This window comes from Pseudophryne corroboree, chromosome 4 (assembly GCF_028390025.1).
Source record: "Pseudophryne corroboree isolate aPseCor3 chromosome 4, aPseCor3.hap2, whole genome shotgun sequence".
NCBI lineage: Eukaryota > Metazoa > Chordata > Amphibia > Anura > Myobatrachidae > Pseudophryne > Pseudophryne corroboree.
In genome coordinates, this window is record NC_086447.1 from 429139498 (window position 1) to 429283676 (window position 144179).

The 144179-nt window shown below is 47.7% G+C and overlaps 1 protein-coding gene across 1 annotated transcript; it reads left to right on the forward strand.

Moving 5' to 3' along the window:
- Window positions 1–27570: 27570 nt before the first annotated feature.
- On the forward strand, window positions 27571–113718 carry SH3BGRL2 (SH3 domain binding glutamate rich protein like 2). The gene is made up of 5 exons (XM_063916868.1): window positions 27571–27665; window positions 27774–27897; window positions 53223–53408; window positions 92412–92492; window positions 112798–113718. The coding sequence occupies exons 2-5, from the start codon at window positions 27853–27855 to the stop codon at window positions 112810–112812; spliced, it is 327 nt and encodes a 108-aa protein (XP_063772938.1). The 5' UTR covers window positions 27571–27665; window positions 27774–27852; the 3' UTR covers window positions 112813–113718.
- The last annotated feature ends 30461 nt before the right edge of the window (window positions 113719–144179 follow it).

The window sequence follows — 144179 nt, forward strand, 5'->3', positions numbered from 1 at the left end:
GTCTTCACAATCCTACAATTGATTGGACGACTACGCAAATCCTGGCATGGGGTTCCTCCTGTGCTGAGACATGTTTGTTTAAAGTATTGCCTGTCTGTTCTTCCTCCCCCAGGTCGTCTGATGTTCCACCTCCTCCATATCAAGATTTCACGGATGTGTTCAGTAAAGCTTCTGCTGATATCCTTCCTCCTCATAGAGAATGGGACTGCCCAATTGATCTCGTTCCAGGGAAGGTTCCACCTCGAGGCCGAACTTATCCGTTGTCTCTGCCTGAGACGCATTCTATGGAGGAATACATTAAAGAGAACCTAGCAAAGGGGTTCATTCGACCTTCTTCTTCCCCAGCCGGCGCAGGCTTCTTTTTTGTAAAAAAGAAAGATGGTGGTCTGCGGCCGTGCATCGACTACAGAGGTTTGAACGACATTACCATCAAGAACCGTTATCCTTTACCCCTGATTACTGAGCTCTTTGACAGAGTTAGCGGAGCTACCATCTTTACAAAGCTGGACTTGAGAGGTGCATACAATCTCATCCGGATCCGTGAGGGTGACGAGTGGAAGACCGCCTTTAACACCCGTGACGGACATTATGAGTACCTCGTCATGCCCTTCGGATTGAGTAATGCTCCAGCTGTCTTCCAGCATTTTGTCAATGAGATCTTCAGAGACATTCTATACCGTCATGTCGTGGTCTATCTAGACGATATCCTCATTTTTGCCAACGATTTAGAGGAACATCGTTTTTGGGTTAAAGAGGTTCTGTCCCGTCTCCGTGTCAATCATCTCTATTGCAAATTAGAGAAATGCGTCTTTGAAGTCAAGTCCATTCCGTTTCTAGGGTACATTGTGTCCGGTTCCGGATGTCACGATCCGGGTATCTGGACGCCATTACTTACCCTTCAGATGCCTCCTAAGGCTGGCTCAGCGTTCCAGGACCGGATCCCGCTGTTCCTGAGTTTCCACATGCAGAATGTCAGAGTGGTGATTTCATCAGCCGCGGCCTCCGCTGTGCCCGCGTGGTTAAATGTGCGCTTGTCAGTCTGGCGTCTCCTGTCTCCTGTGGCCGGCGTCGCCATTACTGTTTCAATTCTCGCATGGATTACAAACCAAACTTCCCTCCAAGTGTCTGCATGGGCGCAGCCATCTTGGATTTTGTCATCTGAGCATTTCCACCAATCTGCTGTCTGTATTGTTGATTTGCATAATTGCCTAGCCAACCCCTTCCTTGCTGCAGGTATAAGTAAGCTGTGCCTGAGCAAGGAAGGCGTCAGTGCTTTGGTTGTCTAACCTAGTTCCAGTTTGTCTCTCTCCTGTGGTTGTCTTCCAGGTTCCAGCTCCTGTCTCCAGACTTCTGCTATAGAGACCCGCACCAGCATTCCATCTGCGGTGTAGCCTGACTCTCCGATCCATTCTGGACTCACCTGTTTCCAGCTACAACAATCACCTGCTTCCAGCCCAGCTTCCAGCAGTATACAGCTTCTCTTAAAGGGCCGGTGTCCTTTCTGCAGTTTACCACTCTCCACCGGTATTATTATTTCACCGCTCTCAAACAATCACCTGCTTCCAGCCCAGCTTCCAGCAGTGTATAGCTTCTCTTAAAGGGCCGGTGTCCGTTTCTGCAGTTTACCACTCTCCACCGGTATTATTATTTCACCGCTCTCAAACTCCAAACTTCATTATTATTTCATCGCTCTCAAGTTCGTTTATTATTTAACTGGTTCCAGCCAGTATCCACTCCGTACCAACAACAGTCTGGTTCCAGCCAGTATCCACAGCAGCCGTTTTACCTTCAGCAGCCCAGCCTTTCCTGGAACATCAGCTGGTACGATCCTGGGTTCTCTCCATTGCTACAGTCAGGCCTGGTAAGGACTTTCCAACTAGAAGATTATAAGAACTGTCTCACACTACCAGTGCCTGTGGCCCTTGCCACCCTGTAGTACCCAGGAATTGTATTTATCCTCTGTTGACTTTTATGTTTCCTTTTACTGCTGCTGTGTTACGGAGTTTGTCATAATAAACATCATTGACTTTTATCCTGGTTGTCGTGGTCACGCCTTCAGGCAGTTATTCTACATGTTACTTACATGTCTAGGGGTCTGATACAACCTCCCAGGTTCCGTTACATCTCAGCCCCTACAACTGAGGCTGCCTCCCGTCAGCTCAGGCCCTCAGTTGTGACAGTAAGCCATACTTGCCTACCTGACCCTCTCCATGAGGGAGAAAATGCTCTGTTCCTGGACTTTCCTGGTAATGTATGATTGCCATCACCTGTGGTGAAACACCTTTCTTATCAATTAACTAGCTCACCACAGGTGATGGCAATCATACATTACCAGGAAAGTCCAGGAACAGAGCATTTTCTCCCTCATGGAGAGGGTCAGGTAGGCAAGTATGCAGTAAGCACTGACCTAATGAATCCACCCGGAGACCAGGATCAAGCGGCCAGGCCGATGCAAGAACTGGCAGCCCGACTTGAACATCAGGAGGCTGCACAGGGCCACATCATCCGCTGTCTCCAAGATCTCTCTACACGGCTGGATGGGATTCAAACGACCCTCCGTGGACCTGGCACGTCCGGTGCGTCCACTACAGTAACACCAGCTGTAACCCCATCCACCTTACCCATTTCCAGTCCACATCTTCATCTTCCAACGCCAGCAAAATTTGATGGATCTCCAAGGTTCTGCAGGGGATTTCTCAATCAATGTGAAATCCACTTTGAGCTTCTACCTGGCAATTTCTTCAGTGACCGTACCAAAATTGCCTATTTCTCTTACGTCCTAGTGGATGCTGGGACTCCGTCAGGACCATGGGGAATAGCGGCTCCGCAGGAGACAGGGCACAAAATTTAAAAGTTTGACCACTAGGTGGTGTGTACTGGCTCCTCCCCCTATGACCCTCCTCCAAGCCTCAGTTAGGTTTTTGTGCCCGTCCGAGCAGGGTGCAATCTAGGTGGCTCTCCTAAAGAGCTGCTTAGAAAAAGTTTGTTAGGTTTTTTATTTTCAGTGAGTCCTGCTGGCAACAGGCTCACTGCAACGAGGGACTTAGGGGAGAAGAAGTGAACTCACCTGCGTGCAGGATGGATTTGCTTCTTAGGCTACTGGACACTAGCTCCAGAGGGACGATCACAGGTACAGCCTGGATGGGTCACCGGAGCCGCGCCGCCGACCCCCTTGCAGATGCCGAATAGAGAAGAGGTCCAGAAACCGGCGGCAGAAGACGTCTCAGTCTTCATGAGGTAGCGCACAGCACTGCAGCTGTGCGCCATTGCTCTCCGCACACTTCACACCAGCGGTCACTGAGGGTGCAGGGCGCTGGGGGGGGCGCCCCGGGCAGCAATGTAATATACCTATTCTGGCTAAAATATATCACATATAGCCCCTGGGGCTATATGGATGTATTTAACCCCTGCCAGGTTCCAAAAAAACCGGGAGAAGAAGCCCGCCGAAAAGGGGGCGGGGCCTATTCTCCTCAGCACACAGCGCCATTTTCCTGCCCAGCTCCGCTGCGAGGAAGGCTCCCAGGACTCTCCCCTGCACTGCACTACAGAAACAGGGTAAAAACAGAGAGGGGGGGCACTTATTGGCGATATTTATAATATTTGAGCTGCTATAAAGGGAACACACTTATTAATGTTGTCCCTATATATATATTTATAGCGCTTGGGTGTGTGCTGGCAAACTCTCCCTCTGTCTCCCCAAAGGGCTAGTGGGGTCCTGTCTTCTATCAGAGCATTCCCTGTGTGTCTGCTGTGTGTCGGTACGTGTGTGTCGACATGTATGAGGACGATGTTGGCGTGGAGGCGGAGCAATTGCCTGTAATGGTGATGTCACCCCCTAGGGAGTCGACACCAGAATGGATCACTTTGTTTATGGAATTACGGGATAGTGTCAGCACGCTACAAAAGTCGGTTGACGACATGAGACAGCCGGCAAACCAGTTAGTACCTGTCCAGGCGTCTCATACACCGTCAGGGGCTGTAAAACGCCCTTTACCTCAGTCGGTCGACACAGACCCAGACACTGACACTGAATCCAGTGTCGACGGTGAAGAAACAAACGTATTTTCCAGTAGGGCCACACGTTATATGATCACGGCAATGAAGGAGGCTTTGCATATCTCTGATACTGCAAGTACCACAAAAAGGGGTATTATGTGGGGTGTGAAAAAACTACCGATAGTTTTTCCTGAATCAGAGGAACTGAATGAAGTGTGTGATGAAGCGTGGGTTACCCCAGATAGAAAACTGCTAATTTCAAAGAAGTTATTGGCATTATACCCTTTCCCGCCAGAGGTTAGGGCGCGCTGGGAAACACCTCCTAGGGTGGATAAGGCGCTCACACGCTTATCAAAGCAAGTGGCGTTACCGTCTCCTGATACGGCCGCCCTCAAGGATCCAGCTGATAGGAGGCTGGAGAATACATTAAAAAAGTATATACACACATACGGGTGTTGTACTGAGACCAGCAATCGCCTCACTGTCTGAAAATATTGATACCCTGGATAGGGACAGTATTTTACTGACTATAGAGCAGTTAAAGGATGCATTTCTTTATATGCGAGATGCACAGAGAGATATTTGCACTCTGGCATCAAGAGTAAGTGCGATGTCCATATCTGCCAGAAGAAGTTTATGGACGCGCCAGTGGTCAGGTGATGCGGATTCCAAACGACATATGGAAGTATTGCCGTATAAGGGGGAGGAATTATTTGGGGTCGGTCTATCGGATCTGGTGGCCACGGCAACGGCCGGAAAATCCACCTTTTTACCCCAGGTCACCTCCCAGCAGAAAAAGCTGCAGGCTTTTCAGCCGCAGTCCTTTCGTTCCTATAAGAACAAACGAGCAAAAGGACATTCCTATTTGCCCCGAGGCAAAGGAAAGGGTAAGAGACTGCAACAAGCAGCTCCTTCCCAGGAGCAGAAGCCCTCCCCGGCTTCTACAAAGGCGTCAGCATGACGCTGGGACCTTACAAGCAGACTCAGGGGCGGTGGGGGGTCGCCTCAAACATTTCAGCGCACAGTGGGCTCACTCGCAGGTGGACCCCTGGATCCTGCAGGTAGTATCTCAGGGTTACAGGTTGGAATTCGAGAAGTCCCCTCCTCGCCGTTTCCTAAAGTCTGCTTTGCCAACGTCTCCCTCCGACAGGGCGACGGTATTGGAGGCCATTCACAAGCTGTATTCTCAGCAGGTGATAGTCAAGGTACCCCTCCTACAACAGGGACAGGGGTATTACTCCACGCTATTTGTGGTACCGAAGCCGGACGGCTCGGTAAGACCGATTCTAAATCTAAAATCTCTGAACCTGTACATACAAAAATTCAAGTTCAAGATGGAGTCACTCAGAGCAGTGATAGCGAATCTGGAAGAAGGGGATTTTATGGTGTCCTTGGACATCAAGGATGCTTACCTTCATGTTCCAATTTGTCCTTCACACCAAGGGTACCTCAGGTTCGTGGTCCAAAACTGTCATTATCAGTTTCAGACGCTGCCGTTTGGATTGTCCACGGCACCCCGGGTCTTTACCAAGGTAATGGCCGAAATGATGATCCTTCTTCAAAGAGAAGGCGTCTTAATTATCCCTTACTTGGACGATCTCCTGATAAGGGCAAGATCCAGAGAACAGCTGGAGGTCGGAGTAGCACTAACCCAAGTAGTGCTCCAACAACACGGGTGGATTCTGAATTTTCCAAAATCCCAACTGATCCCGACGACACGTCTGTTGTTCCTAGGGATGATTCTGGACACTGTTCAGAAAAAGGTATTTCTTCCAGAGGAGAAAGCCAGGGAGTTATCCGATCTAGTCAGGAACCTCCTAAAACCAGGAAAAGTATCTGTGCATCAATGCACAAGAGTCCTGGGAAAAATGGTAGCTTCTTACGAAGCGATTCCATTCGGCAGATTCCATGCACGAACTTTTCAGTGGGATCTGCTGGACAAATGGTCCGGATCGCATCTGCAGATGCATCAGCGGATAAAATTGTCCACAAGGTGTTCATCCCGGGAGTGGACAACTGGGAAGCAGACTTCCTCAGCAGACACGATCTGCACCCGGGAGAGTGGGGACTTCATCCAGAAGTCTTCCACATGATTGTGGTCCATTGGGAAAGACCAATGGTGGACATGATGGCGTCCCGCCTCAACAAAAAACTGGACAGGTATTGCGCCAGGTCAAGAGACCCTCAGGCAATAGCTGTAGACGCTCTGGTAACACCATGGGTGTACCAGTCAGTGTATGTGTTTCCTCCTCTGCCTCTCATACCAAAAGTACTGAGAATTATACGGCAAAGGGGAGTAAGAACGATACTCGTGGCTCCGGATTGGCCAAGAAGAACTTGGTACCCGGAACTTCAGGAGATGCTCACGGAAGATCCGTGGCCTCTACCTCTAAGACGGGACCTGCTTCAGCAGGGACCGTGTCTATTCCAAGACTTACCGCGGCTGCGTTTGACGGCATGGCGGTTGAACGCCGAATCCTAAGGGAAAAAGGCATTCCGGAAGAGGTCATCCCTACCCTGGTAAAAGCCAGGAAGGAGGTGACTGCACAACATTATCACCGCATTTGGAGAAAATATGTTGCGTGGTGTGAGGCCAGGAAGGCCCCGACGGAGGAATTTCAACTGGGTCGATTCCTACATTTCCTGCAAACAGGATTGTCTATGGGCCTCAAATTAGGGTCCATTAAGGTTCAAATTTCGGCCCTGTCGATTTTCTTCCAGAAAGAATTGGCTTCAGTTCCTGAAGTCCAGACTTTTGTAAAAGGAGTACTACATATACAGCCCCCGGTTGTGCCCCCAGTGGCACCGTGGGATCTTAATGTAGTTTTGGATTTTCTCAAATCCCATTGGTTTGAGCCACTCAAATCGGTGGATTTGAAATATCTTACATGGAAAGTAACCATGCTACTGGCCCTGGCTTCAGCCAGGAGAGTGTCAGAATTGGCGGCTCTATCGTATAAAAGCCCATATCTGATTTTCCATTCGGACAGGGCAGAACTGCGGACGCGTCCTCACTTTCTGCCTAAGGTGGTTTCAGCGTTTCACCTGAACCAGCCTATTGTGGTGCCTGCGGCTACTAGCGATTTGGAGGATTCCAAGTTGCTGGACGTTGTCAGAGCATTGAAAATATATATTTCAAGGACGGCTGGAGTCAGAAAATCTGACTCGCTGTTTATACTGTATGCACCCAACAAGCTGGGTGCTCCTGCTTCTAAGCAGACGATTGCTCGTTGGATTTGTAGCACAATTCAACTTGCACATTCTGTGGCAGGCCTGCCACAGCCTAAATCTGTCAAGGCCCATTCCACAAGGAAGGTGGGCTCATCTTGGGCGGCTGCCCGAGGGGTCTCGGCATTACAACTCTGCCGAGCAGCTACGTGGTCAGGGGAGAACACGTTTGTAAAATTCTACAAATTTGATACCCTGGCTAAGGAGGACCTGGAGTTCTCTCATTCGGTGCTGCAGAGTCATCCGCACTCTCCCGCCCGTTTGGGAGCTTTGGTATAATCCCCATGGTCCTGACGGAGTCCCAGCATCCACTAGGACGTCAGAGAAAATAAGATTTTACTTACCGATAAATCTATTTCTCGTAGTCCGTAGTGGATGCTGGGCGCCCATCCCAAGTGCGGATTGTCTGCAATACTTGTACATAGTTATTGTTACAAAAAAATCGGGTTGTTATTGTTGTGAGCCGTCTGTTCAGAGGCTCCTACGTTTGTCATACTGTTAACTGGGTTCAGATCACAAGTTGTACGGTGTGATTGGTGTGGCTGGTATGAGTCTTACCCGGGATTCAAAATCCTTCCTTATTGTGTACGCTCGTCCGAGCACAGTATCCTAACTGAGGCTTGGAGGAGGGTCATAGGGGGAGGAGCCAGTACACACCACCTAGTGGTCAAACTTTAAAATTTTGTGCCCTGTCTCCTGCGGAGCCGCTATTCCCCATGGTCCTGACGGAGTCCCAGCATCCACTACGGACTACGAGAAATAGATTTATCGGTAAGTAAAATCTTATTATCATCTCCCTTCTCAGTGGCTCAGCCCTTGACTGGGCATCACCTTTATGGGAGAAGTCTGATCCCCTGCTATCCTCCTATACTGACTTTGTAGCTACATTCAGGCGCATCTTCGACGAGCCAGGCCGGATAACATCTGCTTCATCTGAGATTCTCCGTTTACGCCAGGGAACACGTACTGTGGGACAGTATCTTATACAGTTTAAAATCCTGGCATCCGAACTGGCATGGAACGACGAGGCCCTGTATGCTGCATTCTCGCATGGCTTATCAGAACGCATCAAGGATGAGTTAGCTACCAGAGACTTGCCCCCTAAGTTGGATGAGCTAATTTCTCTTTGCACGAAGGTTGATCTACGTTTCAGAGAGAGAGCAACCGAGCGAGGAAGATCATCTACTCCTAAATCTTCTGCTCCTCCTCCTCGTCAACCATCTCCATCCAAGGATGAGCCTATGCAAATTAGTCGTTCCCGTCTATCTCCCGCTGAGCGCCGAAGACGTCTCTCTGAGTCTCTCTGTCTCTACTGTGCAGCTCCGTCGCACACTATCAATGCCTGTCCCAAACGTCCGGGAAACTCCAGATCCTAGCTCGCCAAGGAGAGGGCCGGCTAGGAGTAATGATCTCCTCTCCATCTCCTCATGACTGTAACCTCCCAGTGTCGCTCCAAATTGCTCAACGTTACAGGAACGTCATTGCCCTCCTTGATTCCGGAGCAGCTGGGAATTTCATAACCGAAGCTTATGTTAAACGGTGGTCCCTACCCACCGAGAGACTGTCCTCGTCCATCTCTTTGACTGCCGTGGATGGCAGCAAGATTTTTGACGCAGTCATTTCCTTAAGGACTCTTCCAGTTCGTCTGAGAGTGGGAGTTCTTCATTCTGAGTATATTTCTTTTTTAGTGATTCCAAGAGCCACACATCCAGTGGTTTTAGGCCTTCCATGGCTCCGTCTCCACAACCCATCAATTGACTGGACGACTACGCAAATACTGGCATGGGGTCCCTCCTGTGCTGAGACTTGTTTAGCCAAAGTTCTTCCTGTTTGTTCTTCCTTCCCCAGGTCATCTGATGTTCCGCCTCCTCCATATCAAGACTTCACGGACGTGTTCAGTAAAGCCTCTGCTGATATCCTTCCTCCTCATAGAGAATGGGACTGCCCAATCGACCTCATTCCAGGGAAGGTTCCACCGCGAGGCCGAACTTATCCGTTGTCTCTGCCTGAGACACACTCCATGGAAGAGTACATCAAAGAGAACCTGGCGAAGGGTTTCATCCGACCATCTTCTTCTCCAGCCGGCGCAGGCTTCTTCTTCGTTAAGAAGAAAGACGGTGGTCTGCGTCCGTGCATCGACTACAGAGGTCTGAACGACATTACCGTCAAGAACCGATACCCTTTACCCCTGATTACCGAGCTCTTTGATAGAGTTAGTGGTGCAACTATTTTCACAAAGCTGGACTTGAGGGGTGCCTACAATCTCATCCGAATCCGTGAGGGTGACGAGTGGAAGACCGCCTTTAACACCCGTGACGGACATTATGAGTACCTCGTCATGCCCTTCGGATTGAGCAACGCTCCAGCAGTCTTCCAGCACTTCGTGAATGAGATTTTCAGGGACATCTTGTACCGCCATGTCGTGGTTTATCTAGACGACATCCTCATCTTTGCTAATAATCTCGAAGATCATCGTTTCTGGGTAAAAGAGGTTCTTTCCCGTCTCCGTGTCAATCACCTCTATTGTAAATTGGAGAAGAGTGTGTTTGAAGTTAAAACCATTCCGTTTCTAGGTTACATTGTGTCCGGTTCCGGACTAGAGATGGATCCTGAGAAACTCCAAGCAATCCAGAATTGGCCTATACCCTTAAGCCTCAAAGGAGTCCAGAGGTTCTTAGGGTTCGCCAATTATTATAGAAAATTTATACGAGACTTTTCCACCATCGTGGCGCCTATCACTGCATTAACCAAGAAAGGTGCTAATCCGTCCAAGTGGTCCGAGGAAGCTACACAGGCCTTTCACCTTCTGAAGCAACGGTTCATCTCTGCACCAGTTCTGAAACAGCCCGACACCGACTCTCCTTTTATCTTAGAGGTAGATGCCTCCACCGTTGGAGTAGGAGCAGTGTTATCCCAGAGGGCCAAAGATGGACATCTACATCCTTGCAGTTTCTTCTCCCGGAAGTTCTCCCCAGCTGAGCGCAACTATGCCATTGGCGATCAGGAGTTGCTAGCCATCAAGCTCGCTCTGGAGGAGTGGAGATACCTGTTGGAGGGAGCTTCCCACTCAATCACCATACTTACCGACCACAAAAATCTTTTATATCTCAAAGGCGCACAATGTCTGAATCCTCGTCAGGCCAGATGGGCACTTTTCTTCTCTAGGTTTGACTTTAAACTCCAGTTCTGTCCGGGTTCTCAGAATCGTAAGGCCGATGCCCTTTCCCGCTCATGGGAGCAAGAAAATGAGTCCGAGTCTGCAGACAAGCATCCTATTATTAATCCGTTGGCATTCTCCACGGTAGGGATGGACTCTACGCCTCCACCAGGGAAAAGTTTTGTTAAGCCAGTTCTAAGGAAGAAGCTCATGCATTGGGCCCATGCTTCCCGTTTTGCTGGACATATAGGCATTCAGAAAACCCTTGAATTTATTTCTAGGTCCTACTGGTGGCCAACTCTGAAGAAGGACGTTATGGAATTTATTGCCTCCTGCCCAAAGTGTGCCCAACACAAAGTCTCCCGCCAGTCGCCTGCGGGGCAACTGGTTCCATTATCTGTTCCCCGTCGACCTTGGACCCATTTGTCGATGGACTTTGTTTCCGATCTACCTATCTGCAACAAGTTTAATACCATCTGGGTGTTAGTTGACCGGTTCACCAAGATGGCACATTTCATCCCTCTCACCGGTCTTCCGTCAGCTTCCAAGTTGGCTCAAGTGTTTATACAAGAGATCTTCCGACTTCACGGTCTTCCTGAAGAGATCATCTCGGATCGTGGAGTACAATTTGTAGCCAAATTTTGGCGAAGTTTGTGTCAAGCCCTCCAAGTCAAGTTAAAGTTTTCCACGGCTTACCATCCTCAGACCAATGGTCAAACCGAGAGGGTGAATCAGGACTTGGAGGCCTTCCTCCGTATATATGTGTCTTCCTCTCAAGATGACTGGGTTCAACTCCTTCGTTGGGCCGAGTTCAGCCACAACAATCAATACCATTCCTCATCTTCTTCTACACCATTCTTCATTAATTATGGATTCCACCCTAAAGTCCCAGAATTCCAACCGCTTCCCGCAACTTCTGTTCCAGCAGTGGATGTCACCTTGCGTCAGTTTTCAAATAACTGGAGGAACGTCCGCGCAGCCCTGCTTAAAGCCTCATTCAGGTATAAGAAGTTTGCCGATAGGAAGCGTAGAGCGGTTCCTGCTCTCAAGGTGGGTGATCGTGTGTGGCTGTCCACGAAGAATTTGAGGTTGAGAGTTCCCAGCATGAAATTTGCACCTCGCTACATCGGACCCTTCAAGATTGAACAAGTCATCAATCCTGTTGCCTACAGGTTACAGTTACCATCCTTCTTGAAAATACCCAGGACATTTCATGTTTCTTTGTTGAAACCGCTGATCCTGAATCGGTTTCATTCCGCACTTCCTCCAGCTCCCAAAGTTCAGACTCAACGGGGAGTCGAGTACGAGGTGGCCAAGATTTTGGACTCACGTTTCCGTTACGGTCAGTTACAATACCTCATTGACTGGAAGGGCTATGGTCCTGAAGAACGCTCTTGGACCAATGCCTCAGACGTCCATGCTCCTGCCTTGGTCCGAAATTTCCACGCAAAGTTTCCTTTAAAGCCTAAGAAGTGTCCTGGGGCCACTCCTAAAGGGGGGGGGGGTGCTGTCACGATCCGGGTATCTGGACGCCATTACTTACCCTTCAGATGCCTCCTAAGGCTGGCTCAGCGTTCCAGGACCGGATCCCGCTGTTCCTGAGTTTCCACATGCAGAATGTCAGAGTGGTGATTTCATCAGCCGCGGCCTCCGCTGTGCCCGCGTGGTTAAATGTGCGCTTGTCAGTCTGGCGTCTCCTGTCTCCTGTGGCCGGCGTCGCCATTACTGTTTCAATTCTCACATGGATTACAAACCAAACTTCCCTCCAAGTGTCTGCATGGGCGCAGCCATCTTGGATTTTGTCATCTGAGCATTTCCACCAATCTGCTGTCTGTATTGTTGATTTGCATAATTGCCTAGCCAACCCCTTCCTTGCTGCAGGTATAAGTAAGCTGTGCCTGAGCAAGGAAGGCGTCAGTGCTTTGGTTGTCTAACCTAGTTCCAGTTTGTCTCTCTCCTGTGGTTGTCTTCCAGGTTCCAGCTCCTGTCTCCAGACTTCTGCTATAGAGACCCGCACCAGCATTCCATCTGCGGTGTAGCCTGACTCTCCGATCCATTCTGGACTCACCTGTTTCCAGCTACAACAATCACCTGCTTCCAGCCCAGCTTCCAGCAGTGTATAGCTTCTCTTAAAGGGCCGGTGTCCTTTTCTGCAGTTTACCACTCTCCACCGGTATTATTATTTCACCGCTCTCAAACTCCAAACTTCATTATTATTTCATCGCTTTCAAGTTTGTTTATTATTTAACTGGTTCCAGCCAGTATCCACTCCGTACCAACAACAGTCTGGTTCCAGCCAGTATCCACAGCAGCCGTTTTACCTTCAGCAGCCCAGCCTTTCCTGGAACATCAGCTGGTACGATCCTGGGTTCTCTCCATTGCTACAGTCAGGCCTGGTAAGGACTTTCCAACTAGAAGATTATAAGAACTGTCTCACACTACCAGTGCCTGTGGCCCTTGCCACCCTGTAGTACCCAGGAATTGTATTTATCCTCTGTTGACTTTTATGTTTCCTTTTACTGCTGCTGTGTTACGGAGTTTGTCATAATAAACATCATTGACTTTTATCCTGGTTGTCGTGGTCACGCCTTCGGGCAGTTATTCTACATGTTACTTACATGTCTAGGGGTCTGATACAACCTCCCAGGTTCCGTTACATCTCAGCCCCTACAACTGAGGCTGCCTCCCGTCAGCTCAGGCCCTCAGTTGTGACACCGGACTAGAGATGGATCCTGAGAAACTACAAGCAATCCAAAATTGGCCGATACCCTTAACCCTCAAAGGGGTCCAGAGGTTCTTGGGGTTCGCCAACTATTACCGAAAGTTTATACGAGACTTTTCCACCATTGTGGCGCCTATTACTGCTTTCACTAAGAAGGGTGCTAACCCGTCCAAGTGGTCTGAAGAAGCCATGCAAGCATTTCATCTTTTAAAACAAAGGTTCTTCTCTGCGCCTGTTCTGAAACAGCCTGACATCGACTCTCCTTTCATCTTAGAGGTGGATGCCTCCTCCGTTGGAGTAGGAGCGGTGTTATCTCAGAGGGCTAAAGATGGCCATTTACACCCTTGCAGTTTCTTCTCCCGGAAGTTCTCCCCAGCTGAGCGCAACTATGCCATTGGCGACCAGGAGTTGCTAGCCATCAAGCTCGCTCTAGAAGAGTGGAGGTATCTGTTGGAGGGAGCTTCTCATTCAATCACCATACTTACAGACCACAAGAACCTTTTATATCTGAAAGGCGCACAATGTCTCAACCCTCGTCAGGCCAGATGGGCACTTTTCTTTTCCAGGTTCGACTTTAAACTCCAGTTCTGTCCGGGCTCTCAGAATCGCAAGGCCGATGCCCTTTCCCGCTCATGGGAGCAAGAAAATGAGTCAGAGTCTTCAGACAAGCATCCTATTATAAATCCGTTGGCATTCTCCACGGTAGGGATGGACTCTACGCCCCCATCAGGGAAAAGTTTTGTGAAACCGATGCTAAGGAAGAAGCTCATGCATTGGGCCCATGCTTCCCGTTTTGCCGGACATACAGGTATCCAAAAAACCCTGGAGTTTATCTCTAGGTCCTATTGGTGGCCAACTCTGAAAAAGGACGTCTTGGAGTTTATTGCATCTTGCCCAAAGTGTGCTCAACATAAGGTATCCCGCCAGTCGCCTGCGGGGCAACTGGTTCCACTATCTGTTCCCCGTCGACCTTGGACCCATTTGTCGATGGATTTTATTACAGATTTACCCATGTGCAACAAGTTCAATACCATCTGGGTGGTAGTTGACCGGTTCACCAAGATGGCACACTTCATTCCTCTCACCGGTCTTCCGTCAGCTTCCAAGTTGGCTCAAGTATTCATACAAGAGATCTTCCGACTCCACGGTCTTCCTGAAGAAATTATCTCAGATCGAGGAGTTCAATTCACAGCCAAATTCTGGCGAAGTTTATGTCAAGTCCTTCAAGTCAAGCTAAAGTTTTCCACGGCTTACCATCCTCAGACCAATGGTCAAACCGAGAGGGTGAATCAGGACTTGGAGGCCTTCCTCCGCATCTATGTGTCCTCCTCTCAAGATGACTGGGTTCAATTACTTCCCTGGGCCGAGTTCTGTCATAACAACCAGTATCATTCTTCATCTGCTTCAACACCATTCTTCACTAACTTTGGATTCCACCCTAAAGTCCCTGAGTTCCAACCGCTTCCAGCAACTTCTGTTCCCGCAGTGGATATCACCTTGCATCAGTTTGCCAATATCTGAAAGAGCGTACGATCAGCTCTGCTCAAGGCATCGTTCAGGTACAAGAAGTTTGCGGATAAGAAGCGTCGAGCAGTTCCTGCTCTCAAGGTGGGTGATCGGGTATGGTTATCCACAAAGAATTTGAGGTTAAGAGTTCCCAGTATGAAGTTTGCACCTCGCTATATCGGTCCTTTCAAGATTGAACAAGTCATCAATCCTGTTGCTTACAGACTTCAGTTGCCTCCCTTCTTAAAAATACCCAGGACATTCCATGTTTCCCTGTTGAAACCGCTGATCTTGAATTGGTTTCATTCCTCACTTCCTCCAACTCCGAAAGTCCAAACTCAACGAGGCGTTGAGTATGAAGTGGCCAAGATCCTGGACTCACGTCACCGTTACGGTCAGCTACAGTATCTTATTGACTGGAAGGGTTACGGCCCTGAGGAACGTTCATGGACCAATGCTTCTGATGTCCATGCTCCTGCCTTGGTCCGGAGATTCCATTCCAAGTTTCCTCAAAAGCCAAAGAAGTGTCCTGGGGCCACTCCTAAAGGGGGGGTGCTGTCACGATCCGGGTATCTGGACGCCATTTCTTACCCATCAGATGCCTCCTAAGGCTGGCTCAGCGCTCCAGGACCGGATTCCATCTGTTATCCTAATGTTCACATTCCTGCATCCTCTCCTGTCTCTCTGAGACGCTGTCACAGTAACGCCTTATTACATCTGGCATGGCGTCTCCCGCGGCCTCCGCCGCCGTCCCTGAGCTTCTGCATGCAGAGTGTCAGAGTGGCGATTACGTCAGCCGCGGCCTCCGCTGTGTCCGCGTGGTTGGATGTGCACTTGTCAGCCTGGCGTCTCCTGTCTCCAGTGGCCGGCGCCACCATTACTGTTTTCATTACCACATGGATTACAAACCAAACTTCCCTCCAAGTGTCTGCATGGGCGCAGCCATCTTGGATTCTGTCAGCTGATCATTTCCTCCAATCTGTTGTCAGTATTGTTAATCTGCATAATTGCCTAGCCAATCCCTTCCTTGCTGCAGGTATAAATACACTGTGCCTGAGCAAGGAAGGCGTCCGTGCTTTGGTTGTCAAACCTAGTTCCTGTTTGTCTCTCTCCTGTGATTGTCTTCCAGGTTCCAGCTCCTGTCTCAAGACTTCCACCATAGAGACCCGCACCAGCATTCCACCTGCGGTGTAGCCTGACTCTCCAATCCATTGTGGATTCATCTGTTTCCAGCTACAACATCACCTGCTTCCAGCCCAGCTTCCAGCAGAGTACAGCTTCTCTTAAAGGGCCGGTGTCCTTTCTACACTTTACCACTCTCCACCGGTATTATTATTTCTCCGCTCTCAAGTTCTACATTTCAGCTCATATTTCATCGCTCCCAAGTTCATTTTTTATTTAACTGGTTCCAGCCAGTATCCACTCCGTGCTAACAACAGTCTGGTTCCAGCCAGTATCCACAGCAGCCGTTTTATCTTCAGCAACCCAGCTTTTCCTGGAACACCAGCTGGTACAATCCTGGGTTATCTCCATTGCTACAGTTGGGACTTTCCATCTAGAAGATTATAAGAACTATCTCACACTACCAGTGCCCTGTGGCTCCTGCCATCCTGTAGTACCCAGGAACTGTATTTATTCTTTGCTGACTTTTACGTTTTCTTTTACTGCTGCTGTGTTGCGGAGTTGTCATAATAAACATCATTGACTTTTATCCAAGTTGTCGTGGTCACGCCTTCGGGCAGTTATTATTCATGTTACTTACATGTCCAGGGGTCTGATACAACCTCCCAGGTTCCGGTACATCTCAGCCCCTACAACTGAGGCTGCCTCCCGTCAGCTCAGGCCCTCAGTTGTGACACTCACTTCTCTCTATCTTTTATCCTCACCTCTCTCTCAGCTTTACCACCTCTCTTGCCCTCACTTCTCTATTTCTTGGTTTCACCCCCCTTTTGCCTCACCCCTCTCTCTTTCTATCGTCATAGCACAGAGCATTCTGGGAGCGGCTATGGGGGAGAGAAGTCCTAGGAGCAGCAGCACGGTGTCCGCCCACAATCACCCAGTTTACAGCCTGCCTGAGCCCCTGGCCAAGAGGAGGAGACACGCCACCCATGCAGTCCTGGAACCCGGCCACAGCAGCACCGCAGCACATGGTCAGCTGCAGCATCAGCACTGCAGGGAGAGCGCTGCCTCCCACCAAGGTGAGTATGGGTATACCCATGCCATGGCTGTCTGTCTCTCATTCTCTCTCTTTTGTTCTCACCCTCTCTCTCTCTGTCCTCAACTCTCTCTCACTCTCTTGTCCCCACCTCTCACCCCATCCCTCTCTCTTGTCCTCACCTCTCTCTCCCGTCCTTTGTCTCCTGCCCTCACCTCTCGCTTTCATCCTCACCTGTCTTTCTCTTGCCCTCACCCCTCACTCTCTCTCAAGTCCCGACCTCTCTCTCTGTCTGCACCTTTCTCACACTGTCTTTTGTCATCACCTTTCTCTCTCTATCTCGTCCTCACCTCTCTTGTCCTCACCTCCCTCCCTCTCTTTCTTGTCCTTGCCTCTCTCACGCACTCTCTCTCGTTCTCACCTCTGTCTCTCCTGTCCTCACCTCTTTTACTCTCTTCTGTCCTCACCTCTCTCACTCTCTCTCTCGTCCCCACCTCTCTTTTGCACTCCCCTCTCCCTCTCTCTCATGCCCTCACCTCTCTCTCAGGCCTTGACCTCTCTCCTACTTGTCCTCACCTCTCTCTCTCTCTCTCGTCCTCACCTCTCGCGCTCTCTCTCTCTCGTCCTTTTGTCCCCACCTATCTCTCTCTTGTCCCCACCTATCTCTCTCTTGTCCTCACCTCTCTCTCTCTTGTCCTCACCTCTCTCTCTCGTTCTCTGTTTGGCTTTAAAATATAGATTGCCTTGCTCTAGATGGGCGTACAGTGAGGAGCTAAACTGGACAGACCTGTGCGCTCAGTCCTTCTCTGCACCTCCGCCAGCTCCCACAGCCTTCTCCTCCGCACCATCTTCAAGGCCCACAGCCTCCTCCGCCCCGCGCCGATCACAGCCTCCTCATCCACCACAGCATCCTCTGCTAAATAGGTAATCTTACCCTGCTGCCTTTCTCTCTCTCTAGTCCCTACTGTATGCCCTTGCTGTCCCTCTCTCTATCACTCTCCCTGTCCCTATGTCCTTACTGTCACTTTCCCTGTCCCTCTGTCACTTTCCCTGTCCCTATGTCCCTGCTGTCACTTTCCCTGTCCCTCTGTCACTCTCCCTGTCCCTATGTCCCTGCTGTCACTTTCCCTGTCCCTCTGTCACTCTCCCTGTCCCTATGTCCCTGATGTCACTTTCCCTGTCCCTCTGTCACTCTCCCTGTCCCTATGTCCCTGATGTCACTTTCCCTGTCCCTCTGTCACTCTCCCTGTCCCTATGTCCCTGCTGTCACTTTCCCTGTCCCTCTGTCACTCTCCCTGTCCCTATGTCCCTGCTGTCACTTTCCCTGTCCCTCTGTCACTCTCCCTGTTCCTATGTCCCTGCTGTCACTTTCCCTGTCCCTCTGTCACTCTCCCTGTCCCTATGTCGCTGCTGTCACTTTCCCTGTCCCTCTGTCACTCTCCCTGTCCCTATGTCGCTGCTGTCACTTTCCCTGTCCCTCTGTCACTCTCCCTGTCCCTATGTCCCTGATGTCACTTTCCCTGTCCCTCTGTCACTCTCCCTGTCCCTATGTCCCTGCTGTCACTTTCCCTGTCACTCTCCCTGTCCCTATGTCCCTGCTGTCACTTTCCCTGTTCCTCTGTCACTTTCCCTGTCCCTATGTCCCTGCTGTCACTTTCCCTGTCCCTCTGTCACTCTCCCTGTCCCTATGTCCCTGCTGTCACTTTCCCTGTCCCTCTGTCACTCTCCCTGTCCCTATGTCCCTGCTGTCACTTTCCCTGTCCCTCTGTCACTCTCCCTGTCCCTATGTCCCTGCTGTCACTCTCCCTGTCCCTATGTCCCTGCTGTCACTTTCCCTGTCCCTGCTGTCACTCTCCCTGAATTTTGTCTCATTCCATGTGGCATAATGTGAATTTCGGCTCATTCAGTGTGCTACAATGTGAATTTCAGCTCATTCTGTGTGCTATAATGCAAATTTCGGCTCATTCCGTGTGCTGTAATGTGAATTTTGGCTCACTCTGTGTGCTATAATGTGAATTTCGGCTCATTCTGTGTGCTATAATGTGAATTTCGGCTCATACCAGGTGCTGTAATGTGAATTTCGGTTCATACCGGGTGCTATAATGTGAATTTCGGCTCATTCTGTGTGCTACAATGTGAATTTCGGCTCATTCTGTGTGCTATAATGTGAATTTCGGCTCATTCTGTGTGCTATAATGTGAATTTTGGCTTCATTTTGGGTGCTGTAATGTGAATTTTGGTTCATACCGGGTGCTATAATGTGAATTTCGGCTCATACCTTGTGGTATAATGTGAATATTGGCTCATACTGTGAAAGAGGCACCAGTACTAGATAGTATAAGGGGTCCTACTATTGTGGTGCATAATTTGAATAGGGGGTATATGGTGTGGTAAACTACACTGAAGGACACGCCCCCTTTTGAGTGACCATGCCCCCTTTTCCATGCCTTTTCCATGCCCCCACTTAAAAATTTCCACTTCAACCACTGGTTGTGTGTATTTTAATAGAGAATGATGTACCCTTGTATGTTGTTATAATATTAATTATATTTGTAAGAGCATAGACTAAGAAGTAGGAGGAGTCAGGAATACTAAGGGGAGGAGTCGCCAAGGTGGGCCTGTGTGCTTCAAAAATGCCAGGGCCTATTTTTAGTCCCAGTCCGGCCCTGCAAGCAGCCCAATGTATGAGTCTAAAACATGCTCAGTGATCATTATTTTTCTCCTGCTTCTATTTCCACATCCGTTTTCAACCTGATCACAGAAACCATAAAGCAGATGCTCTGTCTTGGACATTAGACACATCTGAGGAGTTCATGAGAAATACTTCTTAATTACTTATTCAACCTGAATGTTTGAAAACAGTCACAACTGGCGTTGGACTAACACCGCCTCATTGCTCCCAAACTTTGTAAGAAACTACTAAGATGGGATCATTCCCTGCCATGCTGGACGTGGCGGCATAAAGCAGACATATTATCTGCTGCTTTACAATTAATTGTGGCCTACTCTACATCAGGATGTTACCCAGTTTGTATCTTCTCCAATTCCGGTCACATGAGTGACAGTTACCATGTCAACATTCATAACAGCAACACCACAATGTTGACGCTAGAATTTTGATATGATTCAACATGTTGGCAGGCACCATGTTGACATCCATATATATCTTGCGCCAGCAGAACAAGCAGAACTTCTGAGCAGCACACAAGCTTCTTGATGTGCAAAATCCCTGGTGGAACCCCTCTGGTCAGTTCACAGAACCCAGGGCCAGATTAAGGCATCGAGAGGCCTGGGGCATGTAACACATAGAGGCCCTTCCCCTCATGTCACCACCGCCCCCCTGTGCCCGCTGTGTGTTTGTGTGCCTCCTCCCCCTGCATCACCATGAGGCAGCAGTGTAGATTATATATTTTATACACATATATATATATATATATATATATATATATATATACATACACTGGCGCTTGCCCGCGACTTCGCTCGTGTGGATGTCTTCCAAAAAAATAAATTTTCTTCAAAGTTCACAAACAGTCCCTAGAAGTATATTTCTCCAACAAAATTATATTTGTACACATATAGTCATTTTTGGCTTGAGGAGCCTGCACATTGCATGCGCCGAGTGTCAATCGTCTGGTTTTTCCTTTATTGCTCGTCTCCCTGATGTCACATCAAGATAATAAATACCTCAGTTTCTTTCTATGTCACTTCGCTAACCAATAGTAAAAACACCATCCAAATTCATCAAGTAGTTTATGCGTGATGCCGAAACAAACAAACAAAAAAATTAAAGAGATGTGCACCGGAAATTTTTCAGGTTTTGTGTTTTGGTTTTGGATTCGGTTCCGCGGTCATGTTTTGGATTCGGACACGTTTTGGCAAAACCTCCCTGAAATTTTTTTTTCAGATTCGGGTGTGTTTTGGATTCGGGTGTTTTTTTTTTCAAAAACCCCTCAAAAACAGCTTAAATCATAGAATTTGGGGGTAATTTTGATCCTATAGTATTATTATCCTCAATAACCATAATTTCCACTCATTTCCAGTCTATTCTAAACACCTCACACCTCACACAATTATTTTTAGTCCTAAAATTTGCACCAAGGTCGCTGGATGACTAAGCTAAGCGACCCAAGAGGGCGGCACAAACACCTGGCCCATCTAGTGGCACTACAGTGTCAGACAGGATGGCACTTATAAAAATTGGCCCCAAACATCACATGATGCAAAGATAAAAAAATAAAAAAAAGAGCTGCAAGATGGAATTGTCCTTGGGCCCTCCCACCCACCCTTATGTTGTATAAACAGGACATGCACACTTTAACAAACCCATCATTTCAGCCACAGGGTCTGCCACACGACTGTGGCTGAAATGACTGGTTGGTTTGGGCCCCCATCAAAAAAAGAAGCAATCAATCTCTCCTTGCTCAAACTGGCTCTACAGAGGCAAGATGTCGACCTCATCATCATCCTCCGATTCCTCACCCCTTTCACTGTGTACATCCCCCTCCTCACAGAGTATTAATTCGTCCCCACTGGAATCCCCCATCACAGGTCCCTGTGTACTTTCTGGAGGCAATTGCTGGTAAATGTCTCCACGGAGGAATTGATTATAATTCATTTTGATGAACATCATCTTATCCACATTTTGTGGAAGTAACCTCGTACGCCGATCGCTGACAAGGTGACCGGCTGCACTAAACACTCTTTCGGAGTACACACTGGAGGGGGGGCAACTTAGGTAAAATAAAGCCAGTTTGTGCAAGGGCCTCCAAATTGCCTCTTTTTCCTGCCAGTATACGTACGGACTGTCTGACGTGCCTACTTGGATGCGGTCACTCATATAATCCTCCACCATTCTTTCAATGGTGACAAAATCATATGCAGTGACCGTAGACGACATGTCAGTAATATTTGGCAGGTCCTTTAGGCCGGACCAGATGTCAGCACTCGCTCCTGACTGTCCTGCATCACTGCCAGCGGGTGGGCTCGGAATTCTTATCCTTTTCCTCGCAGCCCCAGTTGCAGGAGAATGTGAAGGAGGAGCTGTTGACGGGTCACGTTCCGCTTGACTTGACAATTTTCTCACCAGCAGGTCTTTGAACCCCTGCAGACTTGTGTCTGCCGGAAAAGGTTTAAAACCTAGGATCGAGCACGGTGGCCAAAATGTAGTGCTCTGATTTCAACAGATTGACCACCCGTGAATCCTGGTTAAGCGAATTAAGTGCTCCATCCACAAGTCCCACATGCCTAGTGGAATCGCTCCGTCTTAGCTCCTCCTTCAATCTCTCCAGCTGCTTCTGCAAAAGCCTGATGAGGGGAATGACCTGACTCAGGCTGGCAGTGTCTGAACTGACTTCACGTGTGGCAAGTTTAAAGGGTTGCAGAACCTTGCACAGCGTTGAAATCATTCTCCACTGCGCTTGAGTCAGGTGCATTCCCCCTCCTTTGCCTATATCGTAGGCAGATGTATAGGCTTGAATGGCCTTTTGCTGCTCCTCCATCCTCTGAAGCATATAGAGGGTTGAATTCCACCTCGTTACCACCTCTTGCTTCAGCTGATGGAGGGGCAGGTTCAGGAGTGTTTGCTGGTGCTCCAGTCTTCAGCACGCTGTGGCTGAATGCTGAAAGTGGCCCGCAATTCTTCGGGCCACCGACAGCATCTCTTGCACGCCCTCTCATTTTAAAAAAAATTCTGCACCACCAAACTAATTGTATGTGCAAAACATGGGACGTGCTGGAATTTGCCCACATGTAACGCACGCACAAAATTGGTGGCGTTGTCCGATGTCACAAATCCCCAGGAGAGTCCAACTGGGGTAAGCCAATCTGCGATGATGTTCCTTAGTTTCCGTATGAGGTTGTCAGCTGTGTGCCTCTTATGGAAAGCGGTGATACAAAGCGTAGCCTGCCTAAGAACGAGTTGGCGTTTGCGAGATGCTGCTAATGGTGCCGCTGCTGCTGTTGTTGCTGCGGGAGGCAATACATCTACCCAGTGGGCTGTCACAGTCATATAGTCCTGAGTCTGCCCTGCTCCACTTGTCCACATGTCCGTGGTTAAGTGGACATTGGGTACAACTGCATTTTTTAGGACACTGGTGACTCTTTTTCTGATGTCTGTGTACATTCTCGGTATCGCCTGCCTAGAGAAGTGGAATCTAGATGGGATTTGGTACCGGGGACACACTACCTCAAGAAATTCTCTAACTCCCTGTGAATTAACGGTGGATACCGGACACATGTCTAACACCAACACAGCTGCCAAGGCCTGAGTTATCCGCTTTGCAACAGGATAACTGCTGTGATATTTTATCTTCCTCGCAAAGGACTGTTGGACAGTCAGTTGCTTACTGGAAGTAGTACAAGTGGTCTTCCGACTTCCCCTCTGGGATGACGATCGACTCCCAGCAGCAACAACAGCAGTGCCAGCAGCAGTAGGCGTTACACTCAAGGATCCATCGGAGGAATACCAGTTAGGAAAGGACTCGTCAGACTTGCCAGTGACATGGCCTGCAGGACTATTGGCATTCCTGTCTAAGGAGGAAATTGACACTGAGGGAGTTGGTGGTGTGGTTTGCAGGAGTTTGAGTACAAGAGGAAGGGATTTAGTTGTCAATGGACTGCTTCCGCTGTCACCCAAAGTTTTTGAACTTGTCAATGACTTCTGATGAATGTGCTCCAGGTGACGTATAGGGGAGGATGTTCCTAGGTGGTTAACGTCCTTACCCCTACTTATTACAGCTTGACAAAGGCAACACACGGCTTGACACCTGTTGTCCGCATTTCTGTTAAAATAATTCCACACCGAAGAGGTGATTTTTTTTTTGTAATTTGACCAGGCATGTCAATGGCCATATTCATCCCACAGACAACAGGTGTCTCCCCGGGTGCCTCACTTAAACAAACCACCTCACCATCAGAATCCTCCTTGTCAATTTCCTCAGCGCCAGCAACACCCATATCCTCATCCTGGTGTACTTCAACAGTGACATCTTCAATTTGACTATCAGGAACTGGACTGTGGGTGCTCCTTCCAGTACTTGCAGGGGGCGTGCAAATGATGGAAGGAGCCACCTCTTCCCGTCCAGTGTTGGGAAGGTCAGGCATCGCAACCACCGACACAATTAGACCCTCCTTGGGCCATCTTAACTCTTTTCAGTTTTCTAGTGGGTGGATAAGTGCTTCCATCCTCATGTGAAGCTGAACCACTAACCATGAACATAGGCCAGGGCCTCAGCCGTTCCTTGCCACTCCGTGTCGTAAATGGCATATTGGCAAATTTACGCTTCTCCTCAGTTGCTTTTAATTTAGATTTTTGGGTCATTTTACTGAACTTTAGATTTTTGGATTTTACATGCTCTCTACTATAACATTGGGCATCGGCCTTGGCAGACGACGTTGATGGCATTGAATCGTCTCTGCCATGGCTAGTGGCAGCAGCTTGAGCACTAGGTGGAAGTGGATCATGATCTTTCCCTATTTCACCCTCCACATTTTTGTTCTCCATTTTTTAATGTGTGGAATTATATGCCAGTAATATTATTATATCAATAGCAATGGCCTACTGTACTGTACAACTATATACTGTTGGTCACCAAAATGCTGCACTGTACTACTATATATACTGCTCAAAAAAATGCAGCACAGATATGGAATGGATACTTGCAGTGACACAGAGCTGTAAGATACAGCAATGGCCTACTGTACTGTACAACTATATACTGTTGGTCACCAAAATGCTGCACTGTACTACTATATATACTGCTCACAAAAATGCAGCACAGATATGGAATGGATACTTGCAGTGACACAGAGCTGTAAGATACAGCAATGGCCTACTATACTGTACAACTATATACTGTTGGTCACCAAAATGCTGCACTGTACTACTATATATACTGCTCACAAAAATGCAGCACAGATATGGAATGGATACTTGCAGTGACACAGAGCTGCAAGATACAGCAATGGCCTACTGTACTGTACAACTATATACTGTTGGTCACCAAAATGCAGCACACTGAGCACAGATATTTGCAGCACACTGAGCACAGATATGGAGCTTTTCAGCAGAGAACGTAGATATTTGCAGCACACTGAGCACAGATATTTGCAGCACACTGAGCACAGATATTTGCAGCACACTGAGCACAGATATGGAGCTTTTCAGGCAGAGAACGTAGCCACGTCCTCTCCGTTCAATCTCCAATGCACGAGTGAAAATGGCGGCGACGCGCGGCTCTTTATATAGAATACGAATCTCGCAAGAATCCGACAGTGGGATGTTGACGTTCGGGTTAACCGAGCAAGGCGGGAAGATCCGAGGCTGCCTCGAACCCGTGTAAAATATGTGAAGTTCGGGGGGGGTTTGGATCTCAATGAACCGAACCCGCTCATCTCTAAAAAATTACAACTTTATTATATACTGTATATAACTATAGATATACAGGGTGTCTATAATAATAATAGTTACTCTATTACAAGCAGTCTACAACAAAAACTAATTAACAAAATGTCGCCAAATTATCAGTACGTTTTAATGAGGCCATGGGAAGAAATTCACTCCCCTATCATTAGATTGCGCCCCCATGATGGTAAATCCCACTAATTGCAGATCTTTGAGCAGAGGGTGGGGCTCATATGGTGTCAATTTGCATCATTGTAGCCCTGCTTCCTTCATATTGACCCGAGATTCCGGTGTTATCTCTCTATCATGCCTGCTTTCCTAGGAAGCGGGCAGGATGCTGGGGGAGTACCCACTCTTCTGGTGGTGCAGGGGCTTACCCAAAAATTGGGAGTAGGTAAAGGTGTGTACACACGGTGAGATCTTTGCTTTCCCACCTTGCGATCCCAGTTCAATCCCAATGCGCACTCACAGGGGGTCAGCAAATCAAGGCTAGATAGACTGTGCAGGCAAGTCAATCTTGACTATATAGGGGGTCTATTCAATTAGTGTCGGAGTTTCCGACAAGTCGGAAAAACTGCACTTTCTGACTTTTTAGGTCGAATCTGGATTCGACCTATTGAAGTCCAGTGCCGTTTTTCCGACATGTTGGAAAACACGTGGATCAGCGGATTAGTCGCTGATCCACGTTTTTAGCCGCATTTGCGGCCGTGTCCAACAGGTTTTTGGCCCGTTTTCGACAATGCCGATTCAACCTTAAAAAAAGTCAGGTGGGCATTGTCGAAAACAGGCAAAAACCTGTTGGAAATACCCGCAAATTGAATAGTGAAGTGTCGGATCCTCTCCATCAGAGAGGATCCGCCACTAATTGACTATACCTCATAGCGTACTATCTAGTACAAAGTATAGTCAAAATTGGCACTTAGGGGGTAATTCTGAGTTGATCGCAGCAGGAACTTTGTTAGCAGTTGGGCAAAACCATGTGCACTGCAGGGGAGGCAGATATAACATGTGCAGAGAAAGTTAGATTTGGGTGTGGTGTGTTCAATCTGCAATCTAAACTGCAGTGTAAAAATAAAGCAGCCAGTATTTACCCTGCACAGAAACAAAATAACCCACCCAAATCTAACTCTCTCTGCACATGTTATATCTGCCCCCCCTGCAGTGCGCATGGTTTTGCCCAACTGCTAAAAAATTTCCTGCTGCGATCAACTTGGAATTACCCCCTTAGTCAACATCGTACATGGGTGGTCATTCCGAGTTGTTCGCTCGTTGCCAATTTTCGCTATGCTGCGATTTGTTGCTAAATGCGCATGCGCATGCTACGCAGAGCACATGCGCTAAGTTATTTAACACAAAACTTAGTAGATTTGCTGGTGTTCTTGCAGCGCTTTTCAGTCGCACTGCTGATCATTGAATGATTGACAGGAAAGGGGCATTTCTGGGTGGTAACTGAGCATTTTCCGGGAGTGTGCTAAAAAACGCAGGCGTGTCAGGGAAAAACGCGGGAGTGTCTGGAGAAATGGGGGAGTGGCTGGACGAACGCTAGGAGTAGGTCTGGAGCTACTCAGAAACTGCAAAGAATTATTTAGTAGCAGTTCTGCTAATCTTTCGTTCGCTATTCTGCTAAGCTAAGATACACGCCCAGAGGGCGGCGGCTTAGCGTGTGCAATGCTGCTAAAAACAGCTAGCGAGCGAACAACTCGGAATGAGGGCCATGGGCCCTCATTCCGAGTTTTTCGCTCGCTAGCTACTTTTAGCAGAAATGCAAACGCAAAGCCGCCGCCCTCTGGGAGTGTATCTTAGCATAGCAGAATTGCTAACGAAAGATTAGCAATTCTGCTATTAAGTATTTCCTTGCAGTTTCTGGGTAGCTCCAGACCTACTCCTAGATTGCGATCTCCTCAGTCCGTTTAGTTCCTGGTTTGACGTCACAAACATGCCCAGCGTCCGGCCAGCCACTCCTCCGTTTCTCCAGCCGAGGTGTGGGTAGGCAGCAATGCCTGCGGCCGCGCCCCCAGGCCATAGCGCCCCGGGCGCAGGCACTGCTTGCCCGCACCAAGAACCACTCCTGTATACAGCAAATATTCACACTATCTATATTTGGATTGATAACTGTGTTTCCTACTCAGTCTGACCTAAAAAAACGAATAATTTGCAATACAGCAGCTTGGTCATGAGTATACTAACTAATATAATATCCATGATACAGAAAAATATGGGGGAATATAAATGTGTAAAAGTAAACACGCAGACTAATGGAATATCCCGGTGTAATACCGCGTATACACACAAGGTGGAAGCAGTGCTTTGCAGCCTCCTAATGCGGTCCCAGTGATATGATGTACTGTATGTGCAGCATTACAGCGATCCCCGGCTGTTACATGGTTAATCACGCGTGCTCAGGGTTGGATGACTGGGGCACGTCCTCGCCAGTGTGGGCGGTGCGGGGAGGAGGGAATTGAGGATTACACCTCGGTAGGTGTGTGCACTGAAGGAGGTTAGTAGCGCTGAGGTTAGTGAGTGGGAGTGCCGCGCGCACACCCCTGCGTGCTGATCCTGTTAGTACTAGATTGTGTGTCTGCTGTAATCTGGGCTGTTCCCGTAGGCTGGATCCAGGACTCTAGAGACTCGCTGCTGCTGTCACACATGCTGGAAGGATAAGCTGCCTGATCCTGAGAGAGAGGATGGTCACCAGGGTGTACACGGCATCCTCCTCCTGCTCCACCACGGTAAGTATTGCACAGTACTCTTGCGCCTTATTCTGGTCTGTTATTCTCTGTGTGTATTGTGATGTGCAATGACTTTAAGCAGAGAACAGTTGGAGGAGGTACACTGGAACCTCTGTATTATCTGATGCTACGATAGAACAGCCCTGGTGTGTGGCGTTGCAAGTGGCAAACCTACATAGAAAGAGCCAACATTCTAGCATTTAGAATTTCTTTTGCAAAAAGTGAGTTGTGTGTGTACATATTATTCAGGACAGTAATTTTTTGTACGTGGACATATATTTGAGTTACAGATTTCCATTCAGCTCTCTTATGCATGGGAAGTGTCTTTTTAGCAATTTCCTATACATACTGTAGATCTGAGAGGACTTGTTAGGAATTGAGCAATAATGTGGTATGGTAATTGAATAAGTAGTGATGGTGCAAGACCCGGGAAGTAGTGGATTAGTATGTGAGGGCATGCTTACTTCATTTCTGTTTTATTGCCATTTTTGTAGTACATTTCATGTAAGTGCACATGTTTCTTAAGATTTCATTTAGTGTTGTAATCAAAATGAATTTTAGCACTACTTCTTCACATGGGTGGTTTCTTGCTAATCTACAGTATAAATAGCGCCTGTCGCACTTCTGTATCTGGATGAGAAAATTAGTGCAATTTACAGTGAAGCAAAAGTGACACAAGTACAGTTTGTAATGTATTATTGAATGGGTGTTGTATAGCAGTACATATTGCATAACATATGTAGTGTTGTGTGTTTATTTAATGATTCAGGCTGTCCCTTAGTCAGGACTTAAGTAAGTATATTGTGACATGTGTTTGTCATATAGACCACATGTTGTCCAGCGGGGAAGCGGTTAACATACCACTAGTCGGGATCCCGGCGGTTACAATGGCGACGTGATCCCGTCCAGCGACATACATTACACTAGCACAGGGGTAGGCAACGTGTGGCACTCCAGTTGCTGAGGAACTAAACATCATAGGCAAGGTCTGCCACAATTTTAGCATGCTCTATTAGCGAAACTGGCAGAGGATGCTGGGATGTGTCGCTCCATAGCAGCTGAAAAGCCACATGTTGCTCAAGCAGAATATATCACCGGCAACAGTATCCGCATTTCTCTAACGTCCTAGTGGATGCTGGGGACTCCGTCAGGACCATGGGGAATAGCGGGCTCCGCAGGAGACAGGGCACATCTAAAAAAGCTTTTAGGTCACATGGTGCGTACTGGCTCCTCCCCCTATGACCCTCCTCCAAGCCTCAGTTAGGTTTTTGTGCCCGTCCGAGAAGGGTGCAATCTGGATGGCTCTCTTAAAGAGCTGTTTAGAAAAGTTTTTTTTAGGTTTTCATTCAGTGATTCCTGCTGGCAACAGGATCACTGCAACGAGGGACTTAGGGGAGAGATCTCCAACTCACCTGCGTGCAGGATGGATTGGGATCTTAGGCTACTGGACACTGAGCTCCAGAGGGAGTCGGAACACAGGTCAGCCTGGGGTTCGTCCCGGAGCCGTGCCGCCGATCCCCCTTACAGATGCTGAAGACAGACGGCAGAACGGAGGTCCGGAAACAGGCGGCAGAAGACTTCACAGTCTTCATGAAGGTAGCGCACAGCACTGCAGCTGTGCGCCATTGTTGTCACACGGCTCACTGACCTGGTCACGGAGGGTGCAGGGCGCTGCTGGGGGCGCCCTGGGCAGCAATATAAGTACCTTTTTGGCAAAATAAATACATCACATATAGCCATTAAGGCTATATGTATGTATTTTAACCCAGGCCAGTTCTTAAAAACCGGGAGGAAAAGCCCGCCGAAAAGGGGGCGGAGCTTATTCTCCTCAGCACACAGCGCCATTTTCCCTTACAGAAAGGCTGAGGGGAAGGCTCCCATGCTCTCCCCTGCACTGCACTACAGAAACAGGGTTAAAACAGAGAGGGGGGGCACTGATTTGGCGATATAAATATATATTAAATGCTATAAGGGAGGAACACTTATATAAAGGTTGTCCCTGTATAATTATAGCATTTTGGTGTGTGCTGGCAAACTCTCCCTCTGTCTCCCCAAAGGGCTAGTGGGTCCTGTCCTCTATCAGAGCATTCCCTGTGTGTGTGCTGTATGTCGGTACGTGTGTGTCGACATGTATGAGGAAAATGTTGGTGAGGAGGCGGAGCAAATTGCCTGTAATGGTGATGTCACTCTCTAGGGAGTCGACACCGGAATGGATGGCTTACTTATGGAAGTACGTGATCATGTCAACACGTTGCAAGCCGGTTGACGACATGAGACGGCCGGCAAACAAATTAGTACCTGTCCAGGCGTCTCAGACACCGTCAGGGGCTTGTAAAAACGCCCGTTTACCTCAGTCGGTCGACAGACACAGACACGGACACTGACTCCAGTGTCGACGGTGAAGAAACAAAAACGTATTTTCCTTTAGGGCCACACGTTACATGTTAAGGGCATGAAGGAGGTGTTGCATATTTCTGATACTACAAGTACCACAAATAAGGGTATTTTGTAGGGTGTGAATAAACTACTTGTAGTTTTGCCTGAATCAGATAAATTAAATGAAGTGTGTGATGATACGTGGGGTTCCTCCGATAGAAAGTTATGGGCGGTATACCCTTTCCCGCCAGAAGTAAGGGCGAGTTGGGAAACACACCTTAGGGTGGATAAGGCGCTCACACGCTTATAAAAACAAGTGGCGTTACCGTCTCCAGATACGGCCGCCCTCAAGGAGCCAGCTGATAGGAAGCTGAAAAATAGCCTAAGAAGTATATACACACGTACTGGTGTTATACTACGACCAGCAATCGCCTCAGACTGGATGTGCAGCGCTGAGGGGGCTTGGTCGTATTTCCTGACTGGAAATTTTGATACCCTTGACAGAGACAAGATTTTATTGTCTATAGAGCATTTTAAGGATGCATTTCTATATATGCGTGATGCACAGAGGGATATTTGCATTCTGGCATCAAGAGTAAATGTGATGTCCATATCTGCCAGACGAAGACACGACAGGGGTCAGGTGAGGCAGATTCCAGACGGCACATGGAAGTATTGCCGTATAAAGGGGCGGTCCATCGGACCTGGTGGCCATGGCAACAGCTGAAAAATCCACCTTTTGTTACCCCGAGTCACATCTCAGCAGAAAAGGACACAGTCTTTTTAGTCTCAGTCCTTTCGTCCCCATACGGGCAGGCGGGCAAAGACCAGTCATATTTGCCCAGGGGTAGAGGAAAGGGAAGAAGACTGCAGCAAGCAGCCCATTCCCAGAAACAGAAGCCCTTCACAGCTTCTGCCAAGTCCGCAGCATGACGCTGGGGCAGTACAAGCGGACTCAGGTGCGGTGGGGGGTCGTCTCAAGAGTTTCAGCATGCAGTGGGCTCACTCGCAAGGGGACTCCTGGATCCTACATGTAGTATCCCAGGTGTACATTGGAAATTCGAGACGTCTCCCCCTCACAAGTTCCGGAAGTCTGTTTTACCAACGTCTACCTCCGACAGGGAGGCAGTATTGGAAACAATTCACAGGCTGTATTCCCAGCAGGTGATAATCAAAGTACCCCTTCTACAACAAGGGAGGGGGTATTATTCCACACTATATTGTGGTACCGAAGCCAAACGGCTCGGTGAGATCTGAAATATTTGAACACTTACATACAAGCGTTCAAATCAAAATGGAGTCACTCAGAGCAGTGATAGCGAACCAGGAATAAGGGGACGATATGGTGTCACTGGATATCAGGGACACTTACCTACATGTCCAAATTTGCCCTTTTCACCAAGGGTACCTCAGGTTCGTGGTACAGAACTGTCACTATCAGTTCAGACGCTGCCGTTTGGATTGTCCACGGCGCCCCGGGTCTTTACCAAGGTAATGGCCGAAATGATGATTCTTCTTAAAAGAAACTTGGACGCTTTCCTGATAAGGGCAAGGTCCAGAGAACAGTTGGAGGTCGGAGTAGCACTATCTTTAATAGTTCTACGACAGCACGAGTGGATTCTAAATATTCCAAAATCGCAGCTTTTCCGACGACACGTCTACTGTTTCTAGGGATGATTCTGGACACAGTCCAGAAAAAGGTGTTTCTCCCAGAGGAGAAAGCCAGGGAGTTATCTGAGCTAATCGGGATAATCCTAAAACCAGGAAAAGTGTCAGTGCATCATTGCACAAGAGTCCTGGTAAAAATGGTGGCTTATTACGAAGCAATTCCATTCGGCAGATTTCACGCAAGAACTCTTCAGTGGGATCTGCTGGAAAAATGGTCCGGATCGCATCTTCAGATGCATCAGCGGATAACCCTATATCCAAGGACAAGGGTGTCTCTCCTGTGGTGATTACAGAGTGCTCATCTTCTAGAGGGCCACAGATTCAGCATTCAGGATGGGATGCTGGTGACCACGGAGGCCAGCCTGAGAGGCTGGGGAGCAGTCACACAGGGAAAAAATTTCCAGGACAGTGTGATCAAGTCTGGAGAATTCTCTCCACATAGATGGAGCTAGGAGCAAAATTATAATGCTCTAAACTTAGCAAGACCTCTGCTTCAAGGTCAGCCGGTATTGATCCAGTGGGATAACATCACGGCAGTCGCCCACGTAAACAGAAAGGGCGGCACAAGAAGCTGGAGGCAGTGAAAAAACTGCAAGGATTTTTCGCTAGGCGGAAAATCATGTGATAGCACTGTCAGCAGTGTTCTCTCCGGGAGTGGACGACTGGGAAGCAAACTTCCTCAGCAGGCATGACCTCCACCCGGGAGAGTGGGAACTTCATAGGGAAGTTTTTCCGCATGATTGTGAACCATTGGCAAAGACCAAAGGTGGAAATGATGGCGTCCCGCCCGAACAAAAAACGGGACAGGTATTGCGCCAGGTCATGAGACCTTCAGGCGATAGCTGTGGATGTCCTGGTAACACCGTGGGTGTAACAGTCGGTGTATGTGTTCCCTCCTCTGCTTCTCATAACCAAGGTATTGAGAATTATAAGACATAGAGGAGTATAAACTATACTCGTGACTCCGGATTGGCCAAGAGGGACTTGGTACCCGGAACGTCAAGAGATGCTCACAGAGGACTAAGGGTCTGGAGAGCTAAGAAGGGACTTGCTTCAGCAGGTACCATGTCTATTCCAAGACTTACCGCGGCTGCGTTTGACGGCATGGCGTTTGAATGCCGGATCCTGAAGGAAAAAGGCATTCCATAAGAGGTCATACCTACCCTGGTAAAAGCCAGGAAGGAGGTGACCGCACAACGTCATCACCACATGTGGTGAAAATATGTTGCGTGGGTGAGGCCAGGAAGGCCCCACGAAGAAAATTCAACTAGGTCGATTTCTACACTTCCTGAAAACAGGAGTGTTTGAGCCTAAAATTGGGTTTCTTTAAAGTTTTAAATTTCGGCCCTGTAGAATTTCTTCCGGAAAGAATTGACTTCAGTTCCTGAGGTCCAGATTGTCAAGGGAGTATTGCATATACACCCCTTTTTTGTGCCTCTAGTGGCACCGTGGGATCTCAACATAGTGTTGAGATTCCTTAAAATCATATTGGTTTGAACCACTCAAATCTGTGGATTTGAAATATCTCACATGGACAGTGAACATGCTGTTGACCAATATCTCACATGGACAGTGACCATGCTGTTGGTCCTGGCCTCGGCCAGGCGATTGTCAGAATGGGTGGCTTTGTCTTACAAAAGCCCATATTTAATTTTCCATTCGGACAGGGCAGAACTGGGACTCGTCTCCAGTTTCTTCCTAAGGGGGTGTCAGCGTTTCACCTGAATCAACCTATTATGGTGCCTGCGGCGACTAGGGACTTGGAGGACTCCAAGTTACTAGACGTTGTCAGGACCCTAAAAATATATATATATATATATATATAGTTTAGGACGGCTGGAGTCACAAAGTCTGACTTGCTGTTTATGTTGTATGCACCCAACAAGATGGGTGCTCCTGCTTTTAAGCGGACGATTGCTCGTTGGATTTGTAGTACAATTCAGCTTGCACATTCTGTGGCAGGCCTGCCACAGTCAAAATCTGTAAATGCCCACTCCACAAGGAATGTGGGCTCATCTTGGGCGGCTGCCCGAGGGGTCTCGGCTTTACAACTTGGCCGAGCAGCTACGTGGTCAGGGAGGAACACGTTTGTAAATTTCTACAAATTTGATACTCTGGCTAAAGAGGACCTGGAGTTCTCTCATTCGGTGCTGCAGAGTCATCCGCACTCTCCCGCCCGTTTGGGAGCTTTGGTATAATCCCCATGGTCCTGACGGAGTCCCCAGCATCCACTAGGACGTTAGAGAAAATAAGAATTTACTTACCGATAATTCTATTTCTCGTAGTCCGTAGTGGATGCTGGGCGCCCATCCCAAGTGCGGATTGTCTGCAATGCTTGTACATAGTTATTGTTACAAAAATCGGGTTATTCTTGTTGTGAGCCATCTTTTCAGAGGCTACTTCGTTTTGTTATCATACTGTTAACTGGGTTCAGATCACAAGTTGTACGGTGTGATTGGTGTGGCTGGTATGAGTCTTACCCGGGATTCAAGATCCTTCCTTATTGTGTACGCTCGTCCGGGCACAGTACCTAACTGAGGCTTGGAGGAGGGTCATAGGGGGAGGAGCCAGTACGCACCATGTGACCTAAAAGCTTTTTTAGATGTGCCCTGTCTCCTGCGGAGCCCGCTATTCCCCATGGTCCTGACGGAGTCCCCAGCATCCACTACGGACTACGAGAAATAGAATTATCGGTAAGTAAATTCTTATTTTCTCTGACGTCCTAGTGGATGCTGGGTACTCCGTAAGGACCATGGGGAATAGACGGGCTCCGCAGGAGACTGGGCACTCTTAAAAGAAAGATTAGGTACTATATCTGGTGTGCACTGGCTCCTCCCTCTATGCCCCTCCTCCAGACCTCAGTTAGAATCTGTGCCCGGCCAGAGCTGGATGCACCTAGTGGGCTCTCCTGAGCTTACTAGAAAAGAAAGTATTTGTTAGGTTTTTTATTTTCAGTGAGATCTGCTGGCAACAGACTCACTGCTACGAGGGACTGAGGGGAGAGAAGCAAACCTACCTGCTTGCAGCTAGCTTGTGCTTCTAAGGCTACTGGACACCATTAGCTCCAGAGGGATCGAACACAGGGCCCGACCTCGATCATCCGTTCCTGGAGCCGCGCCGCCGTCCCCCTTGCAGAGCTAGAAGACGGAAGAACCAGGAGAAAATCGGCGGCTGAACACTCCGGTCTTCAATAAGGTAGCGCACAGCACTACAGCTGTGCGCCATTGCTCCCACAGCACACCACACGCTCCGGTCACTGGTGGGTGCAGGGCGCTGGGGGGGGGGGGGGGGGGAGCCTTGGCTGCAATATGTATACCTTTTGGCAAATGTGCACATAATACAGTTATAAACTGTATATGTGCCTAATCCCCCGCCATTAATATTATTTTCTCTGACGTCCTAGTGGATGCTGGGAACTCCGTAAGGACCATGGGGAATAGCGGCTCCGCAGGAGACTGGGCACAAAAAGTAAAAGCTTTAGACTAGCTGGTGTGCACTGGCTCCTCCCCCTATGACCCTCCTCCAAGCCTCAGTTAGATTTTTGTGCCCGAACGAGAAGGGTGCAAGCTAGGTGGCTCTCCTGAGCTGCTTAGAGTAAAAGTTTAAATAGGTTTTTTATTTTCAGTGAGACCTGCTGGCAACAGGCTCACTGCATCGTGGGACTAAGGGGAGAAGAAGCGAACTCACCTGACTGCAGAGTGGATTGGGCTTCTTGGCTACTGGACATTAGCTCCAGAGGGACGATCACAGGTTCAGCCTGGATGGGTCCCGGAGCCGCGCCGCCGGCCCCCTTACAGAGCCAGAAGAGCGAAGAGGTCCGGAGAAAGCGGCGGCAGAAGACGTTCCTGTCTTCAAATAAGGTAGCGCACAGCACTGCAGCTGTGCGCCATTGCTCTCAGCACACTTCACACTCCGGTCACTGAGGGTGCAGGGCGCTGGGGGGGAGTGCCCTGAGACGCAATAAAAACGATATAAAAACCTTATATGGCTAAAAAAAATGCATCACATATAGCTCCTGGGCTATATGGATGCATTTATCCCCTGCCAGTTTCCTGAAAAAAGCGGGAGAAAAGGCCGCCGTGAAGGGGGCGGAGCCTTTCTCCTCAGCACACAAGCGCCATTTTCTTTCACAGCTCCGCTGGAAGGACGGCTCCCTGACTCTCCCCTGCAGTCCTGCACTACAGAAACAGGGTAAAACAGAGAGGGGGGCACTATTGGCAGCTAATATATAAATACAGCAGCTATAACAGGGAGTAACACTTATATAAGGTTATCCCTGTATATATATAGCGCTCTGGTGTGTGCTGGCAAACTCTCCCTCTGTCTCCCCAAAGGGCTAGTGGGGTCCTGTCCTCTATCAGAGCATTCCCTGTGTGTGTGCTGGGTGTCGGTACGATTGTGTCGACATGTATGAGGAGGAAAATGATGTAGAAGCAGAGCAATTGCCTGTGTTAGTGATGTCACCCCCTAGGGAGTCGACACCTGACTGGATGGTAGTAATTAAAGAATTACGTGACAATGTCAGCACTTTGCAAAAAACTGTTGACGACATGAGACAGCCGACAAATCAATTAGTGCCTGTTCAGGCGTCTCAGACACCGTCAGGGGCGCTAAAACGCCCGTTACCTCAGATGGTCGACACAGACCCTGACACGGATACTGAATCCAGTGTCGACGGTGACGAGACAAACGTAATGTCCAGTAGGGCCACACGTTACATGATCACGGCAATGAAGGAGGCATTGAACATTTCTGACACTACAAGTACCACAAAAAAGGGTATTATGTGGGGTGTGAAAAAACTACCAGTGGTTTTTCCTGAGTCAGATGAATTAAATGAGGTGTGTGATAAAGCGTGGGTTTCCCCCGATAAAAAACTGCTGATTTCTCATAAATTATTGGCACTATACCCTTTCCCGCCAGAGGTTAGGGCACGTTGGGAAACACCCCCTAGGGTAGATAAGGCGCTCACACGCTTATCAAAACAAGTGGCGTTACCGTCTCCTGATACGGCCGCTCTCAAGGAACCAGCTGATAGAAGGCTGGAAAATATCTTAAAAGGTATATACACACATACCGGTGTTATACTGCGACCAGCGATCGCCTCAGCCTGGATGTGCAGCGCTGGAGTGGCTTGGTCGGATTCCCTGACTGAAAATATTGATACCCTGGATAGGGACAGTATATTATTAACTATAGAGCATTTAAAGGATGCATTACTATATATGCGAGATGCACAGAGGGATATTTGCACCCTGGCATCTAGAGTAAGTGCGATGTCCATTTCTGCCAGAAGAACGTTATGGACGCGACAGTGGTCAGGTGATGCGGATTCCAAACGACATATGGAAGTATTGCCGTATAAAGGGGAGGAGTTATTTGGGGTCGGTCTATCGGACCTGGTGGCCACAGCAACGGCTGGAAAATCCACCTTTTTACCCCAGGTCACCTCTCAGCAGAAAAAGACACCGTCTTTTCAAACCCAGTCCTTTCGTCCCTATAAGGGCAGGAGGGAAAAAGGCCGCTCGTTCCTGCCCCGGGGCAGAGGAAGGGGAAAAAGACTGCACCATGCAGCCTCTTCCCAGGAGCAGAAGCCCTCCCCCGCTTCTGCCAAGTCCTCAGCATGACGCTGGGGCTCTGCAAGCAGACTCGGGCACGGTGGGGGGCCGTCTCAAGAATTTCAGCGCGCAGTGGGCTCACTCGCAAGTGGACCCCTGGATCCTGCAGGTAGTATCACAGGGGTACAAATTGGAATTCGAGACGTCTCCCCCTCGCCGGTTCCTGAAGTCTGCTCTACCAACGTCTCCCTCCGACAGGGAGGCAGTATTGGAAGCTATTCACAAGCTGTATTCCCAGCAGGTGATAATCAAGGTACCCCTCCTACAACAGGGAAAGGGGTATTATTCCACGCTGTTTGTGGTACCGAAGCCGGACGGCTCGGTGAGACCAATTTTAAATCTAAAATCTTTGAACACTTACATAAAAAGGTTCAAATTCAAGATGGAGTCACTCAGAGCAGTGATAGCGAACCTGGAAGAAGGGGACTATATGGTATCTCTAGACATCAAGGATGCTTATCTCCATGTCCCAATCTACCCTTCTCACCAAGGGTACCTCAGGTTTGTGATACAAAACTGTCATTATCAGTTTCAGACGCTACCGTTTGGATTGTCCACGGCACCACGGGTCTTTACCAAGGTAATGGCCGAAATGATGATTCTTCTTCGAAGAAAAGGCGTATTAATTATCCCTTACTTGGACGATCTCCTGATAAGGGCAAGGTCCAGGGAACAGTTAGAGGTCGGAGTAGCACTATCTCAGGTAGTGCTACGTCAGCACGGGTGGATTCTAAATATCCCAAAATCACAGCTGATTCCAACAACACGTCTACTGTTCCTAGGGATGATTCTGGACACAGTCCAGAAAAAGGTGCTTCTCCCGGAGGAGAAGGCCAGGGAGTTATCCGAGCTAGTCAGGAACCTCCTAAAACCAGGACAAGTGTCAGTGCATCAGTGCACGAGAGTCCTGGGAAAAATGGTGGCTTCTTACGAAGCGATTCCATTCGGAAGATTCCATGCAAGACACACAGGGAAGAAATTTCCAGGGCTTGTGGTCAAGCATGAAAACGTCTCTTCACATAAATATCCTAGAGCTAAGGGCCATTTACAATGCCCTAAGTCAAGCAAGGCCTCTGCTTCAGGGTCAACCGGTATTGATCCAGTCGGACAACATCACGGCTGTCGCCCACGTAAACAGACAGGGCGGCACAAGAAGCAGGAGGGCAATGGCAGAAGCTGCAAGGATTCTCCGCTGGGCGGAAAATCATGTGATAGCACTGTCGGCAGTGTTCATTCTGGGAGTGGACAACTGGGAAGCAGACTTCCTCAGCAGACACAACCTCCACCCGGGGGAGTGGGGACTTCATCCAGAAGTCTTCCAAGTGATTGTAAACCGTTGGGAAAAACCAAAGGTGGACATGATGGCGTCCCGTCTCAACAAGAAACTGGACAGATATTGCGCCAGGTCAAGAGACCCTCAGGCAATAGCTGTGGACGCTCTGGTAACTCCGTGGGTGTTCCAGTCGGTATATGTGTTCCCTCCTCTTCCTCTCATACCAAAAGTACTGAGAATCATAAGAAGGAGAGGAGTAAGAACGATACTCGTGGCTCCGGATTGGCCAAGAAGAACTTGGTACCCGGAGCTGCAAGAGATGCTCACGGAGGACCCGTGGCCTCTACCTCTAAGGAAGGACCTGCTCCAGCAGGGACCTTGTCTGTTCCAAGACTTACCGCGGCTGCGTTTGACGGCATGGCGGTTGAACGCCGGATCCTGAAGGAAAAAGGCATTCCAGATGAAGTCATCCCTACCCTGATCAAGGCCAGGAAGGATGTAACTGCAAAACATTATCATCGCATTTGGCGAAAATATGTTGCGTGGTGTGAGGCCAAGAAGGCCCCTACGGAGGAATTTCAACTGGGTCGTTTCCTACATTTCCTGCAAGCAGGATTGTCTATGGGCCTAAAATTAGGGTCCATTAAGGTTCAAATTTCTGCCCTGTCGATCTTCTTCCAGAAAGAACTGGCTTCAGTGCCTGAAGTTCAGACGTTTGTCAAAGGGGTACTGCATATACAGCCTCCTTTTGTGCCTCCAGTGGCACCTTGGGATCTCAATGTAGTTTTAGGGTTCCTAAAATCACATTGGTTTGAACCACTTGCCACAGTGGATTTGAAATATCTCACATGGAAAGTGGTAATGCTGTTGGCCCTGGCTTCAGCCAGGCGCGTATCAGAATTGGCGGATTTATCCTATAAAAGCCCTTACCTGATATTTCATTCGGATAGGGCGGAATTGAGGACTCGTCCTCAATTTCTCCCTAAGGTGGTTTCAGCGTTTCACATGAATCAACCTATTGTGGTACCTGTGGCTACTAGGGACTTGGAGGACTCCAAGTTGCTAGACGTAGTCAGGGCCTGAAAATATATGTTTCCAGGACGGCTGGAGTCAGAAAATCTGACTCGCTGTTTATACTGTATGCACCCAACAAGCTGGGTGCTCCTGCTTCTAAGCAGACGATTGCTCGTTGGATTTGTAGTACAATTCAACTTGCACATTCTGTGGCAGGCCTGCCACAGCCAAAATCTGTAAAAGCCCATTCCACAAGGAAGGTGGGCTCATCTTGGGCGGCTGCCCGAGGGGTCTCGGCTTTACAACTTTGCCGAGCAGCTACTTGGTCAGGGGCAAACACGTTTGCTAAATTCTACAAATTTGATACTCTGGCTGAGGAGGACCTGGAGTTCTCTCATTCGGTGCTGCAGAGTCATCCGCACTCTCCCGCCCGTTTGGGAGCTTTGGTATAATCCCCATGGTCCTTACGGAGTTCCCAGCATCCACTAGGACGTCAGAGAAAATAAGAATTTACTTACCGATAATTCTATTTCTCATAGTCCGTAGTGGATGCTGGGCGCCCATCCCAAGTGCGGATTGTCTGCAATACTTGTATATAGTTATTGTTACAAACAAATCGGGTTGTTTATTGTTGGAAGCCATCTTTTCAGAGGCTCCTACGGTTATCATACTGTTAACTGGGTTCAGATCACGAGTTGTACGGTGTGATTGGTGTGGCTGGTATGAGTCTTACCCGGGATTCAAGATCCTTCCTTATTATGTACGCTCGTCCGGGCACAGTATCTTAACTGAGGCTTGGAGGAGGGTCATAGGGGGAGGAGCCAGTGCACACCAGCTAGTCTAAAGCTTTTACTTTTTGTGCCCAGTCTCCTGCGGAGCCGCTATTCCCCATGGTCCTTACGGAGTTCCCAGCATCCACTACGGACTATGAGAAATAGAATTATCGGTAAGTAAATTCTTATTAAAAAAGCGTGAGAAGCCCGCCGCGGAGGGGGCGGGGCTATCTCCCTCAGCACACCAGCGCCATTTTCTCTTCACAGCTCCGCTGGAAGGATGCTCCCCAGGCTCTCCCCTGCAGTATACACTACAAGAAGGGTAAAAAAGAGTGGGGGGGCACATAAATTTAGGCGCAAAAGGTGATATAAGCAGCTATTGGGGGAAAATTCACTTTGTGTTAGTGTAAATCCCTCTGTTATATAGCGCTCTGGTGTGTGCTGGCATACTCTCTCTCTGTCTCCCCAAAGGACTTTGTGGGGTCCTGTCCTCAGTCAGAGCATTCCCTGTGTGTGTGTGGTGTGTCGGTACGGCTGTGTCGACATGTTTGATGAGGACGCTTACGTGGAGGTGGAGCAAGAGCCGATAAGTGTGATGTCGCCCCCTGCGGGGCCGACACCAGAGTGGATGGATATGTGGAAGGTATTAACCGACAGTGTCAACTCCTTGCATAAAAGGTTCGATGACGTAACAGCTTTGGGACAGCCGGCATCTCAGCCCGCGCCTGCCCAGGCGTCTCAGAGGCCATCAGGGGCTCAAAAACGCCCGCTACCTCAGATGGCAGACACAGATGTCGACACGGAGTCTGACTCCAGTGTAGACGAGGATGAGACAAATGTACAGTCCACAAGGGCCATCCGATGCATGATTACGGCAATGAAAAATGTGTTGCACATTTCTGACATTAACCCGGTTACCACTAAAAAGGGTATTATGTTTGGGGAGAAAAAGCAGCTAGTGACTTTTCCCCCATCTGATGAGTTAAATGAATTGTGTGAAGAAGCGTGGTGTTCCCCAGATAAGAAATTAGTGATTTCTAAGAGGTTACTAATGGCGTACCCTTTCCCGCCAACGGACAGGTTACGTTGGGAAACATCCCCTAGGGTGGACAAGGCGCTCACACGCTTATCAAAAAAGGTGGCACTGCCGTCTCAGGATACGGCCGCCTTAAAGGAGCCTGCAGATAGAAAGCAGGAGGCTATCCTGAAGTCTGTGTATACACACTCAGGTACTATACTGAGACCTGCAATTGCTTCAGCATGGATGTGTAGTGCTGCAGCTGCTTGGTCTGATACCCTGTCAGATAACATTGATTCCCTTGACAGGGATACTATTTTGCTAACCATAGAGCATATTAAAGACGTAGTCTTATATATGAGGGATGCACAGAGGGACATTTGCCGGCTGGCATCTAGAATTAATGCAATGTCCATTTCTGCCAGGAGAGTATTATGGACTCGGCAGTGGACAGGTGATGCTGATTCTAAAAGACACATGGAGGTTTTGCCTTATAAGGGTGAGGAATTGTTTGGGGACGGTCTCTCGGACCTCGTATCCACAGCAACAGCTGGGAAGTCGACTTTTTTACCTCAGGTTCCCTCACAGCCTAAGAAAGCACCGTATTATTAAGTACAGTCCTTTCGGCCTCAGAAAGGCAAGCGGGTCAGAGGCGCGTCCTTTCTGCCCAGAGGTAGGGGTAGAGGGAAAAAGCTGCACCAGACAGCCAGTTCCCAGGAACAAAAATCCTCCCCTGCTTCCACTAAGTCCACCGCATGACGCTGGGGCTCCACAGGTGGAACCAAGTGCGGTGGGGGCGCGTCTCCGGAACTTCAGCGACCAGTGGGTTCGCTCACAGGTGAATCTCTGGGTTCTACAAGTGGTATCTCAGGGATACAAGCTGGAGTTCGAGGCGTCTCCCCCTCGCCGTTACCTCAAATCAGCCTTGCCAGCTGCTTCCAAGGAAAGGGAGGTAGTACTGGCGGCAATTCACAAGCTGTACCTTCAGCAGGTGATAATCAAAGTTCCCCTCCTTCAACAGGGACGGGGTTACTGTTCCACAATGTTTGTGGTACCGAAACCAGACGGTTCGGTGAGACCCATTCTAAATTTGAAATCCTTGAACACTTATATAAGGAAGTTCAAGTTCAAAATGGAATCGCTCAGGGCGGTTATTGCAAGCCTGGAAGAGGGGGATTTTATGGTGTCACTGGACATCAAGGATGCTTACCTACATGTCCCCATTTACCCACCTCACCAGGAGTACCTCAGGTTTATGGTACAGGACTGTCATTACCAATTCCAGACGTTGCCGTTTGGTCTGTCCACGGCACCGAGGGTATTTACCAAGGTAATGGCCGAAATGATGATACTCCTTCGAAAGAAGGGAGTTATAATTATCCCGTACTTGGACGATCTCCTTATAAAGGCAAGGTCCAAGGAGCAGTTGTTAGTCGGAGTAGCACTATCTCGGGAAGTGCTACAACAGCACGGCTGGATTCTGAATATCCCAAAGTCGCAGCTGATTCCTACGACGCGTCTGCTGTTCTTGGGCATGATTCTGGACACAGAACAGAAGAAGGTGTTTCTCCTGGAGGAGAAGGCCCAGGAATTGTCATCTCTGGTCAGGGACCTCCTGAAACCAAAACAGGTGTCGGTGCATCACTGCACGCGAGTCCTGGGAAAGATGGTAGCTTCTTACGAAGCAATTCCCTTCGGCAAGTTCCATGCAAGGATCTTTCAGTGGGATCTGTTAGACAAGTGGTCCGGATCGCATCTTCAGATGCATCGGTTGATCACCCTGTCCCCGAGGGCCAGGGTGTCTCTGCTGTGGTGGCTGCAGAGTGCTCATCTTCTCGAGGGCCGCAGATTCGGCATTCAGGACTGGGTCCTGGTGACCACGGATGCAAGCCTCCGAGGTTGGGGGGCAGTCACTCAGGGAAGAAACTTCCAAGGACAGTGGTCGAGTCAGGAGACTTCCCTACACATAAAATTCTGGAACTAAGGGCCATTTACAATGCCCTAAGTCAAGCAGAACCCCTGCTTCAAAACCAACCGGTGCTGATTCAGTCAGACAACATCACGGCGGTCGCCCATGTAAACCGACAGGGCGGCACAAGAAGCAGGATGGTGATGGCAGAAGCCACAAGGATTCTTCGATGGGCGGAGAATCACGTGCTAGCACTGTCAGCGGTGTTCATTCCGGGAGTGGACAACTGGGAAGCAGACTTCCTCAGCAGGCACGACCTCCACCCGGGAGAGTGGGGACTTCATCCAGAAGTCTTCAAGCTGATTGTAAATCGTTGGGAAAGGCCACAGGTGGACATGATGGCGTCCCGCCTCAACAAAAAGCTAAAAAGATATTGCGCCAGGTCAAGGGACCCTCAGGCGATAGCTGTGGACGCTCTAGTGACACCGTGGGTATACCAGTCGGTTTATGTGTTCCCTCCTCTTCCTCTCATACCAAAGGTACTGAGGATAATAAGAAAGAGAGGAGTAAGAACTATACTCATCGTTCCGGATTGGCCAAGAAGAACTTGGTACCCGGAACTACAAGAAATGATCTCAGAGGACCCTTGGCCTCTGCCGCTCCGACAGAACCTGCTACAGCAGGGGCCCTGTCTGTTCCAAGACTTACCGCGGCTGCGTTTGACGGCATGGCGGTTGAACGCCGGATCCTAATGGAAAAGGGCATTCCAGATGAAGTCATTCCTACGCTGATAAAAGCTAGGAAGGATGTGACAGCAAAACATTATCACCGCATATGGCGAAAATATGTTGCTTGGTGTGAGGCCAGGAAGGCCCCAACAGAGGAATTTCAGCTGGGTCGATTTCTGCACTTCCTACAGTCAGGAGTGACTATGGGCCTAAAATTGGGATCCATTAAAGTCCAGATTTCGGCCCTGTCTATTTTCTTTCAAAAAGAACTGGCTTCACTTCCTGAAGTTCAGACGTTTGTTAAGGGAGTGCTGCATATTCAGCCCCCTTTTGTGCCTCCAGTGGCACCGTGGGATCTCAACGTTGTGTTGGATTTCCTAAAATCACATTGGTTTGAGCCACTTCAGACCGTGGAGTTGAAGTATCTCACGTGGAAGGTAGTCATGCTGTTGGCCTCAGCCTCAGCTAGGCGTGTGTCAGAATTGGCGGCTTTGTCCTGTAATAGCCCATATCTGGTTTTCCATATGGACAGGGCAGAATTGAGGACTCGTCCCCAATTTCTCCCAAAGGTGGTATCAGCGTTTCATTTGAACCAACCTATTGTGGTGCCTGCGGCTACTCTGGACTTGGAGGATCCCAAGTTGCTGGACGTAGTCCGGGCCCTGAAAATCTATGTTTCCAGGACGGCTAGAGTCAGAAAAACTGACTCGCTGTTTATCCTGCATGCACCCAACAAGCTGGGTGCTCCTGCTTCAAAGCAGACTTTTGCTCGCTGGATCTGTAGCACGATTCAACTTGCACATTCTGCGGCTGGACTGCCGCATCCTAAATCAGTAAAAGCCCATTCCACGAGGAAGGTGGGCTCTTCTTGGGCGGCTGCCCGAGGGGTCTCGACTTTACAACTTTGCCGAGCTGCTACTTGGTCGGGATCAAACACTTTTGCAAAATTCTACATGTTTGTTACCCTGGCTGAGGAGGACCTTGAGTTTGCTCATTCGGTGCTGCAGAGTCATCCGCACTCTTCCGCCCGTTTGGGAGCTTTGGTATAATCCCCATGGTCCTTACGGAGTACCCAGCATCCACTAGGACGTCAGAGAAAATAAGAATTTACTCACCGGTAATTCTATTTCTCGTAGTCCGTAGTGGATGCTGGGAGCCCGTCCCAAGTGCGGACTTTCTGCAATACATGTATATAGTTATTGCTTAACTATAGGGTTATTGTTATGAGCCATCTGTTGACTGAGGCTCAGTTGTTGTTCATACTGTTAACTGGGTAAGTTTATCACAAGTTGTACAGTGTGATTGGTGTGGCTGGTATGAGTCTTACCCTGGATTCCAAATCCTTTCCTAGTAATGTCAGCTCTTCCGGGCACAGATACTAACTGAGGTGTGGAGGAGGGGCATAGAGGGAGGAGCCAGTGCACACCAGATATAGTACCTAATCTTTCTTTTAAGAGTGCCCAGTCTCCTGCGGAGCCCGTCTATTCCCCATGGTCCTTACGGAGTACCCAGCATCCACTACGGACTACGAGAAATAGAATTACCGGTGAGTAAATTCTTATTTTCTACCCCAGTAAGTTTCATTGAGGCAGGGTAATAAGAAGTATTTTTACATTTTTACTAGGGCGATTTACCAAGGGTCTTGCTGAGACAGGGTCTGAAAATGGCCTGCTGCTGTTGCTAAAAAGTGATTACTTATGTAAAATACCCTGATGCTCAAGAAATAAAAAATGCAGGTTTCTGAGGATTTACCACATTTTGGTGTTTAATAAATAGGTCCCATACTGTGGTACAATATATCGCAGGCAGCATATTGTATCCCATGTCAATAAATAGTGTTGGTATAGGTTATAGTTATTTGAATATGTTAGCAGCATCATGCAGTAAGATCCTGCACGCACTTACTGTTCACACATACTGTACACAGATTAAATGTAAGCATTTAATGACTAATGCAGAGTTGTGCCCAGAAAAAGGGTGTGGGTTACTGTAAAATGAAAAGCACACCCACAAACAAGCAGCAGAAATTGTCAAAAAATCTTTTTTGGGTTCCCAAATTATATTTTCCTTGTTATGTCCAGTAATTTAGGCTGGATTAGCCGCTTTACACATCTAAACCAGGTGCATATGTGATGGACAAGCGCAAAAACCAGAGGGAATTCGCTATCATCCCATCCCTTAAGATGGGTGATCGGGCACTGAGAATGAAGTGAGTCGTGTGGGTGTCAATCCATGGCTGTTGCCTTGCATAAACCCTTAACGTGCAACTGAAAGCCTATAAATGTGCTTTTATTCTGGGGGGGGGGGGGGGGGGGGGGTTGGTTGGTTGGTTGGTTTTCTTTTTGCTTTGAGTCAATTTAAGCAGTGCTTGCTTCAGAAGCATTAATATTTCATAGTATATACAAGGATGTTCTATGGGATTGCCCATTTAATTAAATAGTAAAGTATTACCGTTCGGAAACTCTGAAGCACGTTAATGAGCTCAGTTCTAATTGTCTATTAAAGTGAGGAAAAAGTATTTTGTCATTTATGTAACTAGCACTGTTTTTCTACAGGATTGTATAGAAGCCAGTGTCAGATACTGACCGCACAAAGTGGGTAATTCAGTGTTTATCTCAGCAGTCCATTTTTTAGCAGTTGGGCATAACCATGGCCCTCATTCCGAGGTGATCGCACGCTAGCTATTTTTTGCAGCGCAGCGATCAGATAGTCGCCGCCTATAGGGCAGTGTATTTTTGCTTTGCAAGTGTGCGAACGCTTGTGCAGCCGAGCGGGACGAAAAAGTTTTTTTTGCAGTTTCTGAGTAACTCTGGACTTACTCAGCCCTTACGATCACTTCAGTCTTTTTGGTCCCGGAATTGATGTCAGACACCCAACCTGCAAACGCTTGGACACACCTGCGTTTTTCCAAACACTCCCTGAAAACGGTCAGTTGCCACCCACAAACGCCCTATTCCTGTCCATCTCCTTGCGATCTGCTGTGCGAATGGATTCTTCGTTAAAACCATCGCACAGCAATGATCCGCTTTGTACCTGTACGACGCGCCTGTGCATTGCGGTGCATACGCATGTGCAGTAGTGACCTGATCGCTGCGCTGCGAAAAACTGCAGCGAGCGATCAACTCAGAATGACCCCCATGTGCACTACAGGTGTGGCAGAGATAACATTTGCAGAGAGAGAGAGATCTGGGTGGGTTACTTTGTTTCTGTGCAGGGTAAATACTGGCTGCTTTATTTTTACACTGCAATTTAGATTTCAGTTTGAACACACCCCTCCCAAATCTAACTCTCTCTGCACATGTTATATCTGCTCCCCTGCAGTGCACATGGTTTTGCCCAACTGCTAACAAATTTGCTGCTGCGATCAACTCTGAATTAGGCACCAAGTTCCTATGCTAGGGCTGCTCAGTATATTCAGAGTGCTGAAAGGTGGCTTGAGGAGGGTGATGCCTATACCAGTGCAGGGCCGTCTTAACAGCAGTGTAGGCCCCAGGGGGCCCCTACCCATCCCCCAGCGGTAGGGGTGGGCGGTGCTATCAGCTGCAGCTTTGATGTTCCACGGGTGGTAGGGAGTGTTCTATCTTTTTCCTCAGCATGTAGGACCTGGAGCAGTAATTTCTGCTAATTAGTTCCTAACTGCACAGATGGTGGGAGGGAGAACACTAATACCCCCTTTTCCACTAGCGTAGCACGGGTCGCAGCCGTGTCGTCTGACACGGCTGCGACCCGTGCTACAGCCCCCTGCAGACAGCGCTCACCAACCCGGCAATTGCTGGGTTGGTGACGCGCTAGTGACGCGGCAGGGGTGGCGCTGGGAGATCACATGATTTCCCAGCGCCGCCCTCCCTATGCACTGTGAATGGGAGCCGTGTCGCCTCGGCACGTCTCCCGTTCACACTAGACAGCTAGCCGGGTTGAACACGTGTTAAACCCGGCTAGCTACCAGGGTAGGATTCCCGGATCACTTGATCCGGGAATTTGCCGGGGGACCCGTTTCCACTAGGAAAAAACACGGGTAAATGCGCGCCCCCGCGCATTTACCCGTGTTTAAAAGAGCTAGTGGAAAAGGGGTATAAACTGTAGAAGGGGGCATTGGGCAGAATGAAGGAGCCCTGGTACATGACTTCCAGGGTGGTAGGGGGTGTTATATATGCAGAGGAGGGTGGATAGTGAAGTTGGCTTAATATTCCGCATTGAGGGCAGCTTGCTTTACTGCAGATTTCTCAATTTCCTGGAAAAAGATTTTTTTGCTTTCAATGGGATACATGACTAGAGAGTCCCTCCTTTCAGGAGGTACTGGGGACTTGGGGATCAGAGTTCAGGAGCCAGAGCAATCCACCAAGGAAAATATAAAACTGGATACCAGGTGTGTGGAGCAGGAGCATGGACCAGCTGCTGGAAGGCTGATATCTCTGGTTCTGGGCATAGTAGAGAAAAGCTACCAGTGTCCACTTAAGGAGAGTCCCAGCTTTTGGCTTATACCCTCAGAAAAATCTAAGTCAGAGAGAACCTGAGATATCTGTCTGGGAAGAGCAACAGGCTCAGATGGGGACCACTGCTTTGAAGTTGTATATCTAATCTGGTACACCTGGAAAGAGGGGACCCTCCGCTATCGCCCTATGGCCCTTATACTCCTGGGGCCCCTGGGCAGCTGCCCTTTGAGCCCATATGAAAAGACGGCCTTGCACCACTGGAATACCAAACGGTCTTAAACTGAATTCCTGTACTAGGCCTTTATATCCCTTCAGACAGTGGTTCCCAAACTTTGTTGAGTCACGGCGAACTGGAGTATCAGCATTTTTTTCACTGCACCCTTTGTCCAAATGTTTATTGACAAATTCAGAGTTTTGTTTTTCTAAAGTGAGTAATATGTGAAACCTGTCGTGGTTAGGTCAGTTATGTATGTCGCATAACTAAACTGCTTCAGAACATCATTAAAAGAGCATTGAAAAGTGTACCCTTACGGGCACAGTGGCTTGCTTCCCTTGCTACAGGTTACTATTCCCATTAGATGTCCACGTGGATAGTGAAACTAATAGGCCAGGGGTCCCATATTCTCAGCTTACATATATATATATATATATATATGTGTATGTATGTATGTATATGTGTATGTGTATATATACTGTGTGCTGGTGCAAGTGGATTTTCTACTTTTGCTACATATTAACTATTTATTACGGTGCACCCACTTATTGCAAAGGAAGTGTGTGCGATTCAACTTGCTTTGTGTGTGTGTGTGTGTGTGTGTGTATGTGTATATATATATATATATATAATATATATATATATATAAAATCAGGGGCGGATCCAGAAAAAAATTACAGGGGGGGGGGGCACCATAAGGGGCGTGGCTTCGTTGGAATGGGCGTGGCTTCGTTGGAATGGGCGTGGTATTGCAGGAAAAGACTACCTTATACCCCAGTTTTGCAACCTGCACGCCCAGACGTTGGCCACCACAGGAAAGAAAAATAATCCTGATTCATGCCCCTTACATTATTTGTCATTTTTCCTCCTTATAGTAATGCCCAGTATACATTATGCCACATACTACAATGGCCCTTAGACATTATGCCACACACAATAATGCACATGACACAGTATGCACACACCGTAATGCCCCCGACACATTATGCCACACACCGTAATGCCCCCGACACATTATGCCACACACTATAATGCCTGTGACACATTATGACAGGAATTGCAATGCCCGTTATACATTATGCTACACACTGCACTGCCCCTGATACATTATAGCACATACAATGTCTGTGACACATTATGACACACACTGCAATGTCCGTGATACATTATACCACACACTGCAATGCCCGATACATTATAGCACATACAATGCCTGTGACACATTATGCCACACACTGCAATGACCTTGAGACATTATACCACAATGCCCGTGATATAGTATACCCTACACCGTAATGCCTGTGACACATACCGCAATGCCCGTTATACCCTATGCCACACACCGCAATGCCCGTTATATATTATGCCACACTGCAATGACCCTGAGACATTATACCACATACCACAATGCCCGTGATATAGTATACCACACAGCGTAATGCCTGACACATTATGACACACACCGCAATGTCCGTGATACATTATGCCACACACTGCAATGACCCTGCGACATTATACCACATATCACAATGCCAGCGATATAGTATACCATACACCGTAATGCCTGTGACACATTATGACACACACCGCAATGTCCGTGATACATTATGCCACACACCGTAATGCCCATTACACATTAAGTCCTACAGTAAGGCTTCTAATTACTTTTCAAATACCTGCTCGTTGTCAGGGGTTTCATGCACTGGGTGTCATGCTCGTTGCCAGGGGTTTCATGCTCTTGGTTCCATGCACGGTGCCAGGGGTTTTCATGCTCAGGGTGTCATGCTCGTTGCCAGGGGTTTCATGCACTGGGTGTCATGCTCGTTGCCAGGGGTTTCATGCACTGGGTGTCATGCTCGTTGCCAGGGGTTTCATGCACTGGGTGTCATGCTCGTTGCTAGGAGGTAGTCCTTGTTGCTAGGGCTGTGCTCCCAGTGCCACATATGTCCCCAGTGCCAGATATTCCCCCACGGTGCCAGGTACTCACATGCCCCCAGTGCCAAATATAGCCCCCCCCCCCCATGTGCCAGGTACACATATACCCCCCCCAGTGCCACATATGCCCCCAGTGCCAGATATTCCCCGACAGTGCCACATATGCCCCAAGTGCCAGATATCCCCCCCCCCAGTGCTATATATGCCCCCAGTGCCACATATGCCCCAGTGCCAGATATTCCCCCCCCCCCAGTGCCATATATGCCCCCAGTGCCAGATATTCCCCCCAGTGCCATATATGTCCCCAGTGCCAGATATTCTCCCCCCCCCCCTCCCTGCCAAATATGCCCCCAGTGCCAGATATTCCCCCCCAGTGCCAGATATGCCCCCTCAGTGCGGTCCCCCCCGCTTCCTCCGCCGCCGCCGCTCCCCTGCTGTTAGGAGGGACACGGAGGGCACAGTGCACGCCTCTCTGTGTCCCTCCTGTGTCTCCGGCGGCCGCGGGTCACTCTAATAAAGGAAGTGCTCACGAACGGCACTTCCTTTATGAGACCCGCGGCCGCCGGAGACCCAGGAGGGACACAGGGAGGCGTGCACTGTGCCCTCCGTGTCCCTCCTAACAGCAGGGGAGGAAACGAGACCGCAGACTGACATGCGGACGCTCGTCCGCATGTCAGTCTGCACTAAATCAGCAATACAAAAATCAACTAAAAATGACAGGGGGGGCACGTGCCTTGGTGCCCCCCCCCCTAAATCCGCCACTGTATATAATTATATTATATTATATAACAAAAAACGAACCCTAGCGTGAATGTGTGTGTACATGTGATAGGGAATATAGATTGTAAGCTCCACTGGGGCAGGGACTGATGTGAATGGCCAAGTATTCTCTGTAAAGTGCTGTGGAATATGTTGTATGCGCTATACAAATAACTGGTAATAAAAAAAATAAAAAAAATATATATATATATATTCATACAAATTAAGCACTCACTTAATATTAACACTTCAAACTGTAATTCATCTGAATCCAGGGAATGTTGGTTCCAAAATATTGCAGTAGTTTGTTAAATTTCCCATACACTGCCTGCACCTATGGTAGCTACGCTCTTGATTAACCGAAATAATTTAGTCCTGGACCATCAACCCTTAGCACCGCTGCAAGTACCATGGCACCCAATTTGGGAACCATTGACTTAAAAGAAAAGAATAAAACCCACTGGCACTCCCAATACTTGTGTTATCACTGCACCTTGCTTTGTGCAAGTGGGTGCACTTGAAATGACTACATTTTTTTTTTGGGGGGGGGGGGGGGGGAGATTCAGTTTCCGGCAGTAACTTACCGTGGGTTAACGAATGCAGGCTGACGTCGGCACTTAACATGCTCCCTGGAAAAAGAATCCCAGAAAAATGCCTGGTTTTGTGGTCGCGGCAGTGAAAACACAAAGGTTCATGAAATTATCACTGATCAATTGTGTTTTCTTCTGAAAACAGGTCATTTTTCAGGAGGGGAAAATTGACAGTTAAATGGATTACCCCCCGCCCCCCCTAAAAAAAAAAAAAAAAAAGGAATTTCAGTAAAGTCCCATTTTGCTGCTAATTGAATTCCCCCCTTAATCTCAAATCTATATTCTGGTACTGCATCAGCATAATGACAATGTTATAAGCTGTTGTTACAGGATCAGTACAAGATCCCGACAGCCGGGATCCTGGCGGCGAGCGCAGCGTGTCCCCTCTCGGGCTCGCTGCGCTCGCCATGCTTCAGGCCTGGTGGCGACCTTAAGTTGCTATTCCCCTTTGGGTGGTGGCATGGACCACCACCCAAGAGGGGTAACCAGCCGGCGGTCAGGATTCCGACAGACGGTATTTCAGCTGGTGTCGGGATTCCGGCGTCTGTATCCTGACCGCTGGGATCCCGACAGGCAGTCAATTGACTGCCTCCCGTTGTCACAGTGTGGACCTTGTGCGCATGTGACAGCTACAAATGGTGTAACGTTTTGTGGCAAAAACAGAGCTTTTTGCACTCTAATTACCAAAACGTGATGTCTTTGGGGTTATTGTACAGTTGGGCCCTACTGGAGAAATCTGATTTCCCCACAGGATGCCTTTTCTTATATACAGTATTGGGGAGTAACTCCCTTTTTTTTTTCTAGCGAAAAACACGGAAAAAAGGTGTTATCTCCTCTTTAATACATTGGCCACTGGGGTCATCAAATTTATTTCAAAAAGGATATTGTATATTGATATTGGAGTTTAATGCACAAAATGATAGTTATATGCCTGGGCTTCTCAGCACTGTGGATGTACCCAAATGTAGCATTTTATTTCAGCTGTGACTGAACCATTGCTCTGTTTTGCTCTTGCAGATAAAAAAGCAGCAGCAGGATGTGACGCAGTATCTGGAGTCCCACAATATTGATTGGGAAATGGTGGATATCACCATGTCGGAGGAGCAGAGGCAGTGGATGTACAGAAACATTCCCAAAGACAAGTGGCCTGAACGTGGCAATCCTCTACCTCCTCAGATATTTAATGATGATACCTACTGTGGGGTGAGAGTTTCTGTAGTCTGTTATCTCCTGTAAACTATCCAAACTGCAAAATAGTAATGGTGATGAGAAAACATAGCAAATGTTAGAATTGGTACTTGGAAAATAGAAGTCTGGATGTACATTATGACTAATTTTCTAAATCTTTGGAGACCAATAATCAGGCCCGCCATCAAGGGGGGTCGGTGGGGACTCCAGTCCCGGGCTGAGATGGGGCCCGGGTAGCATGACATTCGGGGCCATGCCAGCTTCCTGCTACCAGCAGCCTCAAAGGACAGAGCCGCGGCGCTATTCTTACTACAATGCTGGCCGTGGGCCAATCAGGAGCTGCCAAATTCGGCAGCTCCTGATTGGCTGCCAGACCGTGAGCTCTGATTGGCTCACGGCCGGCTCTCAGTCTCCAGTAAGATTAAAAATAGCTGTGCGGCTCTGTACCCCTGTGCTGTGGCTGACTGCCGATGCACAGGCAGCTGGCCCTGTCCCCGATCCTCACTGCTTCCTCCCGGGCCCACACAAAATGTAAGTTTGGGGCAGTGTTTGGGGGGGGGGGGGGGGGTCCTGCCTCATTTGTCAATCCTGGGCCCCATGATTTCTGATGGCAGCCCTGCCAGTGATAAGGGCTCTAAAAACTCTGCCTCGGGGTCGTCGTTCACCCCCCCCCCCCCCCCCCCGTATTATTTGCAGCCTAACTCTGCAAGTTTAGCTGTAGCATGGCAATATGAGTTTCAGAAGTTCATAGGCAATATAAATGACATTACTAATATGGGAGGGGCTCTAGATTTCCAATAAGTTTTTATGGCGTAATTAGAGGTAGATGAAGATTTACTTTCTCTGACGTCCTAGTGGATGCTGGGACTCCGTCAGGACCATGGGGAATAGCGGCTCCGCAGGAGACAGGGCACAAAATTTAAAAGTTTGACCACTAGGTGGTGTGTACTGGCTCCTCCCCCTATGACCCTCCTCCAAGCCTCAGTTAGGTTTTTGTGCCCGTCCGAGCAGGGTGCAATCTAGGTGGCTCTCCTAAAGAGCTGCTTAGAAAAAGTTTGTTAGGTTTTTTATTTTCAGTGAGTCCTGCTGGCAACAGGCTCACTGCAACGAGGGACTTAGGGGAGAAGAAGTGAACTCACCTGCGTGCAGGATGGATTTGCTTCTTAGGCTACTGGACACTAGCTCCAGAGGGACGATCACAGGTACAGCCTGGATGGGTCACCGGAGCCGCGCCGCCGACCCCCTTGCAGATGCCGAATAGAGAAGAGGTCCAGAAACCGGCGACAGAAGACGTCTCAGTCTTCATGAGGTAGCGCACAGCACTGCAGCTGTGCGCCATTGCTCTCCGCACACTTCACCCCAGCGGTCACTGAGGGTGCAGGGCGCTGGGGGGGGCGCCCTGGGCAGCAATGTAATATACCTATTCTGGCTAAAATATATCACATATAGCCCCTGGGGCTATATGGATGTATTTAACCCCTGCCAGGTTTCAAAAAAACCGGGAGAAGAAGCCCGCCGAAAAGGGGGCGGGGCCTATTCTCCTCAGCACACAGCGCCATTTTCCTGCCCAGCTCCGCTGCGAGGAAGGCTCCCAGGACTCTCCCCTGCACTGCACTACAGAAACAGGGTAAAAACAGAGAGGGGGGACACTTATTGGCGATATTTATAATATTTGAGCTGCTATAAAGGGAACACACTTATTAAGGTTGTCCCTATATATATTTATAGCGCTTGGGTGTGTGCTGGCAAACTCTCCCTCTGTCTCCCCAAAGGGCTAGTGGGGTCCTGTCTTCTATCAGAGCATTCCCTGTGTGTCTGCTGTGTGTCGGTACGTGTGTGTCGACATGTATGAGGACGATGTTGGCGTGGAGGCGGAGCAATTGCCTGTAATGGTGATGTCACCCCCTAGGGAGTCGACACCAGAATGGATGGCTTTGTTTATGGAATTACGGGATAGTGTCAGCACGCTACAAAAGTCGGTTGACGACATGAGACAGCCGGCAAACCAGTTAGTACCTGTCCAGGCGTCTCAGACACCGTCAGGGGCTGTAAAACGCCCTTTACCTCAGTCGGTCGACACAGACCCAGACACTGACACTGAATCCAGTGTCGACGGTGAAGAAACAAACGTATTTTCCAGTAGGGCCACACGTTATATGATCACGGCAATGAAGGAGGCTTTGCATATCTCTGATACTGCAAGTACCACAAAAAGGGGTATTATGTGGGGTGTGAAAAAACTACCGATAGTTTTTCCTGAATCAGAGGAACTGAATGAAGTGTGTGATGAAGCGTGGGTTACCCCAGATAGAAAACTGCTAATTTCAAAGAAGTTATTGGCATTATACCCTTTCCCGCCAGAGGTTAGGGCGCGCTGGGAAACACCTCCTAGGGTGGATAAGGCGCTCACACGCTTATCAAAGCAAGTGGCGTTACCGTCTCCTGATACGGCCGCCCTCAAGGATCCAGCTGATGGGAGGCTGGAGAATACATTAAAAAGTATATACACACATACGGGTGTTATACTGAGACCAGCAATCGCCTCAGCCTGGATGTGCAGTGCTGGCGTGGCTTGGTCGGAGTCACTGTCTGAAAATATTGATACCCTGGATAGGGACAGTATTTTACTGACTATAGAGCAGTTAAAGGATGCATTTCTTTATATGCGAGATGCACAGAGAGATATTTGCACTCTGGCATCAAGAGTAAGTGCGATGTCCATATCTGCCAGAAGAAGTTTATGGACGCGCCAGTGGTCAGGTGATGCGGATTCCAAACGACATATGGAAGTATTGCCGTATAAGGGGGAGGAATTAATTGGGGTCGGTCTATCGGATCTGGTGGCCACGGCAACGGCCGGAAAATCCACCTTTTTACCCCAGGTCACCTCCCAGCAGAAAAAGCCGCAGGCTTTTCAGCCGCAGTCCTTTCGTTCCTATAAGAACAAAGGAGCAAAAGGACATTCCTATTTGCCCCGAGGCAAAGGAAAGGGTAAGAGACTGCAACAAGCAGCTCCTACCCAGGAGCAGAAGCCCTCCCCGGCTTCTACAAAGGCGTCAGCATGACGCTGGGACCTTACAAGCAGACTCAGGGGCGGTGGGGGGTCGCCTCAAACATTTCAGCGCACAGTGGGCTCACTCGCAGGTGGACCCCTGGATCCTGCAGGTAGTATCTCAGGGTTACAGGTTGGAATTCGAGAAGTCCCCTCCTCGCCGTTTCCTAAAGTCTGCTTTGCCAACGTCTCCCTCCGACAGGGCGACGGTATTGGAGGCCATTCACAAGCTGTATTCTCAGCAGGTGATAGTCAAGGTACCCCTCCTACAACAGGGACAGGGGTATTACTCCACGCTATTTGTGGTACCGAAGCCGGACGGCTCGGTAAGACCGATTCTAAATCTAAAATCTCTGAACCTGTACATACAAAAATTCAAGTTCAAGATGGAGTCACTCAGAGCAGTGATAGCGAATCTGGAAGAAGGGGATTTTTTGGTGTCCTTGGACATCAAGGATGCTTACCTTCATGTTCCAATTTGTCCTTCACACCAAGGGTACCTCAGGTTCGTGGTCCAAAACTGTCATTATCAGTTTCAGACGCTGCCGTTTGGATTGTCCACGGCACCCCGGGTCTTTACCAAGGTAATGGCCGAAATGATGACCCTTCTTCGAAGAGAAGGCGTCTTAATTATCCCTTACTTGGACGATCTCCTGATAAGGGCAAGATCCAGAGAACAGCTGGAGGTCGGAGTAGCACTAACTCAAGTAGTGCTCCAACAACACGGGTGGATTCTGAATTTTCCAAAATCCCAACTGATCCCGACGACACGTCTGTTGTTCCTAGGGATGATTCTGGACACTGTTCAGAAAAAGGTATTTCTTCCGGAGGAGAAAGCCAGGGAGTTATCCGATCTAGTCAGGAACCTCCTAAAACCAGGAAAAGTATCTGTGCATCAATGCACAAGAGTCCTGGGAAAAATGGTAGCTTCTTACGAAGCGATTCCATGCACGAGTCAAGCCTGGAGACGTCTCTTACACATAAATATACTGGAGCTAAGAGCAATCTACAATGCTCTAAGCCTGGCAAAACCTCTGCTTCAGGGTCAGCCGGTGTTGATTCAGTCGGACAACATCACGGCAGTCGCCCACGTAAACAGACAGGGCGGCACAAGAAGCAGGAGGGCAATGGCAGAAGCTGCAAGGATTCTCCGCTGGGCAGAAAATCATGTGTTAGCACTGTCAGCTGTGTTCATCCCGGGAGTGGACAACTGGGAAGCAGACTTCCTCAGCAGACACGATCTGCACCCGGGAGAGTGGGGACTTCATCCAGAAGTCTTCCACATGATTGTGGTCCATTGGGAAAGACCAGTGGTGGACATGATGGCGTCCCGCCTCAACAAAAAACTGGACAGGTATTGCGCCAGGTCAAGAGACCCTCAGGCAATAGCTGTAGACGCTCTGGTAACACCATGGGTGTACCAGTCAGTGTATGTGTTTCCTCCTCTGCCTCTTATACCAAAAGTACTGAGAATTATACGGCAAAGGGGAGTAAGAACGATACTCGTGGCTCCGGATTGGCCAAGAAGAACTTGGTACCCGGAACTTCAGGAGATGCTCACGGAAGATCCGTGGCCTCTACCTCTAAGACGGGACCTGCTTCAGCAGGGACCGTGTCTATTCCAAGACTTACCGCGGCTGCGTTTGACGGCATGGCGGTTGAACGCCGAATCCTAAGGGAAAAAGGCATTCCGGAAGAGGTCATCCCTACCCTGGTAAAAGCCAGGAAGGAGGTGACTGCACAACATTATCACCGCATTTGGAGAAAATATGTTGCGTGGTGTGAGGCCAGGAAGGCCCCGACGGAGGAATTTCAACTGGGTCGATTCCTACATTTCCTGCAAACAGGATTGTCTATGGGCCTCAAATTAGGGTCCATTAAGGTTCAAATTTCGGCCCTGTCGATTTTCTTCCAGAAAGAATTGGCTTCAGTTCCTGAAGTCCAGACTTTTGTAAAAGGAGTACTACATATACAGCCCCCGGTTGTGCCCCCAGTGGCACCGTGGGATCTTAATGTAGTTCGGATTTTCTCAAATCCCATTGGTTTGAGCCACTCAAATCGGTGGATTTGAAATATCTTACATGGAAAGTAACCATGCTACTGGCCCTGGCTTCAGCCAGGAGAGTGTCAGAATTGGCGGCTTTATCGTATAAAAGCCCATATCTGATTTTCCATTCGGACAGGGCAGAACTGCGGACGCGTCCTCACTTTCTGCCTAAGTTGGTTTCAGCGTTTCACCTGAACCAGCCTATTGTGGTGCCTGCGGCTACTAGCGATTTGGAGGATTCCAAGTTGCTGGACGTTGTCAGAGCATTGAAAATATATATTTCAAGGACGGCTGGAGTCAGAAAATCTGACTCGCTGTTTATACTGTATGCACCCAACAAGCTGGGTGCTCCTGCTTCTAAGCAGACGATTGCTCGTTGGATTTGTAGCACAATTCAACTTGCACATTCTGTGGCAGGCCTGCCACAGCCTAAATCGGTCAAGGCCCATTCCACAAGGAAGGTGGGCTCATCTTGGGCGGCTGCCCGAGGGGTCTCGGCATTACAACTCTGCCGAGCAGCTACGTGGTCAGGGGAGAACACGTTTGTAAAATTCTACAAATTTCATACCCTGGCTAAGGAGGACCTGGAGTTCTCTCATTCGGTGCTGCAGAGTCATCCGCACTCTCCCGCCCGTTTGGGAGCTTTGGTATAATCCCCATGGTCCTGACGGAGTCCCAGCATCCACTAGGACGTCAGAGAAAATAAGATTTTACTTACCGATAAATCTATTTCTCGTAGTCCGTAGTGGATGCTGGGCGCCCATCCCAAGTGCGGATTGTCTGCAATACTTGTACATAGTTATTGTTACAAAAAAAATCGGGTTGTTATTGTTGTGAGCCGTCTGTTCAGAGGCTCCTACGTTTGTCATACTGTTAACTGGGTTCAGATCACAAGTTGTACGGTGTGATTGGTGTGGCTGGTATGAGTCTTACCCGGGATTCAAAATCCTTCCTTATTGTGTACGCTCGTCCGGGCACAGTATCCTAACTGAGGCTTGGAGGAGGGTCATAGGGGGAGGAGCCAGTACACACTACCTAGTGGTCAAACTTTTAAATTTTGTGCCCTGTCTCCTGCGGAGCCGCTATTCCCCATGGTCCTGACGGAGTCCCAGCATCCACTACGGACTACGAGAAATAGATTTATCGGTAAGTAAAATCTTATTTTTGTAATAGACCTTTCATTAATCATCATCACCTCTTTAAGAGAGACCTTTCACATTTATTATCTACAGCTTATACTCCAATACAAAGCATGCTTCCCCAGGCAGATACTAGGACTGACATTTCCTTATATGACGTGTGTCCAAAAAAGCCTACCATACTTTTATTATACTCTTTTAATGATGGGTCATGGCACCAAAGTGCTCTTCTGCAGATTTATTTACATGGTGCAAAAAATACATATCAGCAGTTGTCATAATGTATGTTTATCTTCACTGAGAAGCTACAAATGCAGACATTGGATAAGTTTCCTGTACAGTGTGTACAGCACAGATAAGGGAATGTCTTACTAATCTCCCACATTAGCTAAAGACTTGACATTCCTTTAAAAAAAATGACTGCATATTTTGTGCTAACCGAATACAGCAGTAATACACATTATCATACTGTTGTGAGCTAGTGCCTGTAAACATCCTGCACTTACTGACCTAGTCTTTGCTCCTGTGCAGTTTCATAATATGTAGTAATAAAATATATAAAAGCGCACACACTACTTTTTATTTATTTCTCTGACGTCCTAGTGGATGCTGGGAACTCCGTAAGGACCATGGGGAATAGCGGCTCCGCAGGAGACTGGGCACAAAAGTAAAAGCTTTTAGGTCACCTGGTGTGCACTGGCTCCTCCCCCTATGACCCTCCTCCAAGCCTCAGTTAGATTTTTGTGCCCGACCGAGAAGGGTGCATGCTAGGTAGCTCTCCAGAGCTGCTTAGAGTAAAAGTTCGAAATAGGTTTTTTTATTTTCAGTGAGACCTGCTGGCAACAGGCTCACTGCATCGTGGGACTAAGGGGAGAAGAAGCGAACTCACCTGACTGCAGAGTGGATTGGGCTTCTTGGCTACTGGACATTAGCTCCAGAGGGACGATCACAGGTTCAGCCTGGATGGGTCCCGGAGCCGCGCCGCCGGCCCCCTTACAGAGCCAGAAGAGCGAAGAGGTCCGGAAAAATCGGCGGCAGAAGACGTTCCTGTCTTCAATAAGGTAGCGCACAGCACTGCAGCTGTGCGCCATTGCTCTCAGCACACTTCACACTCCGGTCACTGAGGGTGCAGGGCGCTGGGGGGGAGCGCCCTGAGACGCAATAAAACATGTTTAAACCTTATATGGCTAAAGAAATACATCACATATAGCTCCTGGGCTATATGGATGCATTTCACCCCTGCCAGTTTTCCTGAAAAAAGCGGGAGAAAAGGCCGCCGTGAAGGGGGCGGAGCCTATCTCCTCAGCACACAAGCGCCATTTTCCCTCACAGTTCCGCTGGAAGGAAGGCTCCCAGACTCTCCCCTGCAGTCCTGCTACAGAATCAGGGTAAAACAGAGAGGGGGGGCACTAATTGGCAGAAAATACATATATAGCAGCTATAGAAGGGAGAAACACTTATATAAGGTTATCCCTGCATATATATAGCGCTCTGGTGTGTGCTGGCAAACTCTCCCTCTGTCTCCCCAAAGGGCTCGTGGGGTCCTGTCCTCTATCAGAGCATTCCCTGTGTGTGTGCTGTGTGTCGGTACGATTGTGTCGACATGTATGAGGAGGAAAATGATGTGGAGGCGGAGCAATTGCCTGTAATAGTGATGTCACCCCCTAGGGAGTCGACACCTGACTGGATGGTCGTATGGAAGGAATTACGTGACAGTGTCAGCACTTTGCAAAAAACTGTTGACGACATGAGACAGCCGACAAATCAGTTAGTGCCTGTCCAGGCGTCTCAAACACCGTCAGGGGCTCTAAAGCGCCCGTTACCTCAGATGGTCGACACAGACCCAGACATACTGACTCCAGTGTCGACGGTGACGAGACAAACGTAATGTCCAGTAGGGCCACACGTTACATGATCATGGCAATGAAGGAGGCTTTGAACATTTCTGATACTACAAGTACCACAAAAAAGGGTATTATGTGGGGTGTGAAAAAACTACCCATAGTTTTTCCTGAATCAGATGAATTAAATGAGGTGTGTGACAAAGCGTGGGTTTCCCCCGATAAAAAACTGCTGATTTCTAATAAATTATTGGCATTATACCCTTTCCCGCCAGAGGTTAGGGCGCGTTGGGAAACACCCCCTAGGGTAGATAAGGCGCTCACACGCTTATCAAAACAAGTGGCGTTACCGTCTCCTGATACGGCCGCCCTCAAGGAACCAGCTGATAGAAAGCTGGAAAATATCCTAAAAGGTATATACACACATACTGGTGTTATACTACGACCAGCAATCGCCTCAGCCTGGATGTGCAGTGCTGGAGTGGCTTGGTCGGATTCCCTGACTGAAAATATTGATACCCTGGATAGGGACAGTATATTATTGACTATAGAGCATTTAAAGGATGCATTACTATATATGCGAGATGCACAGAGGGATATTTGCACCCTGGCATCAAGAGTAAGTGCGTTGTCCATTTCTGCCAGAAGAAGTTTATGGACACGACAGTGGTCAGGTGATGCGGATTCAAAACGGCATATGGAAGTTTTGCCGTATAAAGGGGAGGAGTTATTTGGGGTCGGTCTATCAGACCTGGTGGCCACGGCGACGGCTGGGAAATCCACCTTTTTACCCCAGGTCACCTCTCAGCAGAAAAAGACACCGTCTTTTCAAACTCAGTCCTTTCGTCCCCATAAGGGCAAGCGGGCAAAAGGCCACTCATTTCTGCCCCGGGGCAGAGGAAGGGGAAAAAGACTGCAGCAAGCAGCCTCTTCCCAGGATCAGAAGCCCTCCCCCGCTTCTGCCAAGTCTTCAGCATGACGCTGGGGCTTTACAGGCAGACTCAGGCACGGTGGGGGCCCGTCTCAAAAATTTCAACGCGCAGTGGGCTCACTCGCAAGTGGACCCCTGGATCCTGCAGGTAGTATCACAGGGGTACAAACTGGAATTCGAGACGTCTCCCCCTCGCCGGTTCCTGAAGTCTGCTCTACCAACGTCTCCCTCCGACAGGGAGGCAGTATTGGAAGCCATTCACAAGCTGTATTCCCAGCAGGTGATAATCAAGGTACCCCTCCTACAACAGGGAAAGGGGTATTATTCCACGCTGTTTGTGGTACCGAAGCCGGACGGCTCGGTGAGACCGATTTTAAATCTAAAATCATTGAACACTTACATAAAAAGGTTCAAATTCAAGATGGAATCACTCAGAGCAGTGATAGCAAACCTGGAAGAAGGGGACTATATGGTGTCTCTGGACATCAAAGATGCTTATCTCCATGTCCCAATCTACCCTTCTCACCAAGGGTACCTCAGGTTTGTGGTACAGAACTGTCATCAGTTTCAGACGCTGCCGTTTGGGTTGTCCACGGCACCACGGGTCTTTACCAAGGTAATGGCCGAAATGATGATTCTTCTTCGAAGAAAAGGCGTCTTAATTATCCCTTACTTGGACGATCTCCTGATAAGGGCAAGGTCCAGGGAACAGTTAGAGGTCGGAGTAGCACTATCTCAGGTGGTGCTACGTCAGCACGGGTGGATTCTAAATATTCCAAAATCGCAGCTGATTCCAACAACACGTCTACTGTTCCTAGGGATGATTCTGGACACAGTCCAGAAAAAGGTGTTTCTCCCGGAGGAGAAGGCCAGGGAGTTATCCGAGCTAGTCAGGAACCTCCTGAAACCAGGACAAGTGTCAGTGCATCAATGCACAAGGGTCCTGGGAAAGATGGTGGCTTCTTACGAAGCGATTCCATTCGGAAGATTCCATGCAAGAACGTTTCAGTGGGATCTGCTGGACAAATGGTCCGGATCGCATCTTCAGATGCATCAGCGGATAACCCTATCTCCAAGGACAAGGGTGTCTCTCCTGTGGTGGTTGCAGAGTGCTCATCTTCTAGAGGGCCGCAGATTCGGCATTCAGGACTGGATTCTGGTGACCACGGATGCCAGCCTGAGAGGCTGGGGAGCAGTCACACAGGGAAGAAACTTCCAGGGCTTGTGGTCAAGCATGGAAACGTCTCTTCACATAAATATCCTGGAACTAAGGGCAATTTACAATGCCCTAAGTCAAGCAAGGCCTCTGCTTCAGGGTCAGTCGGTTTTGATCCAATCGGACAACATCACGGCAGTCGCCCACGTAAACAGACAGGGCGGCACAAGAAGCAGGAGGGCAATGGCAGAAGCTGCAAGAATTCTTCGCTGGGCGGAAAATCATGTGACAGCACTGTCAGCGGTGTTCATTCCGGGAGTGGACAACTGGGAAGCAGACTTCCTCAGCAGACACGACCTCCACCCGGGGGAGTGGGGACTTCACCCAGAAGTCTTCCACGTGATTGTAAACCGTTGGGAAAAACCAAAGGTGGACATGATGGCGTCTCGTCTCAACAAGAAACTAGACAGATATTGCGCCAGGTCAAGGGACCCTCAGGCAATAGCGGTGGACGCTCTGGTAACACCGTGGGTGTACCAGTCAGTGTATGTGTTCCCTGCTCTGCCTCTCATACCCAAAGTACTGAGAATCATAAGAAGGAGAGGAGTAAGAACTATACTCGTGGCTCCGGATTGGCCAAGGAGGACTTGGTACCCGGAACTTCAAGAGATGCTCACGGAGGACCCGTGGCCTCTACCTCTCAGAAAGGACCTGCTCCAGCAGGGACCTTGTCTGTTTCAAGACTTACCGCGGCTGCGTTTGACGGCATGGAGGTTGAACGCCGGATCCTGAAGGAAAAAGGCATTCCAGATGAAGTCATCCCTACCCTGGTCAAGGCCAGAAAGGATGTAACCGCAAAACATTATCACCGCATTTGGCGGAAATATGTTGCGTGGTGTGAGGCCAAGAAGGCCCCTACAGAGGAATTTCAACTGGGTCGTTTCCTGCATTTCCTGCAAACAGGACTATCTATGGGCCTAAAATTAGGGTCCATTAAGGTTCAAATTTCGGCCCTGTCAATCTTCTTCCAAAAAGAACTGGCTTCAGTGCCTGAAGTTCAGACGTTTGTCAAAGGGGTACTGCATATACAGCCTCCTTTTGTGCCTCCAGTGGCACCTTGGGATCTCAATGTAGTGTTGAGTCTCCTAAAATCACATTGGTTTGAACCACTCACCACTGTGGAATTGAAATATCTCACATGGAAAGTGGTCATGCTGTTAGCCCTGGCTTCAGCCAGGCGTGTCTCTGAATTGGCGGCTTTATCATATAAAAGCCCTTACCTAATTTTTCATTCAGACAGGGCAGAACTGAGGACTCGCCCTCAATTTCTCCCTAAGGTGGTTTCAGCGTTTCACATGAACCAGCCTATTGTGGTACCTGCGGCGACTAGGGACTTGGAGGATTCCAAGTTGCTGGACGTAGTCAGGGCCCTGAAAATATATGTTTCCAGGACGGCTGGAGTCAGAAAATCTGACTCGCTGTTTATCCTGTATGCACCCAACAAGCTGGGTGCTCCTGCTTCTAAGCAGACGATTGCTCGTTGGATTTGTAGTACAATTCAGCTTGCACATTCTGTGGCAGGCCTGCCACAGCCAAAATCTGTAAAAGCCCATTCCACAAGGAAAGTGGGCTCATCTTGGGCGGCTGCCCGAGGGGTCTCGGCTTTACAACTTTGCCGAGCAGCTACTTGGTCAGGGGCAAACACGTTTGCTAAATTTTACAAATTCGATACCCCGGCTGAGGAGGACCTGGAGTTCTCTCATTCGGTGCTGCAGAGTCATCCGCACTCTCCCGCCCGTTTGGGAGCTTTGGTATAATCCCCATGGTCCTTACGGAGTTCCCAGCATCCACTAGGACGTCAGAGAAAATAAGAATTTACTTACCGATAATTCTATTTCTCATAGTCCGTAGTGGATGCTGGGCGCCCATCCCAAGTGCGGATTGTCTGCAATACTTGTATATAGTTATTGTTACAAAAATCGGGTTGTTTATTGTTGTGAGCCATCTTTTCAGAGGCTCCTACGTTTATCATACTGTTAACTGGGTTCAGATCACAAGTTGTACGGTGTGATTGGTGTGGCTGGTATGAGTCTTACCCGGGATTCAAGATCCTTCCTTATTATGTACGCTCGTCCGGGCACAGTATCCTAACTGAGGCTTGGAGGAGGGTCATAGGGGGAGGAGCCAGTGCACACCAGGTAACCTAAAAGCTTTTACTTTTGTGCCCAGTCTCCTGCGGAGCCGCTATTCCCCATGGTCCTTACAGAGTTCCCAGCATCCACTACGGACTATGAGAAATAGAATTATCGGTAAGTAAATTCTTATTTTTTTCCCCCTGATTTTGTTCAATATAAATACTAAGAGAATAGTGTATTATAATATTTATATTGCAAGGAACATCATGTTTTAATACATCTTCCTGCAGAGTTTAGCTTGCATACAGACCTCACAATCGCGCTATCTCCCTGAAATCCTCCTGTCCATTTATGGATGTGGAGTAATCCTCAGATTACATTGAGGGTATTTTCCAAAACTGGAGGCAAAGGGGCTGATTCTGAGTTGTGAGCACAGCATACAAAAGGGATAACTTTGCACCAGCACAAACCATGCTGCATTGCAAGCTGTGCAAATATGGGGTTTTTTTTTTACATGCTGAGTAAATACTGTCTGCCTTTACATGTAGCTCAGAAATGCTGGACAGCATTCTATTTACACTGCACTTTAGTTAGGGCACACGCCTCACACATGAAAATCTCTGCACTTTTTTTTTTTGTTTTGCTCAGAATCGGCCCCAAATTGTCTAAAATGGTAAGTAACTTCCATAGTTGCTGATCTATACTCAGACCAAACTAAGGGCCACTTGGGGATTTATTTCTAAACCATTTCTTATATGGCACAGCAAATTCCATTGCGCTTTACAATTGGAAACCGTGATAACCTAAAACAATTGGCCACAACAGTAAAAAAACAAGACTAGGTAATAACTGTCATAGAGTTAGGAAGGCCCTGCTCGCAAGCTTACAATCTATAGGGAAGTAGGCCTCGATGCATAAGGATAGGTGCTATCTATTGCATAAAGGTCCACCAGATTGCAAAGTTTCTTGGTGGGTTATATGATATGGTCACCCAGCAATGTTGGCCTGGTGTCAGGAGGATGTGAAAGTAAACAAGTATCCAAGCATTTCCTACATTGGGGAAATACTTGGATATAAAAGTTTTTGAAGGTTATGTGGGCAGTTCTGGATTGTGATAAGCTAGCCTGAACAGGTGAGTTTTCAGGCAATGCTTGAAGGTTTGGAGACAAGAGGAGAGTCTTATTGTGCATTAGAGGGCATTCCACAGAGTGTTTGCAGCCCGAATGAAGTCCTGCAATCGTATATGGGAGCGAATAATAAGTGTTGCTGAGAGGCGTAGATCTTGTGAAGAGCGGAGAGGTCAGGTTAGATGTTTTGAGAAAAGTGAAGAGATGTATGTTGGTGCAGTTTTGGTTAATGGCCTTTTGTGTGAGTAAAAGTATTTTATATTGAATACGGTAGAATACAGGTAACCAATGTAGGGACTGACAGAGAGGACAATAAACGTTTAGCAAGGAAGATAAGCCTCTCAGCAGCGTTCAGAATAGATTGTAGCGGCGAGAGTCTTTTTGGTAAAACCAGTAAAAAGGCTATTACAGTAATCAGTGCGGGAGATGAGAGCATCGCTAATTAGCGTTTTTAGCAGTGTCTTGTCAAAGGTATGGTCGTATTTTGGATATGTTTTGTAGATGCATGTAGCAAGATCTAGAGATTAAATGTAGGGAACAAAGGGCAGTTCAGAGTCAAGGATGACACCTAGGCAGCTAGATTGTGTGGTAGGAGTGATTGTCAAGTTTTTGGCATTGATAGAGATATCTGCTTAAAGGGTCCATACTGATGAGGGGAGGAGTTGTGACCAGTGCTTTGTGGGTGTGGCCAGAGACACATGGGTGTGTACACCGTTATTAGCCTCTCTGTCTGGCTGCAGGCTGTGAGGCAGGTAGAGAATGCTGCCTGGCGCTCTGATTGCGTGTAATTCACAATCGAAGCAGCTGGACAACCTTCTCTACCGGCCTCCCAAAAGAAGTTCCAAAGACGTCTGCTCAAAAGCCTGAAACAAAAAAATTGTGGGTCCCTGGGCGGTTGCCCAGTGTACCTGTACGTTAAGATGGCCCTGAATATAAGGCTACTTCAGTTTAGCGCTGCAATTTTAATGTCTATTTACTTCTCCTGGTTAAGATGTCCAAGCGACTGTTTTAGGTGCCCAAACCAGAGTGTTTGCACATTTCTGCTTTGCCACCTCAGGAGGCTGTGATAAGAAATGTAGAGATGAGCGGGTTCGGTTTCTCTGAATCCGAACCCGCCAGAACTTCATGTTTTTTTTCACGGGTCCGAGCGACTCGGATCTTCCCGCCTTGCTCGGTTAACCCGAGCGCGCCCGAACGTCATCATGACGCTGTCGGATTCTCGCGAGGCTCGGATTCTATCGCGAGACTCGGATTCTATATAAGGAGCCGCGCGTCGCCGCCATTTTCACACGTGCATTGAGATTGATAGGGAGAGGACGTGGCTGGCGTCCTCTCCATTTAGATTATAAGAGACTGAGAGAGATTTACTGGAGCTGACTAGGAGGAGTACTGTTACTGTAGAAGTGTAGAGACTGAGTGGAGAGAGTTTACTAGTGAGGACAGTGCAGTTTACTTTATAATCCGTTCTCTGCCTGAAAAAAGCGATACACAGCACACAGTGACTCAGTCACATACCATATCTGTGTGCACTGCTCAGGCTCAGGCCAGTGTGCTGCATCATCTATTATCTATATATAATATTATATATATCTGTCTGACTGCTCAGCTCACACAGCTTATAATTGTGGGGGAGACTGGGGAGCACTACTGCAGTGCCAGTTATAGGTTATAGCAGGAGCCAGGAGTACATAATATATTATATAGTGAGTGACCACCAGACACACAGTGCAGTTTATTTAATATATCCGTTCTCTGCCTGAAAAAAGCGATACACACAGTGACTCAGTCAGTCACATACCATATCTGTGTGCACTGCTCAGGCTCAGGCCAGTGTGCTGCATCATCTATTTTCTATATATAATATTATATATATCTGTCTGACTGCTCAGCTCACACAGCTTATAATTGTGGGGGAGACTGGGGAGCACTACTGCAGTGCCAGTTATAGGTTATAGCAGGAGCCAGGAGTACATAATATATTATATAGTGAGTGACCACCAGACACACAGTGCAGTTTATTTAATATATCCGTTCTCTGCCTGAAAAAAGCGATACACACAGTGACTCAGTCAGTCACATACCATATCTGTGTGCACTGCTCAGGCTCAGGCCAGTGTGCTGCATCATCTATATATATTATATATCTGTCTGACTGCTCAGCTCACACAGCTTATAATTGTGGGGGAGACTGGGGAGCACTACTGCAGTGCCAGTTATAGGTTATAGCAGGAGCCAGGAGTACATATTATATTAAAATTAAACAGTGCACACTTTTGCTGCAGGAGTGCCACTGCCAGTGTGACTGACCAGTGACCTGACCACACTGACCACCAGTATAGTTAGTAGTATACTTATATTGTGATTGCCTGAAAAAGTTAAACACTCGTCGTGTGACTTCACTTGTGTGTTTTTTTTTTTTTTTATTCTATAAAAATAAAACTCATTCTGCTGACAGACAGTGTCCAGCAGGTCCGTCATTATATAATATATACCTGTCCGGCTGCAGTAGTGATATATATATATTTTTTATATCATTTATCATCCAGTCGCAGCAGACACAGTACGGTAGTTCACGGCTGTGGCTACCTCTGTGTCTCTGCACTCGGCAGGCAGTCCGTCCATAATTGTAATACCACCTAACCGTGGATTTTTTTCATTCTTCTTTATACATACATAGTTACATAGACATCTTCTCTTTATCAACCAGTCTATATTAGCTGCAGACACAGTACAGTACGGTAGTTCACGGCTGTGGCTACCTCTGTGTCTGCACTCGGCAGGCAGTCCGTCCATAATTGTATACCACCTAACCGTGGTTTTTTTTCATTCTTCTTTATACATACATAGTTACATAGACATCTTCTCTTTATCAACCAGTCTATATTAGCTGCAGACACAGTACAGTACGGTAGTTCACGGCTGTGGCTACCTCTGTGTCTGCACTCGGCAGGCAGTCCGTCCATAATTGTATACCACCTAACCGTGGATTTTTTTCAGTCTTCTTTATACATACATAGTTACATAGACATCTTCTCTTTATCAACCAGTCTATATTAGCTGCAGACACAGTACAGTACGGTAGTTCACGGCTGTGGCTACCTCTGTGTCTGCAGTCGGCAGGCAGTCCATAATTGTATACTAGTATCCATCTCCATTGTTTACCTGAGGTGCCTTTTAGTTGTGCCTATTAAAATATGGAGAACAAAAATGTTGAGGTTCCAAAATTAGGGAAAGATCAAGATCCACTTCCACCTCGTGCTGAAGCTGCTGCCACTAGTCATGGCCGAGACGATGAAATGCCAGCAACGTCGTCTGCCAAGGCCGATGCCCAATGTCATAGTACAGAGCATGTCAAATCCAAAACACCAAATATCAGAAAAAAAAGGACTCCAAAACCTAAAATAAAATTGTCGGAGGAGAAGCGTAAACTTGCCAATATGCCATTTACCACACGGAGTGGCAAGGAACGGCTGAGGCCCTGGCCTATGTTCATGGCTAGTGGTTCAGCTTCACATGAGGATGGAAGCACTCAGCCTCTCGCTAGAAAAATGAAAAGACTCAAGCTGGCAAAAGCAGCACAGCAAAGAACTGTGCATTCTTCGAAATCCCAAATCCACAAGGAGAGTCCAATTGTGTCGGTTGCGATGCCTGACCTTCCCAACACTGGACGTGAAGAGCATGCGCCTTCCACCATTTGCACGCCCCCTGCAAGTGCTGGAAGGAGCACCCGCAGTCCAGTTCCTGATAGTCAGATTGAAGATGTCAGTGTTGAAGTACACCAGGATGAGGAGGATATGGGTGTTGCTGGCGCTGGGGAGGAAATTGACCAGGAGGATTCTGATGGTGAGGTGGTTTGTTTAAGTCAGGCACCCGGGGAGACACCTGTTGTCCGTGGGAGGAATATGGCCGTTGACATGCCAGGTGAAAATACCAAAAAAATCAGCTCTTCGGTGTGGAGGTATTTCACCAGAAATGCGGACAACAGGTGTCAAGCCGTGTGTTCCCTTTGTCAAGCTGTAATAAGTAGGGGTAAGGACGTTAACCACCTCGGAACATCCTCCCTTATACGTCACCTGCAGCGCATTCATAATAAGTCAGTGACAAGTTCAAAAACTTTGGGTGACAGCGGAAGCAGTCCACTGACCAGTAAATCCCTTCCTCTTGTAACCAAGCTCACGCAAACCACCCCACCAACTCCCTCAGTGTCAATTTCCTCCTTCCCCAGGAATGCCAATAGTCCTGCAGGCCATGTCACTGGCAATTCTGACGAGTCCTCTCCTGCCTGGGATTCCTCCGATGCATCCTTGCGTGTAACGCCTACTGCTGCTGGCGCTGCTGTTGTTGCCGCTGGGAGTCGATGGTCATCCCAGAGGGGAAGTCGTAAGCCCACTTGTACTACTTCCAGTAAGCAATTGACTGTTCAACAGTCCTTTGCGAGGAAGATGAAATATCACAGCAGTCATCCTACTGCAAAGCGGATAACTGAGGCCTTGGCATCCTGGGTGGTGAGAAACGTGGTTCCGGTATCCATCATTACTGCAGAGCCAACTAGAGACTTGTTGGAGGTACTGTGTCCCCGGTACCAAATACCATCTAGGTTCCATTTCTCTAGGCAGGCGATACCGAAAATGTACACAGACCTCAGAAAAAGAGTCACCAGTGTCCTAAAAAATGCAGCTGTACCCAATGTCCACTTAACCACGGACATGTGGACAAGTGGAGCAGGGCAGGGTCAGGACTATATGACTGTGACAGCCCACTGGGTAGATGTATGGACTCCCGCCGCAAGAACAGCAGCGGCGGCACCAGTAGCAGCATCTCGCAAACGCCAACTCTTTCCTAGGCAGGCTACGCTTTGTATCACCGGTTTCCAGAATACGCACACAGCTGAAAACCTCTTACGGCAACTGAGGAAGATCATCGCGGAATGGCTTACCCCAGTTGGACTCTCCTGTGGATTTGTGGCATCGGACAACGCCAGCAATATTGTGTGTGCATTAAATATGGGCAAATTCCAGCACGTCCCATGTTTTGCACATACCTTGAATTTGGTGGTGCAGAATTTTTAAAAAAACGACAGGGGCGTGCAAGAGATGCTGTCGGTGGCCAGAAAAATTGCGGGACACTTTCGGCGTACAGGCACCACGTACAGAAGACTGGAGCACCACCAAAAACTACTGAACTACTGCCATCATCTGAAGCAAGAAGTGGTAACGAGGTGGAATTCAACCCTCTATATGCTTCAGAGGTTGGAGGAGCAGCAAAAGGCCATTCAAGCCTATACAATTGAGCACGATATAGGAGGTGGAATGCACCTGTCTCAAGTGCAGTGGAGAATGATTTCAACGTTGTGCAAGGTTCTGATGCCCTTTGAACTTGCCACACGTGAAGTCAGTTCAGACACTGCCAGCCTGAGTCAGGTCATTCCCCTCATCAGGCTTTTGCAGAAGAAGCTGGAGGCATTGAAGAAGGAGCTAAAAGGGAGCGATTCCGCTAGGCATGTGGGACTTGTGGATGCAGCCCTTAATTCGCTTAACAAGGATTCACGGGTGGTCAATCTGTTGAAATCAGAGCACTACATTTTGGCCACCGTGCTCGATCCTAGATTTAAAGCCTACCTTGGATCTCTCTTTCCGGCAGACACAAGTCTGCTGGGGTTGAAAGACCTGCTGGTGACAAAATTGTCAAGTCAAGCGGAACGCGACCTGTCAACATCTCCTCCTTCACATTCTCCCGCAACTGGGGGTGCGAGGAAAAGGCTCAGAATTCCGAGCCCACCCGCTGGCGGTGATGCAGGGCAGTCTGGAGCGACTGCTGATGCTGACATCTGGTCCGGACTGAAGGACCTGACAACGATTACGGACATGTCGTCTACTGTCACTGCATATGATTCTCTCAACATTGATAGAATGGTGGAGGATTATATGAGTGACCGCATCCAAGTAGGCACGTCACACAGTCCGTACTTATACTGGCAGGAAAAAGAGGCAATTTGGAGGCCCTTGCACAAACTGGCTTTATTCTACCTAAGTTGCCCTCCCACAAGTGTGTACTCCGAAAGAGTGTTTAGTGCCGCCGCTCACCTTGTCAGCAATCGGCGTACGAGGTTACATCCAGAAAATGTGGAGAAGATGATGTTCATTAAAATGAATTATAATCAATTCCTCCGCGGAGACATTGACCAGCAGCAATTGCCTCCACAAAGTACACAGGGAGCTGAGATGGTGGATTCCAGTGGGGACGAATTGATAATCTGTGAGGAGGGGGATGTACACGGTGATATATCGGAGGGTGAAGATGAGGTGGACATCTTGCCTCTGTAGAGCCAGTTTGTGCAAGGAGAGATTAATTGCTTCTTTTTTGGGGGGGTCCAAACCAACCCGTCATATCAGTCACAGTCGTGTGGCAGACCCTGTCACTGAAATGATGGGTTGGTTAAAGTGTGCATGTCCTGTTTATACAACATAAGGGTGGGTGGGAGGGCCCAAGGACAATTCCATCTTGCACCTCTTTTTTCTTTTCTTTTTCTTTGCATCATGTGCTGATTGGGGAGGGTTTTTTGGAAGGGACATCCTGCGTGACACTGCAGTGCCACTCCTAGATGGGCCCGGTGTTTGTGTCGGCCACTAGGGTCGCTAATCTTACTCACACAGTCAGCTACCTCATTGCGCCTCTTTTTTTCTTTGCGTCATGTGCTGTTTGGGGAGGGTTTTTTGGAAGGGACATCCTGCGTGACACTGCAGTGCCACTCCTAGATGGGCCCGGTGTTTGTGTCGGCCACTAGGGTCGCTAATCTTACTCACACAGCTACCTCATTGCGCCTCTTTTTTTTCTTTGCGTCATGTGCTGTTTGGGGAGGGTTTTTTGGAAGGGCCATCCTGCGTGACACTGCAGTGCCACTCCTAGATGGGCCCGGTGTTTGTGTCGGCCACTAGGGTCGCTAATCTTACTCACACAGCTACCTCATTGCGCCTCTTTTTTTCTTTGCGTCATGTGCTGTTTGGGGAAGGTTTTTTGGAAGGGACATCCTGCGTGACACTGCAGTGCCACTCCTAGATGGGCCCGGTGTTTGTGTCGGCCACTAGGGTCGCTTATCTTACTCACACAGCGACCTCGGTGCAAATTTTAGGACTAAAAATAATATTGTGAGGTGTGAGGTATTCAGAATAGACTGAAAATGAGTGTAAACTATGGTTTTTGAGGTTAATAATACTTTGGGATCAAAATGACCCCCAAATTCTATGATTTAAGCTGTTTTTTAGTGTTTTTTGAAAAAAACACCCGAATCCAAAACACACCCGAATCCGACAAAAAAAATTCGGTGAGGTTTTGCCAAAACGCGTTCGAACCCAAAACACGGCCGCGGAACCGAACCCAAAACCAAAACACAAAACCCGAAAAATTTCAGGCGCTCATCTCTAAGAAATGTGTCCACCCGCGGCACTTGCACCCAAACTAATTGAATTGCTCTGTTGGGCGCCATCTGGTGGCAGCCGAGGAGGAAAGATTATATCGCCCCCAGTGAGTTCATCTGTCTTTGCTGATGCCATCTATGTTCCACTTTTGATTCTGTAAGCTCCTTGGTGACTGCTGCTGTCACAATTTCTAAGAACATGCGGAACAAGTGTTCTAGTTTGACTATAATAACAAAAGAAAATTACCAGGATACAGTATGATGAGGAAAAATACCTTGTGCCACTAGGAAGTAGATTGGGTTAATGTAAATGGTGTAATGCAGCGGAGCTGCCAGAAACTGATTTAAGGGGGAATTCAATTAGCCCTGTTATTTTAACGGGGAAAAAGGGGGGTAGCCTCGAGCTTTAACACATGGGGCTGTTCAGTTAGAGGCCCTTTATCTTGCTCATTAAAGTAATGTTTTCGAGCATTAACCCGTAGAATACTGGAAAGGATGCCAGACCTACAGATGTAGCCACGCTCATCGTTGCCAAGGTGTGTATGCACAGGCATACGTATCGCGGCATAGTGCGAATGCACCACACATAGACGCAGGCACACTTGCCGCGCCTTTGCTGATCGCGGCAATGATGAGCGTGGCTACATCTGTATATGTTGCAGACTATTAATTGGGGATTTCTTTTCAGGTCTGTTCAGACATAAAATGAAATCACTGTTATGTGCTGTCTTCAGGGACTAATTGCGACTAGGACCCCAGAGGAGACTGTGCTGATTAAGTTGATATGACACTTGTATGTTGTGTGTGACCGAGTCTGTATACGGTGCACAACAGAACTTGTATTGGAAAAAAGCTGCTGCAGCTGTACATTGTAGCACTTCATTTACAGATTCAGAGCCTAAGGTCTTGTACTCTAGAACGATTTCGGCCCAATATGTGGTTTCCAGACGAATCAGAACTACCTATGGGATGAATCGTTCAGTGTATATACACCCAATCTGTGCGCTTCTGCAGTCGCATGCAATATCTTACGGTACGCCATGCTGTATGGCCAACTGGACGATATTGCTTGTGGTACCTTGTAGCGTATTGAAGGACGGAAACATTGATTGTTCTGATGTGTACCATGGATATGATATGTCGGGCCGGCATATTTGCCAGGTACACATAGGTCTAGTGTGTACCCGGCCTTAGTCACACAAAGATATACAAGTGTTATATATCTAATTAATCAGCACAGTCTCCTTGTGCACCCAAGTCGCATTGCGGCAAAAAAGAAGCAAGCAAGACACCCAAAGCTAGAAGATTCTTGTGCTACCTGGCATGACAAGAAGGGCTGTTTGGCACGACTGCAACAAAGATGTATGATGACACATCTGTACTATTAATCTCTCTAGTTAAGCTTGTGTGAATAATTAGCATTTTTGCCCATTAAATTGCTTCACATATGACTGGTTAACTACAAAAATGTTTCTGTTTTAAGCTGTCTACACACCTATATAATTGTCAACCCGATACTATCTTATAGGTGCGTATGCAGGAGCATTGGCCAATAAACTTCTTACAACGCTCCTGCATGATTGGGTTCAGGAGGTCGCATCTCAAGTGTTTAATAATTCAGATGGCGACCTCCTGATACCATAGCATCCCATACACACGGAGCAAATCCTAGCAGTGTGTATGAGGCACACAGGGGGTCAAGCTGGGTACACAGTAGTCTGCTGATCAGGAACATTTACCCGATCAGATGAGTGATTGCGAAAGTGTGTACTCGACTTTAGGCTTATTCAAGCAATTTTCCTAAATCCAGCAGAAATAAAAATTTTGCAAACTTTTGCAGCCAATATTGAAGTAAAAATTACAATGGGGACAACAACTCATTTTAAGGTGGAAACTCAATTGTGTCTGATACATTTTCACGTGGTGACAAAGGGCTTTATCGCAATTTTTTGCTCAATATTTTTCATCTGGGCAATTCGATTAAAGCCCTTTTTTCATGTGAAAATCCAATTTTCGGCTAAAAACGCATCGGATCTTTGATAAGTTCCCGGTCCTGTGTGTTTCTGCAATCGTGAAAAAAATGGCACTTACTGGGTATTTTTTTTTGTTTTTGTGACTATAAAAAAAATAAAAAAAAATACCGATCAATTAGCAGTGGTAAATTACAGCTGCTAATTGAATTGCCCCCCTAAATTTGAAGCTCCTAGCTTAGGGGTATATTCAATTGAAGTCGAAAACTGCCGTCTGTCGAGAAGACTGCAGTTTTCGACTTTTTATGGTCAAATCCTGATTCGACATATTCAATAGTTAGCAAAATGTTTCGACAAGTCAATAAATTCGACTTGTCGAAAAGCACGTGGATCGGCGGAATAGCTGCACGTCAACGTGTTTAATGTCGAAAACGGGGCCAAATCCGACAGGTTTTGGCCACCCACTTCGACCAGCTCAGTCCGACATCAAAATGATGTCGGACTGAGATGCGGACTTGGAGGAGGCGAGGGGGGGGAGCCGCAAGGAGACGGGGGGACAGCCGGCGGGCATACAGGGAGATCAGCGCTACAGTGGCGGTGCAGCTGGATGTCACTCAGCCGCCCGACCTCACGGCAGCTTCCACCCAGCTCCAGCACGCTGCTGGAGCCAGGTGGAAGCTGCTGCACCGCCACTGTAGCGCTGATCTCTCCTGTACGCCCATCGGCTGTCCCCCCGCGGCTCGCCCCCCTCGCCTCCTCTGCGTCCCATCTTAAATTCGACTTGAAAAAGTTGAATTAAGATGGGGATTGAATAGGGGTTGTCGGATCCATCCGACAAATACATGTCAGAATGGATCCCACTTGAATTGAATATACCCCTTAGACTTTAAAAAAAAAAAAATGTTACTGTAGGGATGTTTTTCACTAATTCAGTTTTATACAAGTTTTGCTGTGTGTGTTCACATTGCATGGAGTGTGCACAATTCTAGATTTGATAGCTTTTTACTACAACAAACAATGTGACTGCATCTTCTGTTCTCTACATGAAATGATTGAAGACCAGTTTGTTCCTGGCAAACATTGCAATCCACCTTTTTATATAAGGTGTGGTTCCCATAGTGGCTTCTCTTAATTATGAGTTCTGATACACGCCCTGCAAACAACTGTCACGTGTATAAATGTCCTTTTGTGTGGTTACACTATTGTTCTAATAATACATTCCAAAACACTAGTACTTTGCAGAAGTAAAATTCACATTGCAAAGCTTTACTATGGTGCAAATATAATATATCTATCATGCCTATCTCTTAACACACGCCTATCGCATTACACCCCTGGTCAGTACCAGAATAATTTGCATATGATGCAAATGCTTATTTTGCGTTATATAAACACTCAGCCCTGTTTCTGTCTAACATGCAATTGAGATTTTGGCTAATATAATGTTGTGTAAACACAAACTTCCCTCTTCTTCCCTTAACCTCTTCAGTGGCATGCCCGGAAAATTCCCAGGGCCAGCTGTGCTGTGCAGACTGGCAACCCCGGAATTTTCCGGGCATGCCACTGCTCCCTCTCCCTCCTCCTTACACTCAGCCGGCCCGGTGGATGACACGTTCATGTTGTGGCACGATCGCGTCGTGACGTCATTACGTGATCACGTCATTCTGCAAAATTCCGCCAGCCGAGCGGAGTACAAGGGAGGAGTTTGGGGGGGGGTAGGGGGAGAGGATGTCAGTGCTGGTGGGCTAGTGCCCAGGGGTTGGCCATCGGTGGGTTGGCCATCGATGGTCACCATCAATGGATAACCTTGATGGTTTTAAACCATCTGGAATGGATTCATGGATAATTTTACCCATCGATGGTCATTCCATATTTACAGTACACATGCGGGCGGACCCGGGGGTGTGGCTTTGTGGATGTCAGAGCGCGGAGCTAAGCTCAGTGCCCTGACAATTTTAGAAAAAAAACCATTTCAATTCAGTAGCACTGAACCATCGATGGCGGGAAACCATCTGGTTCTCTCCCCATCGATGGTAAAAGTATTCTACATAGTCTATAACATATCGATGATTTAGAATCATTGATGGTCGATGGCCATCCCTAGCTACCCCTAGGCAATGAGCATTCCCTAAGGCAACGAGCATGGATCCCAGAGCATAAAACCCCTGGCAAAAAGCATGACACAGCGCCTGAAACCCCTGGCAACGGGCATGAAACACCTGGCAATGTATAGGTAAAAAAGAATTAAAAACTTGCCCTGCTAGGTGTGACCAAATTCAAAAAACCCGCCACTGAGGGGGTTAAGGCCCATACACACTAGACCAATGTGGAAAATGAGCAATTTCCCTTGAACTTCCCAGAGCCCTGACACATGAAATTGAGTGTACACACAAAGCAATTTTTCAAACAATTTGGAAGACGAAAGATATCTTTGGAATTGGCACCTTATTTACATACTTTAATATTCACACCTTGATAAAAGGGCTACGGACCCCGAAACATTGGTTTTCATGTGACGCTTTTTTAAAATACACTACAGCACTTGTTTAAATCCTGGAGTGCCACTGCCTTTTGTGTTTGTGTATGCAAGACACACTGCGGGGACGACGACCCGGGTATTACATTACTAACTGAGAGCGTGCCGGGCACCACACATCCAATATATATGTATGTATGCATGTGTATATAGATAGAGATATATAGATGGATAAATGTATATATGTGGAAATCATAGGTGGCACAGTGGAAGAGTTTTATTAAAATGTGGCTTGTACATTGGTGGTGCATTGGGTGAGAATCATTGGTGACACAGTGGATGGGTGCTGTACATTGGTGGGGCAGCGGTAATCCAAGCTGTACACGCTGAAGAGGCTGAGCAGTTTGGCTGTGCGGCTCCATACTCTATGCTCGTGGCAGCTGCTGGTAAGATTTAGCCGGGGAGGGTCCGGGAGAAGGAGCAATGTCACATTGTGCACATCGCTCATCACGGCTCCGCACACACATGCCGAGATGAGCAATGTCACAAGTGACATTGCTCACATTGGGTTATATTCAATTAAAGTCGTTCGTCAGAATGGATCCGAATGGATCCGACAAGGGTTATTCAATGAACAGCAAAATCTGACGGAATTTGGCTGTTCCTGACTATCTCAATCCGACTTTAAAAAAAAGTCTGATTGAGATGAGGGAACTTAGAGGAGTAGACGGGCGAGAGCAGTGGCTACAGCAACGTGTCAGGAGGATGGGGCACCGCCACCTGGCTCCAGCAAGCGGGACCTCGCTTGCTGGAGCCGGGTGGACGCTGCCGTGCTCCATCCTCCTGCTACACTGCTGTAGCCACTGCTCTCGTCCGTCTCCCCGCTTCTCTCCCCATCTCCTCCTCTCGGCTCCCTCATCTCAATCCGACTTTTTTTTTTAATCGGATTGAGATAGTCAGAAACGAGGCCAAAACCTGCAGGATTTGGCCCCGTTTCCGACAGAAGCACGCAGATTGGCGAGCTGATTTCCCGACTTGTCAGATAATTCCTGGGTATATTGAATAGGTCAGAACCCCTGCCATCATAAAAAAAAGGCGAAAACTGACGTCTCTCCGACAATGGCAGCTTTCGACTGCAATTGAAAATACCCCATTGAGCTGCATGCACGGCCAACCCGTGACATGCTCTTAACGAGCACGGGTGCGCGCATCGGCCATCGCTAGGGCCATACACACTAGACGATGTGAACGATATATCATTCACAATCGTCGTTATTGGCCATATCGTTCACAATAGTCATCTACTGTGTATGGCCCTTTACTTGTCCATCTAAATCTTGTCTAGTCTCTGCTGTACAGTATATGGGCATTGCAACAGTTACTTGATTGTTTCAAAATGTGCATGCTCCTGTGACAGGGACCATGCTTATTAGAGTGTATCCATAATGGAAGTGCTCGTCTGTATTGTTTTTGTAGACTTTGTACATAACAGAATAGCTTTCATTTGTAAAGTGGTTTTTATGGTGCCAACTGCACTTTAGTGGAATTTTGTTCAGCGTGCCATCCTGTTGGGTCTAAATGTTCTATGGTAGTAATTGGATATGCCTGTTACAAGTAATCTACGTGCACTACAGACAGATGGCTGACTCATCCTATTCTACTCAACCTGAAAGCAAGACTAATGATTTTCCTTATTTTATTTATTTGTAGCAGTTCAGTCTGCCTTCCTCATTTCAGAGCCACATGCATCACTTAGCTCACAACAGGATGCAGCCTCCCCCAGATCTGACATATTTATGGATTTTCTCTTTTGCTTCTGGATATTTGAAGAAGCTGGATGACATGAAAGTGAGCTGTGTAGTCTCTGTAAAATGGAAGCATTATATCTGAATATTTAGCATTTTGTTACATTTAAGGTGTGTACACACGGTGAGATAAATCTAAGATTTTGACTATATAGTCAAAATCTTAAGGACAGTTAGTGCATATTTCAAGGTGTTAGGCAGCTTGCAATACCGATTCGATCCCAATGCACACTCCCGTGGGGTCAGTATCAGAAGGCTAGATAGACTGTGCAGGCAAATAAATCTGGACTATCTAGTGTACTATCTAATACAAAGTATAGTCAAAATTGGCACTTAGTCAAAATCGTACATAGACAAGAACGAAAGTACAGATAGTCAAAATCTGTGCTATCTGGGCTCCGGGGGGTGTTCAAGGGAAATCACATAGTCAAAACCGGGCACAGCAAGGATTTCACCGTGTGTACAGACCTTAAGACCCAACTATGGGAAAACCATGGAGCAGTGGAGGATTTACCATAATACTACCACAGCAGCTGCTTAGGGCCCTGTTGATCCCAGAGGACCCTGTTTGTCCCTGGGGTCCCACTGTCAAGGCTGTATAAAGGCCATTTCCAGTGGATTACGAGCTTCACCGAAATTGTCAGAGAGCAGTGCTAGCTGAATACTCCCAGCAGGTTTTCAGTGATTAGACAGCTGTCTGGTGCCAGCTCCAGCACATGCCTGTATCTCCAGTGCTGCAGTACTGTGCATGTCACCAGTCATGACATGTGTGTATGACGTCACAGCTTAGAGAGAGGAGCCGGGATGGGCACAGAAAACATCATGAGGTCTTCCACTGTACTTTATTACAGTATTTATTTTTTTTATTTTATTTTTAAATCTTATTTAACATCCACCTACTTCAAATTCCAATCAGGCAGCAGTGGGGGATGGGGTAGTGGACAATATTATTTTAAGTACAGTGTCTAACATCCGCCTGCTACAATCATGGCTGGGGAGGAGGCACACACTGGGGTCAATTCAATTCAGTGAGAGTTTGTCTTCAAATTCCTGACTTTACAAACTCCCGTGCATCACTGGAATTTGATTGTCAGGAATGTGTTTTTTAGTCGGCAATTCAATTCAGAGAGGGATATTGTAATTAGTCTGACTTAAATCTAATTGTCGGGAATTTGCAAACTCCCGGGAATTCAATTGTCAGGAATGTGGGGGTTTTTTGGGTTTTTTTTAGTCTGCAATTCACTTCAGGGAGGGATATTGTAATTGGTCTGACTTAAATATGCAAGTCGGGGGAAGGGACAGGGATGAGACTTATTTTCCCTCCTTTTACTCCCAGGAATGCAATGTTAAGGCAAGACTTTGGAGTAGAAGCCACAACCATTTTGGTATTGACATGAAAGGAATGGTAGCAGCAGTGGGAAGCAGTATATTGTTCTCTGGAAGTGTGGAAAAACATCAATCATCGCTTTGTAATGTGACTTAATTGTCGTTGGCACCAGTAGGCTAAGCTTGCTGGCACTGTGACAGCCAAAGGCAGGGAATCTCTAATAATCACACGTAACTGTGATTGGTTTAGGCCATCTTGCTTGGTATCATCAATATGGAAGTGTAATGGTTGAAGATCTTGGGCAATCGACTTTAGCTGTGTTTTCTTTAGCGTATCACTTACTATTTTCCATTCCTCCGGAATGTGTTACAGTATGTAGGCACTGGTATGGTATTCTTTTAGGCTCCATTCTGCAGACATGTCCAAACCACTTTAAATGCTGTCTTTTAATATAGAATTCAACTGTGGGTTGGTCTTTGCATAGTTTTCGAATGTTTTACTTTCTCCGGTCCATTCGTTTTTCTTGAAGTATATTTCGTAAGCACCTCATTTGGAAACATTCCAGCTTTGTTAGGTCGTTTTTAAGTATTGCCATTATTCTGAACCATAAAGTAAATTTGTTCTAACTGATATGTTGAATACCCTAATTTCTCTAACGTCCTAGTGGATGCTGGGGACTCCGTAAGGACCATGGGGAATAGACGGGCTCCGCAGGAGACTGGGCACTCTATAGAAAGATTTAGGACTATCTGGTGTGCACTGGCTCCTCCCCCTATGACCCTCCTCCAATCCTCAGTTAGATTTCTGTGCCCGGCCGAGCTGGATGCACACTAGGGGCTCTCCTGAGCTCCTAGAAGAAAGTATAGTTTAGGTTTTTATTTTACAGTGAGACCTGCTGGCAACAGGCTCACTGCAGCGAGGGACTAAGGGGAGAAGAAGCGAACCTACCTAACTGGTGGTAGCTTGGGCTTCTTAGGCTACTGGACACCATTAGCTCCAGAGGGATCGAACACAGGACCCGACCTCGTCGTCCGTTCCCGGTGCCGCGCCGCCGTCCCCCTTACAGAGCCAGAAGCAAGAAGGTGGTCCGGAAAATCGGCGGCTGAAGACTTCTGTCTTCTCTTCACTGCAGCTGTGCGCCATTGCTCCTCATGCACACCACACACTGCGGTCACTGATGGGTGCAGGGCGCTGGGGGGGGGGGGCGCCCTGAGCAGCAATATTAACACCTTGGCTGGCAAAACTAACACCATATATAGCCCCAGGGGCTATATAGGTGTATATTAACCCCTGCCAGAAACGATAAAATAGCGGGAGAAAGCCCGCCGAAAAAGGGGCGGAGCCATCTCCCTCAGCACACTGGCGCCATTTTTCCCTCACAGCTCCGCTGGAAGGAAGCTCCCTGGCTCTCCCCTGCAGTCCTGCACTACAGAAAGGGTAAAAAAGAGAGAGGGGGCACAATTTAGGCGCAGTATATATATTATATAGGCAGCTATAAGGGAAAACACTCTGTATAGGTGATATCCCTGTGTTATATAGCGCCCTGGTGTGTGCTGGCATACTCTCCCTCTGTCTCCCCAAAGGGCTTTGTGGGGTCCTGTCCTCTGTAAGAGCATTCCCTGTGTGTCTGCTGGGTGTCGGTACTGCTGTGTCGACATGTATGATGAGGATAATGATGTGGAGGCGGAGCAAATGCCTGTGAATGTGATGTCACCCCCTGCGGGTGGATGGACTTATGGAAGGAAGTACGTGACAGATGTCGACACGGATACCGACTCCAGTGTCGACGATGATGAGACGAGTGTACCCTCCAATAGATCCACCCGTTACATGATTGAGGCAATGAAAAATGTTTTACACATATCTGATAATACCCCTGATGGTACCACAAAAAAGGGTATTATGTTTGGTGAGAAAACTACCAGTAGTTTTTCCTGCATCTGACGAATTAAATGAGGTGTGTGAGGAAGCGTGGACTTCCCCAGATAAGAAATTGATCATTTCTAAACTTAATGGCTGCGTACCCTTTCCCGCCAGAGGATAGGTCACGCTGGGAAACACCCCCTAGGGTAGATAAGGCGCTGACACGCTTATCAAAGAAGGTGGCACTACCATCTCCGGATACGGCCGCCCTAAAAGAACCTGCTGATAGAAAGCAGGAAAGTACCCTAAAAGCTATATACACACACACTGGCATTCTATTGAGACCCGCTATTGCATCAGCTTGGATGTGCAGTGCTGCAGCTGCGTGGTCAGACTCCCTGTCGGAAAACATTGATACCATGGATAGGGACAATATTTTGCTAACGATTGACCATATAAAAGACGCGGTCTTATACATGCGTGATGCACAGAGGGATATCTGCCGGCTGGCATCAAAAATAAGCGATATGTCCATTGCCGCCAGACGGGGGTTATGGACTAGGCAATGGTCAGGTGATGCCGACTCCAAGCGGCACATGGAAGTTTTACCCTATAAAGGGGTGGAACTTTTCGGGGAAGGTCTTTCAGACCTCGTTTCCACAGCTACTGCTGGGAAATCGACTTTTTTGCCACAGGCTACTTCACAGCAAAAGAAAGCACCGTATTATCAGGTACAGTCCTTTCGGCCCCAGAAAAATAAGAGGGCTAGAGGCTCATCCTTTCTGCCGAGGGGCAGAGGAAGGGGGAAAAAGCTGCAGCACACAGCTAGTTCCCAGGAGCAGTAGTCCTCCCCTGCGTCCGGTAAGTCCACAGCATGACGCTGGGGCTGCTCAGGCGGAACCGGGAACGGTGGGGGCATGTCTCAGGTTTTTCAGCACACAGTGGGCTCTCTCACAGGTGGATCCCTGGGTCCTTCAAGTAGTATCTCAGGGGTACAGGCTGGAATTCGAGACGTCTCCCCCCCGCCGTTTCCTAAAATCTGCCTTGCCGGCAACTCCCTCTGCCAGGGAGGCAGTGTTGGTGGCTATTCAAAAACTGTATTCACAGAAAGTGATTGTCAAGGTACCCCTCCTTCAGCAAGGAAAGGGTTACTACTCCACAATGTTTGTGGTACCGAAACCGGACGGTTCGGTGAGTCCCATCTTAAATTTAAAAGACTTGAACACTTATATCAAAAGGTTCAAGTTCAAGATGGAATCGCTCAGGGCGGTTATTGCGAGCCTGGAGGAGGGGGATTACATGGTCTCCCTGGACATCAAGGATGCGTACCTGCATGTCCCCATTTACCCTCCGCACCAGGAGTACCTCAGATTTGTGGTACAAGACTGTCATTATCAGTTCCAGACGCTGCCGTTTGGGTTATCCACGGCACCGAGGGTCTTTACCAAGGTAATGGCCGAAATGATGATACTCCTTCGCAAGAAGGGAGTTTTAATTATCCCGTACTTGGACGATCTCCTGATAAAGGCGAGGTCCAAAGAACAGTTGATAGTGGGGGTGGCACTTTCTCGGGAAGTGCTACAACAGCACGGCTGGATTCTCAATATTCCAAAGTCACAGCTGGTCCCGACGACACGTCTTCTGTTCCTGGGAATAATTCTGGACACAGACCAGAAAAGAGTGTTTCTTCCACTGGAAAAAGCCGAGGAATTGTCATCTCTGGTCAGAGACATCCTAAAACCAGGAAAAGTGTCGGTACATCAATGCACACGAGTCCTGGGAAAAATGATAGCTTCATACAAAGCAATTCCATTCGGAAGGTTCCACGCAAGGACGTTCCAGTGGGACCTGTTGGACAAATGGTCCGGGTCCCATCTCCAGATGCAACAGCGGATAACCCTATCTTCCAGAACCAGGGTGTCGCTGCTGTGGTGGCTGCAGAGGGCTCATCTACTAGAGGGCCGCAGATTCGGAATACAGGACTGGCTCCTGGTGACCACGGATGCCAGCCTTCGGGGCTGGGGGGCAGTCACAAAGGGAAGAAATTTCCAAGGACTGTGGTCAAATCAGGAGATTTCTCTTCACATAAATATCCTGGAGCTAAGGGCCATTTACAATGCCCTAAGCCAGGCAAGACCCCTGCTTCAAAACCAGCCGGTACTGATCCAGTCAGACAACATCACGGCGGGCACCCATGTAAACAGACAGGGCGGCACGAGAAGCAGGATGGCTATGGCAGAAGCCACAAGGATTCTCAGATGGGCAGAGAATCATGTGTTAGCACTGACAGCAGTGTTCATTCTGGGAGTGGACAACTGGGAAGCAGACTTCCTCAGCAGGCACGACCTCCACCCGGGAGAATGGGGACTTCATCCAGAAGTCTTCCAAATGCTGGTCAACCGGTGGGAAAAACCACAGGTAGACATGATGGCGTCCCGCCTCAACAAGAAGTTGAAAAGATATTGCGCCCGGTCAAGAGACCCGCAGGCGATAGCGGTGGACGCTCTAGTGACACCATGGGTGTACCAGTCGGTTTATGTGTTTTCTCCTCTACCTCTCATACCTAAGGTACTGAGAATAATAAGAAGACAAGGAGTGAAAACCATACTCGTGGTTCCGGATTGGCCAAGAAGAGCTTGGTACCCGGAACTTCAAGAGATGCTTGCAGAGGACCCTTGGCCTCTGCCGCTCAGACAAGACCTGCTGCAGCAGGGACCCTGTCTGTTCCAAGACTTACCGCGGCTGCGTTGACGGCATGGCGGTTGAACACCGGATCCTGAAGGAAAAGGGTATTCCGGAGGAAGTCATCCCTACCCTGATCAAAGCCAGGAAGGATGTCACCGCAAGACATTATCACCGCATTTGGCGGAAATATGTTGCTTGGTGTGAGGCCATGAAAGCCCCGACGGAGGAATTTCAACTGGGTCGATTCCTGCACTTCCTGCAAGCAGGGGTGACATTGGGCCTCAAATTGGGGTCCATAAAGGTCCAGATTTCGGCTCTGTCGATTTTTCTTCCAGAAAGAACTGGCTTCACTGCCTGAAGTTCAGACTTTTGTCAAAGTAGTTCTGCATATTCAGCCTCCTTTTGTGCCCCCAGTGGCACCTTGGGATCTCAATGTGGTTTTGGCATTCCTAAAATCATATTGGTTCGAACCACTTAAGACTGTGGATTTAAAATATCTCACGTGGAAAGTGGTCATGCTGTTGGCCCTGGCGTCGGCCAGGCGGGTTTCAGAATTGGCGGCTTTGTCTTGTAAAAGCCCTTATCTGATTTTCCATATGGATAGGGCAGAATTGAGGACTCGTCCTCAGTTTCTCCAAAAGGTGGTCTCAGCTTTTCACTTGAACCAACTATTGTGGTGCCTGCGGCTACTAGGGACTTGGAGGATTCCAAGTTGCTGGACGTAGTCAGGGCCCTGAAAATTTATGCTTTCAGGACGGCTGGAGTCAGAAAAACTGACTCGCTGTTTATCCTGTATGCACCCACCAAGCTGGGTGCTCCTGCTTCTAAGCAGTCTATTGCGCGCTGGATTTGTAGCACTATTCAGCTGGCGCATTCTGCGGTAGGCTTACCGCATCCTAAATCTGTAAAAGCCCATTCCACACGGAAGGTGGGCTCATCTTGGGCGGCTGCCCGAGGGGTCTCGGCTTTACAACTTTGCCGAGCAGCTACTTGGTCAGGGGCAAACACGTTTGCAAAATTCTACAAATTTAATACCCTGGCTGAGGAGGACCTGGAGTTCTCTCATTCGGTGCTGCAGAGTCATCCGCACTCTCCCGCCCGTTTGGGAGCTTTGGTATAATCCCCATGGTCCTTACGGAGTCCCCAGCATCCACTAGGACGTCAGAGAAAATAAGAATTTATTCACCGGTAATTCTATTTCTCGTAGTCCGTAGTGGATGCTGGGTGCCCATCCCAAGTGCGGATTGTCTGCGATACCTGTACATAGTTATTGTTACAAACATCGGGTTTTGTGGTGAGCCATCTCTTTAGAGGCTCTATTTGTTATCATACTGTTAACCGGGGTTCCTATCACGTGTTATATGGTGTGATTGGTGTGGCTGGTATGAGTCTTACCCGGGATTCAATAATCCTTCCTTATTGTGTCAGCTCTTCCGGGCACAGTTCCTAACTGAGGCTTGGAGGAGGGTCATAGGGGGAGGAGCCAGTGCACACCAGATAGTCCTAAATCTTTCTATAGAGTGCCCAGTCTCCTGCGGAGCCCGTCTATTCCCCATGGTCCTTACGGAGTCCCCAGCATCCACTACGGACTACGAGAAATAGAATTACCGGTGAGAAAATTCTTATTTTTTGTCGCAATGGTAATGTCCTTTTGGTCCCAGAGGCCTTTTTCCAGAGATGCAAAGGCAGCTGTGGCACAACCTATGCATCTCGTGATGTCACTTGTAGCGGCTATCTGTTGACCGTTGATAGTTGAACCCAGGTATTTAAAGGTATCCACTTGTTCGGCGGTAGTATGCAGGGGAGGTTGTGTACAGTGAGAAGTAGTGTAGTGTGTGCATTGAGAGGGTGCAGGGTAGCTGCAGTAGTGTTTGCGGGGAGGGGTATTCAGGGTGAGAGGTAGTGTACTGTGAGTGGGGAAGGGAGTGTTGGGGGGATGTATTCACGTGACCGGCAGTCAGGAGATGGACAATCACATGACCTCCCCCTACATCCCGCACCCTCACTATCCCGACGGTCAGCATGCCGACCAACAGGGACTATTCCCATTTGTGGGTGTCCACGACACCCATAGAGTGGGAATAGAAGCCGTGGCAAGCGCAGGGCCCCACCGAGCCCTCAGCGCAGCGAGCCCACAAGGGACCGCCAGGATTCCGCTGCCGGTATGCTTATCACCGGTCAGCCATTCCACACCCGAGTGTTGGTTGAGAGGTAGGCATGCACAGGTCAAATATGGATATTTCACTATGCAAATGGGTATGTGCCCAACTCCAAATTACTTCCAAAGTTACAAAAATACTGACCTGCAGTACATTTGTCCATGCACATGTGTTTGCCCTTTTCACTTTGGGAATTGCTCCTGTGCAAATGTCTTATGTTCTCATATGGTAAATACTCAGGGGTCTATGTACACTAAGAGTAGGTTACTAATATGGTAGCATGAACTGCCGATCAACTGATTGTCCGGCCTAGTGTACTAGGTGTGGGGAGTGGGGTGCAGGGTAGTGGCTGTAGTATAGTGTTTGTGGGGATGGGGGTGCAAGATAGTGTGTGCGTGCAGGGGGGTGCAGTGCAGGGTAGTGACAGATTATGCAGGGAAGGGAGTTAAGTAGTGTATTGGGTGAGAGGTAAGGGGGGTACACACAGATCAGTGCTTAAATTCTAAGCAATCTGACTAGATTGCGTAGAAGTTAAGCACGGATCTCTCCGTGTGTACCCCCACAGCGATAGCAATGCGCGGCCCCGCGCTTCACTATTGCTGGTGCTAGATTGAGCCTGCATGCAGGCTCAATCTAGCACATCACTCAAGCGATTCATGAGCGATTTCCCCCCCCCCCCCTCCTCACTCAGCACACATCTCTGGGGAAATCTCCCTGTGCGTGTGGGGTTGTAGTGTACTGTAGGTGGGGCTGGGAGTAGAGATTAGCAGCAGTACTGTAGTGTGTGCAGGGTGAGCGGTGTAGAGTAGCAGCAGTAGTAAAGTGTTTCTTTTATTTTATTTAGTAGTGTAGTGTAGTGGTTTTCCAAACTTTTTTGTATCACCACCTGAGTATCAATTTTTTTCATGGCACCGCAAGTCCAAAATGTTTTATTTAAAAATTCTGAAAATATTAAATTACCGTATATACTCCGAGTATAAGTCGACCCGAATATAAGCCGAGGCACCTAATTTTACCACAAAAACCTGGGAAAACTTATTGACTCGAGTATAAGCCTAGGGTGGGAAATGCAGCTCTACCCGTACACAGACCTCACAGTGCCAGATGTGCCCCACAGTGCCAGATGTGCCAGATATGCCCCACAGTGCCAGATATGCCCCACAGTGCCAGGTGTGCCAGATATGCCCCACAGTGCCAGGTGTGCCAGATATGCCCCACAGTGCCAGATATGCCCCACAGTGCCATGTGTGCCAGATATGCCCCACAGTGCCAGATATGCCCCACAGTGCCAGATACTTACCCTCCGTCGCTCCCGCGCTGTCGTCTGAAGGAGGGACACGGAGAGCGCAGCGCGCGGCTCTCCTGTGTCCCTCTTGCGTCTCCGGCGGCAGCGGCGTGTGTTAAAGGAAGTGCCGGTTCGTGCACTTCCTTTACCACACAGACGCCGCTGCCGCCGGAGATGCAGGAGGGACACAGGAGAGCCGCGCGCTGCGCTCTCCGTGTCCCTCCTTCAGACGACAGCGCGGGAGCGACGGAGGGTAAGTATCTAGCACTGTGGGGCATATCTGGCATATCTGGCACACATCGCACTGTGGGGCATATAACGCTGACTCGAGTATAAGCCGAGGTGGCTTTTTCAGCACAAAAAAAAGTGCTGAAAAAGTAGGCTTATACTCGAGTATATACGGTAAGTAAAATGTTTTTCGAAGGGGTAAATTCAGTTTCTGCACGGATTGAATAGTGCCAGTAGGAGGCTCCCGCAGCTAATTAAATTAGCGCTCCGTAAATCAGAGAATGCCTGTTCTCGCAACTTAAACCTGCTGTTTTGTAGGGAGAACCAGCATTCTCTGACATAACTGCCCCACTGCAATGTTGTTTGCGGTGCGCTGCGGCACAAAACACATCGCTGTCCTAGTTGTATAATCATGTACTGTACGATAAGATTTGATCGGCGTCCTCTTAAAACTCCAGTCAGGTGCATGCTGTCCTTCCTCCTTCAGATGAAATCCTCTATTGCAGCAAGATATATTAGTTGAAACAACTAAGAAGGGAGAGGGACAAACCACTTGCTAAACTAGCCAGTGGGAATATAAATGTGTTGGATTGAAAAATTAGACCTATTTACAGCATTTCTAATAGCTTAGTATTAAATTCAAAACTAAAATGTGTAAACTCTCACCCCTTGGGGGGATGAGAGAAAAAAAGGGAGAGTTTAAGTCTACAATTGTCGGGAATTCGAACTCTCTCCCCACCCGCGAGTTCATTGAATTGGTCTGACCATTATAACCTATAGGGAGAACAAATTGTCAGGAGTTGTATATACATCGCCGACTAAACAGTCACATTGGCGAGAATTGAATTAGCGGGAATTCCAATTGTCGACAAAACTTAAGTAAACTAGTGGAATTGGCAACTAGTCATCGAATTGAATTGACCCCACTGACTGGTGATATATCAATATGCTATAATACTCTATTTTAAGTACTACCAAGTATAAGAGATGCCTGCTACAATCAGTAGGCAACTGATTGAGGGGTGTAATAATAAGTATTATATGGGATGGGGGTAGGGGGGTCCTACCTACAGCTGGGAGCAGCTCATTTATCTAAGAAGTTATTTAAAGGATTACCTATTGGAGGCCTCCTTCATCTTGAAGCTCAAACCTCTTATTCCAGCATGGTGGCGTCAACATTTTTCTTAGTGAACACTTTAGAATCACTGAATCGGACACCAAAACAGCAGGGATTAGAAAGAAAAATGAGTATTATACAAGGTCAGATGTTCACCAGTGTAGACATGATGAAGGCCAATCTAATACACCAAACCCATTATGTAAATTCAATCTGTCAACCCTTCTCAAATTACAACCCAATCACATCACTTAAAATGTTTTTTATATGCTACCCCTGGGTAACGCGATCATTGCGGAAATTTGACAGGTAGCAAAAAAACAGCTGGTAACATTTGAGACTGTTCTTTTTGATAACCTAGTATGTCTGCTTTTTTTTTTTTTTCCTTCCTTCCCATGCACTAACAAAGATAGCTTTTGGTTCAGAGACCCCACTGTGCCTTCCAGAATAGAATGACTGGTATCCATTGGAAAATGGACAGAAAGGTTGTTCAGACAAATTGGTTAAATTACGTACCATGTGTCTGAAGGACAGTTTGTCCGTTTTCCAGTGTTTGGGAGCAAATGGCCGACTGTCATTTGCTCTCATCCATTACCAGGTTTTCATTTCAACCAGCCAGATTGGACAGATGGTCTGCTAGATAATTGTATAGTGTATGCCAAGCTTCAGTCATTGGGGGGCAGATTTATTAAGCCTGGTGAAGTGATAAAGTGGAAGGTGATAAAGCCCCAGCCAATGAGCTCCTAACTGTCATTTTTCAAACCCAGCCTGTAACATGGCAGTTAGGAGCTGATTGGCTGGTGCGTTATCACCTCCACTTTATCGCTTCCCCAGGCTTAATAAATCTGCGCGAGTATCTGTATTATATTTCAAGTTTTGCCTTACTTTAATGGGGGATGTGTTTTCATTCATTTACACTGTCTATATGTTATGATCCAGAGTAAATACAGTATTATGCTTGCAATTTATTCAAACAGCATTTCCTGCCATACCCAAAACTGATTTGCATCAGTTGATTCTCATCCCCACACTAATGGTCCAGTTGCCTGTTATATTGCAGCCTTGTGTTTTACAAAGAAATTCTGTTTCTTACAAAGTAGTTACAATTTACTCTCAGGCACTAGTCATGCCAGAAGTGAACCGCCCACTCTGCCAGAGGGCTTGGACAGCTGGCTCATACCCAATTGACATGACATTCCATGTTCTATTACTAGTATGCTTTGTATTTGCTAATCTGTACCTGTGTTTCATTTTTCAACAGGATTATAATGATTTTTTTGAAGCCAAGGAAAGTAATTCAGTGTTATCATTTCTACAGATAAAGCAAAAGCCAACAACAAAGGTACAGTACTATGTGTCCATTTAATTTTTACTATTTCATTTTCACTTACATTTTTAAAAGTACATTAGGTTTGTCAATTCACAGGTAGGATGCAGTATGCTAGACCAGTGATCGCTAACCTTGACACTCCAGCTGTTGTTGAACTACACATCCCAGCATGCCCTGCTACAGTTTTGCTATTTGGCCATGCTAAAACTGGTGCTAGACTGTATATGACCCGGCCAGCCAGGGGCATAATTAGACTTTGCGAGCTGCATAGCAAAATTTTAAGTGGTCCATCCTCTGCACAGCTAATAAGAGAAAACTTTAACTTTACAGTGACCTCTGCTCTGTTGGTCTGCTCTAAAGGTGATACACACGGTGAGATATTGACTATCTCTGATTTTTACTTTGCGATTTCCCCTGTACTCCCCGGAGCCCTGAACCATCGATATTGGCTATCTTTACTTGAGGTTTTGACTCTGAGATTTTGACTACGTGCCAATTTTGACTATACTATGTACTAGATTGTACACAATAACGTCAAGATTGACTTGCCTGCACAGTCTATATTTTTTCTTGTGATACTGACCCCACGGGAGCGTGCATCAGTATCGCAAGCTGTGTACACACGGTGCAATTTGCACTAACTTCTTTTCTGCTGCGGGGGACACTGGGCTCCACAAGGATTGGACAATGGGGTGTAGAGTAGGATCTTGATCTGAGGCACCAACAGGCTCAAAGCTTTGACTGTTCCCAGAATGCACAGCGCCGCCTCCTATATCACCCCGCCTCCCAGCACAGGAGCTCAGTTTTGTAAGTTGGTGCTGCAGTAAGCAGGCACTTAACAGAGGGGCTGCTCCAAGCAGCCCTAAGAAAAGCTTTTTATGAGGTAAAAAGTGAAGACTTCAAGGGCAGCAGCGGTGGTAAATGTCTTGTGACAGTCACTGCTGCAGCTCCAGCTCTCCCGAGCCCTGGTTGCCGGGTACCTACAGCGGAGGCTCCGGTTTTCTTCATGTTAGAGACACACGGCTGGGGCTCTCCATGATCGCGTGGCCGCGCTTCGGGAGGTGGTAAGTGGGTCCCGCTTGCTATACATCCAGTTCTTACTGTGTACTGTTATATCTATCGTTATATAGCTGTGTAAGCTAGTCCAGTGCAGTATTATTCTCAGTAATAACCTCTGCATTGTACAAACTGTGACTTTCTGTGTGTGCATTTGATAGCTGAGTGGTGTCCATTTCGTGTATTTCACTCAACCTGCTATCCCTATATTCCATAACCTGAGGGGGCTTGTTGCGTCAGGTGTTATCTAATATAGGATTTTCACAAAGATATACTGCATTACGTATTTTTCTCTGTGATTTAGTCACCATATCTCTCCTTTATCTCTGCTAGTGCTGACTACACTGCACAGGGGTTTGGGTTTAGAGGTATAGTGCTGCTGATAATTGTACTGTGTTACCTGATACTGCAAGTTATATCATGTCTGCTTCTGAGGGTAACGGTTCTGGGGCTGAACACACTGCCGGTGTTGCTGAAGCCGCAGATATCTATGAGGAGAATATAGCAGCTTTGGGTTCTGGTTCTGGAGGCTCCTTGCCCCCCAGTGGGACGGGGGCAAATAATGACCCGCCGTGGGCCACTTTTTCCACGCTTCTGCATACGCTAGTTCATAAACTGACACCCCCTATGGGACCCCCAATGCTGGTCCAACCGTATGTGGTCCCTGCAGCTAACCCGCTGTGGGCGGACGATTAATCTGCGCAATTAAAGAAGTTGAACCAGTATTTGATTACTAAAAAGTCTGACCAATGCTCGCCTAAGTCCAAGAGGTCCTCTAAGCGAGCGCTTATCTCCTCACAATCCACTGCGGTCACTGACACCTCGTCTGATGAAGACGGCACATATACTGACCCCTCAGGTTCTGACTCCGATACGGCTGATGGGGAGGGTAGTTCACATGTGGATGTTCCTGATCTTTTGGAGGCTATTAAATTAATTCTGCAGATTACGGATGATCCCGAGCCATCCGTCCCTCCTAAGAAACCAGATAGGTTCAAACGTCAAAAGGTGGTTAAACAAGTTTTCTCTTACGTCCTAGAGGATGCTGGGGACTCCGTAAGGACCATGGGGTATAGACGGGCTCCGCAGGAGATAGGGCACCTAAAAAGAACTTTGACTATGGGTGTGCACTGGCTCCTCCCTCTATGCCCCTCCTCCAGACCTCAGTTAGATCTTGTGCCCAGAGGAGAATGGGTGCACTGCAGAGAGCTCTCCAGAGTTTTCTGTGGAAAGAGAATTTTGTTAGGTTTTTTATTTTCAGGGAGTCCTGTTGGCAACAGGCTCCCTGCATCGTGGGACCGAGGAGAGAGAAGCAGAGCTGGCTTGTCAAGTTGGGCACTGCTTCGAAGGCTACTGGACACCGTTAGCTCCAGAGGGAGTCGGAACACAGGTCTCACCTGGGTTTCGTCCCCGAGCCGCGCCGCCGTCCTCCTCACAGATGCCGAAGATAGAAGCCGGGTGAGTATGAGAAGGCAGAAGACATCATAGGCGGCAGAAGACATCAGATCTTCATGCCATTGCTCCTATTCACACACACAGAGCAGCACTGAAGGGTGCAGGGCACAGTGGGGGCGCCCTGGGCAGCAATAAACCTCACATTTGGGCACTGACAAGGTAGATTAGGCTGCTGGGCAGTAATTCTACGATCCCCCGCCATTTTCTATAAAAAAATCACCGGGACCGAAGCCCGTCGTCGGGTGGGCGGAGCTTGATCCCCAGCACTAACCAGCGCCATTTTCTCCACAGAAGCTGCATGAGGAAAACGCTGGCTCCCTGGTCTCTCCCCTGCTGAACATTCAGGCTGGGAAAAAAGAGGAGGGGGGCATTTTGAGCGCAGTGAGTGGGAATCTGGTCATTTTATATATATATATATATATATATATATATATATATATATAAAAGCGCTATCTGGTCATATTTTTCCAGTGTTACTAAGCACTGGGTGTGTGCTGGCATACTCTCTCTGTCTCTCCTAAGGGCCTGGTTGGGGTTTTGTCCCCTTATAGGTTAATCCCTGTGTGTGTGGGGTGTCGGTACGTGGTGTCGACATGTCTGAAGCGGAAGGCTTTTCCAAGGAGGAGGTGGAGCAAATGAGTGGTGTGTCCCCGTCGGTTGTGCCGACTCCAGATTGGATGGACATGTGGCATATGTTGAATGCAAGTGTGGCATCTTTACATAAAAAGCTTGATAAGGCTGATTTAGGGGGGACATCAGGGGGTCAATCCTCAGATTGGACCGACTCACAGGGCCCGTCGGGGTCTCAAAAGCGTCCCTTAACACAAGACACTACTACCGACACGGATTCTGATTCCAGTGTCGACTATGACGAAGTAAAATTGCACCCTAGGGTGACTAAAACCATTCAGTGTATGATTGTGGCAATAAGGGATGTGTTGCATATTGTGGATGAACCCTCTGTCCCCGACACAAGGGTACACATGTTTAAGGAAAAGAAACAGATTATTAACTTTCCCACATCTCATGAATTAAATTAATTCTTTGGAAAAGCTTGGGAGACTCCGGATAAGAGACCGCAGATCCCCAAAAGAATTTATATGGCATACCCTTTCCCTAAGCAGGACAGGGAGATTTGGGAATCACCCCCCACTGTAGACAAAGCCCTGACGCGCTTGTCCAAGAAAGTGGCGCTACCGTCTCCTGACACAGCAGCCCTTAAGGACCCTGCAGATCGCAGGCAAGAAACTACCTTAAAGTCATTTATTCTCATACGGGTGCTGTGCTAAGACCGACAATTGCGTTGGCATGGGTGTGTAGCGCAATTGCAGTTTGGACAGATGATCTGACAGATCAATTTGATAATATGGATAAGGATACTATATTCCTAACTCTAGCCCATATTAAAGACGCAGTCTTATTTATGAGGGATGCTCAAAGGGACATTGGATTGCTAGCTTCTAGGGCCAATGCCATGTCTGTCTCAGCGAGAAGATCCTTATGGACTCGCCAATGGACGGGTGATGCGGATTCCAAGAAACATATGGAAGTACTACCCTTCAAGGGTGATGTATTGTTTGGGGATGGGCTGACGGACCTGGTTACAACAGCCACAGCAGGTAAATCAAATGTTTTACCTTATATACCCCAACAGCAAAAGAAAGTAACACCCTATCAGATGCAGTCCTTTCGGTCGCACAAGTCCAAAAGAGGTCGGGGATCCTCTTTCCTCGCCAGAGGTAAGGGCAGAGGCAAGAGAGCACCTGCTTCGGCAGGTGCCCAGGAACCAAAGTCCTCCCCGGCTGCTCCAAAACCCACAGCATGACGCTGGGGCTCCCCTGAGGGAGTCCGCACCGGTGGGGGCACGTCTTCGACTTTTCAGTCAGGCCTGGGTCAGTTCGGACCTGAATCCCTGGGTGGTGGAAATAGTTTCCCAGGGTTACAAATTGGAATTCGAGGATGTGCCCCCGCGCCGATTTTTCAAATCGGCCCTACCAGCTTCCACATCGGAAAGGGATGTAGTGTTAGCTGCAATTCAAACGCTGTGTATACAGCAAGTGATAATCAAGGTTTCCCTGCACCAGCAGGGAAGAGGTTACTACTCAACCCTATTTGTGGTCCCGAAACCGGACGGTTCGGTCAGACCTATTTTGAATCTGAAATCCCTAAACCTGTACATAAAAAGATTCAAATTCAAAATGGAATCTCTCAGAGCGATAATAGCCAACATGGAGGAGGGGGAGTTTATGGTGTCTCTGGACATAAAGGATGCGTACCTTCATGTCCCCATATATGCCCCCCATCAGGAATACCTGAGATTCACTGTACAGGATTGTCATTACCAATTTCAGACGTTGCCGTTTGGACTCTCCACGGGCCCGAGGATTTTCACCAAGATAATGGCGGAAATGATGGTGGTCCTGCGCAAGCATGGAGTCACAATTATCCCATACTTGGACGATCTCCTGATAAAAGCGAGATCAAGGGAGAAATTGCTGAACAGTGTGGCGCTCTCGTTGAGAGTGCTCCAGCAACACGGTTGGATTCTAAATCTACTGAAGTCACAGTTGATTCCGACAACTCGACTACCGTTCCTAGGTATGATACTGAATACGGAACAAATGAAGGTCTTCCTCCCAATAGAGAAAGCCCAAGACATACAGAACATGGTCAGAGACCTGCTAAAACCGAAAAGGGTGTCCTTTCACCAATGCACTCGAGTTCTGGGGAAAATGGTGGCGGCCTACGAGGCCATTCCCTTCGGTAGGTTCCATGCAAGGACTTTTCAATGGGACCTTCTGGACAAGTGGTCCGGGTCCCATCTGCACTTACATCGGAAAATAACTCTGTCCCCAGGGACCAGAGTGTCCCTCCTGTGGTGGTTGCAAAGTGCTCACCTCCTGGAGGGTCGCAGGTTCGGAATTCAGGATTGGATCCTGGTTACCACGGACGCGAGCCTCCGAGGATGGGGAGCGGTCACACAGGGAAAACATTTTCAGGGTCTTTGGTCAGACCAGGAGTCCTGTCTACACATCAATGTGTTGGAACTCAGAGCCATTTAGAACGGCCTTCGACAAGCAGAGAGTTTTCTTCTAAACCTACCGGTTCTGATTCAATCAGACAATGTCACAGCAGTGGCTCATGTGAACCGCCAAGGCGGGACAAAAAGCAGAGTCGCGATGGCGGAAGCCACAAGGATCCTTCGCTGGGCGGAAAATCATGTAAGTGCTCTGTCAGCTGTCTTCATTCCGGGAGTGGACAACTGGGAAGCAGACTTCCTCAGCAGACACGATCGCCATCCAGGAGAGTGGGGACTTCATCAAGAAGTCTTTGCAGAAGTAACACGCCTCAACAAAAAACCAGAGGTACTGCGCCAGGTCTCGGGACCCTCAGGCAATAGCAGTGGACGCTCCGGTAACACCGTGGGTGTTCAAATCGGTCTACGTGTTTCCTCCTCTTCCTGTCATCACAAAAGTGTTGAGGATCATAAGACGAAGAAGAGTACGAACGATACTCATTGTCCCAGACTGGCCTCGAAGGGCCTGGTACTCGGATCTACAAGAGATGCTCACAGGAGATCCCTGGCCTCTTCCTTTGAGGGAAGACCTGTTGCAGCAGGGGCCCTGTGTATTTCAAGACTTACCGCAGCTACGTTTGACGGCATGGCGGTTGAATGCCGAATCCTAGCGAAAAAGGGGATTCCGGAAGAGGTCATCCCTACGTTAATAAAGGCTAGGAAGGAGGTGACGATAAAACATTATCACCGTATCTGGCGAAAGTATGTGTCTTGGTGTGAGACCAAGAATGCACCTACGGAAGATTTTCATCTGGGTCGTCTTCTCCACTTCCTACAGACAGGAGTGGATATGGGCCTGAAATTAGGCTCTGTTAAGGTACAGATTTCGGCCCTCTCGATTTTCTTTCAGAAGGAATTGGCTTCTCTTCCAGAAGTCCAGACGTTTGTAAAGGGAGTGCTGCACATCCAGACCCCTTTTGTGCCTCCAGTGGCACCATGGGACCTGAACGTGGTGTTACAGTTCCTAAAATCACACTGGTTTGAACCGCTTAACAAGGTTGAGTTGAAATTTCTTACCTGGAAGGTGGTCATGTTGTTGGCCTTAGCATCAGCAAGGCGAGTGTCAGAATTGGCGGCTTAGTCACAGAAGAGCCCCTACTTGATTTTTCATGTGGATCGAGCTGAATTGAGGACACGTCCGCAATTTTTGCCTAAAGTGGTTTCTTCGTTCCATATGAATCAACCTATTGTGGTGCCTGTGGCTACAAGTGACCTGGAGGATTCCAGATCCCTGGACGTAGTCAGGGCCTTAAAAATTTATGTAGCCAGGACGGCTAGAATTAGGAAAACAGAGGCTCTGTTTATCCTGTATTTGGCCAATAAGATTGGCGCTCCTGCTTCGAAGCAGACTATTGCTTGCTGGATCTGTAATATGGTTAAGCAGGCTCACTCTACGGCTGGATTGCCGGTACCAAATTCGGTTAAGGCCCATTCCACTAGGAATGTGGGCTCTTCTTGGGCGGCTGCCCGAGGCGTCTCGGCTTTACAACTTTGCCGAGCGGCGACTTGGTCGGGGTCAAACACTTTTGCTAAATTCTACAAGTTTGATACCCTGGCTGATGAGGACCTAGCGTTTGCTCAGTCGGTGCTGCAGAGTCATACGCAATCTCCCGCCCGATTGGATGCTTTGGTATAAACCCCATGGTCCTTACGGAGTCCCCAGCATCCTCTAGGACGTAAGAGAAAATAAGATTTTAAACCTACCGGTAAATCTATTTCTCCTAGTCCGTAGAGGATGCTGGGCGCCCGTCCCAGTGCGGAAACTCTGCAAGACTTGTATATAGTTGTTGCTTACATAAGGGTTATGTTACAGTTGACATCGGTCTTGGACCGTTACTGTAGTTTGTTTATACTGTTAACTGGTTATGTATGTTCCAGGTTACATGGTATGATTGGTGTGGGCTGGTATGAATCTTGCCCTTGGATTGCTAAGTCCTGCCTTGTATTGTCCATCTCCTCTGGGCACAGTTCTCTAACGGAGGTCTGGAGGAGGGGCATAGAGGGAGGAGCCAGTGCACACCCATAGTCAAAGTTCTTTTTAGGTGCCCTATCTTCTGCGGAGCCTGTCTATACCCCATGGTCCTTACGGAGTCCCCAGCATCCTCTACAGACTAGGAGAAATAGATATACCGGTAGGTTTAAAATCTTATTTTACCTCACTCTGACCACCTAGTGGATATACGTCAGGAACCCTGGGAAAACCCGGGTACGAAGTTTGTGCCTCAAAAGAAGATGCTGGCTCGCTATCCCCTCGCGCCAGAGCGGTCTAAAAATTGGGAAACTCCTCCTCCAGTGGACTCGCATGTGGCTAGGATGGTGGTTTCCTCAGCTCTACCTGTCACTACCGTCACGTCTCTAAAAGAGCCTACGGATAAACGTGTGGAGGGTTGTCTGAAAGCGATTTACACCCTCACGGGTGCTGCACAAAGGCCCGCTATCGCAGCTACATGGGCTGCAGAGGCTATTGAAGCATGGGCCTTGGAGTTAGAAGCTGAAATCTCTTCTGACCATGCTAGACAATGCTTGTCATATATTGTCACAGCTTCTCAATATATTAAAGAGGCGGCTTCTGATGCCAGTATCCTAGCAGCCAAGGCCTCTACTACATCAGTCCTGGCTCGCCGGATATTGTGGCTGAGATCCTGGTCTGTGGATCTGGACTCTAGAAAAACCCTGGAGGTACTCCCTTTCAGGGGAGATATTCTGTTTGGGGAGGACTTAAATAAGATAGTGGCTGACTTGGCTACTGCCAAAACTGCCTGTCTGCCTAATACCGCTCCTTCTTTGTCGAAGGCTAAAGGTACGTCCTTTCGCCCCTTTCATCCTTCAGGTAAAGCAAAAGGTCAGGCGTACCATAAGCAGGCCCGCACTTCCAAACCTGGTAAGCCGAAGCCCAAAAGAGCCTGGGCTGTCCGTCAGCCAGCTGCCAAGACTGATAAGCCTGCCGCATGACGGGGCGGGCCTCCTCCTGGGGGATCCCAGGGTGGGGGGCCTGCTTCTAGGGTATACCCAGGAATGGTTGAAGACCACTTCAGATGCCTGGGTACGGGAAGTCGTCACTCGAGGTTACGCCATAGCCTTCAAAAACCGACCCCCTCATCGATTTTGCCAGACAGCCGTCCCTTTGGACCAGACAAAGGCAAAAACTCTACACTCGGTGGTACGGAACCTCCTGGATACAGGAGTCGTAGTACAGGTGGCTCTTGCTCAGAGGGGCCGGGGGTACTATTCTCCGCTGTTTCTAGTCCCGAAACCGAATGGGTCCTCCCGGCCTATTCTCAACCTCAAGGCATTGAACAGGTTTGTGAAGGTTTCCAAGTTCCGTATGGATACCCTTCGCTCTGTAGTTCTGGCCTTGGAACCTGGGGACTACATGGTCTCCCTGGACATACAGGATGTTTACCTGCATATTCCTATAGCAGTGTCACATCGGCAATACCTGAGGTTCGCTCTTGGCAACCTACATTACCAGTTTCGGGCGTTACCTTTTGGTTTAACAACGGCTCCGCGAGTCTTCACCAAAGTCATGGCGGTGATGACGGTGGTACTCCGCCGTCAAGGGGTCAGGATACTGCCGTATCTGGACGACTTGTTAATCCTGGCAAATTCCCCACATCTTTTCCTACGTCATCTGGATATGACGGTCCGGTTTCTACAAGCCCACGGGTGGCTCATCAACTGGAAGAAATCCTCCCTGGTCCCTGCTCAGAGCATGGTGCACCTGGGAGTGTTGTTGGGCACTCACAACCAGAGGTTGTTCTTGTCTCAGGAGAAAGTCCTGAAGCTTCAGGACAGGATTCGTTGCTTCCTTTCTCGTCCGCAAGTGTCGATACATTCGGCAATGCAGGTGCTGGGCCTAATGGTATCAGCATTCGACATGGTGGAGTATGCTCCATTACATTCTCGCCCCCTCCAGAGGCTGATTCTAGCCAAGTGGGACGGCCTGCCTCACCGGATCAGATCTCAAATGATCTTATTGACTCCAGAGGTCCGTCTGTCGCTACACTGGTGGCCCTGGGAACAACAATTGTGCAGGGGTCGTCCCTTTTGGATATCCAACTGGGTCCTGTTGACGACAGATGCCAGTCTAAGAGGTTGGAGCGCGGTGCTGGAGCAACACTCCCTTCAGGGTCGGTGGACCAAGGAGGAATCTCTCCTCTCGATCAACATTCTGGAATTGCGGGCGGTCTTCAATGCGTTGAACCTGGCCCAGCATTTAATTCAGAACCGTCCTGTTCAAGTACAGTCGGACAACGCCACCACAGTGGCTTACATAAATTATCAAGGCGGCACTCGAAGCCGTTTGGCAATGAAGGAAGTCTCACGGATTCTACGTTGGGCGGAACGCCATCTACCGTCCATATCAGCAATATTCATTCCGGGGGTCCTGAATTGGGAAGCAGACTTTCTCAGTCGTCAGGACGTGCATGCCGGCGAGTGGGGCCTCCATCCAGAAGTGTTTCAACTCCTCGTGGAAAAGTGGGGTCTTCCAGACGTGTATCTGATGGCGTCTTGACACAATCACAAGGTTCCGGTCTTCGGAGCAAGGACAAGGGATCCTCAAGCGGCATTCGTGAATGCGCTGGCGGTGCCGTGGAGGTTTCGGCTGCCGTATGTGTTCCCTCTGGTGTCACTCCTGCCCCGGGTAATTCGGAAGTTCAAGCAAGAAAAAGGAAATCTGCTTCTCATAGCTCCGGCGTGGCCCAGATGGCACTGGTTCTCAGACCTTCAGGGTCTATCGTCAGAGCGTCCAATTCTACTTCCTCAACGCCCAGACCTCCTCGTTCAGGGCCCCTGTGTCTACCAGGACCTAGCCCGGCTGTCTTTGACGGCGTGGCTCTTGAAGCTTCCGTCTTGAGGGCTAAGGGTTTTTCTGAAGAGGTCATTAAAAGTTTTGTTTGGATTTCACAAACGTGGCTGGCCTGCTCACAAGCAGACCCTGGCCAGATGGATTAGAATGGCGATTGCACATGCTTACGTGAAGGCTGGTCTCTCTGCTCCTGTTCACATTAAGGCCCATTCTACTCGGCCTGTTGGACCTTCTTGGGCGGCCCAACGTGGTGCGACCCTTGAACAATTGTGCAAGGCGGCTACGTGGTCTTCCGGGAACACGTTCATAAGGTTCTATGCCTTCGATACTGCCGCTTCCCAGGATGCTTCCTTCGGATGCCGGGTTCTTGTGCCCGCTACAGTGCGTCCCCTCCCATAAGGAACTGCTTTAGGACATCCCCATTGTCCAATCCTTGTGGAGCCCAGTGTACCCCGCAGCAGAAAACGAGTTTTATGGTAAGAACGTACCTTTGTTAAAACTCTTTCTGCGAGGTACACTGGGCTCCACAAGGCGCCCACCCTGACGCACTTAGCTTCTTTGGGTTGGTATGGCATTAGCCGCTGACACTTCTCTTGTCGTGAGAGTGTGGTGTATGTGGCTACTAACTGTTGTCGTCTCTTTTCCTGCTACTGCATTGGGCTGGTTAACTAAAAACTGAGCTCCTGTTCAGGGAGGCGGGGTGATATAGGAGGCTGCGCTGTGCATTCTGGGAACAGTCAAAGCTTTGAGCCTGTTGGTGCCTCGGATCAAGATCCTATTCTACACCCCATTGTCCAATCCTTGTGGAGCCAGTGTACCTCGCAGAAAGAGTTTTAACAAAGGTAAGTTCTTACCATAAAACTCGTTTTATGATTTTGACTATATAGTCAAAATTGTAGGTTCCATCGCACCATGTGTATGCACCTTAAAAACCATCAGCATTATCTGTTGGTATAACAGTTCTTTTTATCATATTATATATGTTTGTTTTGGGGTTTTTTTATTAGTTTTTTTAGCATGGTACTTCAAGTCTTTTCACTGATTAGTCCTTATCATGTATTTTAGTATCTGTAGTCCACACAGCCTGGGGAGGGATTGGTAAGTGCTGTGCCTACATGAGTGGGTGAAACATACAAAGAAAAAGCATAGTGCTAGGATGAAGGAGCCAATTTATGGCCATCAACACCTTTGTACTTCGATGGGATGTGATAAAATCGTCCAAATCCTCAATGTGATAATTGATTACATAACATGGTTGTATCAATTATCGCATGCAGGGACAGAGCTTGCGAGAAGCTCTGTCCCTGCGGTGCCACTCCGAAGCCAAATCAGGGTATTTTTCATTTTAAAAAAAATACCCAGAGTAGGTGCTGCATATGCGTCGCTGCCAGGCACCACCTGCGACCCCACCCCCCCACCGCTGATCATACTCACCAGAGGCAGGGATCAGTGATCTGTGCTCCTGGAGAGCTGCTAGTCATCGGGGGTCCAGTGTTGTAAAGTGCATTGCAGCATCACTCTACTGCATCGGGGGTCACAGGAGCAGCAGCATGGAGCCCTGATGACTGGCAGTCCTCACCGGGGCACCGATCACCGTAGGGGAGAATGATTTACACTTAAATCTCTGATCAATTGTGTATCAGCGGGCAGAGAAAGCTGTACAGGATTCGCAGTGATCCCTGTGATTACGCTATCTGAATATGGCGGAATTATCACAGTGTTCACTGCAGTATTTTGACACACTTTTTTTTTTTTTTTTATAAATTTGCCTAGATCGCATTTCCCATTTATAAGTATGGGAAATGCAATCTGATCTGGTTACTAAAAAATTTTTTAATTAATTTAGAGCTGTTTTTCACAAAAACTGCTCCATAAGCCCTTTAATACATTCCTGTGATAATAAAATAATGTGAAAAGGAACACAGCTGCTTAGATTGGATCAGGTTATATCTATTATTCCTCCTTCTCCTAATTACCAATGTGAAGCAAGAAGCTACACCGACAAGATGTATTAACTGATGCGCTGTCTCTCACCCCCTGGCCGGCTCCTCTGGCGATGCGTGAGATATCTCTACTTGAGATATCCTGTGCAGCCCAGAGTCGGCAGTCTCCTCAGCCGGGGACAGCGCTGTCCGTGCCTGTGGTGTATGGGCAATGACACCTGCAGCTGTCAAAAAAGATAGCTGTAGCTGTCGGATCAGTCAGGGCCACTGACCGTTCATACATTGCCCGGCGTGTCTGCATGCTATTTTGTAGATATGCGCCCCTGTCGCTGAGCACACACAGCTGCAGTGATACAAGGGGTAGAAATTATATCAGTGCACAGAATTGTGCGCTGATACTACTTCTCCCCTGTAACGCTGTTTCTTCAATCTTCCCCAGAATGTCTAAGACCTTTCTAAGGTGGAGTCATGTAGTGTCATATTGATCAAGGTATATAATTATGTTATCAGTCCTTCTACTGAGAAGCATCAGTTCTCTGCTGTCCAGTCACCCTGACACAACATTGACATAGGGGGAAATATGGGAAAGAGGTGGCATGGTCAGTATAGCTCTTTAAGTGGATAAAGTACCAGCCAATCTGCTCCTAACTGTCATTTTTCAAACCCAGCCTGTGACGTGGCAGTTGGGCGCTGATTGGCTGGTACTGTATTTTCGTCCACTTTATCTCCATCTAAGGTTTAGTAAATAGACCTCGAGTTCTGGTGTGTAACAAATGTCATCCTGGTGAGTATCGAGTGTTGAAACTTGTTCAGCAGCTAATTGAGGATGTTTCCAAAGTTCTTGAACTGAGTGACCTTATGGACATATACCAGCATATCGGAAAGGCTAGGATTTCTCAATGCCACAAAACTGAAATAAGTACAGTAAGTCACTAAGGGGTCTATTTACTAATCTTTGGATGGAGATAAAGTGCCAGCCAACCAGCTCTTAGCAGTCATTTCTCATACGTCCTAGAGGATGCTGGGGAAGCTTCAAGAACCATGGGGTATAGACTGGATCCGCAGGAGACATGGGCACTTTAAGACTTTAAAAGGGGTGTGAACTGGCTCCTCCCTCTATGCCCCTCCTCCAGACTCCAGTTAGTTTCTGTGTCCAGTGAGACTGGATGCACACTGAGGAGCTCTCCAGAGTTTCTCAGAAAAAAGACTTTGTTAGGTTTATTATTTTCAGAGAGTCCTGCTGGCAACAGGCTCCCTGCATCGTGGGACTGAGGGGAGAGAAGCAGACCTACTTCTCTGAGTTCAAAGGCTCTGCTTCTTAGGCTACTGGACACCATTAGCTCCAGAGGGTCCGATCACTTGGTGCGCCTAGCTGCTCGTTCCCGAAGCCGCGCCGTCACCCCCCTTGCAGAGCCATGTATAAATGAAAGAAACCTGCGGTCACTTTTCCTCCCTCTCAGGAACTGAACACTCTCTTTGAAAAGGCTTGGGAAAATCCTGACAAGAAGGCACAGGTTCCCAAAAGAATTCCAGTGGCATATCCCTTTCCTTTTGGGTACAGGGAAAAGTGGGAGTCAACCCCCCACGGTGGATAAAGCTCTATCGCGTCTATCCAAAAAGGTGGCGCTTCCGTCTCCGGACACGGCAGCCCTAAAGGATCCTACGGATCACAAGCAGGAAAATACACTAAAATCCATTTGTCACTACGGGTTCGCTACTCTGGCCTGCCGTTGCTTCGGCATGGGTGAGTAGCACTATTGAAAAGTGGGTAGGTAACTTGTCATCTGAGTTTCCCTGGACAGGGATAGCGTGCTTTTGACCCTGGGTCATATCAGGGACGCTGCAGCATATTTAAAAGAAGCTGTAAGGGATATTGGCCTTTTGGGATCAAGGGCCAATGCCATGGGAGTCTCAGCTAGGCGAGCATTGTGGATTCATCAATGGAATGCTGATGTCAACTCTAAGAAGGCGATGGAGTCTTTACTGTTTAATGGTAGTGTCTAGTTTGATGACTGCCTCACTGACCTGGTATCTACGGCTACTGCGGGTAAGCCGTCATTTTTACCTTATGTTCCTGCACAACAGAAGAAAACGCCCCACTATCAGATGCAGTCCTTTCGGCCCAATAAATTCAAAAAGGACGAGGGTCCTTCCTTGCTGCGAGAGGAAGAGGACGGGGAGAGGTCACGGGCTGTGGCAAGTTCCCAAGAGCAGAAGTGCTCTCCGGCTTCTACCAAATCCACCGCATGACGCTGGGGCTCCTCTGCGGGAGTCCGCACCGGTGGGGGCACGTCCCAATCTCTTCAGTCAGGTCTGGGTACACTCGGATCTGGATCCTTGGATATTAGAAATAGTAACCCAAGGGTACAAATTAGAGTTTCAAGACGTGCCCCCTCACCGATTTTTCAAATCGGCCTTGCCAATTTCTCATCTAGAAAGGGAAGTAGTATGTGCGACGATACTAAAGCTGTGTCAAAATCAAGTCATTGTCACGGTACCCCCATCACAGCGGGGGGAGGGCTTTTATTCGAGTCTTTTCGTGGTCCCGAAGCCGGATGGCTCAGTCAGACCGATTCTGAACCTAAAATCCCTCAATTTCTTTCTGAAAAAGTTCAAATTCAAGATGGAATATCTCCGTGCAGTGATCTCCAGTCTGGAGGAGGGGGATTTTATGGTGTCGGTCGACATAAAGGATGCTTACTTACACGTTCCCATATATCCTCCACATCAGGCATACCTGAGGTTTGCGGTTCAGGATTGTCATTACCAATTTCAGACGCTGCCGTTTGGTCTGTCCACGGCACCACGGATTTTCACCAAGGTTATGGCCGTAATGATGATTCTCCTGCGCAAGCAGGGAATTACAATTATCCCGTACTTGGACGATCTCCTCATAAAGGCGAGGTCCAAGGAGCAATTGCTGAAGAATGTTGCGCTCTCACTGACGATTCTGCAACAACATGGGTGGCTCCTAAACTTGCCAAAATCACAGTTGGTTCCGACGACACGGCTGTCGTTCCTGGGTATGATTCTGGATACAGAATTAGAGGTTTTTTTCTTCCCGTGGAAAAGGCTCTGGAAATACAGAACATGGTAAAACAGATTCTGAAACCGGCAAAAGTGTCAGTTCTTCAACGCACTCTGTTGCTGGGAAAGATGGTGGCGGCCTACGAGGCCATTCCGTATGGCAGGTTCCATGCCAGGGTGTTTCAATGGGACCTGTTGGACAAGTGGTCCGGGTCTCACCTGTACATGCACCTGAAAATAATCCTATCTTCCAGGACCAGGATCTCCCTTCTGTGGTGGCTGCACAGTTCTCACCTTCTGGAGGGACACAGGTTCGGGATTCAGGATTGGATCCTGGTGACCACAGATGCAAGTCTCCGAGGCTAGGGAGCAGTCACACAAGGGAGAAACTTTCAGGGAAAATGGTCAAGCCAGGAAGCTTGTCTGCACATAAACATTCTGGAATTAAGGGCCATTACAACTGCATTCTGCAAGCGAAACATCTTCGCGGTCTGCCAGTCGTGATTCAGTCAGACAACATAACAGCAGTGGCGTACATAAACCGCCAGGGCAGAACAAAGAGCAGAGCGGCAATGGCCGAGGCCACGAAAGTTCTTCGCTGAGCGGAAAGACATGCATGCGCTCAGTCAGCAGTTTTCATTCCAGGTGTGGACAACTGGGAAGCAGACTTCCTCAGCAGACACGATCTCCATCCAGGAGAGTGGGGTCTTCATCAAGAGGTCTTTGCAGAAGTTTACAAGTCATTGGGGAATTCCTCAAATAGACATGATGGTGTCCCGCCTCAACAAGAAACTTCAGAGATATTGTTCCAGGTCGAGGGACCCTCAAGCGATAGCGGTGGACGCCCTAGTGACACCGTGGGTGTTTCCGTCGGTCTATGTGTTCCATCCACTTCCACTCATTCCAAAGGTGATAAAGATTATAAGAAGAACAAGGGTTCAGGCGATACTCATTGTTCCAGACTGGCCAAGGAGGGTCTGGTATCCAGATCTTCAGGAGTTACTCATGGAAGATCCCTGGCCGCTTCCTCTTTGGGAGGACCTGTTACAACAAGGTCTGTGCGTGTATCAGGACTTACCGCGGCGGCGTTTGACGGCATGGCGGTTGAACGCCAAATCCTAGCCAGAAAGGGTATTCCTTGTGAAGTTATTCCCACTCTTCTTCAGGCTAGAAAGGAAGTAATGGCAAAGCATTACCACCGTATTTGGAGAAAATATGTGTCTTGGTGTGAATCCAAGAAGGCTTCTACGGAAGAATTTCAGCTAGGGCGTTTGCTCCATTTTTTGCAAGCAGGTGTGGATGTGGGCCTGAAGTTAGGCTCTATTAAAGTACAAATTTAGGCCTTATCAATTTTCTTTCAGAAAGAATTGGCCTCCCTTCCAGAAGTTCAGACCTTCGTGAAAGGTGTGCTGCACATCCAACCTCCATTTGTGCCCCTGGTGGCACTGTGGGATCTTAATGTGGTATTGCAGTTCCTGCAATCTCCTTGGTTTGAACCTTTACGTAAGGTTGAGTGAAAATTCCTTACTTGGAAAGTAGTCATGTTGTTGGCCTTGGCATCCGTAAGGCGAGTTTTTGAGTTGGCGGCCTTGTCTCACAAAAGCCCCTATTTAATCTTCCATGCTGATAGAGAACTCCTCAGCAATTTCTGCCAAAAGTGGTTTCATCGTTTCATGTAAACCAGCCAATTGTGGTACCAGTGGCTACTGACGCCTTGGCGGAGTCGAGGTCTCTCGATGTGGTCAGAGCTTTGAAGATCTATGTCGCCAGGACGGCGCAGATTAAGAAAACAGAGGCTCTGTTTGTCCTGTGGGCTCCCAACAAAATTGGGGCTCCTGCTTCCAAGCAGACTATTGCGCGCTGGATCTAATACGATTCAGCAGGCTCATTCTACGGTAGGATTGCCGTTACCGAAATCAGTGAAAGCCCATTCTACCAGAAAGGTGGGCTCATCCTGGGCGGCTGCCCGAGGGGTCTCGGCATTACAGCTTTGCCGGGCTGCTACTTGGTCGGGTTCAAACACCTTTGTGAAGTTTTACAAGTTTGATACCCTGGCTGAGGAGGACCTCTTGTTTAGTCAATCGGTGCTGCAGAGTCATCCGCACTCTCCCGCCCATTCTAGAGCTTTGGTATAAACACCATGGTTCTTGAAGCTTCCCCAGCATCCTCTAGGACGTATGAGTAAATAGGATTTTAATACCTACCGGTAAATCCTTTTCTCTTAGTCCGTAGAGGATGCTGGGCGCCCGTCCCACTGTGGGCCGTATCTGCAGTTTGGTTTTGGTTACACTCATGTTGAGTTAAGTACAGTCAGTCTGTGGCTGATGTTGATCATGCCGTTGCATGCGTTGTTGTTGAATGCCATGTTGTACGGCGTGTTTGTGGTGTGAGCTGGTATGTATCTCACCTTAGTGTAAAAATTAAATAAATCCTTTTCCTCGAAATGTCTGTCTCCCTGGCCACAGTTCCTATAACTGGAGTCTGGAGGAGGGGCATAGAGGGAGGAGCCAGTTCACACCCCTTTTAAAGTCTTAAAGTGCCCATGTCTCCTGCGGATCCCATCTATACCCCATGGTTCTTGAAGCTTCCCCAGCATCCTCTACGAACTAAGAGAAAAGGATTTACTGGTAGGTATTAAAATCCTATTTTTTCAAACCCAGCTTGTGACATGGCAATTAGGAGGTAGTTGGCTGGCAATTAGGAGGTGATTGGCTGGTACTTTATCGCCATTCAAGGCTTGGTAAATAGACCCCTAGAACAGAAATATGTTTGGACAAGTCTATAGCTGTGTATTGTGACCAGGAGGAATATTTTTTTTCCATGTACAGTATGTGTCCTGTAGACAGAAAGTAGTGATGACCCAGGCATAAAATAGTGATTTCTTTTTTCATTACTTCTGCACTGGCACCAGCGGCGTGCTAGATGCCAGAGACCCATGAGAAACCAGCTTCCTTCCTGTAAGCATGGAGCTTCACATGCATGCCCACAACACTCCTTTTACACTCCCACAAGTCAGAGTGGTACTGTGCACTTGCATCATTGCTGCCTCCAAATGCCTAATTTCATTGAAATACAAATCTATGTGAGTTCTGTACGACTCCTAATAGGACGGAGATACGCGGAAAACCACATCTGTGCAGGCGCTGTATGCAGAAGCTCACTATTGGTGTCTGTGCACAGAAACCTGTCCGACTCAGGATCAGGCCCATCAGAGCCGGCCCTATCCAATATGATGCCCTAGGCAAGATTTGGCTGGTGCCCCCTAGCACCACCACTGGTTCCGCCTCTGACCTTGCACCTCTTTCCCAGCACCATCACCCCTCACCCATAGCAGTCCTTATTTTGGTGTTTGGACCCCCTATATTTTAAATAGGAACAGTTCGCACATTTGGTGCACAGCCCAAAAAGGGGTGTGTTTTTGCTGGCAAGGGGCATGACCACACAATAGTAACCCCAATTCCAATTACACCAAACAGTACTGCAACTTTATTCACATTTGATCATGCGATAGTGTCCATAGTTCATATTACATCCCACAGTAGTATCACTTTACCTTATAAACATTACTCCTCACAGAAGAGCCCCTTATTCACATTACATCACACTGAATTGCTCCTTATTCACATTACACCACACCTTATTGCTCTTTATTCACATTAGACGACACAGTAGTGCCCTTTCTATACGCAACGTCACATAGTAGAGCACCTTATACACATAATGCCACACATTAGTAATGCATTTATATACATAATTCCACACAGTAATGCCCCTTACACATGAGACACCTTATTAATGTCCTTATAAACATTATGTGCCTTACACATTATGACAACTTTATTAATGCCCTTTTACACATAATGTCTCTTACACATATGCTGCACATTATTAATGCCCTTATACACATAATGACATAGTGCCCCCTACACATTATTAGTGTCCCTATACACATAATGACACACATACAGTAGTACCCTGTTACATATATGCTGCACATTATTAATGCCCTTATACACATAATGACACACATAGTGCCCCTTACACATACAGTATGTTGCACATTATTAATGCATTTTTACATGACACACATAATGCTCCTTACACATATTCTGAACACTACTGCACAACCAACCCACTCACATGCACACAGCACTCGCACTGCTACTAACACTGTGACCTCTGCCTCTGCTTGGAAACAGATGTGTCCTCATAAATCTTGCCTCAATGCACACCTTTTTTTTATGAAAATTCATCTTATTTTCATTGCTATGTGGCTAGGATGAACATGCAGCTTCTGCTGATTAAAATGATATGCAGCATGCCTATATACTGTGTGAGACTGCAGCTGTATCTGCATATGAAATGCTACACACAGAATATAGGCATGCCACATATCATTTTAATCAGCAGAAGCTGCTGATGCCCCTAGGCATATCAAATGCCCTAGGCAATTGCCTAGTTTGCCTATACCTATGGCCGGCTCTGAGGCCCATAATCTCCGTACGCTCTTCTACAATTACTTTCCCTCTCACGCTTTCACCTGTTCTTTCTACTCTCGCACCACCCTCCGACCCCAGGCCAACATTTACTGTGTGACTGGATCGTACAGCCCACCAGCAAACTTTTTTACCTGCGTAATCTGGCTGAAACAGTTTGCAATATTTAGCACTTGTCTACGTGTATAAAATTGACAGCTGGGCCCACTTCTTTCTGCCTTTATTATCCAGTCTAGTTTTGTTCCCAATTGTAAAAGTGCAATGGAATGTTAGCGCTATATGAATAAATGTTTATAAACAATGACCTTTTTTGTTTTTGAATTTTTACACTTTTTGAAATAAAATCAGAGGAAAAAAAGTAGCTGCTATACATAGCAATTAATTTGTAGAGTGAAGTTTGTTTTCATATGGATCAGTTTTATATTTGGTTCTAACTATTGTTTTTCCTCCACAGGATGCAGAAATCTAGAAGTATTGTGTTCCAGAGATAAAGCACACAACTTTAGTTCAATATACCATCATCGTGTCATCCATGGTGGAATTAGGAGGCAGCCATGATAATTCTACATTGCCCCACACAGGGTTTCTGAAATTACAAGTATCTCATTACTAATGGGCACATTTGTATATAACCTGTTTTGCTGCAAACACCTCACACTTTATTTGAGCTGGTCTTCCGTCTGTAATGTCAGCAACATCCTGAACAATTCCACTTTTTCAGCCTTTTTTGGTACTTTGCCTAAAGGATTGTTACCGGCTTTAGGTCTAGATTAAGGTATCCTATCACCTTATGTGTATATGTGAGATGAACTTGCCATACTGCAAATTCATATACTAGTTCACTGTGGCTACCATAAACCACAAACTTGTAATAGTTTGAAAAATAATTTTCTCTTTCATTTATAGATTGTGCAATATTTTAGGAATTGAACCCAGATCACATGATTATATTTTTATATGAGCCATGTTGGCAAAAAAGATTCCCCCCCACCTCCTTTTTTTTTTTTTTTTATGCTTGTTTGTAAAACAGGGACCACATGTAGAACTTTCTTGTAATGTAAAAAGGATGTATGTACTAATAAAATTAAACTGCTTTGAGCCATAGCAATAAATCGTCAATCTAAGTCACATCATAGTCATGATAAAAGTCTATTGGTCATCGCGCAGCACAGTTGCATGTTCATAATAGATCATCCTTAAAGTCAATATTGTATATGTTTTTTGTTTTTTTCAATGTAACCCACCTTTCCAGTGATAGAGCGGTTATTCAACGAAAATATCCACTCTATTACCTCACTCTGTATGAGAAACTGCAAATGCTATATGACTGTAAATTATTATTTTTCAAGTAAACTTTTTCCTGCATTAGAGAGAACATTTGTGTGGAAATGATATTGCATTTATTTATTTTATTTATTTGCTTTAAAAATTTAATCAAAAGTTGTGTTTAAACCGCTCTTCTCCTTGCTATCCAGCTATGTGTTAATGTATATAAGTGTGATCCAGAAATCCTACTGCACCTGCTTATGGCAGGACACACAATTGCATGGCATGCAAAGTTATTTGGTAAAGTTTGCATAAGGCTACCTTTTAACTATGTCTTCTTTACCAAGATGGGTAGATGGTTTTTTTTAACTAGTTCCCATCTTTAAAGTGTGAGTGCTGCTGGTACAGTGATGTATAAATCCCGCTATTGGCAATGGAATACATGATCGGAGAGGGATGTCTAGGACGTTGACTGTAGAATGCTTGGAGGAGGAAACGGACTAACGAGGGCTGTGAATTGCATGGAGGATAATGGGGAAAGAGTATTTGGGGTAGGGGGAAGGGGGGAAAAAACACTTTTTTGTAAGTCTCTCTTGGATGGAGGAAAATATTTGCAAGCAGGGCCGTAACAAGGTGTGGGAGATCGCTGCCAACACCCAAGGAAGGCAGCATGGTCCTTTCCCCAACCACATCCTGGAAAGGCAGCCTGACACTCTTTATCATCTTCCTGGGTGACTGGAGAAGTGCCAAACTAGGGTGTAGGGTGCGTCTTTAGGTCACCACCACCACCCACCCTCCTACGATCACGTCACTTTGCATGCTGGGTGGCACCCAGCATCCGATAGAAGCGGTAACAGATTCTGCTACTCAACCTGAATCAGGTCCTAAATATGGTTCAATTAAGAGTTTAAACAAGCAAACTATTAAATGTGTGCACCATATAAAAAAATGACTCCGTGATAATTGTGGGTCTTCCTGTGGTGTTCGTCGTATCACATTGACAAACCTGACAGTGAGATGGCAGATGGAGCATAATGTGGATAACATTGGTGAACCCTAAAGAGACCGCAATAATAACTGTGTGATTAGAAATGTTTATGTACCTGATGCAACACTGTATTACCATTGTAATTCACTAGTAGGACCAAATATTGAGTTTGCCATGTAGTTTTGTGTGTCTCGCTGTAAGTAGCATATATGAGAACTCTTGAAAGAACATCTCCAATAAAGGATAGTTGATGTATAAAATGTATATTTTGCTAACCAGGGGTTGTCAAAGCTGCCAGCAGACATACATGCTAAACCAGTTAAGTGTCACAACTGAGGGCTGGCACTGGTGGTGGGAAGCCTCAGTTGCAGGGGCTGACTGATAGCTGAATTTAGGAGGTGAGATGAAACTCCTAGACATGCAGAGCAGCTGCAGCACCAAAGCCCGAAGGCGTGACCACGACAACTGGAAATAACTTTTAAGACTTTTATTAAACTTATACCACAGTGGTTATTTGAAAAAGGTATAAGACGGTTCTTGAGAGTCTCTGAGTGTTGCTGGATGAGACCAGTGTCCAAGGAACTTAGCGGGGAGTGCTTGTGATGCTGGGAATCACAGATGTAGCACTGAGATGATATATGTTGATATGAATGGTATTAGTAACAAAGTCCTGATAGGAAATATAAACCAGGCACCGCTGGAAGCTGCTGGTGGGATCTAGTAACAGAACGGAGTGCAAAGGCAGGGAAGTCAGGCTGCACCGCAAGGTGTTAAACTGGTGCTGGTTTCTGGAGAACGGAAGACTGGAACATTCACAGCAGAGGAGAAACTGGAATCACCGGAATGACAAACGAAGCACTGACAGCTTCCTGGTTGCTGGGACAGGATATTTATACCTGCTGGGAAGCAAGCATTGGTTGACAATTACCCCAGGCTCCAGCAGCACAGCAGGTTGATGGAAAGAGTAACATGTGATTACATCCAACATGGCTGCGCCCATGACAGAGTCTGAAGGGGAAAAGAACCATGTGCCAAACTACAATGGCGGCGAAGGCCGCGGTAACAGAAGGCTCCACACTCTTTCACACACACAGTGGCGGCAGCCGCTGTGCAGAGAGAATGTCACCTTCAGCTCCAATGCCGTAAGATCGTGGCCGCGGCGGGACTGAGAACACCATACTGGTAGTAAGTGACATCACTGAGAAGGCCGCTAAGCCAGCGCTGTGGAACAACAAACAAGATAATGCAAGCAATACACCACCTAGCAAGCTGAACCCCTGGCCCTGGAACGCTGAGCCAATCTCAGGAGGCACGTAACTGGCAGAAAATGGTGTCTAGTTACCCGGATTGTGACATTAAGTACATACACAAATGAAGAGTGAAGACTTCTTGTTTGGCGCACTTTTCAAAACAAAATAGAATTACTGTATTTTTTTAAGAAATAACTTTTAATCAAATTATCTAATATTTCTCTGACGTCCTAGTGGATGCTGGGACTCCGTCAGGACCATGGGGATTAGCGGCTCCGCAGGAGACAGGGCACAAAAATAAAAGCTTTAGGACTAGGTGGTGTGCACTGGCTCCTCCCCCTATGACCCTCCTCCAAGCCTCAGTTAGGTTTTTGTGCCCGTCCGAGCAGGGTGCAATCTAGGTGGCTTTCCTAAAGAGCTGCTTAGAAAAAGTTATTAGGTTTTTTATTTTCAGTGAGTCCTGCTGGCAACAGGCTCACTGCAACGAGGGACTTAGGGGAGAAGAAGTGAACTCACCTGCGTGCAAGATGGATTGGCTTCTTAGGCTACTGGACACCATTAGCTCCAGAGGGATCGAACACAGGCCCAGCCATGGAGTCCGGTCCCGGAGCCGCGCCGCCGACCCCCTTGCAGATGCCGAAAAGTGAAGAGGTCCAGAAACCGGCGGCAGAAGACTTTTCAGTCTTCATGAGGTAGCGCACAGCACTGCAGCTGTGCGCCATTGTTGTCAGCACACTTCACACCAGCGGTCACTGAGGGTGCAGGGCGCTGGGGGGGGGGCGCCCTGGGCAGCAATGATAATACCTTGTTCTGGCTAAAAATACATCACATATAGCCCCTGGGGCTATATGGATGTATTTAACCCCTGCCAGGTCTCACAAACACCGGGAGAAGAGCCCGCCGAAATAGGGGGCGGGGCCTATCTCCTCAGCACACAGCGCCATTTTCCTGCACAGCTCCGCTGCGAGGAAGGCTCCCAGGACTCTCCCCTGCACTGCACTACAGAAACAGGGTAAAAAAACAGAGAGGGGGGGCACTTTTTTGGCGATATTGATATATTAAGCTGCTATAAAGGAAACAACACTTCTGTAGGGTTGTTCCTATATATTTATAGCGCTTGGGTGTGTGCTGGCAAACTCTCCCTCTGTCTCCCCAAAGGGCTAGTGGGGTCCTCTCTTCGATAAGAGCATTCCCTGTGTGTCTGCTGTGTGTCGGTACGTGTGTGTCGACATGTATGAGGACGATGTTGGTGTGGAGGCGGAGCAATTGCCGGTAATGGTGATGTCACCCCCTAGGGAGTCGACACCGGAATGGATGGCTTTGTTTATGGAATTACGTGATAATGTCAGCACGTTACAAAAATCAGTTGACGACATGAGACGGCCGGCAAACCAGTTAGTACCTGTCCAGGCGTCTCAGACACAGTCAGGGGCTGTAAAACGCCCTTTATCTCAGTCGGTCGACACAGACCCAGACACCGAATCTAGTGTCGACGGTGAAGAAACAAACGTATTTTCCAGTAGGGCCACACGTTATATGATCACGGCAATGAAGGAGGCTTTGCATATCTCTGATACTGCAAGTACCACAAAAAGGGGTATTATGTGGGGTCTGAAAAAACTACCTGTAGTTTTTCCTGAATCAGAGGAATTGAATGAAGTGTGTGATGAAGCGTGGGTTAACCCCGATAGAAAACTGCTAATTTCAAAGAAGTTATTGGCATTATATCCTTTCCCGCCAGAGGTTAGGGCGCGCTGGGAAACACCCCCTAGGGTGGATAAGGCACTCACACGCTTATCAAAACAAGTGGCGTTACCGTCTCCTGAAACGGCCACCCTCAAGAATCCAGCTGATAGGAGGCTGGAAACTACCCTGAAAAGTATATACACTCATACTGGTGTTATACTGCGACCAGCCATCGCCTCGGCATGGATGTGCAGTGCTGGGGTGGTTTGGTCGGATTCCCTGACTGAAAATATTGATACCCTGGATAGGGACAGTATTTTATTGACTATAGAGCAATTAAAGGATGCTTTTCTTTATATGCGAGATGCTCAGAGGGATATTTGCACTCTGGCATCGAGAGTAAGTGCGATGTCCATATCTGCCAGAAGAAGTTTATGGACGCGACAGTGGTCAGGTGATGCGGATTCCAAACGGCATATGGAAGTATTGCCGTATAAAGGGGAGGAATTATTTGGGGTCGGTCTATCGGATTTGGTAGCCACGGCAACAGCCGGGAAATCCACCTTTTTACCTCAGGTCCCCTCCCAACAGAAAAAGACACCGTCTTTTCAGCCGCAGTCCTTTCGTTCCTATAAGAACAAACGGGCAAAAGGACAGTCATATCTGCCCCGAGGCAAAGGAAAGGGTAAGAGAGTGCACCAAGCAGCTCCCTCCCAGGAGCAGAAGCCCTCCCCGGCTTCTGCAAAGCCCTCAGCATGACGTTGGGGCTTTACAAGCGGACTCAGGGGCGGTGGGGGGTCGACTCAAGAATTTCAGCGCACAGTGGGCTCACTCACAGGTGGACCCCTGGATCCTGCAGGTAGTATCTCAGGGTTACAGGTTGGAATTTGAGAAGTCTCCCCCTCGCCGGTTCCTAAAGTCTGCTCTGCCAACGTCTCCCTCAGACAGGGCGACGGTATTGGAAGCCATTCACAAGCTGTATTCTCAGCAGGTGATAGTCAAGGTACCCCTCCTACAACAGGGAAAGGGGTATTATTCCACACTATTTGTGGTACCGAAGCCGGACGGCTCGGTAAGACCTATTCTAAATCTGAAATCTTTGAACCTGTACATACAAAAATTCAAGTTCAAGATGGAGTCACTCAGAGCAGTGATAGCGAATCTGGAAGAAGGGGACTTTATGGTGTCCCTGGACATCAAGGATGCTTACCTGCATGTCCCAATTTGCCCTTCACATCAAGGGTACCTCAGGTTCGTGGTGCAAAACTGTCATTATCAGTTTCAGACGCTGCCGTTTGGATTGTCCACGGCACCTCGGGTCTTTACCAAGGTAATGGCCGAAATGATGTTTCTTCTGCGAAGAAAAGGCGTATTAATTATCCCTTACTTGGACGATCTCCTGATAAGGGCAAGGTCCAGAGAACAGCTGGAGGACGTAGTAGCACTAACCCAAGTAGTGCTGCAACAGCACGGGTGGATTCTGAATTTTCCAAAATCTCAATTGACCCCGACGACACGTCTGCTGTTCCTGGGAATGATTCTGGACACGGTTCAGAAAAAGGTGTTTCTTCCGGAGGAGAAAGCCAGGGAGTTATCCGAACTTGTCAGGAACCTCCTAAAACCAGGAAAAGTGTCTGTGCATCAATGCACAAGAGTCCTGGGAAAGATGGTGGCTTCTTACGAAGCGATTCCATTCGGCAGATTCCACGCACGAACTTTTCAGTGGGATCTGCTGGACAAATGGTCCGGATCGCATCTGCAGATGCATCAGCGGATAACTTTGTCTCCACGGACAAGGGTGTCTCTTCTGTGGTGGTTGCAGAGTGCTCATCTGTTAGAGGGCCGCAGATTCGGCATACAGGACTGGGTCCTGGTGACCACGGATGCCAGTCTGAGAGGCTGGGGAGCGGTCACACAGGGAAGAAACTTCCAGGGAGTGTGGTCAAGCCTGGAGATGTCTCTTCACATAAATATACTGGAGCTAAGAGCGATTTACAATGCTCTAAGCCTGGCAAAACCCCTGCTTCAGGGTCAGCCGGTGTTGATCCAGTCGGACAACATCACGGCAGTCGCCCACGTAAACAGACAGGGCGGCACAAGAAGCAGGAGGGCAATGGCAGAAGCTGCAAGGATTCTTCGCTGGGCGGAAGATCATGTGATAGCACTGTCAGCAGTGTTCATTCCGGGAGTGGACAACTGGGAAGCGGACTTCCTCAGCAGACACGATCTACACCCGGGAGAGTGGGGACTTCATCCAGAAGTCTTCCACATGATTGTGAACCGTTGGGAAAAACCAAAGGTGGATATGATGGCGTCCCGCCTCAACAAAAAACTGGACAGGTATTGCGCCAGGTCAAGAGACCCTCAGGCAATAGCTGTGGACGCTCTGGTAACACCGTGGGTGTTCCAGTCAGTGTATGTGTTTCCTCCTCTGCCTCTCATACCAAAAGTACTGAGAATTATACGGCAAAGGGAAGTAAGAACGATACTCGTGGCTCCGGATTGGCCAAGAAGAACTTGGTACCCGGAACTTCAGGAGATGCTCACGGAAGATCCGTGGCCTCTACCTCTAAGACGGGACCTGCTTCAGCAGGGACCGTGTCTATTCCAAGACTTACCGCGGCTGCGTTTGACGGCATGGCGGTTGAACGCCGAATTCTAAGGGAAAAAGGCATTCCGGAAGAGGTCATCCCTACCCTGGTAAAAGCCAGGAAGGAGGTGACTGCACAACATTATCACCGCATTTGGAGAAAATATGTTGCGTGGTGTGAGGCCAGGAAGGCCCCGACGGAGGAATTTCAACTGGGTCGATTCCTACATTTCCTGCAAACAGGATTGTCTATGGGCCTCAAATTAGGGTCCATTAAGGTTCAAATTTCGGCCCTGTCGATTTTCTTCCAGAAAGAATTGGCTTCAGTTCCTGAAGTCCAGACTTTTGTAAAAGGAGTACTACATATACAGCCCCTGGTTGTGCCCCCAGTGGCTCCGTGGGATCTTAATGTAGTTTTGGATTTTCTCAAATCCCATTGGTTTGAGCCACTCAAATCGGTGGATTTGAAATATCTTACATGGAAAGTAACCATGCTACTGGCCCTGGCTTCAGCCAGGAGAGTGTCAGAATTGGCGGCTTTATCGTATAAAAGCCCATATCTGATTTTCCATTCGGACAGGGCAGAACTGCGGACGCGTCCTCAGTTTCTGCCTAAGGTGGTTTCAGCGTTTCACCTGAACCAGCCTATTGTGGTGCCTGCGGCTACTAGCGATTTGGAGGATTCCAAGTTGCTGGACGTTGTCAGGGCATTGAAAATATATATTTCAAGGACGGCTGGAGTCTGAAAATCTGACTCGCTGTTTATACTGTATGCACCCAACAAGCTGGGTGCTCCTGCTTCTAAGCAGACGATTGCTCGTTGGATTTGTATCACAATTCAACTTGCACATTCTGTGGCAGGCCTGCCACAGCCTAAATCTGTCAAGGCCCATTCCACAAGGAAGGTGGGCTCATCTTGGGCGGCTGCCCGAGGGGTCTCGGCATTACAACTCTGCCGAGCAGCTACGTGGTCAGGGGAGAACACGTTTGTAAAATTCTACAAATTTGATACCCTGGCTAAGGAGGACCTGGAGTTCTCTCATTCGGTGCTGCAGAGTCATCCGCACTCTCCCGCCCGTTTGGGAGCTTTGGTATAATCCCCATGGTCCTGACGGAGTCCCAGCATCCACTAGGACGTCAGAGAAAATAAGATTTTACTTACCGATAAATCTATTTCTCGTAGTCCGTAGTGGATGCTGGGCGCCCATCCCAAGTGCGGATTGTCTGCAATACTTGTACATAGTTATTGTTACAAAAAAATCGGGTTGTTATTGTTGTGAGCCGTCTGTTCAGAGGCTCCTACGTTTGTCATACTGTTAACTGGGTTCAGATCACAGGTTGTACGGTGTGATTGGTGTGGCTGGTATGAGTTTTACCCGGGATTCAAAATCCTTCCTTATTGTGTACGCTCGTCCGGGCACAGTATCCTAACTGAGGCTTGGAGGAGGGTCATAGGGGGAGGAGCCAGTGCACACCACCTAGTCCTAAAGCTTTTATTTTTGTGCCCTGTCTCCTGCGGAGCCGCTAATCCCCATGGTCCTGACTGAGTCCCAGCATCCACTACGGACTACGAGAAATAGATTTATCGGTAAGTAAAATCTTATTATATCTATCAACATAAACATATTGTTACTAAAACAGTGTAGGCGTTTGGGTAGCAGATATATAATAGCACAATTTGTTACTCATAATTTCCAATGTTGAGATATATAATATATATTATAATTCTCTTCTTTGGGTAGTCAACAGTGAGAAAATAACAAAGAAGTAATAACATGTAAACCTTGTCCTGTATTGGACTCTGTTCAGCACACCTATCGTTGCTGACTAATAAAGTATGTTGTACTTGTTTCTCTCTATAAATCTTAGGGGGTAATTCAGACCTGATCGTAGCAGCAAATTTGTTAGCAGTTGGGCAAAACCATGTGCACTGCAGAGGGGGGGGCAGATATAACACGTGCAGAGAGAGTTAGATGTGGGTGGGTTATTTTGTTTCTGTGCAGAGTAAATACTGGCTGCTTTATTTTTACACTGCAATTTAGATTTCAGATTGAACGCACCCCACCCAAACCTAACTCTCTGCACATGTTATATCTGCACCCCCTGCAGTGCACATGGTTTTGCCCAACTGCTAACAAATTTGCTGCTACGATCAAGTCTGAATTACCCCACTTAGTGCTGGATACAAGTGGGTGAGGGATTCGGCAACAATCTCCTACCGAGAAGCTGGGTGGTTTGCAGTTTGTTGCCAAGGACTGGCTTGCTAAGCAGAAAGGTAAGAATGAATCTGCTGTCAATGTTAGACTGGAGTGTCCCAATGGTTCCGACCTAGTACACCGGATATTCCCACGTGGTCCCCCACCTGACCCTGTACGGTATAGCTTCCAAGATTGGACGAGATTGGGCATATGCAGGATGGTATGGTAGTAGGTCACTGAAATTATCAACAAGCCGCCTCCTGAATCATTGAGGAGAGTTCATGAAAATTGAGATTTAACACAGATAAGTAGGTGGGATCTGCTTTTGGTGTTAGGCATTAATATTGGATCACCAAAGAGAGTCATAGAAATGGAAAAGGTAGGTTGGGGAGGGTCCCTTTAAGGGAAAGTAAATTTAACCCAACAGACAGGTACCAGAGCAAATGCTGAGTTTAGTACGGTGGTTATGGTTACGGAGTAATATTCCCACTCCTTTTTGCTGAGCAGAATCACTCATTTAATCTCCTAGCATATGGTAAGGCCAGAAAAATTGATAATCGCAGAGTTTCAGTGTGGTAGATATCCTGTCGCTGATGAGTACAATAAAACAAGACAAAAGATGCCACAAAGTATGCTGAATCTACCACATTGCTGCTAATTACAGCTTCAGAATAGTGTCCATGCATATAATAATGCCAGTAAGATTAATCATCACAGAGGATAAATGTGGTAGAGATCCCATCAGTGTTGAAAACAAGGCACAGGCTGACACAAAGTATGCTGAATCTCTCACATTGGGGGTCATTCTGAGTTGATCGCTCACTAGCTACTTTTAGCAGCCGTGCAAACGCATAGTCGCCGCCCACGGGGGAGTGTATTTTCGCTTTGCAAGTGTGCGAATGCCTGTGCAGCCGAGCGGCACGAAAAAGTTTTTCTGGCGTTTCTGAGTAGCTCTGGACTTACTCAGCCACTGCGATCACTTCAGTCTTTTTGGTCCCGGAGTTGACGTCAGACACCCGCCCTGCAAACACTTGGACACGCCTGCATTTTTCCAAACACTCCCTGAAAACGGTCAGTTGCCACCCACAAACGCCCTCTTCCTGTCAATCTCCTTGCGATCGGCTGTGCGAATGGATTCTTTGTTAAATCCATTGCCCAGCAACGATCCGCTTTGTACCCATACGATGCGCCTGCGCATTGCGGTGCATGCGCAGTAGTAACCTGCGAAAAACTACAGCGAGCAACTCAGAATGACCCCCATTGATGCTAATTATTGCTTCAGAGTAGTAAAATGAAAAAGGGGGTGTGCTCTCTCTACAATGGTGCTGGTCTCTCTTACGGTCACCTATGTATGTGGATAATACCCAGGTGTGAAAGTGTATGTTGAAACACACTGGTATGGTAAATAAAATGGAATTTAATACAATACTAACATGCAATGTCTAAAAACAAGCAATGCATAAAAAAAACAAGTGAACTGGGAACAGGCCATGGGGGGAATGTGATCCTACCGATGCAGGTGGAGGAGCCGCAGGTGTCAAATAAAGGCAGGGTACCCCGGGAAATAAATGGAGATGAGAGAGAAAAGGCTGTATTGTCGATGCACAAGAAGAGGAGTGACCTGGTTGTCACATCCGTTTGAAGATTCCTAAAATATAACTTTTATTGGTATCAAATTTAAAATAGTGTGACAATGATTAACACACAAACTACGAGTATAGACGAAACATAGAGGTTAAAATCAAGACATATACAACACATACCACAAGTGCAATGGAAATAATAAATGTGATTAAAGATTAAAAGATGTGTCCGCGTGTTTGTTCTTATGTCCAATTATGTAATATTGCTCATAATTTTAAACCAGTCTGATAATCGTCAGCAGTTGGTCTCCATATTTACATGACCACTTATTAATATATGCAGTGTCAGGGCTAACCCACTCACGTATTTATACTTGTGGCTGACAATATAATTCTACTAGAATATATATAATGTGTTCTGCAGATATCCACACCGTGTCTTTTGTATATTGTAAGCAGAGAGGTCTGTCTCCTTCCCCAATCTCAGTGGGGTTCTTTGATAACAGATGGATGAATCCTACTCAAGCTAGATCATTTATGTCTAGATATACGACATTATTCAGGAAGATTATATCATTTACTGTGTATGTATATATATATATATATATATATATATATATATATCACTTTATTCAATATTTTATATATCCTTCCTAAGCCTTCCAAGGAGCGTTCCTATACTTTCTCTTGTATATCACAGTGGTGGATAGTGCAAGTAAAGAGTGCAGGTTAAATTCTTCTGCCTGAAAAATGGCACATTCACTACACTAATTAGAGCTTATGTGCTAATTATAATTATAGACAGTGCTGATAGAATACAGTATATCAGTATTTCTCTGAAATTGTATTTGATGTACTTGTGGCTTTAGTGAGACTCCCTGTAATCACGTGAGGCATCTGTATAGAAAATCATGCCTATTTCGGATAGTGAGGGTAAGTATCTCCCTCACTCTTTAATGTAAATATTTTAAATATGTAGCAACTTGCTATATTCATCAACTGTGCAAAATGCTAATGCCCTTTTTAAGGAGGACACCTTCGATAACAGGGGATTAAATATATCTATGTTAGAAAAAAATATATAAATACGTCCAGAGGCAGAACTCTGGGAGGCAACGGAGTCATCTGCCGCCAGGCTCCTGCTCTTTAGGGGGGCACCTCTCCTCCCATTCTGTGACACCATTGAATTAAGTTAATTGATAGCTGCCGCTATCTCTTCAGTGGCTGACTTCCTCACTGGTCCCTGCACCTTACAAGTCACACCCTATTTATTATACTGTAGATACACATTTTACAATTGTCATACCCAGGATTAGAACCCATGACCTATTACGCTGGAAGCAGACATCTTACTGATGAAGCTTTTTGCTCCTGTATAGGAAATATAAGAATTTTAACTATATGAAGTTACATCTCTGACAATTACACGTAACGTTGTATAGTTAGAATTTTCATGCTTCCTCTACAGGAGCAAATAGCTCCATCAGTAAAGTGTTTGCTGCTAGTGTAACAGGTCATGGGTTCTAATCCTGGGTATGACTGCTAAGAAATGTGTGATTTAAAATAAAGACAATTAAATGTATAAATACAGTGTATATATTTTTTTTCAGAACACCACAGTCACACACACACACACACACACACACACACACACACACACACACACACTCTTATCTTGATATAGGAAATATGGGGGCACCAATATTTATCTTGCCTCCGGGCAATTGGGACGAACTTACGCCACTGAATACGTCCCCTTTTAATTTTGGGTGACCGGACAATTATAAATTATAACTTGTAGGTTGCTGGCCCTGCCACTGCCACCAAAGATATAAACGTACTAATTTATCTGTGCTGGATGTTTCTCAAATGGCACAGATTCTCAGATATTCCCTGTAGTATTCATGTATCTGCTGCACAAGTTGATACTGAAGCACTTGATCTATTCACATTTGTTAAATTGTATCATAAATGTCTCTACATGACTGTCAGGTGGCTTCAGGATTAGCTATGAAACATTGTTACATTCCTGTCTGTTTAAACCACAGCACTTAAATTCACTGCTTGCTCACTAACATGGATGCGCAGCACATGTCTATTGGATTCAGGCAATTATTATCCTTCTATTGGATTACAACAGAACATCTGGTAGTTAGTATAGCATTAATTAAATTATCACTAAACATTAGAGAGAATATAGATCTCTGAGACTTGATGTTCCATCTGTCTGCTAGTCAGTACTATGAGTGCTATTAGAGTTAGCTAGTCATATGAAACAGAGCTGGTTATGCATTTCATTAATGTTAGAGCAAGGGCATAGACAACACGTGGACACACGCTGCCCACACGCGTGTTCCGCCGTTACTCTGACAGCTTCGTCAGGGCTGAACCAGAATGCCTCTCCTAGCATAATATTTAAGCTATCTCCGTTGTCCAATCCGTGTAGTCTAAATGGCCACCTGTGATTGCTAGCCAATCACCGTGCTGCATTCACGGTCACATGATCAGTGCAGCCAATCACAGGATACCCTGATCTCCATGGTAACGGCTAGTAGCCGCGCCGCATTCCCGGACACTTTTGATTGTCCGTACCCCTTCCTCTGTATGGCTGTAATCATATTAAAGTGTTTTATGCACTGTGCTTAGGTATAGAGATCCGTCCTTTGATGTCCATAGTTTTATTTATTCAGATAAGTAAAAGGCATTGGATATTATTCGTCTCACATAATGCATGTGTAGTCCCGCTGACGATATTATTATTAGTATGCATATTCGGCGCAGATATCACCCTGTACTCTGCATAGTATATACTCCCTCAGGATTATAGTGCATATATACTTTGGATACAGATCACAGATTTGTGGTTATTCCAAAAAATAATCATTACCTCATAAAGATAAAAAAGTATTATAGAGTTATTTATAACAGGTGAGTATATATGAAAAATTAATTAAAAACTGTCACAGAATTTCATCCACTGTATGGTATTAACCGTTGGCTGAGTCTATTGTAACAAATCAATATATAAATTAAGGCTCATCAAAATCATAACAAGTTAATTATGAATCCATCATATGTGGGTATTCTTTCATACAAACAAATTATATGTGTCACATTGTTCCCTAAAACATATATAAAAAAAAAATAAGAACTATTTTCTCCTACTACATACTATTAATTCTATACATGGGGACTATAGTCATAATGTTACATAGATATATGCAATCCCTCAGGATTACAGTACATATATACTTTAGATATAGATCGCAAATTTGTGGTCATTCCAAAAAATGACCATTACCTCATAAAGATAGAAAAGGTTTTGTAGAATGTATTAATAACAGGTGAGTGTATATGAAAAGTTAGTTGAAAACTGTCACAGGGTTTCATCCACTGTATGGTATTAACCAATGGCTGAGTCTAATATAACAAATCAGTATATAACTTGAGGCTCGTCAAAATCATAACAAATTAATTATGAATCCATCATATGTGGGTATTCTTTCATACAAACAAATTATATGTGTCACATTATTCCCTAGGAAATAGGGGCTGTTTTCTCCTGCTACATATTATTAATTCTGTACATGGGGACTATAATCATAATGTTACATAGATATATGTTTGGAAACACTGTGTTAGTGATAATAAGTGCTAGTCAAATATGTGATCCTTGATGCGTGTAGGAGTAATCTTATTGGTTATAAACATTTGGTCCATAAGGACCAGACCAATGTATCAATTGTGACAGGATGCAATCACATATAAATCCAGTATAAAATAAAGGAAAAAATTGATACATTTTTAATTGGATTATATGAACCCAATTGGTGGAAATAAAATTGAAGTGTGAGAAGTGTATCATATAATGAAGGGGATAGGAGTGATGAGGATTGTCACGCACCTCGGGCAGCGGCGACCGCGCTTGTCCCTGCGGGTGGCCTGGTCTGCCCGGCACCTCTCTTCTCCTGGCGGTCTTCGGCGGCGGGTCGGCGCGTCCCTCCGGCGGCTTCCCGGAAGCAAGGACGCCGCCATCATGAGCGAGGGCAAGGAGGCGGAGCAGGTCTGACGTCACCTGCCTGCTCCGCCAATCAGGCTAGGGCGGGGGATTTAAAACCAGACACCAGGCAGAGATCCGGTGCCTGAGTATCTTCGTTTCTCCTGCGGAAGCTGTGATTCCAGAGCTCCCTCGTCCCTGTGATCTCCTGTGCCTCCAAGCATCCTGTACCTCCAAGTGCCTCCAAGTACCTCCGTGCCTCCAAGCACCCCGTGCCTCCAAGCACCCCGTGCCTCCAAGTACCTCCGTGCCTCCAAGCACCCCGTGCCTCCAAGTACCTCCGTGCCTCCAAGTACCTCCGTGCCTCCAAGCACCCCGTGCCTCCAAGTACCTCCGTGCCTTCAAGCACCCCGTGCCTCCAAGCACCCCGTGCCTCCAAGTACCTCCGTGCCTCCAAGTACCTCCGTGCCTCCAAGCACCCCGTGCCTCCAAGTACCTCTGTGCCTCCAAGTACCTCCGTGCCTCCAAGTACCTCCGTACCTCAAAGCACCTCGTGCCTCCAAACACCTTGGTGCCTCCAAACACCTCTGTGCCTCCAAGCACCTCTGTGCCTCCAATTACCTCGTGCCTCCAAGCACCTCCCTGCCTCCAAGCACCTCCCTGCCTCCAAGCACCTCCCTGCCTCCAAGCACCTCGTGCCTCCAAGCACCTCCGTGCCTCTAAGCACCTCCGTGCCTCCAAACACCTCGTGCCTCCAAACACCTCCGTGCCTCCAAGCACCTCCGTGCCTCCAATTACCTCGTGCCTCCAAGCACCTCGTGCCTCCAAGCACCCTCGTGCCTCCGAGTGCCTCCCAGCACTCCCTGTACTCCCAGCACCTCAGTGCCTCCAACACCACAGTGTCTCCAACACCACAGTGCCTTCAATATCTCAGTACCTCAGCCTTCAGTATTTCTACAAGTCTTGTCTTTCAGGAGACCTTCAAGAATTCCTCTGTGCTTCCTGCTTGCCGTCTTAATCCTGCATGAGGAAGACCTACATCCGGCCATCTCTACTGCGACCCAGTAGCGGTTCCCCTTCCCGGTCATCGGAAGAAGCCCCGAGTCCACAACACTCCCAAACCAGGTCAGTGACAGTATACTCAGGCCACATGGACCCGGGGAATCGGAACACGGACTCAAGTGCCATCCAGAACCTGGCTTCTCGAGTACAAAGTCAGGAAGCGGCACAAGGCCAGGTGATGCAGTACCTCCAGCAGTTGTCCGGGCGTCTGGATCAGATTCAGGCGTCTCTAGCCTCAGTAATTCCGGCACCTGTTCCAGTAGTCGCACCAGTTGCCGTTGCCAGCAATGTTCAACCATCGGCCGGTATCACTCCACGCCTTCAGCTGCCTACTCCGTCCCGCTATAATGGGAATCCTAAAAATTGTCGTGGTTTCTTGAACCAATGCGAGGTACATTTCGAGCTACTTGCACACAACTTTCCTACAGACCGGTCCAAGGTAGCATATATTATTTCTCTGTTGGAAGGTTCTGCTTTGGATTGGGTGTCTCCATTATGGGAACGATCTGATCCCATGGTTTCCAACTATACCAACTTCATCTCGTCCTTTCGAAGGATTTTCGACGAACCCGGCAGAATGACCACTGCTTCTTCCGACTTGCTCCGTGTTCGACAGGGCGCCCGTTCCGTGGGTCAGTACGTGGTTCATTTCCAGACCATTGCTTCCGAACTACGCTGGAATAATGACGCTCTGAGAGCTGCCTTCTGGAACGGTCTTTCCGACCGGCTGAAAGATGAGCTGGTTACCAGAGATCTGCCGGATCCATTAGAAGATCTGATTTCTCTTTGCGTCAAGGTGGATCTTCGGATGCAGGAGCGTGGAAGAGAACGTAGCCGTCCGGATCGTTCCAGGTTCCGGAATCCTACTCCTAGACCGGTGGCCTCACCTAGCTCAGATGAGCCCATGCAAATTAACCGATCCCGACTGTCTCCGGAAGAACGACAGCGTCGTCGTGAGGGTAAACTCTGCCTTTACTGTGGAGCCGCGGATCATTTTCTTAAATCTTGTAAATCTCGTCCGGGAAACGGGCAGGCCTAGCTTGTTCCGGAGGAGTCAAGCTGGGGGTTACGACAAAAGCTTCTCCAACTTCGGACTGTTTGCTTCCAGTAACTCTAGTCTCCGATTCAGTCTCCAAGTCTTGTGAAGCCCTATTGGATTCCGGAGCTGCAGGGAACTTCATTTCTTCCTTCTGTGCCCAAAGCTTGGGTTTAAAGTTACGGCCTATCGAGCGGCCAATTTCACTGACGGCTATCAACGGGACTAGAATTTCCAAAGGTCTTATAATGTGGCGCACGGGGCCAGTTAAGCTGCCGGTCGGGGCTCTACATCAGGAAGATTTGGAACTCTTGGTAATCCCAGAAATGCCCCATGATCTGGTTCTTGGAATGCCTTGGCTAAAAAGTCATAATCCCCACATCGACTGGAAGTCGTGACAAATTCTGTCCTGGAGTTCCTTTTGTCACACTAATTGTCTTACTCCTGTTTGTCCGCTCCGTGTCACCTCCAAAACGGATGAAGAGCACATTCCGGAGGCATATCAAGGGTACAAGGACGTATTTTCGGAACAAGCTGCTGACCTGTTACCACCTCACAGGCCTTGGGACTGCCCTATTGACCTTGTCCCAGGGAAGACGCCACCCCGTGGTCGCACATATCCTCTGTCTCTTCCCGAGACTCAAGCCATGTCGGAGTATATTAAGTCCAATATGCTCAAGGGATTTATTCGCCCCTCTTCCTCCCCTGCTGGTGCGAGCTTCTTTTTCGTGAAGAAAAAGGACGGGGGGTTGAGACCATGCATCGACTACCGCGGCTTAAACGACATTACTATTAAGAATAAATACCCCTTGCCACTAATCACAGAATTATTTGATAGGGTTCGTGGTGCCCGCATTTTTTCCAAACTCGACTTGAGGGGAGCTTATAATCTTATACGCATCCGAGAGGGGGATGAATGGAAGACTGCCTTTAATACCCGAGATGGGCATTACGAATACTTGGTGATGCCGTTTGGTCTTAGTAATGCTCCCGCGGTTTTCCAGGGATTCGTCAATGAAATCTTTCGTGACATGCTGTATCAGAGTGTTGTGGTATATTTGGACGATATACTGATCTTTTCCAAGAATCTTGTCGAACACAGGACTCAAGTCAAAGAGGTGCTCCACCGTTTACGAGAGAATCATCTCTATGCCAAACTTTCCAAATGTACCTTTGAAGTAACATCTATTCCGTTCCTCGGTTATATCATCTCGGGGACGGAGCTTCGCATGGATCCGGAAAAGCTGTCTGCCATTCGTGACTGGACTCAGCCTCTTTCTTTGAAAGCAATACAAAGGTTCCTGGGCTTTGCGAACTACTACAGGAAATTCATTAAGGGTTTCTCCACCATTGTTGCGCCCATTACCGCCCTGACGAGGAAGGGTTCTAATCCAAGTTTGTGGCCTCCGGAAGCCATTGTAGCTTTTTCTCACTTAAAGTTAGCTTTCATGACGGCTCCAGTTCTCCAACAACCAAATTTCGATGAACCCTTCTTCTTAGAAGTTGATGCATCTTCAGTCGGGGTTGGGGCTGTTCTCTCCCAGTACTCCTCTGATAAGAAATTACATCCGTGTGGCTTCCATTCTCGTAAATTCTCTCCGGCCGAACGAAATGACACTATTGGAGACCAGGAACTCTTGGCTATCAAATCTGCCTTGGAAGAATGGAGATATCTTCTGGAAGGGGCTAAACATGTGTTTACCATCTACACGGATCACAAGAATTTGCTGTACATCAAATCCGCACAATGCTTGAATCCTCGCCAGGCGAGATGGGCACTTTTCTTTTCCCGATTCTCGTTCATTATCAAGTACCGGGCCGGGACTCTCAATATTAAAGCAGATGCGCTTTCCCGTTCACAAGTTTCCACAGACGAGGATGAACCTCCTGAGCGGGGTTTAATTCTGAATCCAGTTTCTGTCTCTGCTGCTTTAACTACTCCAGCTCCTCCTCCTGGAAGAATGTCCGTACCAGCTAGATTCCGGCCAGGAATACTACTGTGGGTTCATAACTCCAAGTTTTCCGGTCATCCCGGTGCCCAGAAGATGTACAAGTTTCTGCAAAGGTCTTACTGGTGGAACACCATGAGGAAGGATGTACAAGATTGCGTTAATTCTTGTCCCCAATGTACACAACATAAATCTCCTCGTCTGCCTCCTGCAGGGTTACTTCGTCCTCTGCCTATCCCTGTGAGACCCTGGACTCACATTTCCATGGACTTCATCACTGACTTGCCCTGTTCCAAGGGTTGCAACACCGTTTGGGTTATCATTGACCGTTTTTCGAAGATGGCACACTTTGTGCCTTTGACTGGTCTCCCGACAGCTCCGAAACTGGCTCTACTGTTTATCCGAGAACATTTTCGTTTGCATGGGTTGCCACAAGAGATTGTTTCTGACCGTGGAGTACAGTTCACCGCCAGGTTTTGGAAAGCCCTCTGTTCAACCCTACAAATTAAACTTAAGTTTTCGTCCGCTTATCATCCCCAAACAAATGGTCAAACGGAACGAGTCAATCAAGATCTAGAGACTTTTCTTCGTTTGTATCTCTCTCCTTCACAGGACAACTGGGTGGAGTTGTTGCCTTGGGCGGAGTTTGCCCATAACCATTTGTTTCATTCTTCCACTGGGGAATCACCATTCTTCGTCAACTACGGGTTCCATCCCCGTGTTCCAGAATTTCCAAGCCTTCCGATAGTAGAGGTTCCTGCTGTAGCGTCCACTCTACAACACTTTGGACAAATTTGGAGAAAGGTTCATGCTAATCTTAAGAAGGTTTCTGTCCGGTACAAGTTCTTCGCAGATAAGAAACGGCGAGCCGCACCTCAATATAAAGTTGGGGACAGGGTATGGCTGTCCACACGTAATCTCCGGTTGAAGGTGCCCACCATGAAATTCGCTCCAAGGTTCATCGGTCCTTATCCGGTGCTACAAGTCTTAAATCCTGTGGTCTGTAAACTGGGTTTGCCTGCCCATCTTCGAATACCTAACGCCTTTCATGTTTCTCTACTCCGTCCCCTCATTCTGAATCGGTTCCACTCAGCATTCCCTAGGCCAACGTCTGTAGTGGCAGAAGCTGGAGCGGAGTTTGAAATCAAAGCTATTCTTGACTCTCGTTATCTTCATAAAAAATTACAGTACTTGGTGGACTGGAAGGGTTATGGTCCTGAGGAGAGAAGTTGGATTGAGGCTACTGAAGTAACGGCTCCTCGTCTGGTTCGGATCTTCCACTCCAGACATCCGACTAAGCCCAGGAAGTGTCCAGGGGCCACTCCTGGAGGAGGGGGTACTGTCACGCACCTCGGGCAGCGGCGACCGCGCTTGTCCCTGCGGGTGGCCTGGTCTGCCCGGCACCTCTCTTCTCCTGGCGGTCTTCGGCGGCGGGTCGGCGCGTCCCTCCGGCGGCTTCCCGGAAGCAAGGACGCCGCCATCATGAGCGAGGGCAAGGAGGCGGAGCAGGTCTGACGTCACCTGCCTGCTCCGCCAATCAGGCTAGGGCGGGGGATTTAAAACCAGACACCAGGCAGAGATCCGGTGCCTGAGTATCTTCGTTTCTCCTGCGGAAGCTGTGATTCCAGAGCTCCCTCGTCCCTGTGATCTCCTGTGCCTCCAAGCATCCTGTACCTCCAAGTACCTCTGTGCCTCCAAGTACCTCCGTGCCTCCAACACCCCGTGCCTCCAAGCACCCCGTGCCTCCAAGTACCTCCGTGCCTCCAAGCACCCCGTGCCTCCAAGTACCTCCGTGCCTCCAAGTACCTCCGTGCCTCCAAGCACCCCGTGCCTCCAAGTACCTCCGTGCCTTCAAGCACCCCGTGCCTCCAAGCACCCCGTGCCTCCAAGTACCTCCGTGCCTCCAAGTACCTCTGTGCCTCCAAGCACCCCGTGCCTCCAAGTACCACCGTGCCTCCAAGTACCTCCGTACCTCCAAGCACCCCGTGCCTCCAAACACCTTGGTGCCTCCAAACACCTCTGTGCCTCCAAGCACCTCTGTGCCTCCAATTACCTCGTGCCTCCAAGCACCTCCCTGCCTCCAAGCACCTCCCTGCCTCCAAGCACCTCGTGCCTCCAAGCACCTCCGTGCCTCCAAACACCTCGTGCCTCCAAACACCTCCGTGCCTCCAAGCACCTCCGTGCCTCCAAGCACCTCCGTGCCTCCAATTACCTCGTGCCTCCAAGCACCTCGTGCCTCCAAGCACCCTCGTGCCTCCGAGTGCCTCCCAGCACTCCCTGTACTCCCAGCACCTCAGTGCCTCCAACACCACAGTGTCTCCAACACCACAGTGCCTTCAATATCTCAGTACCTCAGCCTTCAGTATTTCTACAAGTCTTGTCTTTCAGGAGACCTTCAAGAATTCCTCTGTGCTTCCTGCTTGCCGTCTTAATCCTGCATGAGGAAGACCTACATCCGGCCATCTCTACTGCGACCCAGTAGCGGTTCCCCTTCCCGGTCATCGGAAGAAGCCCCGAGTCCACAACACTCCCAAACCAGGTCAGTGACAAGGATGCTGAGGGATATAACGTGTATAAAGACCCCCTTAATGTAATTCAATTATAAAAGAAAAGAGGAGGGGGGAAAAAACCCACAACATTGTGTAGATGTGGATAAATGTACAGGTGCATGAAAAAGAGGGGGAAGGGGGGGGGGAATGACAAGGGAGGAGGTGAGAGGAAAATAGTGTGAAAGTTCAATCTACAACATCAGTGTCAAGTGTAAGTGAATTCCAAAAATAAGAGCCATATATGTTATTTGTTGTGTTTTAATTTCATATGTCTCTCATTGCCTGACTTGAGATTATCTATAAATAAATAAAAGCCAACTCAAAATACCCTTAATATCTGATATAGCATGTGCCAAGAATTTAGGGACCACATCAGTGTTCCAAAAGATCAAGTAGTAATGATGTCTCATTGAATCTTTTCAAAATAATAGATGAAGCCCGGTATTAAAGTGATTGTAGGTAATCATAAGAATAAAAATAAACCGACTCAGAAATACCCTCAGTCTCCGGTATAACATATATCGAAGATTTATGATAAGTATTTCAAGGAACAGAAAGAAATAGAAGCAGGGAATAAATCGGCTTTGGGACAATGCACATGAACAATAATTCTGCCTAATTGAATGATCTCAAACCACCACAAATATAGATAAACTCAAGAATGGTATGATGATTACTGTTGGAGGAATTTTTATACCAAGAAAGGTATATAGCTGTTGGATTCGTTTAGCCCATTGGGGTATAGACTATCCAAAAGAAAGATCATTTTAGTCTCAAAACGGAGTAATTCTTGATCCAAATCACCGCCGCGTATCCCCAACTGTATATGCCTCAGACCAAAGGCCTTGAGACCCTTTGGGTCACTGTTGTGATAGTTGAGGAAGTGTCTCGCTACAGGTTGTAGGGTTTTGAAATTGGAAGTATCTTTCTTAGCATTGCGTATGCTTCCAATATGCTCAAGAATTCTGACCTTCAAAGGTCTGATGGTTTTCCCTACGTATTTTTTATGACATGGACATTCTAACTGATAGACGGTTCCCACAGTTGTACATGTGACCTTTGGAGATATTGGCCATTTTTTGCCAAATTTGTCAAAGAAGTATTCCGTAGGAACCATATTCGTACAGGCTTTGCAGTTACCACAGGGTGATGAGCCTATTGATTTAGACTTCTTGTCTGAAGGTTTGGTCAGATGACTGTGAACAAGTTGATCTTTTATACTCCTGGATCTTCTCCAACTCGCTTGGGGTTTTGTAGGCAAGAAAAAAAGGCATTTGTTTCCCCCAGCACCCTGAATGACAACCGTTTTGTATCACTTTCTCTATAGCTTCGGCTTCCTAAATACTAATTTATTAACACTTTAGTTTTTTCACTGGTATGCTACACTGGGCTTTCTGGCTTTTGCTGGTATTTTGGGGTACCACACCCTGCACCTAGATATAGCGCTAGGGACCCCAAATATACAGAGACGCCTTGATGCGGCTTTGGGGCTTATTCACACATTTGCGCAAATATGTGTAACGAAGATCTCTGAATTCTATTATCATGTGGAATTTATATCTGGTTACGGTTATCTTTCAGGGTGCTGGGGGAAACAAATGCCTTTTTTTCTTGCTTAGAAATACCCCTCCCTTTCGAGCACCTGAATGATATCACTAAGCTAATTGAGCATCTACCAATATATATATGTTTGTTGTGAGAGGCAGAGAGGTTCCTGCATTAGGAGGAGGTGCAGGCCCTGACATGCCACATGGAGCATTATGGGGTTGCTCCAAGGCAGGTAGCTCTTAGCTATATTGTAGTAAGGAGCCATTATCATGTGGCTCCTTGCTGGTTAATCTTAGACCCAGATTGGGGTAATGGAGGTGTGAGGTGTGGTGCCTCTGGACTGGCTGAGCTGGATGGCCTTAGTGTGGCATACCTTTACATTCTATTAACACTTTTCACTTATTAATTTTTTAACACTATTTCTCTATTTTAATTGCATTTCATTTTTGTATCACTTTCTCTATAGCTTCGGCTTCCTAAATACTAATTTATTAACCCTATAGTTTTTTCACTGGTATGCTACGCTGGGCTTTCTGGCTTATGCTGGTGTTTTGGGGTGCCACACCCTGCACCTAGATATAGCGCTAGGGACCCCAAATATACATAGACGCCTTGATGCGGCTTTGGGGCTTATTCACACATTTGCGCAAATATGTGTAACGAAGATCTCTGAATTCTATTATCATGTGGAATTTATATCTGGTTACGGTTATCATTCAGGGTGCTGGGGGAAACAAATGCCTTTTTTTCTTGCTTAGAAATACCCCTCTCTTTCGAGCACCTGAATGATATCACTAAGCTAATTGAGCATCTACCAATATATATATATGTTTGTTGTGAGAGGCAGAGAGGTTCCTGCATTAGGAGGAGGTGCAGGCCCTGACATGCCACATGGAGCATTATGGGGTTTCTCCAAGGTAGATAGCTCTTAGCTTAGACATATTGTAGTAAGGAGCCATTATCATGTGGCTCCTTGCTGGTTAATCTTAGACCCAGATTGGGGTAATGGAGGTGTGAGGTGTGGTGCCTCTGGACTGGCTGAGCTGGATGGCCTTAGTGTGGCATACCTTTACATTCTATTAACACTTTTCACTTATTATGTTTTTAACACTATTTCTCTATTTTAATTGCATTTCATTTTTGTATCACTTTCTCTATAGCTTCGGCTTCCTAAATACTAATTTATTAACCCTATAGTTTTTTCACTGGTATGCTACGCTGGGCTTTCTGGCTTATGCTGGTGTTTTGGGGTGCCACACCCTGCACCTAGATATAGCGCTAGGGACCCCAAATATACAGAGACGCCTTGATGCAGCTTTGGGGCTTATTCACACATTTGCGCAAATATGTGTAACGAAGATCTCTGAATTCTATTATCATGTGGAATTTATATCTGGTTACGGTTATCAGTCAGGGTGCTGGGGGAAACAAATGCCTTTCTTTCTTGCTTAGAAAAACCCCTCCCTTTCGAGCACCTGAATGATATGACTAAGCTAATTGAGCATCTACCAATATATATAGGTTTTGTAGGTAAGACTAGAGATAAATCTCTGTCTGTCTGGAGTATGGGCCAATGCTTTTGCAGACTGTTCATAATCCCTTTCCATTGGGCATTAAAAGTGCCAACAAATCTTATCGGTTCTTCTCGGAGGGTTTTTTGTTTGGGTTTTAGTAAAGTGTCTCGTTCATACGTGCTCACCTCTCTAATCGTACGGTTGAGAAGTCTCTTGCTATAACCTCTTGTCTAGAGACGTTCATTGAGTTCGTTTTGTTTGACATGAAAGGCCTCATCACTGGAGCAGTTCCTTTTTATCCTCAGTAATTCTCCCTTTGGTATTGCTCGAATAGTAGCTGGAAGATGAGAGCTCTCTGAGTGTAGGACACTATTTGTCGCTGTAGGTTTCTATACAGATCAGTTGAAATATTTCCTTCATCATTGATATGTATAGAGATGTTGAGGAAATTGATGGAAGTCTGACTAGCCTCTAGGGTTAATTTAAGGTTGAGATCATTGCTGTTCAGGATTCCAATGAATTCCTTCAGTGTTCTCAGTGGCCCCTCCCACAGTATCAATATATCGTCGATATATCTGAGGTATATCAATATATTGTCAGTGTATCTCTCAAAGACTTCCTGGAATACTACCTCCCTTTCCCACCACCCCAGGTAGAGGTTAGCATACGTAGGGGCACAGGCTGTCCCCATAGCGGTGCCCCTCACCTGGAGGTAGTGGTACTCGTTGCAGGTAAAATAGTTTTTAAGAATTTCAATAATTCGATGATAAAATCACTTGGTTCACTGTGGGTCTCCATACTCAAAAAATATTTTGTAGCGGCAATCCCCTTATCGTGGATAATGCTGGTGTAGAGACTCTCTACATCACATGTGGCTAACCACACTCCTGGGTTGACATTAAGATTGTTTAGTCGATTCAAGACATCCATTGTGTCACGTATATAGGAGGGTAGTGCAATCACATGTTTGCGGAGGTGGTAATCTGCAAAGATACTCGCTTTTTCGGTTAAGCTTCCAACACCCGACAGGATGGGTCTACCAGGTGGTTTCTTTTCATCTTTGTGTACCTTAGGTAATAGGTACATGGTGGGGTTCTTGGGTTTGGTCACTGTCAAAAAGTCTCATTATTTATATCACCATTATTCCAATATCATCAAAAGATGATGATATTGGAATAATGGTGATATAAATAATGAGAACACCATCGCTATTAGCAACTGTATGAACTAATTTTTGGATTCTGATTTTTTTACATAAATTAATAAAATATGGTAGCCGTGGTAGGTTATATGGTTAATAAAAGAATGTATGAATTAGAATGATTATTTTACAGATACTAGTTTGTTTTTTAATATTAGCGGAGAGTCTGCCTATGGTTTTTATTATTCATTTGTTTTTATTGCTGTTATCACATATGCACTTTGAAGGACCATTTCTCAGCAGACAGGTGCAAGTAATTGTAATTAAAGGCGGTCCGTATGGGAGTTAAATAGGGGCTAAGATAGAATGAGCCCTATAGTCTTGAGGAAGTCCCGAGCTGTGACGGGACGAAACGCGTTGACGTCATCTCCCTGTCTGTCCGACCACACACTGAAGGAAGGATCCACACGCACTGAGCCGCTGACTGGAGCTCCCGGTTGTCAGCCTGCCAGCACCTGAGAGTGATTTACCTCCAGCGGTCATACTGCAAGCGGCGGTTTTATCTGAGACGCTGACCGGAGAATCCGCTGTCCGCTTGCCAGGACCTGAGAGTGTGCTATCTCTAGCGGTCATATCGCAAGCGGTGGTTCCATCTGAGACGCTGACCGGAGCTCCCGTTGTCCGCTTGCCAGGACCTGAGAGTGCAATATTTCAGCGGTCACACTGCAAACAGCGTATTGGAATCATACCGTTCCACCTGCCCGCCAGGACTGAAATTAACAACCATTCACCGGCGGTAAGCATTACGGTCTGAAGCTTTTAGAACCTGTATCCCTCCGGGTGCGTGCATCCTAAGACTGGACATTCCCGCAGGTTCGGGTAAGAATTCAGCATTAATCCTCTGCACTGGGACGCCAGTAGCAGGAGGATTGGAGAGACTTGTGCGATATAATTATTGGCAGTTGTTACAATACTGATATACATTGTGACATAATTGAATGTAACAGACTGCAAAATCTGTTTAGTGTCACTTTAAACACATTGTTGCCATTAATACAATTACACTGCTGTTGCCAATCTCTTTTAGTAAGTGGATTCTATCCGTCCTCTATTCTAGTGTGTGGAATACACAGATTTCTCTAACGTCCTAGTGGATGCTGGGGACTCCGTCAGGACCAAGGGGATAGCGGCTCCGCAGGAGACAGGGCACAAAAGCAAGCTTTTAGGATCACATGGTGTGTACTGGCTCCTCCCCCTATGACCCTCCTCCAAGCCTCAGTTAGGTTTTTGTGCCCGTCCGAGCAGGGTGCAATCTAGGTGGCTCTCCTAAAGAGCTGCTTAGAAAAAGTTTTTAGATTTATTATTTTCAGTGAGTCCTGCTGGCAACAGGCTCACTGCATCGAGGGACTTAGGGGAGAGATTTTCAACTCACCTGCGTGCAGGATGGATTGGAGTCTTAGGCTACTGGACATAGCTTCAGAGGGAGTCGGAACACAGGTCACCCTGGGGTTCGTCCCGGAGCCGCGCCGCTGATCCCCCTTACAGATGCTGAAGATCGAGGGTCCGGAAACAGGCGGCAGAAGGCTCTTCAGCCTTCATGAAGGTAGCGCACAGCACTGCAGCTGTGCGCCATTGTTGCTACACACTTCACACTGAACGGTCACGGAGGGTGCAGGGCGCTGCTGGGGGCGCCCTGGGCAGCAATATTTAATACCTTTGATGGCAAAGAATACATCACATATAGCCATTGAGGCTATATGTATGTATTTAACCCAGGCCAGATATCTCAAAACCCGGGAGAAAAGCCCGCCGTAAAGGGGGCGGGGCTTATTCTCCTCAGCACACAGCGCCATTTTCCTGCTCAGCTCCGCTGTGAGGAAGGCTCCCAGGACTCTCCCCTGCACTGCACTACAGAAACAGGGTAACAAAGAGAAGGGGGGCATATTTTGGCGATATTTATATATTTAAAGCGCATATAACAAAAACAACACCTTTTAGGGTTGTTTATATACATTTTATAGCGCTTTTGGTGTGTGCTGGCAAACTCTCCCTCTGTCTCCCCAAAGGGCTAGTGGGGTCCTGTCTTCGATAAGAGCATTCCCTGTGTGTCTGCTGTGTGTCGGTACGTGTGTGTCGACATGTATGAGGACGATGTTGGTGTGGAGGCGGAGCAATTGCCGGTAATGGTGATGTCACCCCCTAGGGAGTCGACACCGGAATGGATGGCTTTAATTATGGAATTACGTGATAATGTTAGTACATTACAAAAGTCAGTTGACGAAATGAGACGGCCGGAAAACCAGTTAGTACCTGCTCAGGCGTCTCAGACACCGTCAGGGGCTGTAAAACGTCCCTTACCTCAGTCAGTCGACACAGGTACCGACACAGATGAATCTAGTGTCGACGGTGAAGAAACAAACGTATTTTCCAATAGGGCCACACGTTATATGATCACCAGTGGCGGAACAAGCAAGCGGTGGGCCCAGGTGCAACAAAATGCTTTGGGCCCCCCCCCCCCATCCCATCCAAGTCCACCCCATGGGCAGTGCGCGCCGTAGGCGTGGCTTCGTGGGGAAGGGGTGTGTCCACAGAATAATACCAATTCATAAAACGGTGCACAGTAGTCTCCATTCTTCTAATTACGCCGCACAGTAGCACCACTACACCAGGTAGAGACCCTTTTACTCCTTACAGCGAACAGATTCCCCTTTTTACACATAACGGCAGACAGCGTGCACTTTTTACACATAACGGCAGACAGCGTGCCCTCGTTACACATAGCGGCAGACAGCATACACTTTTTACACAATGGCAGACAGCGTGCCCTCGTTACACATAGCGGCAGACAGCGTGCCCTCGTTACACATAGCGGCAGACAGCGTGCACTTTTTACACATTACGGCAGACAGCGTCCCCATTTTACACATTACGGCAGACAGTGTCCCCATTTTACACATTACGGCAGACACCATACACTTTTACACATAACGGCAGATAGCGTGCCCTTTTTACACATTACGGCAGGCAGATTCTACCTTTTTACACATAGCGGCAGGCAGATTCCCCATTTTTATACATAGCGGCAGGCAGATTCCCCATTTTTATACATAGCGGCAGGCAGATTCCCCATTTTTATACATAGCGGCAGGCAGATTCCCCATAGGGAAGGGGCGTGACCACATAATAGTGTCAATTCACATTACACCACACAGTAGTGGCGCTTATACACATTGCACCAGGTAGAACCTCCTATGCACACTGATCCAGGTAGATCACGTCATACACTTTGCTCCAGGTACAGCACGTCATACACTTTGCACCAGGTACAGCACGTCATGCACTTTGCACCAGGTACAGCACGTCATACACTTTGCACCAGGTACAGCACGTCATACACTTTGCACCAGGTAGAGCACGTTTTCATACACATTGCCGCTAGGTAGAGCACGTTATCATACACAGTGCACCAGGTAGAACACGTTATACACACTGCGCCAGGTAGAGCACGTTATCATAGACATTGCGCCAGGCAGAGCATGTTATCATACACATTGCCGCTAGGTAGAGCAAGTTATCATACACATTGCATCAGGTAGAGCATGTTATCATACACATTGCCGCTAGGTAGAGCAAGTTATCATACACATTGCCGCTAGGTAGAGCAAGTTATCATACACATTGCGTCAGGTAGAACACGTTATTATACACAATGCGCATGGTAGAGCACGTTATCAGCCACATTGCGCCAGGTAGAACACGTTATTATACACAATGCGCCTGGTAGAGCACATTTTCATACACATTGCGCCAGGTAGAACACGTTATTATACACAATGCGCCAGGTAGAGCACGTTATAATACACATTGCACTAGGTAGAACACGTTATTATACACAATGCGCCTGGTAGAGCACGTTATTATACACATTGCACTAGGTAGAACACGTTATTATACACAATGCGCCTGGTAGAGCACGTTATTATACACAATGCACCTGGTAGAGCACGTTATCATACACATTGCACTAGGTAGAGCACGTTATTATACACATTGCACTAGGTAGAGCACGTTATCATACACATTGCGCCAGGTAGAACACGTTATCATACACATTGCGCCAGGTAGAGCACGTTATCATACACATTGCGCCAGGTAGAACACGTTATTATACACAATGCGCCTGGTAGAGCACGTTATTATACACAATGCGCCTGGTAGAGCACTGAGGCACATTGCAGTAACCACTCACTTATCACCTCCAGTTGCACGAAGGAGCCGTTTGACACAAGTGGTTCCGCCCCCAGCAGCAACTCACTGACACTCACCATTTTTTCTGACAGCACAGTGCAGTGAGTGCACTGGCACAAGTAGCCAGACTGCGCCTGTAGTAGCCGCAGCCTGGAGGAGCTCTATGTGAAATCGCAAGCAGAGGCTGTTCTCTGGCAAGAAGGAGCTCGTCCAATCGCTTCCCCTGACGGGCTGGCCACTGCTAAATATACCGATAATCAGTTCCAACTGTGTCAAAGTAGTGGAGCCCCAGGTGCAATGGGAAAGTCAGTGTCACTGCACAGTTGTACTGATTACTGGTATATTTAGCAGTGGCCAGCCCGTCAGGGGAAGCGATCGGAGGAGCTCCTTCTTGCCAGCCTCTGCTTGCGATTTCACAGATAGCTCCTTCATGCTGCGGCGCAGGCTGGCTACTTGTGCCAGTGCACTCACTGCACTGTGCTGTCAGAAAAATGGTGTCAGTGAGGCCCTGACACTCTGAGCGGCCTCACATTGCACACACGGAGCTTGCAGCCCCCGGACATCCCGCATCTGCACCAGCTACTCCAGGTGAAGCGGGGCGATGCAGCACTGTCTACTGCTTACCTACAGCGGGAGCTGCGCAGCCCGGCCGGCTCCTGCTGGAAGGTAGTTGTCGGGTCTCGGTGGGGCGTTGAGCGGGTCCCGGGTAGGGGGGTGGCGGCGGGCAGATCCGGAGCTGTACTCCCAGTCGCAGAGGAGGGTGCTGGCGGCAGAGCGGCAGTGGAGCCGGATGAGCGGGGCCAGTCTGTCAGCCCTGCAGCACAGATTCATGTGCTGGCGGGGAGCAGGATTCAAAGCGGGAGATGCTGCAGGCTGTGATTGGATGGAGACTACAGGAGGTGATTGGCCGAGGAAACAGCCAGTCACCTCCTGCATTCCGCTGACAGGCTTAACACATGCAAACACATATTCAGATGAGCGCGTCCTGTGGGACCCGCTCATCTTCTAAATGTGAGTCCTGGGCGGCTGTTTCTGGGTAAAATACGCGCATAGCGCGTTTTTGCGATCACTGACAATAATGCACATGACACAATATGCACACACCGTAATGCCCCCTACACATTATGCCACACACTGTAATGCCCCCGACACATTATGCCACACACCGTAATGCCCCCGACACATTATGCCACACACCGTAATGCCTGTGACACATTATTCCACACACCGT

What these genes read in the sequence shown, in the direction of transcription:
- SH3BGRL2 (XM_063916868.1), top strand. Translation starts at nt 27,853, where the DNA reads ATGGTCACCAGGGTGTACACGGCATCCTCCTCCTGCTCCACCACG. An exon ending in CCTCCTCCTGCTCCACCACG is followed by an intron (nt 27,898 to 53,222) that starts GTAAGTATTGCA and finishes TTGCTCTTGCAG; the next exon opens with ATAAAAAAGCAGCAGCAGGA. An exon ending in ATGATGATACCTACTGTGGG is followed by an intron (nt 53,409 to 92,411) that starts GTGAGAGTTTCT and finishes ATTTTTCAACAG; the next exon opens with GATTATAATGATTTTTTTGA.